The sequence below is a fragment of the Elaeis guineensis genome, chromosome 6 (assembly GCF_000442705.2).
Source record: "Elaeis guineensis isolate ETL-2024a chromosome 6, EG11, whole genome shotgun sequence".
Lineage (NCBI taxonomy): Eukaryota > Viridiplantae > Streptophyta > Magnoliopsida > Arecales > Arecaceae > Elaeis > Elaeis guineensis.
In genome coordinates, this window is record NC_025998.2 from 10,651,788 (window position 1) to 10,795,966 (window position 144,179).

The following is a 144,179-nucleotide window of genomic DNA, read 5'->3' on the forward strand; positions in this document are numbered from 1 at the left end:
AAAATATTATTTTCATCGTAAAAAGGTTTATTGAAGACGAAAAATTTCATCGTAAATAATCTATAATTTTAAGTATTTGCATAATCTAGTTTTATCTAGTTTTCAAAATAATTTTTTATCAATTTATCTATATTTTATTTTCATTCAGGAGACCAGCAGACCAACACATTATCATGTACTATCGGATGAGAATCATTTTTCTGCTGATACATTGTAGATGTTAACTAACAATCTTTGTTACACGTGAATTAAATTTTGATCGTATTTTTAAGTTTTGATAGATATCTTTTTTGGATCAATTTTTAGGTGATCTACCGGCCTTAGTTTCTATATAGAGTCTAATCTTTTTGATAGAAAATCGATATCAATTGGTGGTTCTAGGAATCAGATTGATGTGGTGTATCATCTGCCGCAGATTAAAGACAGCGTCCAAGAAGTTATGATTTTCTGGTAAAGATGTGATAGGATTTTATTATCATAAAAGATTATTAGCCAAACTTTTTGGAGATGGTTTAGAAGTAAATGATATAATTTAGTCTATCAAATAATTGATAAAATTTTATTCTTTATACAGTTGGAAGTTGACATTTTTTCTGAATCAAATTCCTTACGTTTAATTTTCTAAGACGGTTTGCTCCTGGATCTTATAAATGGTTGATTCAGTTATGGGTGAAAAATTTTATTGTATCATCTAACAAAGTCTGGATATTGAAAGAATAATTTTTTCAACGTCAGAAGTTATTTTTTTTAATTTTTAATTTTTTAATTATTAGTAATAAAATTATTTCATCGTAAATAATAAGAATTTAAGATGGAAATCATTTTTTATCATAAATAGTTAATTATTTATGATATTTTTATTATTTTATCAAAAATAATCTATAATTTTTATATTTTTTATTTTTTCATAATATTGATGATGAAAATATTTTCATCTTAAATAATTAAATATTTACGATAAAAAATGAGTTTTCATCATAAATACTAAGTTATTTATGATGCAATATTTTCATCACAAATAATCTAAAATTTTTATATTTTTTTATATTTTTTATTTTTTTAAAAATATTGATGATAAAAATATTTTCATCATAAATAATTGACTATTTATGACGAAAAATAATTTTTCATCACATAATCTATAATTTTTAAATTTTTAAAGTTTTTTATTTTTTTCAAATATTAGCGATGAAAATTTTTTATCGTAAATAATCATGTACTTGCGATGGAAAATACTTTTCATTACAAATACTCAGTTATTTATGATGTAATATTTTCATCATAAATAATCTATAATTTTTAAATTTTTTTAATTTTTTATTTTTTCATATATTAGTAATAAAAATTTTTGATCATAAATAATTGAGTATTTATGATGGAAAAACTTTTCGTTATAAATACTATGTTATTTATGACGTAATATTTTCATCATCAATAATCTATAATTTTTAAATTTTTAAATTTTTTTTTTTTAAATATTAGTAATAAAAATTTTTCATCATAAATAATTAACTATTTGTGACAGAAAAAGATTTTCATTGCATATACTCTTATTTACAACATAATATTTTTATCATAAATAATTTATAATTTTTAAAATTTTAAAAATTTTTATTTCTTTCAAAATATTTATGATAAAAAAATTTTATCATAAATAATTGACTATTTATGATGGAAAGAGCTTTTCGTCATTAATACTTAATTATTTATGATGTAATATTTTTATCATAAATAATTGAGTATTTATGATAGAAAAAATTTTTCATCATAAATACTATATTATTTATGATGTAATATTTTTATCATAAATAATCTATCTTTTTTAATTTTTTAATTTTTTTTAAAATATTAATGATAAAAAAATTTTATAGTAAATAATGGACTATTTACGATGAAAAAAGTATTTCATCGTAAATACTCTATTATTTATGACGTAATATTTTTAACACAAATAATCTATAATTTTTAAATTTTTAAAATTTTTTATTTTTTCATATATTAGTGATGAAAATTTTTTATTATAAATAATTGAATATTTACGATGAAAAAATTTTTTTATCATAAATATTTAATTATTTACGATATAATATTTTTATCACAAATAATCTATAATTTTTAAATTTTTAAAATTTTTTAAATTTTTTAAATATTAGCGATGAAATATTTTTATTGAGAATAATATTATTTTTGATAAAAAAATATTTTCTATCATAAATACTTAAATTATTTATGATAAAAATATTTTCATCATAAATATTTAATAATTTAAAATTAAAATAAATATTTTATTATTTATGATGATAATAATCATCATAAATAATAAGTATTTATGAATAAAATTCTTTTTTCATCGCTAATATAAAACTATTTATGATACAAAATTATTTTTATTATAAATATTTTATTATTTATGATGAATTTAATTTTTTATCTTAAATATTTTTATTACTGATAAAAATATTTTTATTATAAATAATTTTATCATAAATTTTTTTTCTTGTAGTGTATGTTCATACTAATTTTTCATAATAATATCAAACCAAGCTTTCCGCATCTTATTTTCAGAAATAGAAGAATAATTTTAGTCAAAAATTATATAAGAATAAATATGTATAATTTAAAGATCATGTAATTATTACAATCAAGAAATCATCTCCTTTCAAGTTTGAAATCATGCAGCGATGATGCCATACTTGATCCAATATTTTAAATTATTTTTTATGCATAAATACATACTTTCAAATCTTTTTAAATTTTTAAATATTTAAATAATTTTTATTTATAGAATCTAATTTTAAACATATGAATATGCACAAAAATAACTCAAAAATTTAAAAAAACTTACAATTGATCAGATCCAAAATTTTGTAATATTCTTAATCCAATCTTTAGATCTGATGTTCTTCACGATGAGGGCTCTAGCATAAATAAATAGTAGGTTTAATTAATCTTCAAATCGAAAGAAATTTGAGATGAAATAGAAAGATACTCTCAATCGAGCTCGGGTCTAAGTTTAGATTTAGGTTAAATTTTTGAATCAAATCTATACAATTCGAGTTGATCTAGACTCAATTGAGTTGGGTCCAAACAAAAAAATCCGATTAAACCCATCCCTATCCCCCTCTCTCTCTCTTTCTCTTCTCTATTTCTCTCTTTCCTTTCTCTGTTTCTCTCTCTCTCTTTCTTTACTGAAATTGAGACCTCTGGGGTTTTCATGGAGGTCGACCAAAGATGGGGGTTTCGATGTTGAAGCAGCTGGACCGACTGAGGGTGGCAGTGCGACGATGGTCGGAGGTGGCGATCGGCCAATGATGACCGAGGACTGCACTGAAAAGAAGAAAAGACTCTACCTTAGGGTTGGTATGGAAAAAGGAGGGAAGAGAGAACTTACTGGAGATGACGACGGTGATGGTAGCAGCCGACGAGATGGATTTTCGATGGTTCTCCTATCCAAAGTCCCTCGACACAGGTATGTTAGGGCTTGGGAAGAAGGATTAGGGTTTCTAGAGAAGATGGTGGCACTTAGCACGATCACACGGTGGCCGTCGGAGATGGGAAATAAGAAAAAGGGTGATAGGGGTTTTGTTGAGGGTTCTATCGAGAGGTGTGGGGTTTAAATAGAGGAGGGATGGGCAAGATTGACCCAATCTCCCTCAGATAAGGTCGGGCCTTGCCAGTATGTCTCATCCCAACTCTTCCCCCTTCATCGACCATGGATCAACTCAGAACTGGGGAACCCTATTCCAGTCAAACATGGCTTCATCTCCCCCCCTCTCCTGCATCTCTATCTTTTTTTTTTCTCTAGTGAAGTTGGCAAAGGATGCCGGCTTCGGGTCGAAATGGGTCCAAGGGATCAGTTCTTACATTCTCCTCTCCTTAACAAAAATTTCGTCCTCAAAATTTCACATACCTAAGTCTAGAAACGGGGGTATTTAGCTTGCATCTCTTCCTCCAATTCTCAAGTTGCTTCTTATTCTGTATGGTTGCTCCATTGGACTTTGACATAAGGAATAATGCATCGCCTCAAAACTTGATTCTTTCTATCAACAATTCGTACTGGTCGCTCCTCATAAGATAAATCTTCTCTGAGCTAAAGTATTCCAAACTCCACCACATGGTTAGGATCAAATACATACTTCCTCAATATGGATACATGAAAAATATTGTATACTCCGATAAGGGAAGACGGTAAAGCTAGACAGTAGATAACCACTCCAACTTTTTTCAAGATTTCAAAGGGACCCACATATCTAAGGCTCAGCTTTTCATGAACTCCAAACCTCATCATGCCTTTAGTGGGGGACACCTTGAAGAATATGTGATCTCCCACTTGAAATTCTAGTTCTCTCTTTCTGTTATCAGCATAACACTTCTACCAGCTCTGAGCTGAGTGGATATGCTTCCTAATAAGTTGGATTTTATCCACTATTTGTTGAACAATATCTGATCCCAATAGTCTTCTCTCGTCGACATCATCTCAACATATGAGGTCCTACATTTCTTCCATACAAAGCTTCAAAGGGAGCCATCTGGATGCTAGCTTGATAGCTGTTGTTCTATGCAAACTCCACCAAGGATAAATATTCATCCTAAGACCCCTTTAAGTCTATTACGCATGCCCTCAACATATCTTCCAATGTTTGAATTATTTTTTTTGACTGACCATCTATTTGAGAGTGAAAGGTTGTACTGAATTTCAACTTAGTCTTCATAGCTTGATGCAAACCTTCTAAAATTGTGAAACAAATCTTGAGTCTTGATCAGATACAATGGAAACTGAAGTATCATGAAGTCTCACAATTTCATCTATATACAACTTGGCTAGCCTTTTCAAAGAAATTTTGATTTTGATGGGTAAGAAATGCATTGACTTAGTCAACCGATCCACAATCACCCAAATAACATCATATTCTCTAAGAGTTCTTGGTAGCCCTGTAACAAAATCCATTGTTATGTGTTTCTATTTCCAAACTGGTATTGCAAGGGTGCAGTGGTCTTGTAGGCCTTTGATGCTCAGCTTTTATCTGCTGACATGACAAACATTGAGCCACATACTGAGCTATTTCTCTTTTCATACCACTACCACCAAAATTTTTTTTTGAGATCTTTATACATTTTTGTACCTCCAGGATGTACTATGTGGGTGGAGTTGTGAGCTTCCATCATAATCTCTCTTTTCAATTCTGCACTATTTGGAATACATAATCTACTGCCAAGCCTCAAGAATCTATCCTTATAAATTCTGAATTCAGATGTTATATTGGATTGCACTTGATCTCTGATCTTTTATAGTTCCGAGTCATCCATCTGAGATGCTTTGATTTTATTAATCAAGGTAGGTTGCACACTAAGAGTGGTGAGCAAAGCTTCAGAATCATGTAGCCATACCTCAATATTCAATCTTTCTAGATTCTGCAGGATGTACACTTGAGAAGTGATTAGCACTGCGATACTATCCATAGATTTCCTACTTAAAGCATCTGCCACTATATTTGCTTTCCCAGGATGGTAATTGATGGTCAAATCATAGTCTTTGATCAGCTCTAACCACCTCCTCTATCTCAGATTCAACTCCTTTTGTGTGAAGATATATTTGACTCTTGTGGTCAGTAAAAATTTTACATGATACTCCATATAGATAGTGCCTCCAAATCTTCAAGGCAAAAACTACTGTTGCCAGCTCTAAATCATGGGTTGGATAGTTTTGCTCATATGGCTTAAGTTATCTTGAGGCATAAGCTACTACCTCTTTACTTTGCCTAAGAACACATCCTAACCCCTTTCGGGAGGCATCATTATAGATAGTAAAACCTTCACTCCCAAATGATAGGGTAAGGATAGGAGCTGATACCAAACACCTCTTTAGTTTCTAAAAGCTCTTCTTGCATTTCTCTATCCATTCAAATTTAGTTCCTTTATGAGTCAACTAGGTCAATGGTAATGCTATGCGAGAGAATCCTTTAACAAGTCTTCTGTAATATCCAGTAGGGGTGGCAATCGGATTGGATCGAGTCATAAACGGATCGGGTCATAAACGGATCAGATCAAAAAATCGTCAATCTAAATTCGATCTGTTTATTAAACAGGTCAAAAATTCAAATCTAAATCCAATCTGTTTATTAAATAGATAACTCGATCTGATCTGTTTAATCCATTTATTAAATAGATCAAGTTAGGTTAAATGAATTAAATAGGTTAAACAGGTCAAATTAAATGAATCAAAAATAGATTAAATAGATTTTAAACAGATTAAATGGGTCTTAAATGGATTAAACAAGTTAAACAGGTCAGATTAAATGGGTCAAAAATAGGTTAAACAGGTTAAACAAGTTAAATGGATTATCTGACTCAACCCGATCTGAATATTAAATGGGTTAAATGGGTCAGATATCTAAAATTCATATCCGATCGAATTATTAAATGGATTAAATGGATCGATCCATTTATGATCTAAACCCGTGTAGCCTAAATCCAAACCTATTTATGACAGGTCGAATACAGGTCCGGTTGGCGGGTCAAGTCATATTTTGCCAGCCCTAATATCCAGCTAATCTAAAGAAACTACGGACTTCTGTTACACTAGTAGGATGCTTCCAATTCATGATTGCCTCTACCTTTATTGGGTCCACAGATATGTCTCCTTTAGAAATTATGTGCCTGAGGAAGGAGATATTTTCTAGCCAAAACTGACATTTTTTCAATTTTGCATATAATTTTTGCTCCCTTAGTGTTTGTAACACTATCCTCAAATGCCTTTCGTGATCTTCTAGGCTCTTAGAATATATCAGAATATCATCGATAAATACTACCATACACTAATCCAAATAAGGCCTGAATACTCTATTCATCATATCCATGAAAGCTGTGGGAGCATTTGTTAGTCTAAACGGCATAACCAAAAATTTATAGTGCCCATATCTAGTCCGGAAGGTCGTTTTGGGTATATCATCAATCTTGATTTTTAATTGATGGTATCCAGATCAAAAATTAATTTTTGAAAATATTTGGGCACCCTGAAGCTGATCAAAAAGGTCATCTATCCTCGACAGAAGATACTTATTTCAGATTGTCGACTTATTCAACTCTCTGTAGTCCATGCATAGTCTCATACTTTCATCCTTCTTCTTAACAAAAAATATCAGAGCACCCCATGGAGAGACATTAGGCCTGATAAAGTCTTTATCAAGAAGTTCTTTGAGTTGCTCCTTGAGCTCCTTCAATTTAGTTGAAGTAGGGAGCTTTAGAGATAGGTCCAGCACCGGGTGCCAAATCAATTGAAAATTCTTTTTCTCTATCAAGAGGCAATCCTAGGAGATTCTTTAGAAATACATCAAAAAACTCTCTCACTATATGAATATCTTCAATCTTGCTCTCCTCCTGCTGTGTATCCATAACACTGGCCAAGTACGCTGTACAACCCTTAACATTCTACAAGCTTGCATGGCTGATATAATTTTGACAGGGACATCCATTCCTTCGTCAGAAAAACTAAATGGTGCCTGTCTTAGAATCTGGATGGTCACTTTTTTTTTAAAATAGTCCACCATGGCATGGTATGAGGCAAGCCAGTCCATCTGTAGGATGACATCAAAATCCCTCATCTCTAAAATCATCAGATCACATGTAAGATCATGATCTCCAATGTTCAAAGTGCAAGAGGGGCAAACCATGTCAACCATGATGACACTCCCATTCAGAGTAGAGACACACATCTCATCTTCCTAAGGCATAGGCCTAAGGCCAACCATTTTCGCAAATTCAGATGAAATAAAAAAATGGGTTGCCCTGGGATCAAATAAAACACAAGCATGTGCAAATGCTACTTTGATAATACCTATCTTAAATTTAAGTTCTACTATTATGATCAAGCATAATTTTTATTATATAACCTTAAATTAAACTAGGTTGAAAAGAGTTCTGGGGTACCTGCTACTATAGCATTTGATGTCTCCACATCCTGTCGAGTCATAGCGTAAACATAGGCTTAAGTCTTTTGCTTCGAAGGTCCTCCTTGTCCTTGTCTTGAGGGTTGATCTAGATAAGAGGTCGGTGCTCTAGAAGCAGGTAGTGTGGGTGCATTCTCGGAGGGTTGTTGGTGTTTGAAATTTGGACGGTGGGGCAGTCTACAACCTTATGGCCTTGCTGACCACATTCAAAACAAGCCCTAGAAAACCAACGACAATCCTGCTTTAGATGAAATCCTCTACATCGGCTACATCTACGTTCTTTCTTCGACTAGTCCCCACCATCCTTTTTAGAGTTTCTTGGCATTTTGACTGTTTGCCAGGTAACCATCAGATCTGACCTCTTCTTCTATTGCCGCTCCCTCTCCTGTTGTATATTATTATTTTCTTGCTCCATAATTTTTGCTAGATTGACAACTTTTTGATAAGAGACCAACTACATCGGTCTTACTCCAGCATGATTCTAAGGCTTTAATCCTTTCTCAAATCTTTGAGCTTTGATACTGTCAGTTGCCATAAGATCTAAGGCAAAGTGAGATAATTCCATAAATTTAGCCTCATATTGGGTCACTGTCATATTCTCCTAAATCAGTCTGGTAAATTCACCTTTCTTCTCAAATCTGAGGCTCTCAGAGAAATATATATCCATAAATTTCTGACAAAAAATATCCCAAGTAAGTGACCCATCAGTACCTTGCTGTCTCTTGACGATTTCCCACCATTCAAATGCTTTCCCCTACAACTGGTAGGCAGCAAATGAATCTTTTCCTGATCAGTGCCCTCCATGCTGGTAAAAGCTTTTTCCATCTCCTTGAGCCACTTTAATGACTCGGTGGGATTAGTGGAACCTTCAAAAGTCAGTGGCGTCAGTCTCTTAAATTCTACTATTTCTCATTTCGATATTGACGACTGGCCACCTCTACTCCTTGCTGGGGTTTGAGTTTATAGTGTGAGATACTGGAGTGAAAGTATAGGTGGTTGTTAAAGAATAACATATTAAGCGTGATCAAAAATGAAAAGTCATATGGATTCCTACTTGCTCATCAGTGACTTCTCAATGTTATAGTTGTATGAGTAGTTCTTTGATCTACAGTGTCTCGACTGCTCACATTGGAATTACTATAATTTGACTGCACATAAATATTATCTCCTAATCATATAGGTTGTTGTAGTATATGTTGGCTGCGGTAGGTTCGTTGTAGGTGTAGGAGTGTACTTATAGGGATCTATCAACCTTAGTAGTTGAGGAGTAGTCCTATGCAACCTAAGAATCTGAGTCCATAAATCGTAGTCACTGTAGCGTGATTATGAAAAATTTTATGAAATTCACAATTGGACTCAAGCTAATTAAGTCTTGCATATGACGGATGCTTAGGATTTGACGAAGTTCTATGACCTGCATCCTATCGAAACTCTCGATAAAGAACTTGATCACACAGTAACTACACCTAAGGGTTCATCTTTTTTTCTACTGAGTTGCCACTATATACTGCTAGACGTTACTGATGAATTGTGAAAATTCACTAGGATCATTTTCAGATCAACGATCCTTATTGGAGTAAGTTGGAATTATTCCAGCCCATCGAAAGGAGTTTTGATGATACTGTGATGGAGATCACGGTATATCTCATTACCAGACAGAATACAATCTGAGGGATCATACACAAAAAGAGCACAACCTGATCAATAGCTTAGATCATAATTAAATTATCAATTAGATTGATGGTTTGAATTTAAAAACTGCTAATTTGTAAAGGTTATAAATTTAGTGACTGTTAATTGTTAGCATGAGGGACTTCATTGCAAGTGTTGTAATATAATTGGATTGATTAAATTATGGATCAAGTCTTAATTAATTTAAATTAGATTTAATTTAATTAGATTTGAATTAATTTAAGACTAATTGAGTTTAATTATCCAAGTTGGACATGGATTCGATCCTGATTAGATCAGGGTTGACAGCTTTTTTGAATTTGATTCGAATCGGACTCGAATTAGATTCGAATCAAATCAATTAAAATAGGTGCCTAAGCCAGGTTCATTGGGTTTTCTCTCCTAAACGGCTGACCTAGAAGTGGGAGGAGCATGAGAAATCATGTGGTTCTTCTCTTCTGCATGTGAAGAAGTTAGATGGCATCAACTTGAATTCAAATATTGAATTCAATCCTAATTCGAATTCAATTTGAATTGGGTTTTGATAGGATCTATCCTTATCTGATTGGATGTGGGAGTTGGGGTTTTGTGTGACAAAAATAAGAAGGGAACTAGATTGGCATGCGATAATTTTTTTGGACACCCTTCCTGCCTTGCCGCAACCTCTTCTTCCCAACACTCTCCCTTCCTTATGCCTCTTAACGCCCATCTTGTTCTCAGGTCAGATCTGAGAAAGAGAGAATTTAGAGAGAGAGGAAAAGAAGAAAAAAAGAAGTTTTTTATCTTTTCATGGCATCCAGTTCAGATCCCAACAGATCATCGTGAAAAGTTCATACTGCAGGGTTCTTCTTTGAGTTCTAGAAGAGGATTCAATCCAAAAAGAGCAAGGTCTACAAAGTGCTAGCACTCTGTGGCCTTAGTGCTTCATCAGATCATCTTTGTGTGGATACCAGCAGAGACCGGACGTTTACGTGGCTCGACAGAAACCTCAGACATTTGTCGAATCCAATTCGAGTAAGAAAAAGGAAAGCGGTTAAGGTAACTAATTTCCTCTTCTGATTTTTACTTTTTAGATCTGATATATGTAATTTTATTTCATGCATGAGAACTAGATCTAGGTGTTTTATGCTTTAGATTAGATCTAAGATGCATTACATTAAATTGTTTAATCTATGCTTCCACTGAAATTCTGATTTCAAAAAAATCTGCATGCAAGCATATAAAACACCTAAGTGATCTAACAGTGATATCAGAGCCATAATTTTTTTTGCATGAAATAAAATCATTAGATCTGAAATCTATGATCGTGTATGTGATACATGTAGTAGATCTAAATTATCGTGTATGTGATATATGTGGTAGATCTAAATTTTTATGTATATGATATATGTGTAGATTTAAATTTTTATGTATATGATACATATTGTAGATCTAAATTTTTATGTATGTGATGCATGATATAAATTAGATTAGATTGTAATCTTAGTAGCTTAGTGCTCTTCAAGAATCATGGTAAAGGCTGTCCTGCCATAGAGAGCTTTCTATCCTATGGTAGAAGGGGTGCCTGCATGGATCAAGAAGAAGAACCACGAAATGAAAAACTTATTTTTCTGCAAAATCTTAAATCTAAAAATCTTAGGATCTATTTGCATATGTTGCATTTTAAGTTGTTTATATTAGAAATTTATTTCCACATGTAAACTAGAACTTTTAATGATGCATATGTAATCTAAAATATTGAAACCTATTATTGGCACGCATGCTGAGTCGACTCATTTTGGTTCGAGTCGACTCAACTCTTTCGAGCCGACTCATTTTTATATGAGTCGACTCGAGTTCCTGATAAGCCGGTTCATTTGCAGATAAGCCGACTTAATTATGCAGACCAAGACTTACAGGATTTTTTTCATCACAGATGAGTCGACTCAACACTTTGGACAAAAAAAATTGTATGAGATGTAATTAATGTAAAATAGTTTAGATCTGAAATTGTTTCAATTTCTAAACTATGCCCATGATGATAATGCACTTAATGTAAATTAAGACATAAAACTAATGAGATCTAAAATTGAGAATTTAATATCTAATTTCATTGCATAAAATATGGGGTCTTGGATATAGGTTGAACAAATTAGGTTTAGTGATACACTATAATAGGTTCTTTGATTAGATCAGGATAGAACCCATATTGATTTGAATAATTGATCGAACCTAATCAATAGTTGATTAGGATTAGGTCAAAAGGGCTCAAAATTAATCGATTTTAGTTATAGTTGGTCATATCGATTCACATTTGATGTGAGTTGATTAACTCAAGATCAAATTTGGCTCAATGGATCGAATCCGAGCAGCTAGGCTAATCTATTCGAGTTTGGTTGATCAATTAGTGTCTAAGGTAAGTTTGATATTTTTTATCGATGGTTTTAATTGGAGCATACTTATCTGTCTAATTCGTTGGTGTCTAAGACAAGCATCGGTAGACCCTCCTATCGATCTCACTTATCTGACCAATTTGATCGATTAAGTATTGAATAAGGTTGCTTGATCATTCGAGTTTATCTATGCGACTAGGTTGGATCAGACATAAGGTGTGCTGACTGAAATCAGATTAGTCAGACATGAAATATGCTGACCTAAACTAGATCAATCATTTACATAAGATGTATGTGACTATGTAAAAGAAACCTAAATCAAACCTCCTCAACAAATATTAAGTCTTGCGGTCTTCCACCGTTTAGTTGTGGGGGCCTTTTCGGGGTTGATTACTCTCGGCTAGTCACAGTGGTTCAGTTGCATCGAAAAGATGCAACCACGCTATTGACATGAGATGCTGCAGGATAGAGATAGGGTTGGGCTCAATATTTTGGATACTTTGAGGATCCCAATGACGGCTTCATTTCGCATGAACGGTGGGTCTTACTTAACTAAGGATGGATCAATATTCCAGATATGGTGAGGCTCCATGAATTAGAGACTGGAGTTGGCTACTACATATTTGGAGAAACATTGGATAAGAGTTGTCCACTTATCGATATAGAATAGCCAATATTTCGGACATGATGAGGTGTACGTACATCGATGGGACTGCAGTACCCACTATAAACCCTAGTCGCTAGGAATTTTTGCTTTCCAACTCGAAGAGTATTGAGATCTGAAAAAATAGTGAGAGTTTAATTTATTTTTTAAAGTTTTCAGAATAAATTTTAAAATCTATACAAATATCTAATTAGAATACTCTTCTCTCTTCAGTTCATAACTCAGCTTCAAACTCCATAATTCGGACAGAATCCCACTGGCTCTTCTCTCTTCAGTTCATAACTCAGCTTCAAACTCCATAGTTCGGACAGAATCCCACTGGACTGGGACTCTGTTACTCAAGAGTCCCACTGGACTGGGACTCTGTTAAATTGCAACTTACTAAGAGTTAGTAAGGAGGAATGTTTAGAGTCTCACTAGACTGGGTCACTAGAGTCCTTCTAGATTGGGACTCTCTCAAATTGTAATAGTTGCTAAATTATTTGATTTGATCAAATAATGAGATTGGATCTTGATCAAATTAAACCAGATTTATTTTGATTAGATTCAAGTTTGAGTTTTACTCAGACTAGATTTCATTAGTCTAACAAGATTGGACTTGATAAATATTTGACTTATCTTGAAATCCAAACCTAATTGGATTGAACCAAGTCCAAGATACAACCGATTAATCAGGATGAACTACAAAGAACTGACTTAGGACTTCAGAATAGTTCTAAACTCTGAAAAAGATTAGGATATGTTCTAGATCAAGATTTTCTTGTATTACTAAACCACCAACCATTGAAATATTCAGCACTTGAGAAATGGATGAATGACGTCAATTAGGTTAAGCGCTATATCTTGGCCTTAGTGCCAGTATGAGAACATCAAGAATTCAGAGCTATGATAACTCACCTATAATAGTTGTGTGGTGAGTAGAGTCAGACTGCACATTGAGTAGTCCGTCCATAATCATTATTTGACAATAGTTAAGGACCTTATGAGCTTAAGATGACCATGCATGGGAACTAAGTGGATTTGATCCAACATCCCTTAATGGTTCATTTGGTCAGTTTATAGTAAATTGCCATATGAATGAGAATGATAGCGCATTATCGAAATTGTTGAATATGTTGGTGATTAGTAAGGAGATCTTGAAAAGTTCAAGGAGTTGTATTCTCATCATGAAAAATTTGATTTAGGAGAGAGTCTTTTGGAACAAGAGGTCTACGGAAGAATGAGCCAAAGAAGGATCTTCTTAAGAGAAAACGTTAGGCAAAAAAAGTGTTTCCACTATAGTACTGACGACTACTGAGATGAAAATTATCCTCCTACCTGAATAACCTAAAGAAGAAGGATGAGACACCTTGTGAAGATATGTCAGATATGCTTGCAAGTTGATGTATTTGGACAGTATACCGTAGGATCTGAGAGATCTACAGATGAGATAAACCTAAGTATATGTGATATCTCAGATAAGGTTATTTTGAAGAGGATCGGATATATAAACTATGTGACACATGAATTCTAAGTTTGTGGATCCTGTCTTCAAGAAAAATTGACCAAACTATCTCTTATGCGACATGGGGAAAGGACCACTACATACAGGCCCATTTGATGGAAAATTTTTTGAGATTCTTCGATTAGATCGAGGAGATATATACCTTAGTAGGGATTTTGAAATTATCTCATGAAAATGGTATAGTCTCACATGAACCTTGATCATCAGAAATCGGAAAGAAATTAGGACCCTATTGGATATGGTTCGATCTATAATGAGGTTCACTCATTAACCCTTACTTCTTTAGAGATATACTTTAATCTGTTGAATATGGTACTAATTGTATTTTTCAGTGGACCACAATATGATTGTGATCCGTCGTACCATATTCTAGAAAATAGTTTACCTGAGATGGTGGTAGTGGAAGAAAATTGAGCTCGAAGAGAAAGTCTCAAAAGAGCAACAAGTTGAAAATTTGGTTGTACCTATTCAATCTGAGCCAGTAAGTGTAGGACTCCACCACCTCGTAGATCTAATAAGGTCTTCCATCCTCATGAAAGGTACTTGGGTATGCTTTCAAAGGATGTAGAAGAAGTGTTCCTTATAGGAGATAGGGATCAAGTAGTTGATCATAAGATCTATGACCAGACGATGTACGACATCGATTTTCAAAAATAGATGGAAACAATAAAGTCAAAGATTGACTTGATGCATTCCAGCAAATCTGACCTTAGTGGATCCACTAGAGGGTATTATACCCATTGTTTAATTAATGGATCTACAAAAAAGAAATTAGATGCAGATGGATGTAAAAACTATTTTCTTATGGATATCTTGGGAAGATATCTACATAGAGCAGCCTGATGGGTTTCACTTTCGATGATGGAGATTGCAAGATCTGCAAGCTACATAGATCCATTTATGGATTAATGCAAATATCTCAGAGTTGGATTGATGCAATCAAATAAATTGATTTCATCAAAAATAAGGAGGAACCTTGAGTTTTAAATGGGTCAATGGGAGGATGAGATTCTCCTGATTGGGAAAGTTGTTCCCATGCTAGTTTTGGTCAAGAGTTCGTTGTCAAAAAGATCCTCCAGAAGGATCAAGAGAAAGCATCTAGGTCTGTAGAGATAGATCTGATAAGATGCTAGGACTTTCTCAAGAAAAGTATATAAAAGAGATACTAAAGAGGTTCGGCATAGAAACTCTAAGAGAAACTTCTATCCTTAGGCAAGCTATGTATCTCTCTAAGAAGATATGTCTAAACAATCTGAGAAGATTTAGCTCACGAGCTAGATCCTTATGCAGCCTCATGAATGCATGCAATGTACTTGACTTGATCTTGCTGTGAGTGTCATGAATAGAAATCAATCGAATTCAGGTATATGACACTGGATAGCTGTGAAAATATTCTTAAGTACTTGAGAAGCACTAAAATTTATTTTAATTTTTGAAGAAAAATTTTGAATTACAGGATTTATGGGTACACATGCTCAGATTTTGTATCTGACATTGATGGTAGAGAGTCTATATCAGAATGTGTGCAATGTAAAATTCATAGATTAGAAAAGTTTCAAATAACCAATCATTGCGGGAAGCTGAGTTAGTCATAATTTCCAAAGATACTAGGTAAGATCTTTGGTCCAAGTATTTTATTGCAATTGATGTTATGAGATATCATCATAGTGATAATATTAGCACCATAGCCCTTAGCTAATGGAGCTTTGGTCTCATCAAAATATTTAGTACATGAAAAAGAGACTTTTAATAATATGTGACTATCTCGACATGAAAGATGTCAAGGTGAAGAGAGTTGACCCCATGGAAATATAGTGAACCCACTGACTAAGCCATTTAGCCAGGTAAAGACTGAAGTCCATTTTGAGAAGATGGACTTAAGTTTGTGATAGATTGGCTTTAGATCAAGTGGGAGATTGTTAGATGTGTGACCTACAAAGTCAATTATTGACTGACATATTGTAATTTTTCAGGACATAATTTGTACTTGATTTATTGAAATTAAAATTATGGATAATTATTTTATACTAGAGTAATGTGTCCTAGAATCGTCTAAAGAGTTAATGGTCAATGACATATATTCTTAAAAGTTAAGAATTTAAGACATATGCCATGATAGATTAATTCCTAAACTGCTCTCAGTTAATGTTCATCATGAAGATGGTGATTGATCCAACTAGACTGATGACGGATCGCTTCTCTTTGGATAGATAAGTCTTGAGTCTACAGTGTGGAGACATTGGAGTGAGATTATAGGTAATTGTTAAGAATAATGATATTGAGCAAGATCAAGAATGAAAATCACATAGATGCCTACTCACTCGTCAGTGACTTCTTGATGCTGTAGTTGTGTAAGTGATTCTTTGACCTGCGGTGCTTCGACTGCTTACAGTGGGAGTTGCTATAGTTTGACAGTACATAAACATGATCTCCTGCTATATGGATCTTTGTAGTGTATGTTGGCTATAGTAGGTTCGCTGTAGGTGTTGGAGTGCACTTATAAGGGATCTATCGGCCTTAGTAGTTGAGGAGTAGTCCTATACGACTAAGAGACTGATCCATAAATCTATGGCGATAGTAGCATGATCATAGAAAGAAGTTTTCATAGAATTCATGATTGGACTCAAGCTAATTAAGTCTTACATATGACAGATGCTTAGGGTTTGACGATGTTCCATGACCTGCATCCTGTCGGGACTCTCAATAGAAGAACTTGATCACACGATAACTATACCTAGGAGTTCATCTTTCTGTTCTGCTGATTATCACTACATGCTGCTAGATATTACTGATAGATTGTGAGAACTTACTAAGATCATTTTGGATCAAAATCCTTGTTGGGATAAATTGAAATTATTTCAATCCACCAAAAGAGTTTCGATGATACTGTGATGGAGATCATAGTATGTCTCACTATCAAATAGAATAAAGTCTGAAGGATCATACACAAAAGAGTAATGATCAATAGCTTGGATCATAATCAAATTATAATTGGGTTGATGTTTAAATTTAGAAACTGCTAATTTGTAAAGGTTAAAATTTAGTAACTACTAATTGTTAGCATGAGAGACTTAATTGTAAATATTGTAATATAATTGAGCCTGATTAAATTATAGATCAAGTTTAATTAATTTAAATCAGATTTAATTTAATTAGATTTAAATTAATTTAAGGCTAATTGGGTTTAATTATCCAAGTTGGACTCGAATTGGATCGAATCAAATCTAATTTGAAATTCAATTAAAATAGGTGTCTAAGCCAGGTTCATTGGGCTTCTCTCTCCTAAATGGCTGACCTAGAAGTAGGAGAAGTGTGAGAAATCACGTGGTTCTTCTCTTTATGTGTGAAGAAGTTAGATGGCGTCAATTTGAATTCAAATGTTGAATTCAATCCTAATTCGAATTCAATTTGAATTGGGTTTTGATAGGATCTACTGGTTGGATGTGGGAGTAGGGGTTTTGTACGACAAAATAAGAAGGGAACTGGATTGGCTTACGCTAATTTTTCTTGACGCCCTTCCTGCCTTGCCGCAATCTCTTGTTCCCAATGCTCTCCCTTCCTTATTGCTCTTCATGCCCACCTTGTTCTCAGATCAGATCTGAAAAGAAAGAATTTAGGAGAGAGAGAAAAAGAAGAAAAAAGAGTTTTTCATCTTTTCTTGGCATCTAGTTTAGATCCTGACAAATCATCACGAAGAGTTCAGGCAGCAGGGTTCTTCTTCGAGTTCTAGAAGAGGATCTAGATCAAGCGAGGAGCGAGGCTGCAAGGTACTAGCACTCCGGTGACTCAGTACTTCAATCAGATCATCTCTGTATAGATATCAGTAAGACTGGATATTATGCGGCTCTGATAGAAACTCCGGACATCCGTCAGATCCGATTCGAGTAAGAAAAAGTAAAGCGGTTAAGATAACTAATTTCCCCTTCTGATTTCTACTTTTCAGATATGATATATGTGATTTTATTTCATGCATAAGAACTAGATCTAAATATTTTATGCTTTAGATTAGATCTAAGATGTATCAGATAAAATTGTTTAATCTATGCTTCCATTGCAATTCTGATCTCAAAAAATCTGCATGCAAGCATATAAAACACCTAAGTAATCTAACACAAGGGACCGATTCTCACATATAGTCTGTATAATTATTTTATGCACTTTAGGCTCTAGTAATTTTTGAAGCAGCACCTTTCTTACCTTCTTTTTAATTAGTTTAATGATATTTATGTTATATTTTTATAATCATATCAATCAAATACCACATTCTCAACTATATTCCTATAACATTTTAAGTTTGGGAGGGCCACTAAAACAAGCCAAGTCCTATATCCCTATATATAATATGGATTTTTTTGTAAGGTTTGTGAGGGCTAAGGCTCCAGCACGTCCTTCTTCTCTTCGTCTTTGAGAAAAGATCATCCTCCTATGTGAGACACATTTTGAAAGATAAAATCATGAGACTGATAGGTTAGAGCGGATAGTCATAAGCCTTCGACCACAATAGGTAGTAAATTGAAATCTATTTATTAAGTTTTTTGGAGCCGTTACCCTATGGATTGTAACTTAGTGCTCCTTAATCTTTCACCACCCCACCTTCTCCTAAAATGAAGAAAAAGAAAAAAATACTGACGCAAAAAATGCTTAAACAGCATATTAGAGGAGCTCATCTGCATGCATACACAAAATATATTGGAGGAAGCATTTGACTGCATCTATCAGGAATGGAATGAAAAAAAAAAAAAAAAAAAAAAAATAAAAAAAAAAAAAAAAAAATATATATTATATATGTGGAGCCTTCGACAACAAGTGCCTTTTATTGAGGTGAACAACTTGAATCTGTGCACCATTGCTAGACTAAAGAAAAACAAAGCAAATACCAGGAAGATTGGAAGAAGAGTCTTTGAAAGAGCTGCCATTCAAGGAAAATTCAAGCCATAATACATACACTGCGATGACAAAAGAACCAAGCTGACCAACCGAACTGAAATAATAGCTGTAGTTAAAATACTGATGAAGGAGTCAAAGGAGCCTCTCTCTCTCCTCCCCCCCCCCAACCTTTTTTTTTTTTTTTATACAGACGGGCGTCACAAAAAGAGCCTTAAGTTGATACCGATTGAGGGAGGCAGGACGACACCCTTGACCACGTGTTAGTCGTTACGATGTGATGGGAGAACCAGAGGCGCTGTCCGGGCCCCAGGCTGCGTGCCAAAGCCTTCCATGACCCGCGGTCAAGGGTGTGCCAAAGACCATCTACGTTCCATAAAAATGGGGCGACCGACTTCTGAGAGAGATGGGTCAAATAAACAATTAAAAAGTGCAGCGTGTTTCTTCCTGCTATCATTCTCAACTGATCCTCTATTTCTCCGCTCTTTATATAGAATTTAATGAAAAAAAATTTTTCTTTTGCAACAGCTTGATGCTTTTTTTATTTCTAAACTCTATGTTGTCTGAGCCTCGATGTCTTCTGCTCCATCCTTCTCCTCGGAAGGACGATTTTATCTTGTTCTTCTTTGTTTTTGGCTGTTTTTAGAGTATACCTTTCTTCTTACATCCTGTATATTCTTTTTATCTAACTTATTTTTTGTAATTATTTTATTATCAATAAGATTGCTAGTGACTAATGGGTTAATCGCTTGTTAGTCTCCAATTTGATCACAAAAAAAAAAAAAAAAAAAGATGCAACGTGTTGGAGCTTTGCTCTAATAGTTACATCCATCTAGTTCGCAATCCATGAATGTGAATTTAAATTCTAGATGGAACGTTTTCCAGTATTTAAATTTGCACTTCAATTCAATAACTCTTGACATGCTAAATGACCTTGTGTGCATGGGTACTTGAACATAAGGTTTTTGCATAGCCGCTCACTTTACTTTTCTTTGAATGTCAATATTGTTGAGTTCATGCTTCAACAAAATATTCTTTGGAAATTGATGTTTTATTTTCAATTTCATGGAAACATTGGATTTGATACCTTATCAACAGAGTTAGGTTAGGTTCCATGAGACAAAAAGGTGAAGTGAGGTTAGAGGTTGACTTTATCCATCTAGTCGGCTTATCACGTATCATTGCATGAGCATCTTCTGGCCTATGATCATCAAGTTTGTCCAGAAAATATTGGTTGATTAATTCTATGAGGAATGGATCTACAAATAGGTTAGGTCGGGTCAAAATATGCTTGATCCTGACCCATCCTATTTTCATATTCAGATATAAATTTTGAATCTAGATCTATCCAATAACTAATTAGATCGAATCAGATTGGATTCATAAAAATACTTTGGATCAATCCCGAAATATTTGGATTTTGTTGGGACTAAGCTAGATCGAGTCTGCAGCTCAAAAAACATAAATCACGGAACCCTAACTACATGCTTGTGCAAAAATAAAATAAAATAAAACTAAAATTCTCATATTTTGTATAAGAGAATTTTATGTTCGTCCACAATTTGCTTATCACTGATTGAAAATCACTTTTGTGACTCTGTGAGACGTCATTCGGCACGCAATTCCATAAAAGCTGTCAAAGGCTAAAAGGCAAATTCAAAAATCCCACGTCAACGGTTCCTCTCTCTCTTTCTTTCATTTTTACTTCGTTCCAACTGACCTTGGGAAAAAATAATGGCTGACAAAAAGATGACGGCTTATTGATGTTTGAAAGGATCAAAGGCTTGAAATTAGAGAGATTAGACAGCAACTTTGATGCTTATGTTTACGCACCATCTCAATTTTGAGTTGAAACTATATGTGGCGTGCCAAATGATCCATATGACAGGGTTATTATCAATCAAAGTGTCAATATGTAGGTATTTTACCAACCACGGCGCTTGCCAACTGAGCATTCTTTGCTCATTTAATAGATGGAAACGAGCTGAATCGGGGTCCAAAAATTTTAAAATATTGCTATAAAATTAGGCCGCGAGCAGCCATGATCTACTAGAAAATATTTCCTTGTAACATTGGCATTCCATATGGCATAAGATGATTGGTGATTTAAACAACATCCCTTTAGTGTATGATACCAATTCTGTGAATTGCACTTTCCTCTTTTATGTCATGCGACATGCATGCTGGTAGGAAAAAAATTTGGTTATAGTTTTAGATTTGATTACATTACTCCTGTCTCAAATATCTAGCTGCATGCCTCTAGATCACCATTTTCTTTTATAGAGAAAGGTTGCCTTAGAAATTGGGATATTAGATTGCAAGAAGTCTAATGCATAGACTCATGTAACAAAATGGAGGTGTTTTGGCAATGCATCAATTTTTAGAGGTATTAAAGAGCCAGCTTGCTGCCTAATTTTATATTGTTTTGGGCCTATTCTCCAGGTCAACTATATTCAAAATTATAAATAAATTATGGCCAGTGTTGGAACCTTTACATTCATGATAATTATAGAAAAACATGGTCTAAGTACAATTTTGATCCTGTGCATGCAAAAAAAAGAAGTTTACCATGTAGGAAAAGTGTGCTTTTGGCATGCTAGGCTTTGCATTTGTCTTGTGATCATTTTCTAGTGTTCTAATGAACAATATACTCCAGATCCAAGCACAGATTTCTTCTCAAGTATCATACACCTAGTCCACCCTATAATGGAATAATTTCTATCATATACTGCACATAACCTAAATCTAGGTAACTTTGGGAAGAATCAGAGATATTTAAAGGGCATGATCGTTTTCCATCTAAGTGCAATCAATACCTTTTTTTTTTTGTTTTTTTTTTTGGTACAAATCCATACCTAATTAAGGATGCAAACGTAGCTTCATGCCTAACAAAAGTTTTATTTTTCAAATAAAGCTAATCAAATTTGTAGAAAACATTAATACATTGTTTTCATACTTTCATTTCATTTACTGAACTTTGCATTGCTCAGCTAAATCTGCATGATTTTTTTTATTTTTCCTGAGACAGAAAGACTGAAAAGAATCTAATCTTACAAGGAATTATTAAATTTTCTTGAAGGCACTCAATCAAATGCGGATTCACTTAGGTAAAAAGGTGGGGATTTGATTCTGATTGGACTTAGTTGTTGGTATAGAATACAGAGATGGGGCTTAGCTCTCAATCTTTAAATTAAAAAAGAAAAAAGAAAAAAGAAAAGAAGAAGGCATCCTAGAAGATTAGGTATATGAATAATAATAACTAATCCATCTTTAGATGGACATTTATATTTACAAGAGACTAAAGTGAAAAGAAATGTACTTATCCGTACATGCACAAAAGTGAATTAAAATAATAAGCCTTTCTCCTAGATTCGAGATAAAACTTGTCTAGCTAAAGAGGCGCAAGTATATCAATTCGCATCAAAACTAACTTAAAATAGTCCATAGACGAACATTGTAAAGATAAAGTGGCTTTCTTCTTTTTCTTTTTATTATTGTAAGGTCTAGTTGCTTTCTCTTTTTAATTTGGATGAAAGTGGATTCGATCAAATTTATGCAGATTCATTTTTGTATTTGAATCTAAGCACAATCATTTTTTTTTTTGATAACAAATCAATACTAATTAAGGATGCAAATGTAGCTTCATGCCTAACAAGGGTTTTATTTTTCAAATAAAGCTGATCAAATTTGTAGAAAATATTAATACATTATTTTTATACTTCCATTTCATTTAATGAACTTTGCGTTGATCGGCTAAATCTGCAAGATTTTTTTTTTCATTTTTCACGAGCCAAAAAGATTGAAAAGAATCTAATCTTACAAGAAATTATTAAATTTTCTTGAAGGCACTCAATCGAGTGTGGATTCACTGAGCTAAAAGGGTGGGGATTTGATTCCAATTGGGATGGGGGGGTTGGTATAGAATATAAAAGATGGGGCTTAGACCTCAATCTGAAAAAAAAAAAAAATTAAATGGTATCCTAGAAGATCTAGGTATGTAAATGATAACTAATTCATCTTTGGATAGACATTGATGTTTACATGGCCTAAGTGAAAAGAAATGTACCTATCTATACATGCACAAAAGTTGAATCAGATCAACAAGCCTTTCTCCTAGATTCAAGATAAATCTTGTCTAGCTAGTAAGGTGCAGTATATCAATTCGCATCAAAACCAATCTAAAATAGTCAATAAACGAACATTGCAAATTAGAATTGCTTTCTCTTTTTTTCTTTTTTCCTTTTTGATGGTATGGTCTAGTTATTTCTCTATTCAAATAGGGGTGAAAATGGATCAGATAATATCCATTCGGATCTATTTTTATATTTAAATCTATTCAAATATTGATAAAAATTTAAGTATCCAACTAATATCTGTATCTGTATCCAAATCCGCAAGAAACAAAGATTTGGATATGAATAAATAACCATCTGATCCATATCGTATATTAAATTTTATTTATAATTCTATTTGATTTTATATTAGCACTTATGAACTTCTAAGAAAAATAAATAACTATATTAACATGTTGGTAACTTAATTTATCATCTATTTAGTAATATTTTTAATTATATTGTCATAAAGTGTAATTGACTAGATTATATCCGTATTTATACACATACTTTCGATATCTAATTTATATCAGTATCCATTTATAACAAATTTGCACATAAATTTTGCATCAACTAATATCCATATTTATATTTATATTTATCAGATAGAATAATTATGGATATAGATATATTTTTATTCTATCTGTATCCAATTCAATTTCAGCCCTATATCCAAGTCAATAATGAACCCAATTAAGTTACATAGAATGAACTAACCCATACCAAATGTGATATAGGATTGGCAAAACCAAAACAAGCCTAAAGAATTATTTATTAAGACATTTCAAATGAGCTCAATATATTTTACCTAATGCTAACTAACGTACACTATAAGAAAATAAATTTTTTGTGATGAATTTTTTTACGATGAAAAAAATTTTCATCACAAATAAGGCTATTTACGATGTTTCAAAATTTTCACTGATAATAAAAAAATATTTACAATAATTTTATAATTTCATCACCAATAAAAAATATTAACGATGAAAAATATAATTTCATCATAAATATATATTATTTTCAATAAATTTTTTCATCGTAAATAATAAAATATTATTTAAATTTTAAATTTTTAAATATTATCGATGAAAATCTTTTCATCGTAAATAATTCAATTTTTTACAATGAAAACTACTTTTTCATCATAAATAATTATTATTTATAATTAAAAATTTTCGTCACTAATATTTGAAGAAAAATAAAAAATTTAAAATAATGACTATTACAAATTATTTGTGACATAATTTTTTATCGCAAATTATTGAATTATTTATGATAAAAATATCTATTATGTTACAAATAAAATTTATTAACGATAAAAATTTCATCGTTAATATTTAAAAAAAGTTAAAAAATTTAAAAATAAAGATTATTTTTGATGAAAAAAATTATGTCACAGATAACGAAATATTTATGATAGAAAATATTTTTTTATCATAAAATACTGATCATTTATGATGAAAATTTTTTGTCACTAATATGTGAAAAAATAAAAAAAAAATTTAAAAATTCAAAAGCTCAACTATTAATGATGAAATATTTTTATCGTAAATAATGAAACTATTTGTGACTAATAAAAAATTTACGTCGCTAATACTTGAATTTTTATGACGAAAATATTTCATCACAAATAATAAAAAAAATTAAAAAATTAAAAATTATAGATTATTTATGATGAAAATATTACGTCGTAAATAATTCTTTATTAATGACAGAAGTTTTATTTTTTATCGTAAAATCATTGATGATTTACGATGACTATTTTTTGTCGCTAATATATAAAAAATAAAAAAAAATTAATTTTCAAAAACTACACTATTAGCGATGCAAAAATTTTCATCGTAAATCATCAAGTGCATTTACGATGGAAAATATATTTTTTGTCGCTAATAAACCTATTTTTAAAAAGTTTTAAAAATTTAAAAATAAAAATTATTTATGATGAAAATTTTACATCGTAAATAATCTCCTATTTGCGATGCAAAATCGACTATCCATCGTAAAATCGTTGATGATTTACGATGAATATTTTTTATCGCTAATATGTGAAAAATAAAAAATTTTAAAATTCCAAAAACTATACTATTAGCGACAGAAAATAGGAATTCCATCGCTAATTCTTTTTTTTACGATGAAAAATTTTATTGCTAATATTTAAAAATTTTAAAAATTTAAAAATAATAGATTAATTATGATGAAAATATTACATCATAAATAATATATATTTATGATGAAAATAATGGATTAGATAAGCAAATTGAAACAAGATCACCTGATATGCATCCTAGACAACGTGATCCAATTTAAATAATTTTTCATTGAAAGATTTGGATCCCAATTCTAAATCTATTCTCATATAAATATCAAACAGTACTGTTCATTAAATTCTAAATAAAATCAAACTTATATCTCTAAACCTATTTTTTACATTTATATTGGTTGCCCATCTTATATTATAACTTGAGAATCATGGTCTAAATATAAGTGGATTCTGACATGATAAAATGACGTATGAATCATCGAGGTACCTATAGTGGGATCTTTAAAGGTAAGGACTACACATGAATCATTTTCAAGAATTCACAAACAATTGATTTTTTACGTGTTTTTTTATATTACGACAACATTTTAGCTAGATTTGCTGTCCTGAATAGTTCAATGACTAGGAAGGCTCTTTAACTGCTCATACTCTAATTCTTAAGAAGCAAGGCTTTTTAAATACTCAGGACCTGAGACCTATCAGCCTCCTCAACAGCATATACAAAATTATTACAAAGATTCTCTCTAATCGCTTGGCTCCCTTCCTTTCAACTCTCATCAATAACAATCAATCAGCTTTTATCAAGGAAAAATCCATTATAGAGAACTTCTTAAGTGCACATGAGATGATTAGCTTATTGCATGCAGAAGGTGGGACAAAAAGATATTCTATATAAATTAGATTTTGAAAAAGCCTTCGACACCATTATCTTAGACTTCTTACTTGACTTGCTCAAAGGCCATGGCTGCCTGAAAAGGTGGATTGGTTGGATAAGAAGCCTTCTCTCTTCGATATCGGTGGCTCTTATTGTTAATAGCAAGTTTGAAAGATTGATCAGATGCCACAGAGGACTCTATCAAGATGACCCTCTTTCACCGCTCCTTTTCATCCTAGTAATTGATGTTCTTTCTAGATCACACTAAGAGGCGGGCCACCCGAGGTTCATTAAAAAGATTGGATCTATCAAAGTATTTTATGACTTGAAGAGCCTTCACTTCGCAGTTGATATTTTACTATAACTTGGCTATATATATATAATATATATATATATATTATCTTTCTATGGAAGCATCATATTGCTCATATTTATTTTCATCGCAAATTTTTTAGAAAAATAAAAAAAAATTTCAGTAATTATTAGCGACGAAAAAGTTTTTCCATCGCTAATAAAATAATTAACGATGAAAACTTTTTTATCATAAATAATTTTTTTTGTGGAAGAATTTTTTTTAACGAAAAATATTTTGGCAGGAACTATTAGCGACGAAAACTTTTCCGTCATTAGTAAGATTATTAGCAACAAATTTCTATTTTCATTGTAAAAAAATATTTTTCAGTGAGATTTTTTTTTTTTGTGGGAACTATTAGCGACAAAAAGGTTATCCATCGTTAATAAGCTTATCAGCAACGAAATTTTTTTATTTCATCATAAATTATATTTTTTATGTAATTTTTAGTGATGAAAATCCTTATTAGCGACAAAAATTTTCATCGCTAATATATCGCGTCCCATCAAGTCCCATTCTGAAACCCATTTTCTTCCCCGATGGCCCCCCCCGATTTCGCGCAAAGGTGCTCCCCCCCTCCTCCCTCTCTCTGCTCTCCCCCCTCTCCTGCCGCCGCATTCACCGCCATCGCCGTCGCTGTCTGCCGGTAAGGTAATGTGTTTTTTTTTTTGCTGTGTTCTCAGGCCACTGGTGGGCTGTCAAGGATGGGGAAGACGCCAGTGGGGATGGGGCCGGGCCGGCGGCGCTTGCATCCGCCATCGGTAAGTTTTTTTTTTGGTGTTTTGTCGGGCCACCGGGGGCCGATGGGGATGGGGCCATGCCAGCGGGGATGGGGCTGGGCCGGGCCGGCATGGACAGGACCAAGGCCGGCGGTGCCTGCATCTACCGTCGGTATTTTTTTTTTTTTTTTTTTTTGGTGTTTTCTCTGGCCACTGGGGGGCCGGCGAGGATGGGGTCGGGCCGATGTGGATGGGGCAGGGTCGGGTCAGGCCAGCGGTGCCTGCGTCCAAAGACTTAGATATTTTTTTTCTTTTTTTTTTTGATGTTTTCTCTAGCCATTGAGGGGCCGACGGGGATAAGGTCGGGCCGGGCCGGCGGGGATGGGGTCGGGGCCAGCGGGGATGGGGCTGGGCCGAGTCGGCGGGGATGAGGCGCAGGCCTGCGGGGATGGGGCTGGGTCGGGTCGGGCCGATGGGGTGGGGCAGGGTCGGGCCAGGCTGGCGGCGCGGGTCGGGGCCGGCGGGGATGGGGTCGGGCCTGTGGGGATGGGGTCGGGCCGAGCTAGCGGGGATGAGGCCGAGGCCTGCAGGGATGGGTCCGGGTCGGCCGGTGGGGATGGGGTCGGGGCCAGTGGGGATGGGGCCAGGCCAAGCCGATGGGAATGAGGTCGGGGTCGGTGGGGATGGGGTCAGGTCAGGCCAGGCCGACGGCGCCTGCGTCCACCATCGGTAAGACTATTTACTATTTTTTTGGTGGTTTCTTGGGCCATGGGGGGGCCGGTGGAGATGGGGCTGGGCCTAGCCGACGGGGATGGGGTCAGGCCAAGCCAGCGGGGATGGAGATGGGGCCGGGGCCTGGGATGGGGTCGGGTCAGGCCGGGCCGACGACGCCTGCATCTGCCGCTGGTAAGACTATTTACTTTTTTTTTGGTGGTTTCTCGGGCCATTGGGGGGCCGATGGGGATGGGGTCGAGCCGGCAGGGATGGGGATGGGGATGGAGCCGGGCCGACGGGGATGGGTCGGGCCAGGCTGGCGGTGCGGGCCGAGCCGACGGCACGGGCTGGGGCCTACGGGGATGGGGAGATGCATATTATTTGATTAATTATATTTATTACATATTATTTTTTAGTATTACTATTGAAATTATTTAATTATTTAATTAATTTTTTTACTAACACAATGTACATTGCTGTTACTTATTACAATTTAATTATTTTATGTATTATTTTATATGCTGCTGAAATTATAAATATAAAAAATATTTTTATTTAGAGAAAACTCTATTAAAATTTTTGATGAAGAAATTTTAATACGAAGTTATTCTTTTTTGATAAATTAAAAATCTATCTTCGAATGCATGTTCAAAGATGATAGTTAAATTGCATTGAGCCGTAGATTTTCGTTCAAGAGTTGATCTTCATCGAGATCGACTTTTGAAAGTCTTGTATTCAAACTTTTTGAAAAAATAATAATATTATTATTATTTATAGTTGATATTTCATTTCATTATGTAGTATTTAGTAGTTATCTGTTCATTGTTCTCTGGGTATATGATTGATAGGGTGTGTAGGCACCATATTCACATCGTATACTTGGAGAATCATGGGAAGATGCTGCCAAAATTTTTACAAAAATGAGACGAAATATCCACTAATAAAAAAAATAAGATTATTACTTTTTTTAAAGGGATAGGGCCACACCTGTTAGTAATGATTTGAAATGGATAGGATTTACATGAAGAGGAAGCTTTTCAGTTAGAAGAACAAATATTAGTCGAGCTTTTGGTTGATGAAGAACTTGTAACGACACCTTTGAATAGGACTGATCTGTCGTCCAATGAAGTTGAAGCTGATTTTGTATTTAAACTTGATGAGTCGGAGGACGACGATCAGTTCATAAATGACGATGAGATAGAAGATGATACATATATCGATTATTGTGATTCAGAGGAGGATCTACATATCGAAGAAGATACAAATATTAAGGAGTAGATCTATATTCTTCATTCAATCTTCTCTTGCAATAATGGTATGCAATATAATTATGTTCATTAGAATGTTATTTGATTTCTATTATTATTATTCAATATTATATTTATTTATATGTCAATTATTGCAGATATGGCACCAGGAGACAGATGACGACGTTCGCATTCACAGTCTACCTCAAAAGTCGAGGTGCCTTCACCGATCTCTGTTGCCGCACGGGCTCCACTGTCAGAGAGTTCTGCACTGGCACGTCCCAGTGAGATATGAAGTGGGTCCGAGTGAGATAGATCCAAGTGGTATTATTATACTTTTTATATAATAAAATTTTATTCTTTTATTTGGATCATATAATGATTAATTTATTATTATTTTAGATCAATTTTCATCAGTAGTGAGGCGAGGGCGAGGTCCATCGAAGAATCTCACTCTAGAGCGTTGGAGATGCGAGCATCCGGGACAGCGTCTCTGGATCGAGATACCAGCCGGCTACACCAAACCCATTAGGAGATCGTGCGAGCCATGACAGACTAAGCTGGGCATCATATGCCGCAGTTATGCCCCCGTAACGCTCTTCGATTGGCATCACGTTCTACCAGCTCAGAAAGAAATTTTCTACACCCACTTACAGGTAAAATCAATTATATTGTGAATATTTAATTTGCATAGTATTCTTCTAATATTTATTATTGGCAGGGTGTATTCGACATCGTTGATTTTGAAGAGGATCGTGTGAGACGAGCCGTGGACACTCATCTGTCATTGCGTTTTAAGGATTAACGCCATCATATGCATCAGCATTGGTACTGTGTGGTGCAGGATCATCGGGAGGAGGCGGCGCGGCAGCAGCCCTACGACAGCATCACTATGGACGACTGGACTGCCATATGCCGGCATTACGAGGATCCGACATATCAGGTTACATATTTAAACTTTTTTTTTTTAGAGTTTAATGACTAAATCATTTATTCTTAAATTAAATTTGTTATCTACTAATTTGACTGGTAATTTTACAGAGACGATGTGCCCAGAATGTTGCGAATCGGGTGAGACAGATCTTGCTGCATTGTGGGGGTTCGAGATCGTTTGCTCGTCATATGAAGCACATGATAGATAATTTTAATTTTTAATTAGCATATAATTCTTTAGTTATTTAAAATTTTTTTAATTAATTCTCAAATTACAAAGAGATGCTGAAAGTGACGAGCTTCCTCTTAGGATCGATATCTACGAGCGGACCCACCAGCGACGGTCAGGAGAGTAGACGATGGGGAGTCAGGAGCTCTTTGTAAGTTTTTTTAATTATTTTTTTATTCACAATCTGATTTTTATTATAAAATTAAAATAACTATAACTTTAATTTTCAGGACCGTATGACAGACATGAGATCGCAGCCACCTCTGAGGGCTCGACTGCACTTACAGATGATGAGATCTGTGATCGGATGCTCGGTACGAGATCCTGTTATATTATGGATCTAAAGTATAGGATCACTGCTCCCTCATCCTCACGCTTATCTAGGGCTGACATCCATTCTACGTGCAAAGCTCGGCTGACGGAGGTGCAGAGGCAGGTTGTCGAAGATCGATAGCAGACTGCCATGGATCGACAGCAGGCTGAGTAACGAGCTCAAGAGTTGGCTGCACGCATCGACGAGTATCAGCAGCTCCAGATCCAAATGATGGAGCGGAGGGCGCAGATGGAGCAGACGATACAGCTGATGAGGCAACAGCAGGCCGGTCCGATCTTCATCATCGATCCGAGCTCCGTCGAGCGCTCCCCTTCCCCAGCTCGTTCTCCAGATGCTGATATTTGATGGCTTATTCATGTAATTTTTTTATTTCAAATTTTATAATTTTAATTTAATATAATAAAATAATAAAATTTATTTATCAATTTATTGTGTAAATTTTTTATCTTAATTTTTTTAATTTATAAAAAATATTATACATATAAATAAAAAATATATATTCATAAATTATTTTTTAAAAAATATGATTAAATTATTAGCGATGAAATTATTTTCGATGAAAGATTCATCGTCAAAAATATTTTACTAACACAATTTAATTTTTCAATAAATAATTATTAGCGATGTAAATTTTATCGAAAATTATCTTATTTACGACATAATATTTTCATCACTAATACTATTTAATTTTATTTTTTTTATTTTTTATTAAATTAATAGCGACGAAATATTTTCATTGTAAAAAAATTTTTTGTGACATAAAATTTTCGTTACTAAAACTTTTAAAATTAATAGCGACGAAAATATTTTCATCGCTACTAATTTTTTATTTATTAGCGATGGTATTGTTCGTCGTAAATACTTTTTTTTACGATTAAAATTTTTTATCTTTAATTTTTTATCAATAAAAATATTCATCACAAATATCTTTTTTAGCGATGAAATTTTTTTTTCATCGTAAAATATTATCAACGACGCGATTATTTACGACGAATAATTAGTGATGAATATTTCATCGCTAATAATTATTAACGATGAAATAGATCATTAGTGATGAAAAGTTTTCGTCGCTAATAATCTGTTTTGTTATAGTGATAAATTCTAGATGAAAGAAATCACCAAATACCACTATCAAATAACTAATTTATTATATAAAAATATTAAATCTAATTAATTGATAAAATATATTTTTAAAAATTTTAAAACCAAATCGATCCAATAGCAGTATACAGAGTCAAATCCATTGGTCATACAAATTTTGTTCTAATAGGTGGCATCTTATAGGCTTGCAAGTCTTGGTTTGTCAAAAAAAGGCTGTCAGGCTAGTCAATAAGTAACGTACCTATAAGAATGTGACTATAAAATTTGTAGCATTGTTCCAGCTAATTTTTCAATAAAAATATTATAATTTCCATGCCGGGAATAATTGTTATAATGATAGTAGTGATTATTGTTTCTGGACAATGTTATGTTCATTTGGCATAAAAAAATCACTACTATTTATATTTTTATTTGTTTTCAAGATGGTACACAATGGAGAAATAATAGTGTTATTTATCCAAAACATATATTAAAGAAATCACTTAAAATTTATATTTTCATCCAATGCAAAAATTTAAATCATTGATAAATATTTTAGGCAAACATTATAAATGCTAATTTTCTAAATTTTTATTATTAATATATATATATAGCATGATAAATCCACTATAAAACTATTAAAATAATTTTTGCAGCTTTACAAAGGTCATTATTTTATATATTAATTCTGTTAACTAATCAATTGATTCCAAAAACATAAATCAATGAAGAGAGAATTAACAATACATGTCAATAAAAAATACATTAGATTTGACATCCTCTCCTCATATGGGATCAAAGAATCATGTACATGGAGGGATAATCAAGTCAAGAATTAAATAAAAATATTTCTGCACTCATGATCTCCAACAATATAAGTTATGATAGCTTGTTAATTAATCAATTGACTCCAAAACACGTGGTGACAAAGAAAGGTCAATTAGATGCACCATACTTGGAAGGTTCAATTGCTGAGAAAAAAAAAAATGTAGCCTCCCTAAACACAAACGTACTCTGACTGACAAAAATTTAAAAGGAAAAAACAAATACAATTCTTATACATATTTGTTTAGAAACGGCCAAACAGGTCCGACCTCAATGTGGAGCGTTCCCATTGGTCCGATCATGGTCCCCCAAAGTTTCCCTCCAGCAGCAGGAAACGGGGCGAACGTGGCGGGGAATCTGGGATCAACGTGGTATATTCCTGCGTCAAAAATTGTGTTCTATCTTACCGCCATGTACGGGATCCCAAGACGCAATTCCTTAGTTGTTTAAATGTCTCCGGACCCAACAACAGCACCAAATTCTTCACCGTTCTGACGTGTCATCGGTAGTTTTCTAGCTGGACCACGCCCAGCTAGACCAGCGCACATCGTGGAGCCGTGCACGGTGGATAACGCGCAATCGGGAATTCGTGAAATACAAGGGTTGATGTGGCGTGTTATCCACCGTGGGATACACTATTTCGCGCCAACCTCGGGAATTGCTCTAGTCTTGTCGTGACGTATGGCATGATGCGACCTTATGGTGCCATTTGGGTCTAATAGAATTGCTCCTCAAAAGTTTGAGAGAGGCCAATTTTTTTTTCTATAAATAACGAGGGAAGTGGGGTGCTCCCACCGAGCTCTTGGCCAACGCTTCTTCTTTCTGTCTTCACTCTCCTTTACTACTACATCTCTCACGGGCTTCACCTTCTCTTTTTTCCCATCCAAAATACCAAAGGAGGAGAAATCTAGGGTTCCAGAGCCATCGCGTGGATTCCTGGCCCTTTCCTGTCTCCATCGAAAGGCGAGAGCTTTCGTTTGCTTCTCGTGCCCTCCATCGGATTCTGAAAGGGATATCCTTTTTGGTTTGTGACTTCTAATTTTTAGTCGTGCGTTTGGATATATATTGGAATATTAGTTAGTGAGAGAGAGATTTGGAGTGATAGTGAGACTGAGGAGTGGGGAGGGAAGGGAGAGATGTCTCGGAACGCGGTGGAGAAGCTGGCCTCCATTGATGCGCAGCTGAGGCTTCTGGCGCCGCGGAAGGTGTCGGAAGATGATAAGCTGGTCGAATATGATGCGCTCCTCTTGGATCGGTTTCTTGATATTCTCCAGGATTTGCATGGCGAGGATATCAGGGAAACGGTAGTGGATTTCTGCCCCTTTTTTTTTCTTCCTGGTGATTTCTGTTTGTTTTCTTGATATCTGTGGACTGGAAATTTGGTAAAAATCTGGACTTGATCAGAACTCATATTGCCACTGTCAAAAGTGGGTAGTATGCAGCAGGACTTCGGGTGATTTAACTACATGTTTGTTTGTTGATGAACCATTTTTGGGAGAAAGCTCATCTCAAATTTCGATGTTTATTTGGAATTATTTACGCACTTTTTTAGATGAATGATTGATCGAATATCTTAAGAATCGAAGTTTTTGGTAGATGATTTAACTCATATTGCCACTGTCAAAAGTGGGTAGTATGCAGCAGGACTTCGGGTGATTTAACTCACATGTTTGTTTGTTGATGAACCATTTTTGGGAGAAAGCTCATCTCAAATTTCGATGTTTATTTGGAATTATTTACGCACTTTTTTAGATGAATGATTGATCGAATATCTCAAGAATCGAAGTTTTTGGTAGATGATTTATATCAACTTATTTACATTGATCTAAACTTTGTCTGATGTTAGAACATAGATGGGAATTAGAGAACCATGGATGCCAATTTCAACATGCTGACTTGGAGTCTCAGGGGCACAGCAGGGTGATCCTTGTAGAATGGCACGCACGCTACATGGAGTAGATCGATCATGCCAGCCCAAGATCCAAAACAACCACCAAACAATATATATATATATATATATATACATATATATATATATACATATATACATATATATATATACATATATACCTATATATATATATATATACATATATACATATATATATATATATATATTTATATATTTATATTTATATTTGTGGAGAATAGCAAAAAAAAATTTGTGAAAGAACAAAAAATTAGGAGAGAAAAAATAATTTATTTAAAGAAAAATAGAGACCAAAACCTTACAAAAGCACCTCACAAAAAAGTCTCCACGCACAAAAAATCTCTCCTCTCTCTCTTTCTTCCCACCCACTTCTCTACAGGTTCCACATGTTCCGCACAGTTTTTCCACACACAAAGGGGATACCAAAGGTCCATAGACATCATATGGGTGGGAGTTTAACTCCTACTTGAAGTCACAAACCAAAGATCTACTAGAACACAAATTATAACAACCTTTAAAAGGAAATAATTGAATAGAATAATACTAACGATAAAGTCTTATTTCAAATAGGACATATAAAAAATAGAGTTCTAGTTGGACACGCAATGATTCTCAACAATCCTTGCTATTATCAATTGATGCTTTAGTATTCTTTAGTACAAGACGAGAAGCTCAATTGTGTTGTTATTTCTGTTTTTTCCAAGGAGAACGTTTTTTTTTTTTTTTTCAACCGATCAATCTAGAGTTTGTGCTTATGTTGTTTTCTTTAATGGCTCACTTTGCTCTTTTAGTCGATGTTAGTACAGTAGATGGTAGGGTAGACTTCTTCTATACTGGGAGTTGAGATCAACCAATGGCTTGCTTTACATCGACAGGTCCAAGAGTGTTATGAGCTATCCGGCGAGTATGAAGGGAAGCATGATCCTAGGAAGCTGGATGAGCTGGGGGATGTGCTGACAAGTTTGGATCCAGGTGACTCCATCGTGGTCACCAAGTCATTCTCACACATGCTTAACTTGGCCAACTTGGCTGAGGAGGTCCAGATTGCCTACCGTAGGAGAATCAAGCTGAAAAAGGGATATTTTGCTGATGAAAATTGTGCAACTACTGAATCAGACATTGAAGAGACCCTTAAAAGGCTCGTGGTGCAGCTGAAGAAGTCCCCAGCAGAGGTCTTTGATGCTTTGAAGAACCAGACAGTTGATCTGGTTTTGACTGCACACCCGACTCAGTCAGTCAGGAGATCACTGCTCCAAAAGCATGCAAGGTTTGTGGCCAATTCCCAGAATTGTTTCTGTGGGCTGGATTAGTAAACTAATATGCTATAATTTTTTATTCACATTTGATTAGTCAGCTTAACCATACATGCATTCTAGCTTTTTTTATCTTTTGTTGGATAAACTTATTTTACCCTTAGTCCTTACCAATCTCTTCTTGGGGGCAATCTTCTTCACATGCTTCTAGATGAAACAATTTGCACATCATTTTTGAGACAGAAAAAACAATTGCATATCATTTTTGAACCTTTGCTTTTGTTGTTCAGGATAAGGAATTGTTTGGCACAATTGTATGCGAAGGATATTACTCCTGATGACAAGCAGGAGCTTGATGAGGCTCTTCAGAGGGAGGTAATTTGATTAGTGTGTACATTATGTCTTGGCTTTTACCTCACAAATATTTTGTTTTGGAATACTATGTCTTTTTGCCTCTAGCTTGAAGATATCATTCCAGTTTCATGTCCTATTTTTATCTGGAGGTTGCAAATCAATTTTACTAATCACCTCTGAATCTAAAGGCCAATCAGCATTATTCACGAGGTTTATAGCTTGTATAACATAATTATCTGCCAACATTCAAGCCCTACATGTTTAAACCTAACATGAAAAGATTTATGATGCACAAAGTTAAGTTAGTATTTCTGAAGAAACTTGTGAGGTCATTTAATAAGAGTTAGCTAAATTATAGTAATTTTATTATATTAATTTAATTATACTAACTTAAATGATTCAGTTTGAACCTGGTATGAGACTGCTTGAGTTTTGACTCTTTGGCTTATAAATTGTCCATCAAAATTGAACACCATTTCATATGTCAAACCTATTATTGTCAGTCATTATCTAGCCTTTCTGTATTTGGTAAAATGACTTTGATGATCATTGGACAGCAAATTGATGCACTGTTCTCTACATTCTTCAGTTTAATTCCTTTGTGAAATGAATATGTTGGAAGTTCAATTCTATCAGTGGACACCTCCAGTGAAAGAGAAGAAAAAAGATCTCAAAAGTTGAATTCATAATTAAAAACTGGGAAAAGAATACAGCATAAAAGGAGTGATAATTATAAAAACTACTGATGAATTTTACAAAAAAAAAAAAAGTAATTTTTAGTAATATGGAATGAGATGTAGATTATCACATGTCCATGGTCATTACAGACTAAATAGCATGCTAATAGAACAACTCAGAATTATAGGAGAGATAAAAGTAAGCTATGAGAAAATTCTTAAAAACCAAAAGCATTTTGAAGTATGAGGTATGAACAAAATGTTGACACTGTTTATTTATTTTGTTGAGTGATTCAGACAGTTGGTGTTTGCTCATAGGCTTATTTTATTGTGTTAATATATGTCAGTGGACCAGAATAGTTGATTGACAGGCCACTTGTATATAGCTGTCTTGTTCAAATTTTCTGTTTGACTGTGTTTCTTTACCATACTTTTGGCACTCTGGATGTGGGTTTAGTTTGTCTTCTTTATTGAGTGCAAATCTTGTTTCTAAAGCTGTTCATCATTTTGGCAAGTTTGAGAACAGTTCAATGGAGATGCATTGCCTTTTACTGCTCCTGGGATGTGTTTTATTGAGATAACCATCTACTAATGATAAAAGCAAATGCTATTAAACTAGTGAGATTCCATCATAGAATTCTTAGCATTTTAGCAGATGCTTAGGATGTTAATCTTGGCGAGGTTGCTCTCATTCTTCAGTATTAGGGGCTTTGCTCTTTCACCTTACGAAATCTAGATGTGACTTATTTAGATTCTTTGAGGTACATAGGATTCTTACTCCTGTACTTTGCTTAGGGTACTTAGAGCAGCTAATATCAAGCATATAAGAAACTGTTAGAACTTCTAAAAATTGCTATCCTTGGAAGTGTATATGATCTAAGTATCTAACCATGTACATCTCTTGCCTGTGAGATCATTCTTTCACTGCATATTACCATCTCATCATGAGCAATCATGCACCCTAGTTTCTGTTTGCTTTCTTTTTTTTTTTTTTAATGTTTCTTCAGAAATAGTTGCTTTAGGATCATTGGCACTTTCAAGGCACAAGGAGTTCCAATGTTGGAAACAGGAAGGCAGATAATGCAGCATAGTTAGTCTTAATGCCCGATGTATTATATCTATATACTAACAGGCCTCTCTGGCTTCCTTAACTAGACACATCCCTGTTGTTTCTCCAGCCTTTTATTCATTGCAGTACTGAGAAAATATTTGTTTAGTTTATCATGTAGTCCCTTGCTTTAGTTGAAGCATCATCTTTTCAAACATTACTAAATTTCTGGTCTATCTATCCATCCTTTTACTTCATTTAGCATAAAAAATACATTTGTAAATTATCTTTTAGCCATCAACTTCAGTTACAGCATCAACTTTTTAATCATTATTACTTTAGATGCATTTTGATCCATTTGGTTGGACTAAATAATAGCCCCTTTTGTCTCAGTAAATCTCTGTGTTATATTTAATAAGGTAATACAGTCAAAGTTGTTGATAGTGGGACTGTTCTCAAAATATATTAGTTAGGTTCCTATTTGTGAAGTTAAATTATGGCCTTATAGTTCGATATTCTCAGTTACTGTCACCACACAGATTCCTTATGTTTTTATGATGCAGATTATGCTTCTGAATAAAGAAAACCGTGACCTTTTGGCTATCCATTATGACTTCCAGCCATATAAATTACATGCTAAATGCAAATTATATGAAAGCCAATGTTCTCAACATATTGGACACATCAAAACCACTTCATAATAAAAAGCAAAATTTCTGGATACTAAAATTCAATTGAGTCTAATCATTTCCAATAATGGCTAGAAAGTAGGCATACCAAGAAGAAGCATACTTCACAGACTATGAAAATCAGCAAATGCTTTTGCCATCATTGACCTTTTAGTGGACCATTGTCTTGTCTGGAAATGTTTCTTTTTAATTTTATAACTTCTTGAAACTCAGCTTGTTTACCCTGTTTAATATGCTTGCTTGTTTTGCTTATTTGTTTGGTACTATTTTTGCAGATTCAAGCTGCCTTTAGAACAGATGAGATACGAAGAACTCCTCCCACTCCTCAAGATGAAATGCGGGCTGGAATGAGCTATTTTCATGAGACAATATGGAAAGGTGTCCCAAAGTTCTTACGTCGGGTTGATACAGCTCTGAAAAACATTGGAATAAATGAACGTGTGCCTTATAATGCCCCTCTTATTCAGTTTTCTTCTTGGATGGGTGGGGATCGTGATGGTATGATACATCTTCAAAAAAGTTTTTCCTAACTTTACCATGTTATTTCTAAGTGCCTTGATTAGATTATCTAACAATAAAGGTGTGTAATTATTTCACAAAAACAAGTGATTCTCTCCAGGAAGAGGGGAACTGAATTTAGAAAATATTTTTTTGTATATTTTTCATTATATCAATCATCTAAGATAGGGGAAATTTTTATTTAGTTTTTCCATGTCATATCAAACTGATGGCTGTGTGCTATGTAATATAGGAAATCCTAGAGTGACTCCAGAAGTAACAAGGGATGTATGCTTGTTGGCTCGAATGATGGCTGCAAATCTGTACTATTCCCAAATAGAAGATCTAATGTTTGAGGTATCATTTTTTTTCACTCATGTTATACAACTTTTTTGTATTTTATATTGTCATTGATTTGTCATAAAGAAACTTATGCATGATAGGCTTCTTTCACCATCGTATTTTCCTGCAGCTTTCTATGTGGCGCTGCAATGATGAACTCCGAATACAGGCGGATGAGCTGCACCGCTCCTCCAAAAAAGATGCTGCAAAACATTATATAGGTCTGTAAATAAATTTTCTCTGTGAAATTTAAGGTACATTCTAGCATATCATGCATACCATTATTATTGTGAATAGAATAGTTTTGCTAGGAAAAATGTCCTGGACTAATTCATGTTGGATTTGTGGGTCAATTTCCTTGTATTTTCTGGAAATTTGGCATACTTTACTCTGACGCACAAAATTTACTCCTCAAATTTGTTAGTTGTAGGTGTCTTGAGCATTATAATCTGTTGTTGCTTATTTTATTTTCTAACATCCTCTAATTTGCTTCAACCATCTTATGCATATACAGCCATTTTTTTTTTGGCATAATGTGCATTATTCATTTAATGTATTTGTCTTAAATTTTCCCTTGCATCTTGCATGATATTTGTGGTTCTCTAACAATTAAGAAGCAAAAACTTGCTTTGCAGTCCCTACTCAAGACTCAGTTATCCATTTCTACTCATTGATCCTCTATGTTGTAGGGTTCTAAACTCCACTGAGAGTCCAATTCCTTTTCATAGAACTGAGATATTGACATGCTTGTGAAATCTTATAGGGATCTATTACCCTCTTTGCATCCTTTAAGCATCCTTGCTTACTACTGCAGGTACTTCTTTCTCACGCCTGGCAACTTTTTATTGCCTGGAAGGTTTATGTGGATTATCTATTGCCTAATCTTTTCCTAAGGTCCTAGTAGCATGTTGTGGTCACAATCATGAAGAACAGAAGCATTATCCTTGTCTGCTGTGCCAACGAACTATTGGAAGCAAATTCTTTATATTAGTATTATGTAGACTACAGCCTATGTAATGGCTGGAAGTTTGCAGAGGTTACATCTTAATGTCTTAGTACAAATGCATCATATTGATGATCTATAATAAATTATAGAGAAGAATCTTTTACATGGTACCCAAGACCCACAAGAAGTTAATGCCCTTGACATATGTGAAAGATCTACTGTGCTTAAGCTAGTCTTTCTTAATGCACACTTGACTAAGAGCCATGTTTCTTCTGCCCTTATTCCATGAAAAGCATGAATTCACACTAACACTAATCTAAGAGAGAGAGCGTCTGTGGCCAAGACCCTCTTTCCTATGGATTTTCTTTAGTTGCTTCCAAACATTTTTTATTACAATTATGGGCCTGACATAGAGTCAAGTGGCAAGTAACAAACATGCAAGTATTGCTATGAATCTTAACATTATTTTGTGCTTTTCTTATATGAAGCTGTGGAGAATAAATCTTAAAGAAGTATAGATGTGGGTTTTCGTAGAATTGCAGACTCCTATTAACAGCTTACAAGATACAACCTCCTAGAGTTTTTTTGGTCATACACCAGAGACGTGATCGGTGATTCTTCTTTGGTGTAGACATGTATAGCGAGAGGGTTATGCATATTCATATCCATTTTGCTACATGCAAATATGTTATGCTGCGCAATAAACATTGATCAAGTGAAAGAAGGCCAGAAAAAGAATGCCGTGTAAACAACAGGACAACGCAGTGTCATACCCACATCTTATGAGGACTTGACACCCAAACATAGGTAAACATCTATATGAAACATTTAAAACCAACAGATGTGCGGCTTGTGCGACACGTCTCAAGGCAAACCTTATGGTAGTCCTCGTTCTGAATACTTCTGCCAACTAAACAAAAAGTAGATACTTCATCACAATTCTGACATGTCAAATACACTGACCAGACCAATGCCAGCCGGTGCATCACTTGATTCATTCTCATTCGATTTACACTACTTAAGTTACATGTTTCAGGAAAACAGTTCACCTCATTTTCTTCTGCTATATGACCATGCCATTACACTGTTATAGGGTTTTTTTTTTTTTTTTGGTACTTTGTAATAATCATTAGTATTGGTATGCTTTAATTGCTTTTCTGATAATCTTGAATGCAGAGTTTTGGAAACAAGTTCCTCCAAATGAGCCTTACCGTGTTATACTTAGTGATGTCAGAGATAAGCTATACAATACACGTGAGCGGTCCCGCCATTTATTGTCGAATGGATATTCAGATATCCCTGAGGAAGCAACTTTCACCAATGTTGAACAGGTAAAATTATTAAATGAAGCACGCTTTAAAAAAGATTCTTTGTTATCTTTTCCCGAGCATATGAGAAACTGGCATCAGATATTCTCTGTCAAAAACTCCTTTTTGTAACATATTGGATCTGGAAAAACTTAATCAAGTAAAACTCAATGTTTGAAAATCATGCTTTAGCCATGTTTAGTATTTTCCGAACTTCACATCCGATAAATTTTCATATATCACTCATTTCCACCAGTGTAGTCATTCATGTGTATGTACTTTTTTTCGTCTATTTGTTCTTGCAGTTCCTGGAGCCTCTTGAGCTATGTTACAGATCTCTCTGTGCTTGTGGTGATAGACCAATTGCTGATGGAAGCCTTCTTGACTTTTTGCGCCAAGTATCGATATTTGGCCTGTCACTTGTGAGACTTGATATCAGGCAAGAATCTGACAGGCACACTGATGTTATTGATGCTATCACCAAGCATCTAGAAATTGGATCATACCGTGAGTGGTCAGAAGAAAAACGCCAGGAATGGCTGTTGTCTGAACTTAATGGAAAGCGTCCATTGTTTGGTCCTGACCTTCCTAAAACTGAGGAAATAGCTGATGTTTTAGATACATTCCACGTAATTGCAGAACTTCCTTCAGACAATTTTGGGGCATATATCATCTCGATGGCAACTGCTCCATCAGATGTCCTGGCTGTTGAGCTGCTGCAGCGTGAGTGCCATGTGAAGAAACCTCTGAGAGTTGTCCCTCTATTTGAGAAACTTGCGGATCTTGAGGCAGCCCCTGCTGCTTTAGCCCGGCTATTTTCAATAGACTGGTACAGGAACCGGATTAATGGTAAACAGGAAGTCATGATTGGATATTCAGATTCAGGGAAAGATGCTGGGCGCCTTTCTGCAGCTTGGCAGTTATACAAAGCTCAGGAAGAGCTTATAAAGGTTGCCAAGCAATATGGAGTGAAATTGACAATGTTCCATGGGCGAGGAGGGACTGTTGGAAGAGGAGGTGGTCCAACTCATCTTGCTATATTATCTCAGCCACCAGACACAATCCATGGATCACTCCGAGTCACGGTTCAAGGTGAAGTTATTGAGCAGTCATTTGGAGAGGAGCATTTGTGCTTCAGAACACTCCAACGATTCACAGCTGCTACTCTTGAACATGGAATGCATCCCCCTATTTCTCCAAAGCCAGAATGGCGTGCACTGATGGATGAGATGGCTGTTGTAGCCACAAGGGAATACCGATCAATTGTATTCGAAGAACCACGTTTCGTTGAATATTTCCGCCTGGTAAGTAATCTTCCTTTCTCATCTTCTATGCAGCTAATGATCTACTCTGGTCAGCATTATGGTGGTAAATTGTACAATGTTTGCTTGAAGATCACTGAGTAATATTTCATTCTTCTGGACACTTGGATTATTGCCACAAACTTTCCACTGATGCGCTAAACCTGATCTTTCATTCTTCTTTTTTCCTTTTTTTTGGTATGATGGATAGAGTAATTCTTTGACTCAAAGGATGTACCAATTTAAGAAAAAGAATGGTGCTACTTTGAGCAACCATTTTATTAGGAAATAGTGATTTGGTGAAATCACGTAGATTCTTTAATTTCTTTCCTAGGTTTCTTTGTGTGCTTCTCCCCTTTCGTTCAATTTTTTTTGCTTGGAAATACAATTTCTTATAGCTCATTACGGGAAACACTTCATAATATTTGCAGGCAACTCCGGAGCTTGAGTATGGTAGGATGAACATTGGCAGTAGGCCATCAAAACGAAAGCCTAGTGGGGGCATAGAATCACTACGTGCAATCCCATGGATCTTTGCATGGACACAGACACGTTTTCATCTTCCAGTATGGCTTGGCTTTGGTGCAGCATTTAAGCATGTCATGGAAAAAGATATCAGGAATCTTCACATGCTTCAGGTGATGTACAACGAGTGGCCATTTTTCAGGGTCACTATTGACTTGGTTGAGATGGTTTTCGCCAAGGGAAATCCTGGCATAGCTGCTTTATATGACAAATTGCTTGTGTCAGAAGAATTATGGCCATTTGGTGACCGACTAAGAGCCAACTACGAAGAAACAAAGCAACTTCTTCTTCAGGTAATTCTCTCTTTCCCATTTACATTTCAATTTATGTTAGATGATAAGGAAGCTAAAGCGTTGTCTGTTGGTTACATGAGATTTTGAGCAGTACATATTGTATCTTAGGCTTTTTTTTTTTTTTTGGTCTAAAGAAGCATTTGTCATTTTAGAAATTTTTCAGGAATTGGGCAATGCATCTTTCTCCTTCCCCATAGTTTAAATAAGTAGGTAGTCGTTGAAAATACCTTGTTCCAGACATAAGAGCGTCATGACTAAGGCAATGACACCATTTTGTGGGATGCTACGATGTGTTTGGGCTGCAAAGCCAGGGCAACTCCATTAAAATGTATGAATTTTATTTTTAGGTTAGTCCTAGTAAGTGACTGGTATACAACTCTTAATATGATGTTCTTCATACGGAATGGTTGTTATCGTGTTTCTAAAGAACAAACATATAGTTTGGATAGGAGCAGAGCTTTCTTGCATAGGAATAATCAACAATAAGACCTACTAAATTTAAGAGAGAAAATCTGTATGATTGCATGGATGATTTTATTCTTCAGGATGTATACGCTGTATACGCCTCTGATTTTTCCATGGGACCTACCGTAGTGCCTTTGGGCTCCTTTAATAAGAGCATGTGCATGCACTCAAGGTTCAGGGTTTCAACTTCGCAGACATAAATTTTTTCCTTTAGTGTGTAATTGCAGTCTAAAATGAATGATTTATATATCCGATCAATGTCTTTTATCTGTCCTTGTGAACTTTATATAGGCCCGTGTAGTTGTAAAGCGTATAGAGCATAAAAATGCTATAGGATCAATTCTATGCTCTTTTGCATGCGGATATATTGTTTGTGTTTGGGGTGCAATCGAGTCCAGCCAAGTAGTTAGAGGCTCAAGCTCGACTTGATTCAAAATATTCAAACTTGAAACTTGACTTGAGATCAATCAAACCTTAATATCCGAGCTCAAACTCAACTCAATAAAAAACAAACAATACTCGAGATCGATTCGATTTGACTTAAATATCAATCGAGCCATACTCAAGCTTGAATTTGAGCCTTGGTTGAAATTAAAAATATATTATATATATGTATTAAAACAAAATTAATATAATAATATATTTTAAACTATTAAATTTATAATATATATACTATAAATAAAATACACACCACCACACACACGCCTACCTACCTACCTATTCATGCTTGACTCGAAAATTGTTTTGAATACTCAAGTTTAGTAACAATCAAGTCAAGCTCGAGCAGCTCACAAGTTGCTCGGCTCATTTGCACTCCTAATTTGTATCACTATCTTTGTGCGAGTACTTGAAAGCAGTCATTTTATATTTTAAAAGAAAACATCTATTGCACCATTGTTTGGAAGATTATTCTATATGAAATACAAATCAAGTGATTGTTATTTTGTTGTTTTTTGAGAGGTCAAAGTAACCTACTTTCTTTGCATATCTCAAAATTATAATATTACATCATTTTTAACATCTGTCATGTTATAAAACAATAGATACATCCTTGATATCAACAATTAAGAAATTGGATCTGGGAGTTACACTACTTGCAATTGCAGCCTGGTCTTTGTTATTTATTTGTGAAGGCTCTTTTGCTACGTTGTTAAATAATCACTGACGAACTAAAAAATAATACTATGAATTTTAACTTAAAATTTTATACAAGTAAAATCCAGGCAGCGTATTACTTGGGTCATGTAACTGTTTATTTTTAATATCCTGGTAAAGTTGCATTATTCGCTGATATGTACTTGTAGTTGTCAAATATCATTAATCACACAATGGTAAGCAAACATGGATTTCTGCAGGTTGCTGGTCACAAAGGTCTCCTCGAAGGGGATCCATACTTGAAACAGAGAATACGCCTGCGTGATGCATATATCACAACTCTGAATGTTTGCCAAGCTTATACCCTGAAGCAGATTAGAGACCCCAGTTACCATGTGAAGGTGAGACCGCATCTGTCAAAGGAGATAATGGAGTCTAGCAAGCCAGCTGCAGAATTGGTGAAGTTAAACCCCACAAGCGAGTATGCCCCTGGGCTGGAGGATACCCTCATTCTGACCATGAAGGGTATAGCTGCTGGCATGCAGAACACTGGCTAAATTGGTTGATTATGTTCCGGAAGAATGTTTTTTTTTTTCCAAACATTCCAAACATATATGTGTGTGTGTTTTACGTTTTGAGATAGACATGTTGCCCTGGAAGTTTTGCATCTATTCTGGAATGGGCAACAAACTCTTTTGGCTTTGGAGTGCTATTATGAATAATGAAATGAAATCATGCAAAGAAAGTTGGAGGCTAAACTAATCTATAAATTGCGTTTATCTTCTGATTGGATGACAAATGAAACCATTAAGCCATGTTAGCGGATGATTCTCGTTGGACAAAAGTTTGAGCACCTTTATAGTCATTTTGTGGGTAGACCCCAGGTTTTGGAGCTAATGTTTATCAGGTTAAGTCAAGTCTGATTTGCTGGGGTTCACTACTTATCTTTGCAGAAGCAATGGATAGATTCAATCACTTTTAGAAAGATCTTGAGAATCTATTATTAAAAATATATTTTTACATCAATTTTAATTCATAATTAATTAAAAATAAAACTTTAAATTGAAATCTTATAAAGGATTTGAACTAGAAATTAGGTGTGCATCGTGGATTAGACCCTCGGGTAAGATCGGCCTAGGATATTATTGATCATGGAAGATGAACTTCTAGATTCAACATTTCAAGAAAGAAGAGAGCAATAGGTGTAGAGTAAGAAAAAGAAAAGCATGTGAAGAGAGAGCGAAGGGTGGGAAGAGAGAGAGAGGAAAATTCTCTTTTTTTTTTTTTTTTTTTTTTCTTCTCTTTATTCTCTCCTTCTTTAGGACATGATTGGCTCGTGAGAAGTAAGCAGAAAAAAGGTAATTCTAAGAAGTGAAGAGAAAAGCAATTTCTAAGAAGTAGAAAGGATTTTTTGTTTAGTTGAAATTTTAAGGGAAGAGAAATGAAAAAATTTTTTTTATGGAAGTCACTTCCTATATTTCATAAGAAGTGGAAATTCATATATCAGATGGGTTTGAGCACTTTCCATCCTATGAAAAGTGGTGGCATTTTTTTTTCCTCAAAATATTCTTTTAAAATCTATGGTTAACATTTTATAAAACATATAGATGGTTAAATGAAATAATGAATAGTGATAATATAATATTATATTAATATTATAATATTTATTATATTTAATATTTATATTAATATAATATTTTTATTAATTTAATATATATTTATATTAACATATTAGTATTTATATTAATGTAATATTATATATAAGATATTAATAAGTTTATTATTTAAAATATTAATATTTATTAACATAATATAATATATATTAATATTATATTAATACAATAAATTATTATAATTTAATATTATATTATAACATCTTAATATTATTTTATATTAATATAAATATAATATTATTATTTATATAAGGTTTAGGAGATAATGTATCGTTTTATATTAATTAAGGGTATAATGAGTATTCTACATAATATTATTAGGAAAATGGATACTCAACCAAATATAAGTATTATTTAATAAGTCACTTTTTTATGATCAATCAAATATATTAAAATTTTATTTATAAAAAATATTTTTTTAAAAATAATTTTTTAAGAAGTTACTTTTAAGAAAGAAAAGTTCTTTCCATGAACCAAATTAATCGTTAGCGAAATAGGAGATTTGTACCTTCTTCTTCTTTCTCAGAACTAAGAAAAAAAAGATAATGAGAGATGATGGCTAATAGCACGTAGCTGGCAACCGACATTTGGAAGCAAAAGACCGGCAGGGTGCAAGATTGGAAAAAGAGGGAAGATCAAAAGATCAAGGAAAACATAGGAATAGGGTGTCCTATTTCTCAATTAAATCCATTGATTTGCCAACTGGGATCCATAGTTTAAGAGCTAAGGAGAATACAAAATATGATAAATTCAAAGATTAAAGATATTTTACCTTGATTCCAAGAGTATTCGAGTTATGGTGGTGGTGAAAATCGTCAGATGAAACTCAGGAATCACCGCATAGTTTCATCCAAAATTTGGTCTTTCGATGTAGGATTGGGAGAAGAGGGGGGTTTGTAAATAGGATGGGAAGAGGGCCAGAATCCTTCTCGGATTTGAATTCCATTGGAGAATCAGGAGGAAGAAGACTTCCCATAGGAGCCTTCTTCATCATATCTTTTCTACTTTTTTAACCAAGATTTCAAATCCGTGTAAATCATTTTGGGCCTTTTTCTAGTGGACCAGTCAGTGGATCAAGCCCAATTCAATATTGGGCCTATTTGGGTAAGATATTACATTTCCCCAAGAAAAGAAAATTTCATCCTTGAAAAGAATCCTTTCGAACTTGATTCCCATAGGAGAATCAGGAGGAAGAAGCCCAATAAGAGTCTTCTTCATCATTTTTTCTTATTTTTTAACCATAATTTCAAATCCGTGTAAATCATTTTGGGCACTTTTCTAGTGGGCGAGTCAAGTGGATCAAGCCCAGTTCAATATTGGGCCTATTTGGGCTAAGGTATTACATTTCCTATCAAAAAAAATAAAATTCTATCCTTAAAATTCTTTTTCTTGTTAAAGTCTTCAAAAAAAAATTAAAGATATTTCCTTAGTCATAATCATCTTTCATTATTAAATCTTTCATCATAATACCTTTTAAATCAAATTATTGCTTTGATCAATTTGAAAGTAATTTAGACCACCATGCTTTTGCTGCGCATTTTAATTTAAATCCATCAATATACTAATATCAAATTTAGATTTCTAAATTATATCACAATCAACATAAATTACCGTCATAATGTCTATCCGCCTACACTCATCTTTTCCATAGCTTATCCATATCCAACTGGTTGAAGGTGTGGCCTTAATTAGGACCAATAAGCTAAGTTGGAATGTTGAGATCCTTTCTAATGATTGACAAGTGGAACTCTTGATCGGGATATCCTCATATTTTAAGTCTAACTATAGGCTTGGTGGCTTGATATTCTCATGTTTCTCCGTGGAGCCGGTTGCACGTAAAAGTTGAGGGAGAAATTATCGATTAGAATATTTTATTATATGTGTCTTAACTTTCAATAAAAACCACCACATCATTGTTCTTGGAAAAAGTGTATTACTATCCAAGCTTAATTAAAAATTTTGAATGAAAAAAATTTAACTAATTGGCCAACCGATGATTTTTACTATTTTGAATGAAAAAGATTCACTTTCTCAGATGCTCGATGGTTTCTAAATAGTTGGTCAGTATACAAGCGGTAGAACTATTCTAACCAATAATTTCTCCAATTGAGGGTTTGGAATGTAGAAATTTTAATGTTTCAGAAGTTGATCAAGCACGGATGTTCTGGCCAGGGTGGTTGTGACATAAGAATATTTTCCCCGTGGTTATACCTGTGTGTGTATCCTATGTAAGTTTGTCAATGAGTCTACAATTGAATAGAAAAAATCTTTCAAAAAAAACAAAAATCTTCCAAAAACAGCAAAAAGAAAAAAAGAATATCTTCCAAGTAGGAAATTGCAATTCTATTATTTGTTATTTACATGCTCAAAACAGCAGGCAGCTGGTCATATTTGGACCATGGAAACACTATTCTTTTCCTCCACAAACTATTTTTACTATCATCCTATAAGATTCTCCCTTCATTAATTTCAATTGCAGTGCAACTCTTGCACTTTTCTATTGTTTGTGAAAAAGGTGGCAATTCATGTATAATTTCCACATTACTGCTCGTCAAGAATGATGATATGAGAGAATGACTATTTTGCAGTTTTTGTTCTCAATACCCCAGGCGTTGCAGGACTATTTTAACGCCTGGCTACTTTGCTATGGGAGAATGATGATAATTGCAGTTGTTTGCCTTACTTATTTAAAAATGTGATGTCTGGCCTTTGTGAGATCAAACACTCATGTTGTGCAAGATGTGTTTGGAAATGCCTTTTTTTTTTTTTTTGGTAAAAGAAACCAAAAAAGAAGTTGCAATTGTTTTAGGTTGTTATCGAAGGCTTTTATCCCTGTTTGGTATCATTGCTGCAATTGTTTTAGTATTAAAAAGTTGGAACGATTTACAAAAGAAGAATGGGAGTTATGCTAGTCGTACCCAGAGGATAATAATAATCATTGAGGGTTTTAAAAAAAGACCAAGCTACATGGAGAAGAGTCCTGGGGCAAATTAGAGCCGATCATGATCCAGATTTAGGCTTAAAAAATATCCTTAAATCGATCCAGCCCGGAACCAGACTAAAAACGAATATAATTTCAGCTGGAGGCTCAGTTTATGATCAGCTCTACTCCAAAAATACAAAGTGGTCCTTATACTACTATGATAATTAGAAGCTCATGCAGCTAGAAGACTTTGGATTAATCATGCCTTCGGCTCTTGTCCCAAGAGAGAGATCAACACAAAAGTTCGTGACCACAAAGTTTCTCGACCACCTTAACTTAAAAAGCTAATAGTAGGGCAACAATGTCCCCCAACCATGCAGCAAGTTCACTGATATACGTAAGCTAAATTCTTTAGATTGCTTTCTTTTAATTTTTATCTTTTTTTCGTTTCCCTAACTGCGGACTACCGTATCAATTGATGTTGCTAGTTTAGTACAATTTCTCGTCTACTATATGTCAGCTATCGTAGATGGTTCCCACAATTAAGTATAATATAGAAAGACTACCAGACACATCTTGTACTATTCCACAATTTCTAGGAAATTCGTATGATTTTTTTTTACTAATTAATTCATTCTACATCCTTTGATGGTTCCAACTGCAAGGTGTCCCGTTGTGGGTTTTTTATAAATTCTTCACTTTTGATTAAAAGATTTTTGTCGGAAAGAATAAAGATATGAATGAAGTGGTTGTTACATATGCATCACCTTTAGATAAGGGTCATGATACAGACACTAAGATTCCATGCTTTGAATGTTAATTTACCATGCCACAAGTGCTCCCATACAAAATATATTTAATCATAAAGTCATCAGTTTCAAAACCAGTCCTGGACATCATTCATTACATGTATCATAAAGGTTGAGAGATATTTCCTAAACCCTTTTGGTCCTCGAGGTAACAAATAAAGAAATAAGTAGCTCATTTTGGATGAAGCTTCTCGTTGGAAAAGTTATACACTCAACTATAGATTGTAAACGGATGTTCGATATACCGATCAGCTCTTCGTACGACTCATCGGACCCGTCTGACCTGCCATCCAACTCTACCGACTGACGGTATGCCGACACCGTCCGATCGAAGGTATGTCGGTCGGGCAGACTCTTTCCATCTCCGACTGGCTGAACGACGGAGCCCGATCTCCGACTCCTGCAATGCGTCAGACTGACCGTCGGAGGGCCCCTAGATCTTCACCCGACATCCCACAACCAAATACCGACGTATGCCCGATCGGCTCCCTCAAACGCCGTACGACTGCTGAGGGCCACCGTCCTGACAGAGATATGCGGCATAGCCGTCCTAGGACATTGTCCTGCCAAGGACATAGATTAATCCCAGCGATTTGACAACCCACAGCGACTTGACAGTCCGCGGCAACTCTGACAGCCTCCGGCGATTTGACAACTCCCCCAGTTGTCTGCACCATTAATGACGGCACCGCACCGCGCCCTATTATAAAACGGGGAAGGCAACAGTGCTGCGAAGAGGTTCTTTCGAAGCCCCTGAACTCTCTCTCTCTAGTTCTCTCTCTCTCACTGAGTTCTCCTGATTCTTTTCTACTGTTGCTAGTTCTCTCTGACTGACGTGAGTCCGGAGCATCTTCGATCATGTGATTCTTGCATGTTTCTCGACAGGATGAATTGAACAACGGCAATAGAGATTATATTACAGTTTTGTAGATTGAAAATGTATCGGATATCATCATATTCATATTCATATTTATTTTATTTGATAATATAAATACGGATATGAATATTATTCAAATATAAAAATTATATTTATATTTATTTTAAATAGATACATAAATTTTGGATATCAAAATATGAATATAATTATGATATATTTAGATAATTAAATCAAGTTAATAACATATTTATATAGTTGTATATTTTTAAAAAAATTAATAAAAAAATTAATAAAATATATAAGATTACATATAGATTTGGATACGGATCGGATAGTTGTTTATTCATATCCATTTTTTTTTACGGATATACATATGGATATGGATATTAATGAATTTTTAAATTTTTATTCATATTCGGACTGATTCGATATGAAAATAGATTCGTACGGATAATATCATAATAGTTATAGTATGTAAAATATGTAATATTTTTTAAAAAAATATTATAATACATAATATCGGGTATTGTGAGTCACGGACGAAAAAGCTGCACTTTCGCTTCATATTTTTCTTGTTTATTGAGATTTGTGCATTAACCTGCACTGCACAAATTTTTCTCTACTAAAATTTCTTTTACTACAGCACTTCTCAGGACTTTGTTATGGTCCCCTCCTTTTCCTTTATCCTATTTTCCTCTGATTTGTACGTAGTTATCACAATTCAATAGTAATACAAGAAAACTATATGTCTACACCAATCTCTCCTCACACATGTATCTCTCTCTCTTATCTTATATATATATATATATATATATATATATATATATATATATATTATATAAATATATATATATATATATATATAAGTTGATTGGATTTGAATTCGGATCCGTCAAATCAGAACTTTATAATAGAGTTGTATATCAATGACCGAAACTATTGAATATGATTTACTATCTCAAAATTATTTGTACATAAAAAATTTATGATTTGAAGATCCTTAGTCATATATCAAGTAGTCAAAAATTAGATAATTTAAATAAAATTAAATTAAATTATTTTTTTATCACTTGATGCATAGACTAGGTATCTTCAAATCATATAATTTTTTTGTGTAAGAATTTAAGGTAGTAGATTAATCCAACGATTTAGATATCAATGCTTAATTTATGTATGCATATATATATAGGCATATAATATTCCAATCCAATCAGTCATCAAGCCCAACCATGTTTGATGATGTGTCAAACGTGCTGCTTAGCGTTCGGTCTTCTATTTTATATCCTTCCTTTCATCTATGTATTCTTTCCTACAGAATATATGCTTAAGGGTGATAAATGTGTCACAATGGACAAATGCAAACCCTTTATTCAGTTTGTATTTTATAGGTGGGTGTTAGATTTGATACTAAAAGCTTTGATACATGGTATCTAAGTCGTGTTGCTTTAAGGTGGAACACTTCTCAAAAAACCCACTCAAATGGCTGTGAGAATCCAACTAGATGGAAAGAGTGACATGCTTTTGCCCAAGGCTAGCAAAAGATTCATACCTAACATCGCATATTTCTGTGGAAACCCAAAAAGAGGTTATAGTCTTTCAAAAAGTGTAAAAGAGTCCTTGAGGTCAGTCCACCAGTACTTGGAATTCCAGGACAGACCTATAAAGTACTGTAGACAACCAGTCTTATCTATATTAATTGTGTGGTAGAGGTGGGTGAATCCTTGAAAAGGAAAAGGTTATGATTGTCCTTGAATAATTTATGGAAAAGATTATTATCAAACTGGAAAGGCAGCAACATGGAAATGGTCTTTCCAACCGGATCAGTTCTTACTTTTTCCTAACAGGAAGCCATTAAATTGTAGAAGACCCATGTTTATCCACATAGCATATCCTTTTGAGTGAAAGAAAAAGGAGAGATGCCCCTTTAGGATAGTTATGCAAGGAAAAGTGATGATTTGATTAAAAGATAAAAGAACGAGGGGGTGCTTTTTAATTGTTTTGATGGCGATTCCTTGATAAACAAATCCGATTTGCGTTGGCACACAAATAAAGACTTCCCCAGTTAAACTGTTTTGAAAGAAAAGCTGGGAAAAATTCTCAAAGCCAGCCAAGATTTTCCATCTTGCTAGCTTACATAAACAAGGAGTTAGTTATTGCGGTTCCTTTGGTGAAGATGCTCACTTGTAATACAACCTTCACACTAATGAAGGGCTGGGCTGCAAATGAACCGAGCTACTCAAAAACATTAGATTCATCCTTATGCCAGGATCATTCGAGTTCATTTATTAAGCTTTTGCCAAGGTTAAGCCCGAGCCATCCTTATCATGCACAATCTATCGGAAACTCAAGCTCTACTTAATATCTATCTATCTTCATCTATCTATCTATCTATCTATCTATCTATTACATACACACAGATGTATCTACATACATACATGGATACATATAGGTATGTTCATGCACATAACATAAAACACCACATAATTGGTATACCGCCTGGCTTATTTGCTTCCATGGGCAATAGCATCGATATTATCTACGGCATTAGCCAGAGTTTGATCAAACAAGACATCAGCCAAAAGATACAATATTGGACATGTATGATATGTATGACTGGGTGATCTGGTAGGTGCTATGTAACATTTCCTTGACGAGACAATTTTGGGCTGGGGGTGGTCCACACTGGGAAGAGTTGGGACCAGTCATTGATGAGAGGGCTGGAGGCTATAGACTACTACGTAAGATAAATGAGAAGATGAAGGAAAGAAAGACAAGTAAAAGAATCAAAAGGTCTAATGCTAACCGTTCCCTTTTAAGCTTTCAGTGCTCGCTGCTCGCCATAAAAAGAACCCATGTTACTCCAACTGCCATGTCAACCTTCTTTAACTCGGCCGAAGCCGCGATGGTGTTGATCAGACATCCTTACACTGAATTTGAGCAGTCGACAAAGGTCACATGGGCAAGATTCATTGTGAAATGTGACCACTTTCAAGTCACTGCTCAATAGTCCTCTTTTTTTTTTTTTTTTTTAATTCTTACAAAAATAATCCATCCTTATAATAAATAAATAAATATTAATTGGACCAGATCCACTGGCCAGCGATATACTAGTCTGACCATAAAACAACAATCACATGCCTATATCGCTCCATTTTTTCGCTTTCTTACGTGTCATTTTGTAGTTGAACTGGTCAACTGCTGAGCTGATGGACCTGATCCAACCAATAGTATCTCTTTCTTTCTGATTCTTATTCTTTATTGTTGTGAGAGAGCATGTCTCATCATCTAAAGCAATCGCTCTAACTTGGCACCGTGAAGTTATTAGACATGGACCAGCTAAACATTGAGGTATAACATGTAGGTCTAGTCACATGGATGTTTTGTACACTTAATATTATCATGTTCGGGCTAAATTGAACATTCTGAAAATATCCTTGCACTTACATGAGCTTTTACTCTCTCCCTTTATATGAATTCATTCTGAGGCATTCAATCTTAGCTTTAGCTCCATGTGGGAATTTGAGGAGGATGGTGGCATGCCATGATACGTGATCTAAGCCTTCCATGGGTTGGAAAAAGTAGATGAGAAAAAGGAATCCTGTGTGTTTTTGAAATTAATATAGATTTGCTATTGGGAACATATTATAATCAACCATTAGGTAAATGAATGAATGCTAGGTTTTAGCTAGGTGTCTATAATAGTACACCAACCTAGATGCCGGATCACTGTCACATGTAGTTGATATACGCAAGGAAGAAAGGAAAGAAATGCTAAATGGTCCCATGAATGAAACGTTGCTTTATTACCTTCATCACCATGTGCACAACAAATATGTAGCACTAATGCATGCACCCCATACTTAGTCAGCATCCCTATTGAAAATGATTATTAGACTTTCTGCTTGCCCCTTCATCAAACTATAATAAAATTGTCACCATGCCCCTGCCTTGATTCTTATCAGGTCTAACATGATGCGCAAACAAATCCATATCAAACCTAGGCCATTCCTTCCTGCTTAATTTTTCCATAGGGCCTACGCAATAACTCCAACAAAACCATTAGTGCAGGCACCAGCTAACTAAAGCTAGTAAAGTCTCTGGGAAATTTGGATTCTGTTGCTGACAACTCCCACGCCTAATGTTGGATTACTGTGGTGATAGAGTAGTGAAGGGGTGGCACCAAACTCTGGCTTGAAAATCTACAAAAAAAAAAAAATCTGGCTAGGAAATTTTCCGGCGGGGGACTTTGATGCTCAAGTTAGAAGATGAGAATAATGAGAAGGAGAAGAGAATGAAAATTTCTTTTTGCTTATCTTGGGGGTCTCCGCACCCCTCTATCCATAGAGGAGGGAGTTAGAGTCGTACATATTTTGGAGTTTGGATGGTTTTTTAGATATTGTGCATAGATTAAACTGGCGAGAGTTATTTACATTCGAGATGTGATTCAATCGAAGATATTCTTTCTTATCTAGAGGTTTCGAAGTCCAAAAGAGAGTGGATTTTATGAATGAAGAAAGCTGCATATTTTAGTTGGAGGTGGTCTCGAACCGATCTAAAGATACCTCGATCATAGATAAGGTAGTAATCTCGGCTCAAACGCGGTCCGAACTACCGTGTAAGTGCCACATGTAGACTTGCTTTGGTGTTAAAGTGTACACTTGACGTCAGGCTGGTCAAAAATGATCTTTGTATTCGATGAAGTTCAATCTTAAGTATCTTCAATTGATGCTGAGGATATAATTGATTGCGATCGAGATAAAGATCTACAACAGATTCAAATTTTATTATCATGGGAGTTGGAGAGATAAATTTAAAAAAAAAAAAATGTTTAATTGGAAGGGTCCAATCTCTCTTATCATCAATTTTTTTTATCATAAAATAAATAAATAAATAAAATAGTAGTCCCGGTAGTATTTGCCGGACATTAACTTTGCCGTCAAGTACTGAACGGCAAACCCTCACCCAATAAAGAGGTCTCCTTTGTCAAACTTATTTACCTGGGGCTTTTCCTATCCATACTGGTGAGAAGCATTAAATAATGAACTGCCTCCTTTTTATAGCTCTTTATATAGCCGTAGCATGGGTCACACCTCTCCCCCTACTCCCATCTCACCCTCCTCCTCCTCCTCTCTCTTCTCTCTCTCTCTCTCTCTCTCTCTCTCTTTTCGAGCTGGGCTGAGCTGATGATGGCCGACGTCGAAATGAATGGCAGCGGCGAAGCGCCGGGCTTCAAACTCTTCGGAACGGTGATCATAACGGAAGACAGAAGGCCAAAGGAGGAGGAGGGGAGAGGCCGGCGGCGGCGGCGGCGGCGGAGGGGGAAGCGGAGGCGGCGGTGGCTAGGGGAGCGGCGCTGCCGTGCCCGAGGTGCAAGAGCAAGGAAACCAAGTTCTGCTACTTCAACAACTACAACGTGAATCAGCCCCGCCACTTCTGCAAAGCCTGCCACCGCTACTGGACCGCCGGCGGCACCCTTCGCAACGTCCCCGTCGGCGCCGGACGCCGCAAGAACCGCCCCGCCCCCCGTGGCGCCTCCGCCGCCGCCGCCACCTGCGTCCTCGAGTACCCCTCCTCTCTTTACATGGATGGCGGGGAGGTCGAGCGGTGGCTCCTGCGGCCGGAGCCCCCGGCGGCGAGGCAGAGGACCGATGCCAGCTTCAGACGTGGACTTCGTTGACTTTTCCATCATGGTCGCCGTCTTCCTTCCTTTCTTTTTTGCCCTTTTTTTGCGTTGTTTCACTTTTCTTTTTTTGTTTTCCACTTCATCTCCATCACCTTTTTTGTAAGTAAAATGTGTAAATCCATCTAGCGATCACCTAATGTTATGTGGTGGCATCTAGAAGTATATCGGAAACGGAGATGATAAGGTTAAGTTTTTCCTTGTGGTTTCTTAGAAGCGCGCCGATTCCGTGGAGACTAAGCATGGTGGTGAGTATTCTCCTTTGAACATTCTTATAAAAAAGACAATGTACAAGTGGATGAGCTTTCTCATTCACATCACGGATGGTAAGTCAAAGAACAGTTGTCTTGTACAGTTCTCTTCACCCTAAAAAGAGTGTTTTAAATTTTAATGATGTAGATGTTAATCCTTCTGTACAAGGTCCTGCAACTAGCTATTTTTTTTGCCTAATAATCACTCAGGAAGTGGTTTAGTCCATCATATCCATGGGCAAAGCAAGCAAGTCAATGAAATCAGACAAGTCTGTTCTACCTTTTTCTTTTCCTTTTCCTTGAACATGTCTGCTCTAACTTTCCTAAACGACATGGATAACCATGATGGACCGGAGACATCGGCGAAAGTCCTCACATTGGAAAAGAAAAGGAGAAAATGCTTAAATAAGCCAGAGATATGACAACCAACCCAACCTTTGGCACCTTATGTTGGTGTAGGTTTATGTTTTACCACCATGTCATGGGCCATCCAGCTTCTTACGCCGCTATCAACCGCCACTTTTGTCAGCATCGGCTATCAATACTTCGATATTTCAAATATTTCACAACCCCGGTTATGTAAGGATCCAATATTAGAAATAAAAATTTGCCCCATGCAAACATCAAACTTATCAAACAGAATGGTGCTCGTAATTGCGCAGATTAAATTGGACTAAACGGTAAGCAAAATATTGATTGTTTCTGAATTCAACAAATAGAGAAAAGAAGACAGAAAAATAACTCTTTATCCTGCCGTAATGATAAAAGCTTAAACCTTGCAATGAGGAAACTCTTCTGTTGCAACACGTGCAATCTCATGAATAAATATATAGCCACCTACCACCCACCCACCATACACAAATAAACACACAGCAGCTAACAGAACACAAAATTAAAAACTAATGTAGACATCCATTTATCTTTATACCATGACCTGCACAAACCCCTGCCGGTTGTACAGCATGTGTTATACATGATACTGTTTGCACCTCTACGATACTCACTTTGAGATTATGCCATGAGATATGATAGGAAACATAGATTGAAAAGCTGATACACATTATGGTAGCGCAACACTCAATGGTCCATAAACGTAATAGTAGAGTATCCAAGAGCATGTTGAACATAATCATCTTCTCGAAAGATGATAATTACTTGCTGCATGTCCGCAATCTGTAGATATTGCGGATAATTTACGTCTTGGAACATGAGTTCCAAATTCAACTATTAAGATACAGCAAATACATTGCTCATGAGCATTCTGATGACGATACACTTCTCTTTTTGGCCCCAATCTGGGACGGTTAGAGTACATTCAATGAATATATTACAATTACAGTGAACTGAATGAATTCCTTTGTGTCCCACGTGTTAACCTTCTCCATGACCCAGAAATGATCCATGACGCATCAGAACCCTTAAAATTTCTCTGTAATTTTCCCCATGATTCTCTACATATAAAATCAGTTCCTCCATATTCATGAATATCTGAACCTGCATAAGTTGGAATGCAATTTAGATGATACACCACTAATAAATTCAGCATGTGTGCATCACCATCCCATATGTCTGCCAATATGACCACATAACTAGATTCTCACCATTTCTATGCGCATAGTCGGACAATTCTGAATGTGAGATGCCTCATGTATGGAAAAACTAATATTCAAACTTGGCGCTTCTCAACTACATTCACAGCATCCTCAATAGCTTGGACAAAAGTGGCAATCTTATAGGTGAAAAACCCGACAAGCATCGGTATCAGCTGTAGGTGCATGAAGCCATGATCTGGAACTAATATCCTGCTTCCAAGGAGAAACCTTTAGATAGACAATTGAAGGACAAGAACCCCATTGGAAAGAAGCTACAGAAAACCATGTATCATATTGAAAAAAGGGCTAAAACTAAGGGAACTAAATGAGTGGAAGATTACACATGACACATTTTTTTCAGAGACTTAACCAGTTCATTTATTGAATGCATTAACAAAGTCTTTCAGATGTACTTACTCATTCCATCTATTGTATATCATCACAAGTGCCACTGGAACCAGTAGCCTTGGTTGCGCAACAGCTCCCCTGCAGACAAGTTCCTCAGTGAATCTTTTGAGCATTACAAACAAAAGTTTTAAATTTCTTCTTTCATCTTTATACTAAACATAGCATGCTATAAATTAAAGAGTAAAACTCTTATATGCGCTTACAAGAACATGGAATCCAGAAACAAATAGGTAAGGGTGATATACTTATTCAGTGTTTCATAGCAAGACATATCACTTAATCACGTTTATGACTTGAGGCAATCATACATATACAAAATGCATGACCTTTTCAGGGTCATCAGTTAGACGTAAGTAGCTGAGTTCTTGTAACCAAACCATTACATCCATCATTCATATTCTCGTTTCTCAAACAGTCTTCACCTAGGCTTCGTACACTCTGATACAAATTATCCTCCAGCTACATGATTAAGAAGTTAATTAAATTCTCTTGAGAAGAGGACTGGTCACATGTGATGAAGACTACAACAGCCTTCGTAAGGATGGAGGCTCTCATTGTCATGAGATCAGAAGTGAAGAGTTTAGGCCTCATGAAGCATTCAGTCATGTTGCAAGCAAAGATCTAGAAAACCTTGTTTGGCTTGAGTGTGTGTTGGCGGGGGGGGGGGGGGGTGCGGGGCGTGGAGACCAAAATAGATAGAATAGTCTTTCAACATGAAGTTAGCTTGCTATAAATTTAGAAGCAGGAAATACATTACTTAGTCTTTCAACATAAAGTTAGCTTGTTATAAATTTAAAAGTAGGAAATACATACTTGACCATCCCTTTAGTCCCAGCTGCCATGGAATCTACACTATTGCCAAGCAAACGTATGTACACCAAAGAACCAAGCAGCCCTGCACCATAGCTGAAGGAAGAACAGAGCATCAAGTGCTTCGAAGAGAGTAAGTTCTGAAGCTTTTGCATACACTGACTTTATTCATGCAGGAAAAGTATGAAACTAAAAGATGGAAACAGATCTTTGCATACTTTCAGCAATATAAAGTAGACATGGCATTAATGCAATGAATATGGTGTCATGATGGGAAAAGAGGATGGGAGCAGGGGGGGTGGGGTGGAAGCAGCCAGTATCAGATCCATGCGTTATGTAGAATTTTACATATCACAGTTTAGCAATAGGTTGACAAAAAGACCGCAAAACACCTTTGTTTCTTAAAATTGTAGATACAATTTAAATAACAAGCAATTACAAAAAGTCCTAAGACTCCTAGCATGATCACAATGTTGTCCGATTGGCTTAAATAAAATCTAAATATATACAAATGTTTCATTCACCACATATCTCTTCAATTCATTCTTGAATATTAAACCATTCACCATATATTCAAATATTTATGTATTTTGAACAAGTCGCAAATAATGACTTGGCAATAAATTTCAGGTTATAGAATTATTGAGTAATTTACTTTGTTTTTGTTGTTATTGAGCCTATCATGATTCTTGTCTTCTGTGAATGCTTATAAGCAGATATATCAATCATTTTACATCTTTCAGATTTTGCTTTAATAATTTAAAATTTTATTTCATTCAAAAAAATAATTAAAAGTTTATTTAATGGTGAACTCCTGCATTGATTTTGAGTTGCAGTGTTTTCCCTAATTTGACATTGTTGAATACCAAACCTATGTTTATTCAACCTGTTATGTTACTGTAAAACACCTCCTAGAATAAAACTAAATATTTTCTAAAGCTTTATCCAATAAAAGAGCTCATTTCTTCAATCTTCAACTCCTATTCAATTAGTCAATTGCCTTGATTGTTCATTTTTGTGATCTCATGATGCATGCTATTCCGAAGGCAGAGTTATAGTTTAACTACAATAGTGATTGAGAAAATAGCCTAGAGATGGGCGAGAGTTGCTAACGAGGCTTTGCAAGGAGAGCAGCTGGGATTTTGTGTCGACAATTTTTAAAAAATGTGGAGCATGTACCTTTTAGACACATGCAAAGATAGATGCACAGACAAAGATAGAGAGAGGAGAGAGAGAAAACTTAACAAGGGAAATTGCAATGAAAGACTCATAGCCAACCTCCACCAATTGGGAGAAGGTTTGTTAGTGCTTGATATTTAAAGTTGACCTCAGTGTCCTCCGCCAACTATTTGTATAGTGTATCATCAATCCTCTAAGAGGAATAGCAAAACTACACTAGCCAGTGGCATGACAGCTAATGAATTCACACTATAGCCATGGATGTTCGAGAGGTCATGGTCCATCTGGCTTTGGAGGAATTTTAAAGAAAAACCTTGACCTGCACATGATTTTTATAGCCGGTGGAATTTGTAGGGATGAAATTCATCCAAAAGCTAGACCTCCAGTCCTATATCAACTTTATCTCCCCCCATGCTGCCTGGCTCCTTCTAAGTTGCAAGATATATGCAGTCAAAGAGTTACCAAAAAAATACAGTTTTACTTTGATCAGCTCATTTTGAGACCCAAATGTCATCAAATCCTATGTTGGCAGATTGAAGATTGTTACACTCTTAACTAAAGAGGAATACAACCCAGATTCTAGAAGGGGGACCTAGTATAAGTAGAGGACTTAGCATCAGTTTATTATTATTGCTTCATGAAAGCAAAAAGTGTCTAAAGCCCTACTTTCATGAATCTTATTTGTGTTCTGTGAGAGGCCCATGTTGAGCGCATTGAAGGAATTGCTTCCTTCTCTCTCTAATTGGACCAAAACGTGTAAACTAGCAAATGAATAGTAAACTTAAAATGCGATATATCAATATCTATTGTGAAAATAAGTGAATGTGAGAAAGAGAAAGAAAAAGAAAGAATCCAGGAAGGAAACACCTACAGAAATTCTACAAGTTGATGTTTTTGGTAAAAAACAACTCACTACAACACAATATTCCCAGGCCTACCTAGCTGCAGTTTCAGGAGAATAAGAAAAGTATGCTGAGACTACACCAATGCCACCAATACCCAAAGTGAGGAGCTGCAGCTTCCATTTTAGCTGTAATAAGGAGAAAGGAAAAAGCCATAAATGTCAATTGCCAGAACAGTGTCATATAGTATATATGGTGAAATAGGATGCAACCTCCTTACTTTCTGAAATCCAACTCTCACAGATAATTGAGGGGAGAAATTTTCAAACGTATAATAAATTAAATAAATTCATCAACTTGAGATAAATAAAATAAAAGATCAAAGAGGACTTCTCATGTCAGTGTAATAGACCAGAAATTTAGTGGGAAAAGGAGGATACCTTGAGATACTGTTCCCTTGCCTGAGCTGCCAATATCTTGGGATCCCCTCTCTCTCTCCTTGATTCCCGTAACACAACATCCTACAACAAAACAAACATCTTGTGCTCAGTGATCATTAGCAATGAAATCTCCACCTATGCCATAGAGTACAAGAATCAACTTAGAATCTAATAAATTTGAAAATTGTTACGAGAATCACAGAATACAAATAAAAAATTAAATTAAAAAAAAAAAAAAAGAATTCCAACCTTAAACAAACCATAGAGTCATCAGGGCATATCCAAATTTCAAGCATAACAGTAGCATGCACATCATTGAAATTGGATTGAAAGTTCCAAAGTAAAGACTAGTGATGACTCACACTGCCTCCAGTGGCGGCCTTAGTTGCACGGTCCCACTTTGCTTGCTCCCTCCTTGTTGGCACAAATCTCCATCTTGGAGATGAGGCATCATTCAGGATCTAGATAGATAACTTTGTATTTAGCTCTACAGTTTTCGAAGATTTAAACGCAACGGCTCAAAAAAATTTCAAAAATCAAAGGCAATTCTGTGCTTCACATGCGTTAATAATCACAGGAGAAACAGCTTACTTCAGTAGCAGAGATGCCACGCCTTGCAGCCTCTACCTGCTGCTCCAATACCGGCTTCGGCGGCGGCCTCAGCTCTTTACTCAGATCGATTTCCACACTATAATTCCCCAGCAAACCAATTAATATGAGTATATAACCTAAAAGGCTAAAAGGGAGACCTTTTCTTGGTTGTAGAACAAAACAGATGAACAATGTTCCCCGGGAAAGGAGGAAAAAAAAAAACAGATGGATTGAGTAACGAACCTATCAAGGCTCATGGCTCGATTAAGGCTCAAAAAGCCCGAGCTTTGCTCCTCCTTCGTTAAAGCAAACATACATAGAAATTAGAAGTCAAGAAAACCCTAGGAGAAGATAAAATTTTGGTGATGGGATGAGAGATACCACGGGAGGAGGCAAATTGGGGCTGGCTTTGTCTTCTCGGAGGAGGCGCTGCATGCGGCCGAGGAAGTCCTTGTTCCAAATGAAATCGTCGGTGGCGGTGACGGGATCCTCGTCGCCGTGGCCACCCCAGTACTTGCGAAGCTTGGTGGTGGTCGGAGGGCCGCCGTACTCCCCCGGAGCAACGCCGGTGGACCACTTGAGGGGCTTTTTCTTGGGAAGCACCACCTTGGTCTGGCGCGGCGACGGGACGGAGAGGGAGGGGTCGTCAGAGGCCGGCACCACCGCCGAGCAAATGACGGTGAGGCAGGCGGCGGTGGTGGTGGCGGTGACGATGGCCATCGATGGCGGAGTTGCGGCGGTGGATGCGGATGGGCTGCCGAAGCTCTTAATCGCCAGTAAATATCCAACGAACTGAGGCACCGTGTTGCGCGAGCCCCACGGGATACTCTTCTGGCCACCCGTTTATTACGAGGGTGTGGATGTGGGTGGGCATAAGACGTGGCCGCGTAAGAATCGGGTTATAGATATCTCGGTGAAGAGCTAATCCCGCTTTCCATCCAATGAACCCGCTTCATCTCGCCGATATTAAATGCGATCTCCTGAGCAACATCTTGCCCGTGAGCTCTGCAACAGCCTATCATGCTGTCGTGATTTAAATATATCTAATTTAGTTTATATATAGTATTGTAGGTAAGGATCTCATCTGATACGTAAGATATTACCTATTTTGATTCATAAATTTTATAATTTTATTTTTTAAAAAATATTTTATATTTAAAAAAATAATTTTTTATTTAACTCATAATGGATGTGAGATTATTAGTGCCTTACGTATTATTAGAATATTATCCATTCTAATTTATGGATTTCATGATTTTATCATTTAAAAGACACTTCACGTGGAAAGGATGATCCTCTATTTATAAAGACAAATATCTTTTGACTCACAACCGATATAGGACTATTGATACCCTTCACATTATTAGAATATTGTCCATTCCGGCTCATAGACCTCATGGTTTTTTCATTTAAAAACCGTCTTACATGGAAAGGATAATCTTCTCTTTATAAAGATGAGTCCATCTTGACTCACAATCGATGTGAGACTATTGATGCCCTCCACATTATCAGAATCACAACAGAGCCCCCAATCAAGAGAGACTCCGATGTGTACAGTCCGAGGAGCCCCACAGTTAGTCGAGACAGATTTTAGCCCCAGAGAATCGAGGCAGACCTCGATCCCTTCCTAGCACACCATTATTGTGAACAAGGGCTCGGCCCGACACATGATGTCTTGTCTGCTGTAGCCCATGGGCATCACGATTTTGTTCTTTAAAAAATACCTCATGTGGGAAGAATGATCTCCTTCTTATAAGTATGAGTTCTCCTTGACTCACAATAGATGTGGAACTATTGCTGCCCCCCACATTATTAGAACCACAATATATAGCTCCTAAGAAATAAGCTGGATTATATAGAAGTATCTATGTTAGCAGAGCCTCTGTTTAACATATGAAGCTTTTGATAGAGTCTCTATTTGATATGTGGATTTTTTTTTGTGGTATATGGTAGAAGCACGATAACATTCTACGTTTCCACCTACGGAAGTGGGTTCGGCATGATACCCTGCTACTGTAAATCTAAATGGGAGAATTGGGAGGATCAAGGAGTCTATAAGAGTTTCGCAAATCCGACTGCTGGTGTAAACCTAAGATGGAAGAAATTGGGAAGATCAGGGAGTATGTGCGAGTTTCGTGGATCCAGTGTTCTTGGTCTAAGGTTGCCACCACCGGCCATGGATCGAAGGGGATGGAGTTCGAGAGGGAGAGGCACGTGTTGCTCACACTCACATACTTCACCATCTCCAGTCAAATCTACGCCCTCAAGGTCATCTTTGGTAACCATGAGGATGCTGTCTGCCACATGCTGTTTGATGCCATGGTATGTATGAACATACTAGCGAGATCCAGATCCTCCTTGAGTACATGATGGTGGCTCCCTCAAGGGCCGCCACATCTCCTCCAAATCTTTCCTCACCGATGTCGCCCACCAAGTTCTCGCCAGATTGGCCTACCTTCACTTTCTATTCGTCGACCACCGTGACATCAAGCCCTCCGACATCCTCATCAACTCCACTCGTCAGGTAAAGATCACCAACTTTGGCATCAGCCGGATCCTGACGCAGACCATGGTCCCCTACTACTCCTCTATTGGGACTATCGCCTACATGACCCCGTGTGCATCAACACCAACTTCAACCACAGCATCTATAATGGCTATGCTGGCGATATTTGGAGCTTCCTCCGTCGGGACCATCACCTACATAGGCCCCAAGCGCATCAACAACAACCTCAATCACAGCATCCACAATAGCTACATGGGCGATATTTGGGTGGTGGTTGGGGTGGATGGTAGGTGGGAGATTTATATGTTTGACTTTGGGGAATAATTTAGGGTTTAGACAACCAAACTTTGTTTTCTATTTTTGATTTTATGATGTTCGGATTGAGAGTGCCTGGGATAGAAATAGACGGTTAAAATAAGATAATGTCATAGATAGCTGCTTTTGGAATGAAAAATATGGAATACAAAATGGCTTCTAATCATAATTTTGAATAATGATATTTTAATATAATAGTGATTATTATAATTAACATTAACATAACAAAAGTTACATATTAATAGTTTTAGTTTTTTTTTTTAATAATGTAAACAATATATAGGTGATAAGTCTGATGGCTATTTTAATGTAACCTATAGTATGAGAATAACCATGGCTATCTGATCCTTTTGATAAAAAAAAAAATAAAAAATAAAAATCCATTCTAGCCTTTAAAAATAATTTTGTTCTTGGTATAATTAAATAATTGATTATGATTCATCATTTTCTAATATTTTCGATAATAATTGCCTATGGTGATTATCATGACATCCATTCTTTTGTTTAGAAATAAAACATATTTTGGTTAAAAACTGGTAGGATATCATACGGCAATTCTATACATGCACATACATCTTTATATGTGATGATCTACGATGACATGAAATATGATGATCTTAATAAGTATTATCTAATTTTATAACCTAAGTTGGATGATAATATATTTTTATTATAATATTAGATTTATAAATAATTGAGATGTCATTTGATATGTTAAGAATGATGAAAAAACGCATCCTATGGCATGGGGCTATAAACTAATATTTATCAAATTATGTAAACAACAGAAGTCAATTTGGAGGATAACTTGCATTTGTATTACTTCCAACGACCATCACATGCCATGCGACCCACAAATTGTTAACATCGGCAGGCAAACATATTTGTTTACAGTCTATCGCGAAAGATGATGCAAAAGAGAAGGTTAGGTGCCCAGAATGATGCAATGCCTAAGATCTATCTAGCAATCACTATGCAGATAGATGGAAACATTTAACCCAACACTCTTAAAATGGATGATTGAGACTTTGTCCGCAATCACCACTCAATACAAGAGATGACACTAATCCCACTTTCCTATTATATATAATGACAATGCTTTTCAACTAAATCACATTCAGTTATCTGTTTAATGTGATCAGGGACACAAGATGGAACGGTGTGACCTTCCACCAAGTAGAGTAGTTAGACGAGTGAAAGAAGCCAAGTCAAAATTTGGGCCCTTAGGGCATTGTTTTGACTGCTTGGTTTGAGTTTGATACATAATTACCTATGCAGGTTCGGGTCTGACTCTGAAGTCACTTAAGGAGGTGTTTGATTAGGGAGAATAGAGGTCAGGAATGAGAATCGAAATGAGTGACTCCCATTCCAGCCATTTGGTTGGAGAGAGTCCCATTTCGATTCCAATTCTCGGATAAAATGAAAATAACGTAATTTATCTAAAGCTCAATCCCTCTCTCTCCTATGGATTCAAATTTTCATTTTGATTCTGATTTCAAGTTTAATTCTAATCATGAATCAAATATTTCAGAGAATTTGATCATTCTGATTCCTATTTCAATCCATTCTGATTTCCATTCCAATTTTGATTTTAGTCGCAAACCAAGTACCCCTTAAATGTATTGGTTCAGCTATTTCCAAAAATAAAAAAGATAGCATAAGTAAATCGGTTTCATAAACTACTGCTTGCCATGCATGAGTGTTTTAAGAAATAACAAAAAATTATAGGTAATGAACTACACAGCAAAGGATTAGTTTTTCTTAAACATTTTTCACAGTCGAAAATCTCATGAAGGCATAATTTGTGTCCACATCTTTCACATGCTTTTTTTGGAGACTTTACTGTTAGGATTTTGGCATCTTGAATTTGATCCATAGCAACAAAAATCTAGATACAGAGAAGCCCAGCTCAAACAACATTTCACGAGGAGCCTGGAGATGCGGCCCACAGATGTGCAAAGTCTATAGGCGTGGCCCACAGGCATGCAAGGCTCGCTGCACCGTATGGCCCAGCACGGCTCAGGCGCAGGCATACAGCCCAGGTGGGTGTTTGGGTGCACGGCCTACGATGCACACGCGTCCACACAACACCCACACGGCATGCCCTGCACGCGGGAGTTGGTGTCGTCCACGATGGATCGCATGGGATGGCACGGTCCACGCAGGCATCATGGACCAATGTGGTCCATAAGCTAAAAATTGCGGCTCAAAAAGTGGTTGTGCGCAATGCAATGGCCCAAGAAGCATCACAGCATGATCTGACGGTCCTGATCATAAGCGAGCATAATCAGGTGGGCAGGAGCATGATCGGATAGTTCAGAGAAGCATGCGGAAGCGATCGGATGGTTCAAGACATTTGTGGAGTTTGATCAGGGCTATGACTTCGATCTGGAATAGGTTTTGGTCCTATAAAAGAGGTCTGAGAGGCCGTGGAGCAGGAGACGAGTAGCTTGGCATGAGCAGCTGTGGCTTGAGCATCAACACCAACCGTTAGTATCCTGAAACAGTCGTGGGAGATGCCATGAGAGCAAGGACAGAGGCTAAGATTTGATGTAGCGGCTTAGATCATAGGAAGCATCTAAGGGTATCAAGGATCCTAGCTTGGCAAGCTTGTAAGAGGATCTCCTTGGGAGATTTTGTGAGAGCTTTTGTAAAGGTGAGTGCTTCTTATCGAGAGAGGTTTGTGTATGAGAATTGAGAGTGTGAGATCTCCTTTTGTACTTGTTATTTTCTCTCATAGTAAAACTTGCGTGCCCCATAGAAGTAGACCTTAGTCTAATCTATATATTTAATTATATTTCTTTTATTTTTTCTTTCTTTCTGCTGTAATAAATAGTACCAGATCTTCAACAATTAGTATCAGAGTCAGATGGTACCAGAGTGCCAGATTGCGGTGGTATTGATCGAGATTGAAGAAGATGGAGAAGACAGACACAATCAAGATGGAGATCAATCACGAAAGGTTAATCAATGCTCTCTTGTGCAAAGAGGAGCCGTCTATGATAGAAGATGTCGGTGGGAGCCTAGTGTGAGGTAGAGCTCTAGGTGAAGATGAATCAAGCACAAGACAGGAGACTTGGGAGGATAATAAGCGACGTCATCAAAAGGCTACCCCAAGTAAGTCTCAGGTCATGCAGGATGGAGATGGGTTCCAGTGGTCTGGCTCGACTCTCATATTTGTCCATCGATGAGTAGCAGGCGTATGCCCCAGGGTATGAGGACGACAAGATCCAAAAGCTCTCAAAGTCAGGTGGAGGCCGAATGTTGAGTTGAGGTGAAGATTGTTGGAATTTTGGTGTCTCGAATTCAACTCACAGTAGTAAAAATCCAAATGCAGAAAAGTCCAGTTCGAAGAGCACGTCGTGAGAAGTCCAGAGATGTGGCCCACAGACATGGAAGGTCCGCTGCAGTGTGCGGCCCAAGCATGGGTGCGCGGCCCAATGTTGGCATGGCCCAAGTACAGGCGCACGGCCCAAGCGAGCACACGACCTAGGATGCGCACACACCCATGCAGCGCCCACACAGTGCGCCCTGCATGCGGGAGTTGGCATGGTCCACGGTGGACCGCATGGGATGGCACAGTCCATGCGGGCACCATGGACCGACATGGTCCATAAGCTGAAAATCACAGCTCACAGAGTGGTTGTGCGCGATCCAACAACCCATGAAGCATCACAGTATGATCTGACGATTCTGATCGTGAGCGAATGTAATCGGGTGGGCAAAAGTGCTATTGGGCAGTTCAGAGAAGCATGCGAAAGTCATCAGATGGTCCAGGATATTTGTGGAGTTCGATCAGAGCTAGGATTTTGATCTGGAGTGGATTTTGGCCCTATAAAAGAGGTCTAAGAAGCCGTGGAGCAGGAGACGAACAGCTTGGCGTGAGCAGCTGCGGTAAGGCATCAACACCAGCTGTGAGTATCTTGAAACAATTGTGGGAGTGACCGTGAGAGTAGGAGCAGAGGTTGAGGCATGATGTAGTGGCTTAGATCACAGAAAGCATTTAGAGGCATCGAGGATCCTGACTTGACAGGCTTGTGAGAGGGTCTTCTTATGGTATTTTGTGAGAGTTTTTGTAAGGATGAGTACTTCTTGTTGAGAGAGGTGTGTGTATGAGAGTTGAGAGTATGAGATCTCCTCTTGTACTTATTATTTTCTTCTATAGTGAAACTTGCATGCTTCGTGAAGGCAAACTTTGGTCTAATCTATATATTTGATTGTATCTCTTTTATTTCTTCTTTTTTTCTACTGTAATAAATTGTACCAGATCTTCAATAATTGACTTTGAGAGCTTCCGTATGCTCTTTCTTTCTTTATTTCTTTCTTTACTAACGAGGTAAGTTGCCTAAGGGTTTGTTCACATGCATCCTTGCATCTATACTGCCATCCTTACATCTATAATGACATGCAAGTAGTAGGGGTGTAGCTTTAATGGCGAAACCCATGGAAGAGCAGAGGGATGCCTCCAAGAGAACATGGCCCGAGATTGCCTAGAAGCCCAATTTACTGAACACCGGAGACCAACTTCCTTTTGATCTCATATGCAAAGATCTTGAATGATGAGGCTTGGTGCTGTCGTTGCTATTGGTTTTGTCATTTGATTATTACTTTTTCTTCTCTATAAACCATTCCTCTGGCCCCTCCTTATCCCCTCTATGCCACTTTGCAGCCTCATGTACTCATTTGATGTTCTTATTCAATGGCATCACCATCTCCAATAAAGGATGGGCCACGGTTGCATCTTCCTTCGTATGAATGCACCGTTACATATGCAATTTACCTTCCTTCATATGAATGCACCATTGCAATTGCATCAAGCAATGGCCGTTTTGAGATTAACACAGATAAATGAATGAAGAAATTTGAAGCACTTTGAGGTCTATGCAAAATATAATCAAACGGTTGATGTTGTCAAAGGGATCAATCATTCCTTCATCCAAACGATACGATCCGGCTCCAATAGACAATAGCATATTCTAGCCAGAGAAAACATGAGAGACCGAAAAATAAGGGGCGTAGAACATCACACTTTAGCCGGGCATCATTTCATGGAATAATGTGGTTGACTTGGTCACTTGACGTGGCTGTTCTATGACGCATGTAGGTGCTTTTGTCATACACGTGCGTGCATGATTAGCGCTCCTAAAAGACGAATGCACGATACGAAGTCTTAAAGATAATGTGCAGTATATAGAGCTTGAAAAGTAGATATATGGAAGACCGCTTGATACCATTACTCCAGCTAGTCTTTCAAAAAACAAAAAGACAACGTAACTTCAGTTAGTGTGTCAGCAGGTTCGGGTCGGGTTTGATCATATCCTCGCCACTCAAAACATTTATTAGATTCAGGTCCAAAATCAAACCCGATTTAAATTTTATATCTATATCAATATTGGATGCAAAAAAATGTGAGGTATCATGCCAAATTTTGAATAAAAATTAGGAATGACAAAATCGATCCGACCCGATGGATATGCATCCTATCTAAATCCGATCAAATCCGAAAAATAAGATTTGACCAGGTTTGGATTCGGATTTAATAAAACCCAAAAACTATAGCACGGATATGGATAGAATATGAATAGTACTGTTTTTTACCTAAATTCGAATCCGAACCCAAACCAAACCTACGGATATGGATAATACCCGAATCTATATCCGAATATATATATTTATAATTCTGTTTTGGTTGATAATATGCATAAAATTATTTTGATTATTTATATTTTATGTTAAATTGTAATTCTGTTTCTACGTTTGATTTCTATAAATCTGTACTTATAAATTATGTTATATGTTGAATTGATAATTTTATTTTGATTGATAATATATAAAATTATTTTAGTTGTTTATTTTTTTTAGGTATGGGATAGGCATGAGACATGTATGAATTGGATATGAAAAAATGGGTTATCCGTGGATATCTTCGAACCCGTTGGATCTGGGGATGGATATCTCTTTTCTTATCCGATCGGATATCGGATAGGATTTAAGTATAGGATATTAAGTTTGGATTTGGAGATGGATAGTATAATATCCGATCTAAATCCTATCCATTGCCATCCTTAGTAGAAATTGGATATTCAACAAGTTATTTTTTTTACTTAAAAAAAATTATTTTCCCACTCGCTTGTATTTTTTAATTTTTTTAATGTGCTCAAAATACTATATAAATGAACCATAAAAAAAAATAAAAAAATATAAAGTTTTATCTAAAGAAGAGCACCTATTCAACTATTACTTTTATTACTTAAAGGATCTATATAATCTGAAGTTATAAAGAACGAAAGATACCTGAAATAATCAAGCTCTATATAAATTTAATTTACAACAAATATATAATAAAGCAAAAGACTACAAACGATGTAGATAAAAATATATGGGTTATGATTTCACCTTTTTCCAAGGACAAATTGATGGATACACACAATACATATATATATATATATATATATATATTATATTTAAAAAATATATATATATATATATATAAATAAGATTTTAAGTATGGATTATTCAGATCCAAACTCAAATTTAATAAGAACTCGAGTCTAATTTTGGAGCTCAAATCCAACTGAATCCTTTATTAGATTTAGCTTTTGTATCTGAATTTTTTGTTTGGATCGTTTTCTAATCGAGTTAGCAAGTTATTAATTTTTACTGGCATCCTAACCACCACTAATGAAATATGGATTCTTTTTACCACTGCCGAATATTTGCACAGTTGATATCATCCCTTGCCACTTGAATGTCGCAACCATGAGTTTGATTTTGCTGGAAGTTATCTTTCAAGGTATAGAAAAGATACGTGAGAGAAAAATATGAATTAGCCCCTCCCAATCTTTTTTTAAAAAAAAATAAATCTATAAAAAATATTAGTGTTATCATTTGAGAATCTAATTGCGAAGTGGCCTACCAAGCTTGGTTTCGCGCCGCATCCAGCTATAAAGGCACCCGCAGCAACAGCGAGCTTAAACTGCAATGCGTCGGAGAAACGCGTTCTTTTCACGCTCATCCCATCCCCTTAGGCGATAATTGATGCACCAATACCCGTCAGATCTTCATCGAACGGAGAATTTTGAGAATGAAAGCGCGGCAAATCCGTAAATTCAGGAAGAGCCAGGGGCGGCTCTCAATCTGCGTCCGCTGCTCATTTCCGCTCCCCTTTCCGCCGTCCCCATTTCCATCGGCGTCGCGAGACCGGAGCTCAGAGACGAGGAATCGAGAAGAGAGCGAGAGGAAGAGACCGAGATCAAGGTAGAGCTCGGATCCGATCGGCAATGGCGTCTCAGAGAGAGCGCGAGAACTTCGTCTACATCGCCAAGCTGGCCGAGCAAGCCGAGCGCTATGACGGTAGGGTTTCTTCACCCAATCTCGATGCCTAGGATTTCCCTCTTCGATCGGTTTTAGGGTTAGAGTTTTGATCCGATCCGTGTTTTTTTTTTTCTCAGAGATGGTGGAATCGATGAAGAAGGTCGCGAAGCTCGACGTGGAGCTGACGGTGGAGGAGCGGAACCTGCTTTCTGTGGGCTACAAGAACGTGATCGGGGCGAGGAGGGCGTCGTGGAGGATCCTCTCCTCGATCGAGCAGAAGGAGGAGGCGAAGGGGAACGAGAACCATGTGAAGAAGATCAAGGAGTACCGGCAGAAGGTGGAGTTGGAGCTCTCGAACATTTGCAATGATATCATGGCCGTGATCGATGAGCATCTCATTCCTTCGTCCTCCGCCGGGGAGTCCTCTGTGTTCTACTACAAGATGTGAGCCAAATCCGAGATTTTGGGGCCAAGATTTGGTGTGTTATTGGGATTTTTTTGGGGGGTTCTTAAGAAATTTATCGTTTGATTGCAGGAAGGGTGACTATTATCGGTACCTGGCGGAGTTCAAGTCCGGCGATGAGAGGAAAGAGGCGGCGGAGCAGTCCCATAAGGCATATCAGGTATGTGTGGTGTGTGTGGTGTATTAGATGTCCCGTTTCCCCTTTTCTCACAGTTAGAACTTATCCAATTTTTTATAGTATTAATTGTTTACTTTTCTCTTTGCTTGCATCTTTGTTGAATAACTTTACCTTTAGTCTTAACAAGCATTATACCAAAATTTGCATTTTGGTTTCCTCTTTTTTTATCCCGTGATCCATGAACAAGTATTTTTATGATTTATTTAAAGTTTATGCGGGGTAATTTGCCTTTTACATGCATCATAAAACTATGTCATGTGCATGTGGATCTCTTTAGGTTTTCTTTTGTTTATTGCAGCAGTATCGCCTAATTGAGTGATGAATGTCTTTAATTCAATGATTAAACCATACATTGGTTAAATTTTTTAGAAAATAATCCAAGTTGATTACATGCACTAACCCTTAATTCATCTTAATGCCCAAAAGTATCTCTATAGTGGATATTATTGATTTTTATTGTGTGAGCTGCTCGAAGAATCAAAAGTTTTGAGTAATTGCATCTTCAGTCACCACATCTAACAGCTTTATGGCTGCCTTTTTAAGTGTCACAGCGCCTCGATTAGGCTATTTTGAACATGATAGAATCATGGTCAACATGGTTATGAGTGGCAGACAAGTGTTACACACTATGATACAAGAACTAAATCATCGATTTTCCTATCATAGAAGGCTTCCTTTAGATGCAAAATATGTAAATTTGATGCCTTTCACATTTTGAGGTTTGATTATTTGATATAGGGTTTATCCCTATATAAATATTTATGTGAGGTAATATTTATGTGCCTCACTTCACATAAAAAAGAAATATCATAGTCCATGGAAAATTAGGATTGATCATTAGGAATTTTCAACAAAAGACTCAAGTTGAGAAATAACCTCATACGCTTTCAGTTGCCCTTGATATCAATGAATCAAGCACTTTTGTTATTTTAATGTCCTTTTGTGGTTGTACATCAATTCATAGTTAATCCTTAGCTTTCCTTTTGACCCATGTCTTTTGTCTAGACCTTCTCCCTCCATTTAGAATTTTGTAAGAAAGGTTTGTTCTGCCGATAGTAGAACCTATATCGGCTGCCTGACGGTATGGTACGGTATGCAATTGTGCGATTCCGTTCTGGGTCCATACTAACACAATAGAGCCAGCGAGGGAGGGAGAGAGGGAGAAGAAAAGGGAGGAAAAGAGAGAGAGGGAGAAAGGATAGGACAGAGAGGGAGGGGAAGAGAGAGGCAGAGAGAGGGGGAGACGGAGGAGGAAAGAGAAGAAAAGAGAGGAAAAGAGAGAGGGGGAAGGAGGGAGAGGGAAGAAGGGAGGGTGAGAAAGGGAGGGGCGAGGGGGGAGAGAGAGGCCAAGATAGGGAGAGAGGGGGCTTTCGAGTCCCCATCTCCTGTTCTAATGCATTGGAGGAGATGGGGGTTTGAAAGCCACCCCCCTCACACTCTCTCTCTCTCCTTAGATTGGCCTCTTCCTCTCTATCTTTTCTCCTTTTCTGCTCTCTCCCTCCCTTTCTTTCTCTTTCTCTCCTGCCATCCCTCCCTTTCTCTCTTCCTCTCTTTCCTTCTCCATCTCTCCCTCCCTCGGAGGAGATGGGGCCTCAAAAACCCCCTCTTTCTCTCCTTCTATTGGCCTCTCCCACCCTCCCTCCCTCTCTCTCTCTCTCTCTCTCTTCCTCTCTTTCCTTCTCCATCTCTCCCTTGCTCACCGATTTCTCGAATCAAGGAGCGGAACAATGCTAGTCTGCCCATGGTATGCCCTGAACTAGGTAGTTTGCAGCAGTAGAACATTCCTTGCTTGTAAGTACTTCCGAGTTTTTTTTGTTTTCAAGTTTGTTATTTTTACTATATTGCTTAAAGAAATTAAATGCGGTTCTGTTAACTAGTATGCATTGGTATTGGAGCAGGAGAAGGGAGGTGCAGCCTATTAAGTACTATTTTTTTTATTTTATTTTTTGTTTCAATAAATAATTTTTTATCATGGAATCAATGATTAAAAGGTGATTGTAGTATGTGGGCATGCTGCATAGCACATATGCAGTCCATGTACCGCACATGCAGTTTCTACTATATATCTATTATAGTAACTGCATATTGGCAATAGGGGACAACATCCATATGTGCAGTTGTGTACACCGCATTTTAAAACACTCCATGGAATCAAGGAGCTAAAGCCTTTATATGTTGTAATATAACCAACCTAAGATCCATTTTTTTATAGATGTTGTGCAAATCTATATATTTGATCTGGTTTACAGAAGTTAACTCTATGTTTTTTCTTTTCCTTTTTCTTTTTATTATTTTCCTGGTCGATGTCATGGGAGCTTTTTCATCGCTCAATCTCATCAATTGCTACCTTTTCACTAGGCATGGAGCCATTTCAAATCCTTCTTGGTTATTTTTGTCTGTGTCTTACTAGGTCATTTTCTTCTTCTTCTCCTTCTTGATCCAAAAGATAGTTCTTGATGACAATATAAATGAGAAATATTGTTTAAATAAGTAAAAAAAGGGTCTAGTTTACATGTGGTGAAACTTATAGTAGTTAAGTTAAATTGCTAACGAGAATGCTGCAGCATGCATTTGGTTTCTTACTGATGGTATAACCAATCATATACTTTTTGCTACTTCATAATATTTATTCTGATGGTGCTTTCCTTATCCTAGTTATGGTTCAACATCATTAAGATACCTAGTGGAAATTGTGGACCTTTTATATCAAAATTTTCGAGTTAGATAAAGATGTCTAATACTTGATGATCACATTGTTTGGAGTCTTTGGACTTTCTTGTAGCTTGGTGTTTCTTAGGATCAACTCCAGTTTTAGCACTTAGGATTCTTATCATTTGAATTCAATTGCTAGGAAATAAAATGTGTTTTTTGGTTTCTAATCAAGCATCCTGAAAATGCCAGCTGGAATATGTTAGCTCTAAAGGCTATGACAAAGTTGGATTCAGTGGGGTACACATGTTCTGCATATAGGAGCTTTTTTCTGCAAATTTGCAGTCTACCAGCTAACAAATACTTCTTTATGGCTTTGGGCAAGCTTGATATTGCCCAACTGGTGCTAAGCTTGGTCTGCTGAAATAATATCTTAGGGACGCTTAAGATTCTGCCTAACCAGGCCATATTCTATAAGGTTCTTTCACTTTGAAATGATCTGAGATTAGTTCCATGGGTCTTGTCTGAAGCTGGCAGGATTGTAGTTTGTGCAATTTTAATAAAAACTAGATTGCCTCTGTGACAACATTTAGTGTAACTTCTTCTGCTCATTCTCCTCTTCCTCTCTTTTTTTCTCTCTCTATCATTTGTGCTTCTTAAATTGTTGTTTGTCTTGTCTAATATGTATAGAGAATCTTGCTATTGTGCTGGTATGTTATCTGTTACAATGATATTTCTAAGTATATGCTCAACCTCTTTGCAGATGGCTACAACTACAGCTGAGGCAGACCTGTCTCCTACACACCCTATACGATTGGGTTTGGCATTGAACTTCTCAGTTTTCTATTATGAGATCATGAACTCGCCTGAGAGGTGTGCATTTACGTTAAGTGTTCTGGTGCATTCTTATATGCCATCTTATTGTGGATATAATGTTGCATAAAAATTGGTTTTAGGGCTTGCCACCTTGCTAAACAAGCTTTTGATGAAGCAATATCTGAGCTTGATACACTGAGTGAAGAATCTTACAAGGATAGCACCCTGATCATGCAACTTTTGAGGGATAACCTGACCTTATGGACCTCTGACATACCTGAGGATGGAGGTAATAGATGACCCACTCTGAGGACATTCCATTCAAGCACAGTTTCTATTACTCTGTGAATTCTTTAGGAGTACCCTCTGTAATCTCATTTTAATTTAGGTGTAATGCTATCACACGACATGCGAAGCTAACTGTGCACTTCTAGCACAATGCTCATTTTTTCTACAATGTACTTTATATTAACTTCTCTTTATGCATTCACAGCTACAGCCTTTGTTGTGTCTGTTGGATACTTGACGATGATGCCCACTCAATTTGCAATTTTCAGTTCTTGGATTATGCATTACTTGTTTTGATATTGATTTCAGAAACAGAAATTTGATTATTTGAGATTAGGCATGTTCATGGGCCAGTCAGCCTTCCTGGTCCGCTCAAGCCCAAAGCTTTTTGGGTAGGCTTGAGCCAAGTTTGTAGGCCTGCTAGGCTTGGCCCATCCTGGAAAGCAACCCTGTTTACTTGAAATGTGATGTGTATGTTACTTTCCAAAACTCCACCCTCCTTCCCCCTCCATATTTGAGGCCCTTGAAAGTGACTTAACTGCAGCAAGCAAAAGTGTCAATCCCATGACACGGGAGACCTAATTGGCTGCATGTGGGCTTAGTAATTGGCAAGACCTCTTTGACACAGACAAAAAAAGGAGAACTTACCCGGGGCTCCTTCCCAAATTATATAATGTAATAATCACGAGAACCATCCTGGATCTCAATATTCCTTTTAGTTAATTTGTGCAAGTTTGGGTGCTGAAACAGGTAATTGTGTTGTGACTAGAACAGTTGAAAAAATATCCATTGCCTTCTTTCTAAAAAACTTTTCCTAATTCTTTATAAGGACTAATGGAATTTGAATTGTTAAAATTGATTTTTTTTTTTTGAAATATAGAAATTGTCATTAAAAGAGATGCCGTTATTTTAAATTGTACAAATAATCAACATCTACCAATTTATTGTACTCAAATTTTTGATAATACTAATGGTGGTGTTTTCTAATATTTACTTTCATATATTGATGCAATATCATGAAAGATTGAATAGTAGTGCTTTACTAAATTTCATCTTTGTTTCATAGATATTGACACTTTGAAAAATATTGTTTGCTATGGTTTCAAAAGGTTGACCATGCCATAGTTCTATCTTATTCAACACAGGTAGGATTTGACAAACAAATTGGAGAAGATCTTTCTCTATATAGTGCAATGCATCTGAAAGTTGTGCTATTTTTTTTATTATTTTTTTAACACTGTTTTTTTGAGGTTTATTTTTTTTGTGGAAGAATTCTGAATAAATATTTTCAGAAACACTCTTCTTTCCAGAACACAAGATAAGGAAGATGCCTAGAATTGCCCATCCCGAGAATTGCCCCTTTTTTATTTAACGCACTTAATGGTATAAGGGACTATGTTCAAATCTACAAAGGAGAATGAATCAAACTTTTTGTGATTACCTTTCATGGTCGTGTGCTGTCATCGATGTGTACTTGCCCCACTCAAGTCATCTAAGTCATCACACTCAAGTCATCTAAGAGGGTTTATAGTTGTAATTTGTTTAACTAGAGAGATATCCTGAACTGGCTGAACTGGACTTTGGTAGTCATTTTGGATAACCAAGCATCCCAAAGTCAAGTTGAGGGTGCCCACTTGGCAACGGGTTGGGTCGGCCTATAGTTATACCCAACCCGTAAGTAAAAACTCCATATTCATACCTGTCCCGTACCCATGTCGGGTCGGGTCGGGTCGGGTCAAGAAAAAATGCGGGTCGGGTACATGTAAGCAATATAAAATCATTATAATTTTGAAAGAAGGATATATATTAAAGTTATATTGGGCTAGATTCGGATCGGGATATATCATTACTCGTATGTGACTGAATCCGCTCGGATATTTTTTTTAGAACCCATACCCGCCCGACATTCCAATCAGATCAGATAAAATCTGTCCCAATCAGGTCGGGTCAGATATTCGATGAGTCGGCTAAAATTCTAGTCCAAAGTTGAAATTTATTATTGAAAATTTAGCACTGTTATGCTTCTATTTGAACTCATATTAGCCTAAAACCTCTTGACTCAAATATGCTTTGTTGGTTACACACCCAGGGCTTGTTTGGGAAGCTCTTGCTGTAGCTAGTGGGACCGATGAGGAGGGTGAGGGAGGGGGAGAAAGGGAACCAGAGCAGGAGAGGGGGGGTGTCACGGGCTTGATTTGTGGGATAAAAACAAGGCCTCAAAATCTCTTTTTAATCCTAACATGGTTGGGCCCATGATTCTCTACAATCTTCCTCTTCCTTCTGCTTCCTCTTCTCAGCCGCCACCCCCCCTCCCCCCATGTACTCTCTCTCCTATGATCCCATTGGATTTGGTGGGATTTTGCCAAACATGCCCTTAAATTGTTTAAAGGCATAGTGAGAGATAACATGATGAAAGCAATCCACTATTAAGGATTGTTTCCTTGCAAAATTCTATCATGATGTCAAGTTTTACTTGAACCTCTTAACAATGTTGTCAAATTGCCTAGGTGGTCCTAGATGTGGATTGGATATCCTATGCGCATTAGATACCTGTAGGATACGTGCTTGATACTTATATTGAGTATCATTTTTTTTCCACATAAAAAAGTGCCATGGATACTTCTGGATACACTGAACATACTTCTAGCATAAGTCCAAGAATGAATAAGAGTGTTTTTTCTTTCTATTATTATGAATGCTAGCCTTTAATGATGAATGGTTGATTTTAGAGTTCATGATGTTGATATTAAACTATCGAGTATGGGTTGTAGTCTATGGATTCCATGTGTATGGTCACCTAGGGTTACCCTAGGTGTGTGCTACACAAGAAACCCTAATTAGGGTGTCTTGGTTCACAAGACCTATCTGATTGGTTCTTGCTGGTCCTGATGATCTAATCCTTATGCCATGGGTCTAGTCTATCTGCTTTATCTGATTGAGCCTGATTTTGGTAGACTTGAGAGATTTAAGAAAAACTAAAGATGATGGGCAAGTATAGGACCCTGAGGTTAACTTACAATGTCCTATTTTGTTTGATGGTGTGCCAGTCACGGTGAGAAAGTTGGACCAGCCTCACCATATATAAAGATGTATAATCATTTTCATCCCTGGTAGATAGAATGGGCACAAACCTCCCTTTCTACTGATGACCCTTTGTACTCTATTGTGCTGCTATTTTACCTCATTTCACTTCCGAAGTTTCTTGCATGTTATTTCTGTAACCTAGACATGATGTTAGGTGTATGTTCCTTGGTATCTTCTATATTCTTGTCCAGTATTTTCTTTATTCATGTTAGATAAAGAATATGACTAGAAAATTTGCGGCTTCCTCCTTTAACCTTGTGTGTCTTTCTCTCACTACTTTCTGGCTCAACCTTTTGAGATGATATTTAAGGAAACTACTTCAAGTTTTAATGTTTTGTACTATTTAAAGATGCTTTCATAACGATATTCATAAAATTTGGCTGCAGCGGAAGATGCTACCAAGGATGGTGCTGGAAAGGCTAATGCAACTGAAGATGCTGAGGTTGGTTTCTGTAATTGATAGAAAAAGAATTCTTTTGAGTTATATAGATTAGATGATTAGCTTACTCTTTTGTTGAACCAGAGATTGTTCCATAAGTTGAACTAAATTATTATATAAAATTTTTTGCAGTGAAGCAGGCCAATTGCAAGTGATGGTGAAGTAGGACAGGAAGGATGAGGATCTGAAGACATCCTTGGTGATTTTGTTCTGTTAGTTGAGTTTTCAAGCATCTACGCTTTGTTCTTGTGCTTGTTTTAATGGGCTTCAGTTGCTAGTCGGACATATATGTAAGTTGGCATCTGAAGATCATGTTCCTTCTACGTGTCATGCCATCATTCTCATGCTTCATAATTTAAAGTATTGTTGATATGGTGTGACTGCTTTCAAGAGTTGTTACGTTAATTGGTGTTGACTGTAGGGACACCGTTTAGCCCATTTTTTTTCAGGATGTGCGTTGTCATGTTTTTTCCCCTTCGAACTGAAACTGCTGGCCTTATTCTGGTTAGTGAAAGAAGTGGATTGACTCTATGAAAGAGCACACCAGGATTTGACATAGTGATGAATGGGCTTCAGAAAATGTGATGGATGTGATGATCTTGGTAATCATTGATATAGCTGCTCAGTGATTCAAAATATCTCTAGATTTTCTTAATGATTTAAAAAGGGTGGATCTTGGTGCAACGGTAGCATTGTTGTTAGATGTCATGGGTTCGAGTCCCTTCTGAAACACGAAAATATCTCTTCACGCATTCAGGTACGGTTGCGTACATTTGATCCTTCCTGGATCTTGCAGTGATGGGAGTCTTTGTGCATGAGGATTGTGACTCTAAAGTTTAAAGTCTGATAGGTGGTGTTGTACTGGATAATTATGGTATAATGATTCTCTGAAACAATAATGATGGTATGATGATTCTTTGAAACAATAGCTTGTGACTCGTTATGGAGCTGTTGTATACTATATTTCTTGTTACGGTGGCTGTGGGAATGATGGATTTGTTGACCGAAGAAGGTTCTTTAAGGTAGATCACTTTATTGTTGCTGGGCATCCGTTTGGAAGATCCCTATTGTCAGCCGTCTGGTGATGCGATTTGTATTTGTTTTGAATGCTCGTGATAAGCAGTAGATGAAAGTGAAGTCTAGACTCCTTGGTTAGTTAAACCATGGTATGCAGCATTGAAATTTTTCATGCCAAGATTATAAGATCGTAGGTTTCCCCGCATGTATGACAGAATTTGTGGACCAACTCTGGGATGCATGCAGGATTAAATTACGACTAGGGGTGGAAATAGGCCTGGGCCGGGCCAACTTCAGGTCAGCTTACTGGCCTTTTAGGTGGCGGAGGAAACTGCTTTCGTTTTGGTCCTCTTTTCTTTGGCACCCGAGGCTTTCGAGGGAACGCTCTTTTTGCATGGAGGCGTGTTGGTACATGGACGAAATAAAAGTTCAATCATTTCATAGAAATAATTATGTATGAAAACAGCCTACCCCTGCTGACTCCGTTGTAGTCTAGTTGGTTAGGATACTCGGCTCTCACCCGAGAGACCCGGGTTCGAGTCCCGGCAATAGAATTTTTTTTTCTTCCTCCCTCTCTCTCTCTCCCCCTCACTAAGAAGAAAGTTCCGTTAGTTGATCTCTCTCTCTCTCTCTCCCTCACTAAGAAAGTTTGGTTAGTTGAGTCCAATAAACTTCTGCTGTCATCTTCGTTGTCCTAAAAAGCAAGCATCATTTATTCCATGAAGCCATCTAGAATAAATTTGCTTTTGTTGCTGAATTTATTCTTTTTCCTCACTAGGTATCTTATGATTATATTGTAAGATAATAAGAGTTGGCTTCTTCCTCACTAGGTATCTTATGATTACATTGTAAGATAATAAAAATCGGAAGTGGGTTGTGCTCAAGATATTGAGTGATGCTGAATTTATGCTTCTCCCTCAAAGGTATCTTATGATTACATTGTAAGATAATAAGAGTCGGCTTCTTTCTCACTAGGTATCTTTTGATTACATTGTAAGATAATAAGAGTCGGCTTCTTCCTCACTAAGTATCTTATGATTACATTGTAAGATAATAAGAGTCGGAAGTGGGTTGTGCTCAAGATATTGAGTGATTGTACAATGCCAACTGATATTAAAACCTTGCTACAGGAGGAGGCCAATGATGGTCTACATGACACTATCCATAGAGAACTGCTGCCTTTATTTCTGCCAACTATGTGAAATAAAGATTCTGGGACAGCATTGCTCTTTGGTTGTTGACATGGATCACAAAAACTCCACAAGAAAAAGAATGAAATTGATTCTAACGTGACAAGGCCGATGGTTGCTCGCTGTAGAACCTAATTCCCCACTGCTCCATGGCCTTGACGGTGTTTCCGATGGCAATGAAATAATGGGTCCAAGCAGTGGGATCATATATTGGTATTATTTTAATATTTTATTTACCCATGTCATTTAGACCTTGTGGACACCATGTATAAAAACGAAATATAAAAAGAAAAAAAAAAATACACTTGTTCAGTCTAGTAACAAGTTGTCCCGTAATAATAGTAAGATGTATTGCATATGAGGCATAGAAATTGGTGTTTAAATTTCAACATTAAACATTTCACACATTGTCATAATTCAAGGAATGCAACCTCTGTCAATTATAGGCATGAATAAATTTTGAAATCCCCATCAATGCCGAATGTTATGATTGCTTCTTTCCCACATTAGTTCTCAAATAGAAACCTTCTTGTTTTGCTTATTTAACAGGTGGGTATATATAGGAGTAGATGTAGGCTTGGCTTCTGATTTCAGGGGCCACAATGGAGTCTTTTTTGACTTCTTTTTTGTGTCTGAAATCATGAGCATAAGCACATGGCAACTTGAACTGGTTATTCCATTACTTTTCACTTCTTGCAAAAAGGGAACAGAGAACTTGTTCTACAGTTGAGCTTCAGATAGCGTAGGGCTAACGCTAGCCCTCCTTTAAGCTCCCTTTTTCTTTATTCTTATTATGCCAAACAACAGTGCTATCCTATTCGTGGTATAGAGTACATGAAGCACCAATCAACCTTGATATATTATCTTTGTTGAAGGAGATTCCGAGCGAGGCTCAATATATAGAGTGCTTTCTTGGCATGGTTGTCCCAAACAAGAACTTGGATACAATACTACAATAATTCAAGAATCTGATTGATTGGACAACCATTATTTGAATTATCTAAATGCTTTCGAACAATCAAACAACAATTACAACGTCCACCACTAATTCATGAATCTTTTGGGATATCATGATTTGCCTAAGAATTTGTAGATTTTGATTTTGTATGTCCATATATTTTCATTGTTGCTAGTACGAGGATTTATATAGACGTACATTTAATCCTATTAGAAAAATTTTAGATATTTATATAAGACTCAAAATTTTATTACTTTTTTTTTCTAATTAAGATGACTCATGACATGCAAGTTTACTGTCCAAATTATATATAACTATTAATTACATAGTATACATATGTTATAGGTATAGATGGGGTGAGTTTTATTTATCATTAGCACCACTATCTATCATCTATCATAAGTAGGATCTTGTTCCACATGAAGTTGGCCCACAAAACGATCACATGCATTAAGAGCCATATAAGCATAACAAAGCTCATGTGGATTATTTTCTTAAAATTAGATGGGGCTTACATTACATATGAGTGCATAGATGATGATGATTATATTCTGACGGACCTTCTTATACATATTTCGTATATCATGGGCATCATTAAATACGAGTCTTGTACAACATTAGTGTTGTATACAAGCATGAAAATTGTCAATTAGAAATTTGGTGCGACATAATTTGCTTATAGTTTTTCATTATATATATTTTGTTTCCCACTTGAGTAGGCTAAATCATTCTTTTCACCAGTCCTAGACCATGAAAAAAACCCAAAAGCTATGTTAAGCTATATAGTGTAAGTTAAGCATGCCTTAAAATAAAGCTGTCTTGCACGACAGAAAAAAAAAAAACACAAAAAAAAACATGACAAAAAAATATAGGATAAAAGAAGTTAAATTCTAGATTTTTTATAAAATTTATAGAAAATCAGAATGAAAACTACCATCTAATAGAAGTCATAAGAAAACTGTTTAGAAGCAGCAAGTATCCAAATGTTCACACGGAGAAACATTAGAAAACGAATAAAAAATTCATTCACCAAGAAGGAGAAAAACTGCTTCTGCGGTCAAAGTTCACTTGTGGTCACCTTTGGTGCCTACACCGCAGATCTATGCGCGTCGCAGCCACTCCGCCGGAGTAAAAAGGCAGAGCAGCGTGAAGGCGGAGGGAAATAGCGAAATTAAGAATTATAATTGTAATTATAACTACAATTATATTTAAATTAAAAAGATTAAAAGAGATTAATAAATTCGGAAAGCTTTATAAACCCCAACCAATTGCCCAGGACCGGCTTCCTTCGTACTCTCTCTTTCTCTAAAGGCATTCGCTTCTCCTCACTTTCGTCTCGTCCTTCGATCCCCCCAAACGAGAGAAGCGAAACCCTAGCTCCGGCCCCGGATGGCGAACAGCAATCTACCTCGCCGAATTATCAAGGTAAATCCCCATTGGTCTGCGTCCGATCCGATTCTCTTTTCGCCGTCCATCCTTTTTTCTCCTTCGATCTCGATGGAGGAATGGATTTGATGCCTGCTTCTAGGGTTTTGATCTCCAGTTGTTTTCACGCATTTGTTCTTGTTTTGGATTTCTCTTGTTTCTGATTCTGGTTTCTTGGGTCCCGTGATGGAGCAGGAAACGCAGCGCCTCCTCAGCGAGCCAGGTATCTTGAAAATTCTTTCGATATCGTTCCATTTGTGATTTGATTTCGTGCTGATCGCTTTGGAAAACCTGTTTTCGACTCGACATGCGGTTACTTGGAGATGTTAATAGCTTTTCAATGGTGTTTTGCTAAATTTAGGGCGTTGGATTTTTGGGTTTTTTTTTTCTTGGGGAATCGCTTATTTAGCTAAGGTTTTGGTTAATTCTTGCGGTGATCTGTTGCAGCTCCTGGCATAAGTGCCTCTCCATCAGAGGACAATATGCGCTATTTTAATGTGATGATTCTTGGACCGACGCAGTCTCCATATGAAGGTGATTAGCTTGCTAAAAATTCGTTATTGCACTTCCATTAATTTCACAAATTGGATAGTTGATGATCTTTCACGTCTTGGTTGGAATGCCATTGACGGCATCTCTTGTCCGTCAATCTGGTAGGATAACCTGCCTTAATGACGTGACAGTTGCTGTGAATTACCTCTTCTGTTGCGTGTTATGATGTGCAAATCCTGATTTGAGGGTTGTGTTTATCTCATTGCTTGCTATAATTGATTCGTACTTCTATCTTTGGCATGTAACAACATAGCGGAAATGTGTTGCCACGTCTTTCTTCCAGTCAAGCTTGATGCTGACGAGATTTTTCCTTATTATATTTGATGAGATACTTAAATTTGCAAATGCTTATATTCATGTGTTTTTCCTTATTTTAGATCAGGTGATGTAATTTGCTTACCAGGATGCATCATATATCAGTGATATTTAAAATTATAAGTTTTATTTGATCTGTACCGTACAGTTTATATGGGTTTTTTATTTCTCATGTCATGACATGTATTACTCTATGCTATATGTTATAGTTTGACTAGGTTACTTTCTTCTCTAGTTTTTTTGTGCATAGGTTTAGCTATGTAAGCTTCTTGGTCAAGTAGGACAGCACTACTTTAAGGCCATGGGACCAAAGCCAGCTTCTCTTTAAAAAGAAAATGTCTTTATAAAAGATGGCTGCAATCATGCTTACCATTTCTTTTGTTTTTCTTTTTCTTTTCTTTTTTTTTTTTAAAATCCAGTCATCTGGTTTGGACTCATGATTTTGATGTGTCTTAGTTTTGGATGCTTGTTCCAAGAATGGAATGCACAGATTCCTTGGTTTTTATTAAGAGTTGAGAATTATAGGGACATTGATTGTACTTAATGTCAGTGGTGTTTTTTGGCATGTATGTGAGAAATCTGCCTTGTAATGTTGATATTTTTTGTACATGCTTGTAGCTTTATTGTAATGGTTTAGAAATTTGATGCGGATCCTAATGACCTTATATTTGTTGTTAAGTGGGGACTGTATACCTTACAGCAGTTCTATATTTATGTATGGTGTAGCTTGTATATTTGTTCATTCTATCATCATCCATTGTTTGTGCCCTATGTGTCTATAGAGTATCAATTAGAATTATTTTGCATGTTAGAATACAAACAATTCAAGATGCAAGAATGTTTATTGTGACATTTGGCAATCACAAGACAAACAACTTAAAAGTAGTGTATGTCTTAGTTCATACTTATTTACCAAATATGCTAAGTTATCCAAGTTGTTGACATGGTTTAACATGTTTCTCTGAACCAAGGGCCTAGAACAAATCTTGATTAGGTTATGCATGAGATTGGATATCTAGATTTGATTTGATGCATTGTTGTGCCTGACTTTGCTTAAGTAGATTGCTCCAAGGAAATATGTTTTTGAGTCGCAATGGCAATGTGAGTTTGAGATTTGTAGGATCCCGCTTTTATCTAAGTGATCTACGAGCATGAGTAGATTTAATATTAATAATTCTTTCTTAAACAGGAGTCTGGTGCAGGATTGGATCAAATAATTAATTGATTCGAGTTTGTATCATGTGTGCTGAGGACTCTTAGGTTAGGATATGGTCAGTTTCAAGCTCAATGACTTTGTAACCAGCCTTAGAAATGATTAGGATATGTATCATATGTACAGCATCATAGTACTACATATAAATGTAATGTTTTATTAGCGGCGTATATGACAAATCCTATATTGTATGTTATATTGATCAATGTTTTTTCATGTATACAATTGGTTGTCATGAACTAATAATAGACGAATCCACAGGTACATGCAATGGCACAATAGAAACAGGTTTGAGATTTATCAATAATCTGATGGATTCCAGTTTATTAAAATTTAGGAAGAAATAAAGTTGATCAAAGGTATCATAGAGGTAGTTAGGCAATTGATTATTATATTTCTAATATTTACACAAATATGTTTCTTTAGATGAAGTTTTCTCGAAACATTAATAATGGCTGTAGTAGAGAGTTTAGCTAACCTGTACACTCAACTCGCTTAACAGATACCAAATCAGGAACACGACTCTTCTACAAACAAGTATGGTCTTTGCTTTGTAATTACCTTGTTCCAGTGTTGAAGTTAACCATAGCATTAAGCCTGGCCCTAACCATCTGTGGTTGGTTTTTGAATCCTTATTTGCCAAGCATTTCTTTTTAGCACATTCTTTACTGTTATTAAAACCGGAATGCTGTAGCATTTATTTCATAATTTTGCATGCTTTTGATGATTGGTTATCAAGATAACATCATACCTCCATCTTGTAGGCTTAGATCTGGCATTTGCAGTATTATCCTGTTTAAAATGTCAAGAAAATAGAAAATATAGTTTACCATGGATTAACAGTTCATGATTTAGGTTGCTCATGGCTGGAGCTAGGCATGGACTTACTGGGCTTGGCTGGCTTGGAGCTCGGCCAGGCTTATCAAGGTGGGCCATGGGCTTGAGCCCAAGCCTCAAAATTGGGGCTTGATCTGGGCAGGCTCAAGCTTAACTTTGGTTGGGAAGACAGCTTGTTGGCCCTATAAACTGATACATTTTACACTTTTGAACCTGATACTTTTTAACTCCTAATCCCTTCCCTTCCTCTCCCCTCTCTTGTCTGTGTTCATGCTTGATGCCACCACACATAACTGCTGTACATATCTGCTGGTGCTGCTGCTGCTTTATGCCACTAGCAAAGAAAATTTGTGGGTTGTCAGATCTATTCTACTCCACCTTCAAAGAAATGAAAGGTGATGCAGTGAGTGGAAAGCAACAGCGGAGAGTTTGTGGTGGGCAACATGCAGCAAAGGAGAGCATCTAGCGGGATGTGGGCAGCAATAATGGGCAGCAAAGGAGAGGATTAGTTGTGATGTTTAGGCTGGGTTCTACAGGATTTAAACCAATATTCTTTGTGGACTGCTTTGAGGCAAGCTTAAAATTAGCAATAGAATAACGGTTTGAAGCTTGGAGGTATGGTGGTCTAGTAAAGGAAATTAAAAAAAAAAAAAATCTAGTGAGAAGTAAATAAACATAACAGAAAAGTAACTGGTTTTGTATGTGGAAATAGTAATCAGACCTTGGGCTGAACGAGGCCCGGGCGTAGTCATGCCTAGGGCTAAAACCATATATTTATTTATTTATTTTAGGCCCAAGCTAGGTAGGCCCTGCCTTCATTTAATCCAGGCTGAGGTTGAACTTATGGTGAGTGGCCCAAGCCGAGTCCATTAGTAGCTCTCCGTGTGATATTGGTTATTTTGGTATCATTGGATTGTTAATTGTGGAAACTAGTATGTGCTAAGCGACTTAAGATGAACCAGTGATGTCAAAGGCGCCAAAAGGCACGCCTTAGGCACTCAGGCAAGGCGCTAGAAGGGGTCATCGCCCCTTAATTCTTCAGGCGATGTCTCTTCACTTAGGCACATGCCTTTGGCAAGTTTTAGGGCCTTTCTCAGTGAGGCGAGGCATTTGCCTTTGGCGCCTTAGTGAATTCTATGATTATTTTTTTTTAATGGCTGAAAAATATAAAAAATCTAAAAGGCCACTCATTTAACTTCTCAGCTCCTAATATTGAAGAGATAGAGGCTGATTCAGATGAGACAGAAGAAGATGTTGAAAGATATAAATCCAATGAAGGAGGAAAAGATAAAAATGATGACAACTATGGAAGTGGAACTAAATCTAATGATTTCATTAATGAACTTTAGGCTTTAGGGCTGTTTATCTTTTTTGTTTCATTTATATGATTCTACTTTAGGGCTGTTTATGTTTTCTGTTTTATTTATGAGACTCCATTGATGAACTTTAGAGCTTATTATGTTTTCTGTTTCATTTATGAATAGAGCTACCTATGTTTTATTATCATATACTTTATATTGAACTAGTTGAGCATTTTACTGTTTTATATACGTTTTATACTTAAATTGTTAATTATACGGCAATTCATGTTACAATAATTATCTCTAGTTGTTATTTATTTATATATCATATTTTTTATTTTTTTCTCCAATTTTAGCACCTTCACTCAGAAGAGTGCTTTTTTAGCACCTCTCGCCTCAAGGCGTTAGACCTCCCAAACGCCTTTGACTACCTTGAGATGAACATATATATTGAAGAGCTAACGAAAAATCTGAACCTGAACTACCTTGGTTAGGTACTTCAGCAGCATGGTTGTGGAGCTCAAAAGGGGAGTGGAAGTGTGCCTAAGAAGAGTATGTTAGATCTTGTTACATGTTAGAAAATGACATAACTACAACCCTTCATACTTTTTAAGAAAATAAAAATATGGATATTGAAAAAAGAAAGTTGAATTATCGATGTTACATATGTTATTGAACTATGATTAAATTTGACTAAATAATGTTAGAAGAAGAGCATACTTGGCTAAAATGAGTTGGAAGGTGCAGGAGTGAGATCAAGATTCTGAAGTCGGTGAAACACCTTAGGTAGAATTTCCTATCTCCTAATGTAAAATCCCACTGGGAAACAATCACAATCTAAGTCTGAAGCTGATGAGGGATGTGGGATTCAAACTGTATTAAAAAACTGTTAGTTTATGAGAGCTGGTCTGGATATTGCTTCTCTTAGAACCAGCACTTCTGAAGACCCAATTATCCATATCTGATTCTTTTGCATAGACATAGTTATATGGTTGAATTTTTTCCTTGATATAGATTTTCACCTACCTAGGACTCTTAATCAATCTCAGGTAAATTCTTATAGAATTACCATATCCTGAAAGAATTCCCATGTAAATTTTGTGTTTGATATATATATATATATATATATGCATGCATGCCTCTCTTAAATGTATGCATGCATGCCTCTCTTAAATGGCCAATTAAGCCTATACATATTATCTGCATTTGGATCACTTAAATGGGTTGATGAAACCAACCTACTGGAGAAAAAATTCAATGTGCCTCTCTTTCCCCATGAAGCTTAATCATTTTTGGTTATTTCTTCTATGATGGCTACTAGTTGTGTTATTATTTTGGACACTGTTTGACACCGGTTTAAACTGGATTATCCCTGCATATTACATATGCATTTTCTAATTATTTATGAGTTATTCCATGTATTTATTTTGTTCCAATTTAATTAAGGATGAGCTATATTTTATGGGTTCCTGCATCTTAATTCTGGGTTCTTCCACCGATTCCTTCATGCATTCCCACACTTGTACCGATCTCAGTGTTGAAATTGAATGAACATATTGATTTCTGCCGTCAAATATCTGTAATTAAAGATGCGCATTTTCCGAGAATGAGTATATGCAAAAATGATTTAAATTGTATTTTTTAATCGATTTGGTCTTTTGATTTTTATTAATATGAAATATTGTCTTTATTTTTTTGCCTTAATAGGAGGGGTTTTCAAGCTTGAATTGTTCTTACCTGAAGAGTATCCTATGGCTGCCCCAAAGGTAAAACAGCTGTCAATAGGGATCCCATGTATCATTTGCATATTGTTAATGATAGACTGTTCAGTAGTTGGTTCTAAAAGGTCTTTGAAGGCCAATTTGCATTTAAATAACTAATTCACTGTCACTTAATCCAAAGATGTGTCCTGACCATCATGGTACATATTAAAAAAAAATGGTAGCCTTACATATTATTCTTGTCTGGAGTGGAACTGACAAAATTTATGTATATCGCTTTCTGATTCAACCTTTCGAAAAAAGGGGAAAAAAAATCTTGATGGTCCATGCATGTGGAAATGAGTAATTTTAGTCCAATTTTATGGTGCTCTCTTTGTGCATTTGTGCACCACGATGGTTGTGTGTATTATAAGCTGACTGCAATCATTGCTTGTATAATTTTGAAGAAGATTTCCAACTTTTAGTTTTTTGTTAAGCAATTTTAGCAGATGGACATAGTGGAAAAATCTGAGCATCATCACTGGATCAGTCACAACCTCAGTGATGCAATGGCTGCAGCCTGCATGTATCCATAGGTATCTTGCACAGTGACCTGTCTATCACTGTTGCAGATGGCCGCAAACAGAGACGTAGCATTTCTTCCTGTAAGGAAGAATGGAAATTGTGCAAATGTCATGTATTTACTCCCCATTTAAATCTGTCAGGCCTCAAGCACTAAACTTTAGTCATCAATGAACATATGGTGTTCATTTCATGAAAACTGACAGATCATAGGAGCATGATGGCCATGAAAATCTGTGTAGAATTATCTAGTTGTATTATTTACTCATCATTCAAGTGATGGTTGTGACATGTAAAAACTTTAACAATCTAAGCCAATAAGCCATTCAATTGTAGTGTTCATTTATCAAGGTTATTGGTAATACTGCCTAGCACGTGCTATCTTATGAGTCTACTAATTGCTTGTAGCACCTTGAATAAATTGTGGGGGGTGCTTTAATGTGCTTTTCCTGTATTAAAAAAAAATAAAATTATACCCAAAAATGCAACCGAGGTTAGTTATAGCAAATAATTATTGCAGGTTTGCTCTCATTTTTTGTAATTTTTGTTATATAAAAAATTGGGCTTGAATAATGATGGGATCATGAAACTTTCTGTCACATATCAATAGTTAAAAGATTTTAAGTTTAAAATGTTCACAACCCAGAAAAAGGTGCAGCAAGGGGGCAGGTATGATTAAGAAATGTCCTCTTAGTTGTGGCATAAACGTAAGCTTTATATTTTTGCTTGTTTGCTTTCATACTATAGATTTATCGTAGCTAACTAAATAGTGGATGGTAGTATGATAGCTGCCTCTCATCTCTAATGTTTCGTGTTTCTGACTTATGTTTTTCTGGTTAGTGGTTTTTAATCATCAATTGTAGGCACTGTTTCCTAAAAATGTAAATTTACAAAAAAAATGATAGTTATATTGGTCATTGTTAATTCTGATAAATCATATGATGCCTATATGACAGTGCCAGGAAAAAAAAAAACCCTCGAAATACCGGTGTTATTTTAGTGAATACAGAATGCTTATATAACAGCATCTTTTGTGTTTGTTTTGTGATGAATGATTGTTAATATCATCATTACGGCCATTATTCAAACATGATGCACGGCTCGAGAAGGGTGTCCTCTCCCTCATAGACCTTTCCTTCTGCTACTGTTCTCACAAATTTACTCTAAGTTCACTTCTTGTCATTGACATTATTATCTCCATTTTTTGGTCTTCCAACATTAACAGGATATCAACTAAAATCTGATTCCAATTTATATTTTTGGTGTACTTACAATGTTAAATTATAGGACATGCTTGCGATGTTCACAGGTTAAAGTCTTGCTAATCGGATCTCTATCTGTACTTCATGTGGCTTTCTATAGCTGATGATTCTTCTAATTGCTTATGACAGGAACCTGTGCATTAGGAATAAGCATAGATTATGTCACATTGGGCATCTAATGTACCTGTTAATGTTCATCCACTCGTATTTATTGATGTGAAAATTAAGCAATGTTGCCTTTCCGTTTGGTTTGCTTTTTTTTGTTTTTAAAATATATATTTATATAAGAGAAGTACAGGTTATGAGGGAATAATCTTACTCAATCTTCCCTATGCAGTCGATGTCTTATTTTGTCTAATGACTTTAAACATAATGAGATTTGTTATATGTGCTGTTCAATTGCCTTATTCTTTTATGACCAAATCATTTTATTTGCCATCTTTATTTAAATTCATTTTGACGGCTCATTCTATTCTCTTGGCATTTTAATATTTTTATCGTGCCATTATGATCCATGGAACTAGCTAACTTCTGACTGTTGAGGCTCTTGATCTTGATCACTTTTGAGCATTGGGCAACTTTGATCTTGATCATTTATGGCACATGTTGAACCATCTATCTACTTTTGGTTTAATTGTTGATGAAACAGGTTCGCTTTCTCACCAAGATTTACCATCCCAATATTGACAAGGCAAGCAGATCACCTTTTATCTGTAATCTTCCTGGAGGGAATGTATTTTAATTTTATATTTTGATGCATGCAGCTTGGAAGAATATGCCTTGATATTCTTAAGGACAAATGGAGTCCAGCTCTTCAGATTCGAACTGTACTGCTGAGGTAACGTGATTATTTCCATTGCACTATTACCGTTGGTACTGTTTTTTGATGATTCCTTATTGCTGGTTAGAAGGAAGTTTGTTTCCTCTAGGAGAAACTTATTTTGCTGTTTTCATTTTTTTTTTTTTTTTTTCTTTCTGAACTACTAATTAGAGCTGTTACTACTGAGTTTTTCTCCACTTGAGACTCAAGGGTTATGTGCAAGTTACTCATGATTATTAAGAAATTAGTCTTAGAGAAATGATAATAGCAGCCCTTGATTGGATAATTCTAATCAAATTATGGAACTTTTGGTTTCTCGTTAGCTGTTGGCTTGATTTTATTGAGGTTTATCAATCCTCTGTTGATTAATGGATGTTGTTCATTGTCGCATACTTTTTGTTATCAGTATTCAAGCGCTTCTTAGTGCTCCAAACCCAGATGACCCACTTTCTGACAACATTGCCAAGCATTGGAAGACCAATGAAGTTGAAGCTGTAGAAACAGGTTAGATTATAATCCTATGGGTACCAGCTCGTGATAAACAACCTGGCCATGAGGTTATTGTGTCAGACATTAGCTATTTAACTTGCTGATGATTCATCTATCTGGATATTACTTTGGCTTATATCGCTATTTTTACTCGATGGAACTTCTTTGGATTTGTGCAGCCAAGGAATGGACCCGTCTTTATGCCAGCGGGGCATGACAACATTGCAGCAGTTGTGTGCTCGTAATAACTTGTCCACTTTGGAAGTTGATTCAGCCATTGCTTGCTTTTAACAATGAAATGGAAGTGTCGGATGATGCTACTTTCAAATGTTAATCCTTCCAAGCTCCTATTATACTATATGATGTAAATCACTTCGTTGGGCTGAAGCCACCTTTTCATATATTTGTATCACTAGTCTAAGTTTGTTGTTTTTCACTCTCTTGTGTGAGCAAAGAAGATTAAGTTTCATGGTGCATTTTACCATTTTTGATGTTTTAAAACAGCAGATATTAGAACTTAAAAGGCAGTTTGCTTGTGCCTTTGTGCGTGTTGCAGTAATCACTTTTGGCGGCGCATGCATGAAAATTCTCTGCTGGGATTTGCAGGGGTGATGTTTTGCATTCCCGATAATTCATCTTGTTCATATCACAGGTAACATTGCTTTGAACTAATCTATAGGGGAAAAACATAGGAGGAGTGATGAATCACTTGGTGCTGCCTGGGTGGGGTTTCACGAAGTGGGTTTGTTGTCGGTTCTCTTTTCTGTTTAGAACTACGAAAGTGATTCATTCTTTACAATTGCATGGTCGGTGGATGAAAGGGAATTCAGCCATCCATTTTGACATTGTTGAACTAGTAAGTGGATTTTCTAGTTTCAGAAGGCTCCAAGAATGTGAGAGCTTACAATTACATTGCTTGAAATAATTGGATCGGCAACTATAGTTTGTATCTTCTCTAATTTATAAATTCCAAAATGGATGACTAAATGTTGGACTAAAAATTGCCGTACTTCTTAAATTTTAAACCCTCTCTCCATCTGCCGGAGACTTGGGGAGCTCAAGGGTCGTCGCGAGATCTCTACCTCCCTTTTCACAAAGGAAGTTGGGATTGGTCACCCTGTGGATGTATCCTCTCCGCAATCTGTTTTCTCAGTATTTCATGGAGCTTTCCACGGTCTCAAATGCTCTGTTCGCAATCTGCATATCACGATATAGGACTAACTCGTTATACCATTAAGGCCATATAATTCTCTAGATGCAGGAGTGCACCATTTGTGTTCATCTGCCAGTTATTCCAATACAAGTGGTAGTTACACCATAGTTGGTAACCAAGAGACACCAAAACTTGGTCAGTGGTGCGCTTAAAAATTGATGCTGCTAATAATTTGAAGATGGATATGTTCATATCTTACACAACAAAATGAAAACTTCAGGTCAAAATTCACCACGCATATACATGTGAATGTATAAAAACGACGCATACTATATATATCAAATATACGCGTATGTATGCATATATGTATTAAAGTATATGTGCTGGTGGTATGTGTGTGCAATGTATCTATGTTTTCATGCATGCAATACAAAAGTAGTTTATGATTTTCCAATGCAAAGAAGATGTCCATGGCACAGATGATGGGTGAGCTGTCATCTTTTTTCCATCCATGTGACATTAGTTGTATCCATAAAATATGGCGTTTTGATACTTGATGCTGACAAAAGTGATGTTCCACATCTTTTGTTTCATCAAATCCATCCCCCACAATTGTCTATCGTCATTTTATTATGAGTGCTAAAAAAAAAATTCTGTATCTCACTCCTGGTAGTTGTTAATCTGGATAAGATTTGGCGTGCGGGCATGTTAGGTGTCGGGTGGGGTTATGGGGAGATGGGGGTTATGATTAGCTCGAGTCCGTGAAGAGGGCGCACTTGCCTGCTCCGTGGCGTTCACATTGTACACAAAGAGCCTATAATAGAGATCCAAACGGTAGGATCAATATATTAGTACATTAGTCATCACAGGAGCTTTTACGTAAAACGCCATGTAAAATTCAAGAATGTGTGAATTTAGTTACCAGCTTCAAGAGGGTCTCGTATCCCTTCGTGTTAATGGGTGTCGACTCCAAATTCAGATCTGATAGGATCCTGCATCATTGAAGAAAGAAAATATAATTTTAAGTAGTTAAGAGTATAATATTATTATGGTACAATATGTGTATTTCAGGCTACTGTAAGCTTGTATCGATGATCGATACTATGTTTATATCGGTTTACATTAATTATAAATGAATTTACTGTTAATATTCAAAAAAACTATACTATGATGTATATTATTTGCAGATAATGTAGTGTAATTGATGAAAAGAGAACTAAATTAAATGCTAAACTAGATTATTGAGGAAAATATTGGATGATAAGAGTTAAAAAATATAACTAAAATAGATTATATGGAATGTAGATTTAGTGAGAATGGAAATTAAAAAAATATATATGGCACCAATAAAATTATGATGAAGAGATACCATACTAGGACTATTTTTATCATTCAAGATGTATTATACCAGATAATGAGAAGATAGATGAAAATATATATAATAGAATTAGAGCTGGTTAGATGATGTGAAGAGGATGTGATTCCAATTAAAATTGATGATCAAGAGAACCCATAAAATGACCATTTTATTGCTTAAGATTTACAATACAAACTAACGAGAAGATAAATGTATTGAAATTTATCTGATTAAGCCCCATCTGGATGTGGCTCACATTAATACATATTTTGTTTTGATTTGTTTAATTGATCTGGATTCTAACTAAAGATAAGTCTTCAATGAATTGAGAACATACTTGATGGTTATTTGATAAAATTAACCTCTACATAATTATCGTAGATAACGTCCATCTTCCCATCTTTGTGACTGATTTAGATACCGTTTCTAATGGATGAGGCACGTTATAAAAAGACACCCCTTACGAATTTCGTCCTCAGCTCATCCGAGAGCTTGTGAGATCCTTTCCATCAAAAATTCTTGGAGTTGGAATTGGAAAACAAGATGCTTCTCGACGACAATGAAAGCACATCCGGCTTGATTCTCTTCTGGTTGCAGTTTGCAGGTGATTGCAGCCTATGGTTACAGGCTGATTTGACAAGCTGATGGAAAAGATTTTGGATGGCATCAATAGCTTCATTTTCATGTAAGTTCTATTGCCCCATAAAATTTTTATAAAATAAAGATATATGTTATAAAATTAGAGCCAGTTGCATGCCATGGGATATTATGTGGTAAGCAAATATCTTGAAGATTTAAAAAAAATATATAGAACAATAAAACTTACCACCTATAATAGCAAAGTGTTAGGCAGCGAAGAAAGTAGATAAAATAAGTTGAGCAAATCAAAAATAGTTTATAGGTGTATGGTAAAATAATAAAAGATAAAAAAATAATATATTAATAAAGTTGTAGGACTTGCACTGGTTAGAAATAAAGTAATAAAAAATTAATTGAAATGGTACAGATATGCACAACGAAGGCATGAGAAGACTCCAATAAAAAGAGATACTTTGCCTCGTTGAAGGTGATAAAAAAAATTAGAAGACTTGAGGTGACATACATAAAGATTTATAAAAACTTATGAAAAAACTTATAGGCGTGAAAGTAGATTATCCTAATATCTATTTGGATCTAAATCTATCCGAATATCAATAGATATTTAAATATTCGACTAATATCTGTATCTGCATCCATATCCATAAAAAAAAAATTAAATGTAGATAGACAACTATCCAATTGATATCTGAATATCTATTTCCATTTGTAATACTATTTAATTTTATATAGCACTTATAAATTTTTAAGGAGAACAAATAACCATATTAACATGCTATTAATTTGATTTATCATCCACTTGATAATATCTTCGATTTTGTGGGCATAAAGTTTAATCATTCGATTTACATCTATTGCGGTCAAGGGCTCATGGCTCATATGGATTGATCTCCACTCCTACGTATGTAAGATATTCTCCGCTTCGATCTCTAGCCGTCATGGCATGGGGCCTCACGATTTTATTCTTTAAAAAGTGCCTCATGGAAGAGAGAAGTCCCATCCTATGTAAGACGGAGTCCCTCTTGACTCACAACCAATGTAGGACTAATGATGCTCTTCCTCCTACATCACAATAATATCCGTATTTATATCTATATTTTCAATATCCAATTTATATCTGTATCCAGTTAAAATAAATATAAATATTAATTTTTGCATTCAATTAATATCCCATTCATTTCTATATTCATTAAATAAAGCAAATATAGATATGGACATGCTAGTGTCTATCCATTTTCAGCCCTAAAAACTTGGAATAACTTCAGGATAATCCTAAATAGAAATATTTGGTGAAATAAGATTAGAAAAGCCAATCCTACATAGTTTGAAAAAATCTAGATGATTTTGGTTTATTTAAATAATTGAATGGGTTCATATATATATATAGAAGATAATTATTTTATTAAGGCTTAATTACTTTAAAAACTTTAGATTTTTTGAGAAATTTTTATTTTTATCTTGAACTTTGATTCATTGCAATTAGATCCTTAAACTTTATAATATTATATTTTTTTTTTGATTGCTACTTCTGTCTAATGATCGTGATGGAAATGTCACTGTCATGTGATACAGAATAAAAAATGATGTGGAATGCTAAACTCCTTTCCCATTTTCTTTTTTTAGCTAAGGTTTCTACTATTAATTTCATTCTTTTTTCTCTATCGCTACCTCCTTTAAAACTCCACCACCATCGGCACCTCTATTTATAATATTACCATCTTTAAACCCTTCTCCATTGACGCCACAACCATCATCAAGACTGCTTTCATTACTATCTTTTTATCAAATGTTAAAAAAATTAAACTTTGAGGTCACAGATATCTTGGTTGTTTATTTTTTTATTATTTATATTTTTTGAAAAATTTGATTTGTAGGATTTTGAGTTTGTAATAACTCAAATTATTAGTTCGTTTAGTCTGTAGCTAATCTTATAAACTTACAAAGCTATCCTCCGTTCTTTGTTTTCTATCTTCTTCTTTTCAGGTGGGTTGTGCTCCAAAAAGATGGAGAAACATAATGAAATAAAAGTAAAAATCATAACTAGAAGGAAAAAATAGAGAAGAAGAAGAAATTTAGAATTCCACATTAGCTAATTCTATGCCATCACCAACTTCTACTGTATCGCATGATAGTACATGATATTTCTGTCACAGCCATCAGATGAAAATAACACTCAGGACAAAATTATACCATTATAAAAGTTTAGGATCTGATTGCAACGAATAAAGTTTAGAATAAAAATAAAAATTTTTAAAAAATTCAAATTTTTAAAGTAATTAAATCTTTTATTAAATATAGGGAATTATTTTGGTCACAGTAAAGTTTGTTATAAATGTTTCATTATCCCTACTAAAATTAGCATATCAGCATAAATTATTTTACCTTCCAATTGTGTGGGTAATGAACTGACTACCCGCGGCATAACGATCATGATCTTCACAAGACTTGCGCACCATTCTACAACCCTGCTTAAGAAATTGGAAAAAAGTTGGTTAAATTCTATACACTGCTGGAAAAATACAAATATAAAATTCTTTCTCATTTGACATGTGCATATAAGATGTAATGGATCCGTGTGAAGTATACAATTTGCTCTATTTTCAAACCATGCCGGGATCTCACATGAAGTGGTTGTGAAACCGGCGCACTGCTTCATAACCACTTTGAAGGCCAAGATTTTCAAGAAGGTATTTGTTTACTAGAATAAGAAGATTAAAAGCAATGATCAATAGTCAATATACAAAAATTTACAAAAAAAAAAAAAAAAACTCGAAACAAAAATTTTCTAACTGATGAGTTAAGAATTTTATATGAGAACTTATCGCACGGTCGAACATAATATATTATAAAAATCAAAATTTTTTATAATTTCAAAAAAGTCATGGGGAATATCATGATTTTATAGCAGAGATTGTCCTTGCGGTAGCCAACCACAATCGACAATTCGGCTCAACCGAGCTGGTTGTCATGGTTCGACATGATCCAACATGATTTAAGAGCATCTGGTGCTGTTTGATGCGGTCCAATGTGCGTGGTCTAAGATTAGCATGGATTTAGATCAATGTGATCAATTGAGGCTGATAGGTTACCAACCTCTTTCTCAAAGATGTTCAAGAAACGGGCGCATTTCTGAGCTTGCAAACCCGTCAGGAAGAAACCGGACTTGGTCATAGATGATGGGCCGCCCCACCTCCCAACTCTCCGGCCCAAACATTGGGTGCGGGCACACCATACCAAATTCTGGCGGAAGAACCTTGAACAGAAGGAAATCCAATAAACCGACCGTTAGCTCGTACGCAATTTAAAATTGAAACTACAAGAGAGCACCTTTGCTGGGAATTGAGATACAGGAAACCCATTCTTATGATTTCTTGCATGCGTGATGGCCATGCAAAATTATTTGATCAAGGACGACACAAAAAATGTCTCATACATGTTACCCATCTTTCACTGCTTACCTCGACAAATAGAATCCTGGGGAACTGCTTGACAGATGGAACGTCAGCAAAGATGGTGTCAGGCTTGAGCTTGTGCAATTGGATCCTACGAATGACACTCTCCGTCGATAGGATGGAAGTACAGAGCAGCACAATGTCTGGTTGCTCCTCACACATTGCCTCCATGCTCCTAAAATGGATCAAAATAATGAAGCATTAGCATGAGATACATCCATGTTCATTGTACATTAGAAGTAAGATGACAAAGTTTTAGTATTGCTTACCGAAAGAATAGAATCCCGTGTTGATTGCAATAGTGTGAGTATTCCGTTCTTGACGTCGCTAGCACGTTGTGGCCATGCCTTATGAGCCCTCTAGCTACGAACTGCCCAAAGTTTCCGAATCCTACGATACCGATCTTTAATGGATCTTTTCGAGGCTTGTTTGGTGATTCGGGAGTCATGCAGACATGACCAACGAACGAGGTGCATCGCAGGGGCGGAGAGTTGGAAGTCAGTTGCAGGATTTGGCGATGGATTTGGAAGGCAAAAATAGTTTGGTGGGAGGTTGGTATTGGAGATAGAAATGTGGGTAGAGGAAGAGGCCATTCCTTCTACTGTTTAAAAAAAAGGAGAAAGAAAACATTCTCTCGGAGATCAGGAGCTTCTCTTAGATTGCTTTTCCTTTTCCTTTAGTTCTGAGGAGAGGGTTGGATGACAATCTAGAGAAGAAAAAAAATGGAGGGGTTCTTATATATGGAGTTAATCAGAAAACATTCCTTTAAAATTTCAGATTCTAAATAAAGAGAAGGGCCTTGTATTAAATTGAATACTGTCCCTCTTTTTCTTTTCTTTTCTCTTTTTTTTTTTTTTTTCCTGAGGTACTCCAATGTCTGTGGGGAAGAGGATTTGAAGGCACAGCATAGGCTGGGAAGAGGGGAGTCAGTGCTTTGCCCTCCATTTATGCCTCCCTCTGTCACACTCAAAGAACAAGGAATGGTACAAACGGTAAGGTCGTTACGGTAAGGAATGCTTCCCCAGACTCATATTACAAACGAGCGAATCAGAAACGGCCCCGTCGCATCAGTTTTCAGCATCACCAGGAACAAGCACTTCCATCAGGAAAAAGAACAATTATAAAAATCACCCAGGCCAAACCAATGTCAGAGGAGAAGCCTAGATCCGACAGACCAGATGTAACCTAATCACACTTTGTCACATATTTGTATGGTTCATTAAAATAGAGTTTCCTGTCTCTTTTGTTAACATTAAGAATTCTTCCTCTTGAAGCAAAAATTGTTATCTTCCCAACATACTGGCAGCATCATACAAATGTTAATATCACCATCTACCGACCAGATAGGTTCTTGATAAAAAAAAAATTAATTAGATGTTATTATACAAAGGCTCACTATTTGCTACGTACCCATTTGGTTTTTTTGGCTTCAACGACCTCAACCTACAACAGGTACTGATCATATATCAGTAAAGGAGCAATTGCAAATAAAAACTGAAATTCACAACTCAAATCATTAGAATAATCAGCAAAGTTGTCTTTAATGAAAGATGAGCAACACAGGTTCCAGGTTTCTGCAGAAAACTATGCAGGTTGAGATCGCCAGCTACTGAGTTCTTACCATGACGCTTCTTTGGTTCTTACCATGCAAATAAATAAAAATAAAACACAACAATCCGTAAAGCCACAAGACAGGTCTTGTTTAAACGTCAAAGCCAGAAGGAAGGTGGGTCATTTTTAGTTGCAGGAAAAAAAAAATGCTTTCCGCCAATAAAGCAGAGTCAAATGATCATCAGCCCTTCCCAGACAACAAAGTTCCTCCAGTACTGAAAATTGGCCCATCAGTTCAAATATAAAGTAAACAGCTACTGCATTGGGCGAGCAACACGAGGCCTGACCGGAGTCTTCGAAGGACTTAACCTGAAAAGGCCATATAGAAAAGAGTGACGGCAATGGAAGTCATAATCAAAGTAATCTTAATTGAGGGGCAGACTTGAAGGCCATACCTAATAGGAAGAGCTCCAAGAACCGTTCCACTGCAATTCAGAGCTCGAAGGGCACTTTCTGCCTGCCACAGATTGATCTTGACGCAATTAGTGATTCATTAAATCCCAGAAATGAGGCTAAAGTAATAAAGAACAAATTGAGATGAATCAGGCACAAGGTACCCACAGTAAGGGAAGGCTATAAAGTTTAATTCAAGTATCAGAAGAAGAACAAAGATTGTGACATAGAACAAGGATGAATCATCCTTCATAGCTTACACTGTTAACAAGATTGAATTTATATCAATGTGTAGTTAATGATTTTTAGCAAGCTTGTATTTATAGCTTACAGTTCTTGATAAGGATGAAGGAAGCTAACCCCCACCAATGGGATGAAGATCGGTAGTTATGATTCTGGTCAAATATAGTTGAGATTTGTTCAGGATGTCAGTAACACTTGGTTGCAATATTGACTAATAGACTCATATTTGCAAAATTATATTGATGAATTATCTTTCTGTAGATGTTCAACTAAAACATTTATTTGGGAGATCAGTTGTATGATAGATCATGATAAATATGATCATTAAATAGCCAGTCAACAAATTTTAAGAAATGCAAGCGAGAATAATTAATCATCTGTAAGCAGCACTGCGAGATGTACAAATGGAATAGCAAGTTCAAGATCACTGAACCAAGCAATTGGATAAGAAAACAAGTCAGTGCAACACATGAAACTCAACTCGGCACATTATGTTAATCACAGTTACATAGCATTGCCTAAATCTGAATAGATTCACTAAATTCTGCTTGATTCCATGAGGTAAGGCCAGCTGAGAAAATTATTTCAATATCACAAAGCAAAATGTGAACATTAGAAGTTTAGAAACAATACAGTAGGCATACTATGCAGACGAGCAATAGAATACGTGAACATGCAAACCCGAAAAAACGTCAAAGCAGGATACTATTTGAACATCCCCAACAAGACTATCAAATTTGAATCAGAGAAAAATAAACTAAGATCAGTTTGGCAATGCAAAATACCCGAACAAACTCAACAAATGCTATGCGAGTTGAATGCACATTATCCCCAAGAAGTCTCAAGCGAGAAACCTGCATAGGAGAAAAAAAATGCTAACCATTAAGAAAAATATATCTAAAGCATGATTGTCTTAACCTGCTGATAAGAAAAATACCAGACAGAGGGCAGTGTGCTGACCTCACCACAGCAGGACTGAAAGAATTCTTTTAGATCTGTCTGGGTAAGCTGCAAAAGAAGGAAAGCCAAAATTATAATTGATAAAGAAGAGAATGCATCTAACTAGAAATAAAGCCATCCAGCTGCATGCTTTTGAAGACACAACCAACTTCTACATAATTAACATGTTATTTCTTTAATATCATAAACAAAATCAACTGGTTGCACTCTATCTTGCACATATTTTTCTCAAAATGTGCAAACTGGCAGAAGCTTGACAATAGTCATATAAGAGTTGAGAAGAAGCTACTCTACCTTTTTATCAATATTAGTGCAATAAACTGTCCTTGTACACATCTCCCTTTCATCTTCAGACTGCATTCAATCTCAAAACTCAGAAGTTTTGTAACAGAGAATGCTCTTTTTTCTAAGACAAACAATATACTGTGATAATTTTAGAAATGCAGCGCAAGAATCACTGAGCTTACCCGTGGAAGAAGTGTAGGATTCACAGGCAAAATGGCAGTCTTTGAAGGTAGCACTCTTACAGGATAGTAACCTAGCACGGTCCCATCAAGATTTAATGCTGCTCTTGCACCATCTGTTAGAAATAGTCCAATGCCATAGTTCCTTTTTGTAAAAAGCTTAAGACACTATACAGGTGCTAAGGTCAAGATAACACAAGTAAACTTACATTCATTAGCAAACTCTATAAATGCAAATCGAAGAACTGAGTTAGCGTCACAGCAAATACGGCAATCAAGTACCTTCAGAATGAACATTTAAAGTCGTCAAACATTCTCTTACAGACTAGCTTGTAATTAAATTAACAGAGGAAGTGTAACAAAACATATATATGTAAGCTAAATAAAAATATATGGAAATTCATAGAGAAGATTTAAAGAAAAGCATGATTAGAACAATAAAAATCCAGAGCTGTCTTGCAAACCCGCATTTCCACCACAAGTTTATAGTAAGTGGCAGAGGTGTGCCCTGCAGCCTAAAAATTCTTACTTGTATTTACTAATTTATTAATAGAGCTTATCCTTGCTATCTGTGCCAAGTGCTTCCCCAAATTTTCAGCAAGGCCTATAGCTGCCGCAACCTAGATGTCAGATACCATGACTGCACTTGTAATTCTTCAGATGGACAACAGTCATTATACTGCCCATCCACTAATAAGATGCAACTGTCTTCAAGACAAGTTATTCAGCAAAGCCTTGAAACCATTATAAACTATGATCATCACCTAGATCTTTGGATGCGTTATCACCTTAGATATTGGCATCATACCAAACAGAACACAGTTATTCTTTAAGACCTAGCCTGGTCTGTGGATAAGCCTGGGATAAGGGTCAGATATGGCAGCCAAATTTTGCCACCATGACAGTAAAATATTTCCATCTTGGTCAGGTAGGGATCCCGCAGATACTAGTTCTATTGATGGGCAGAACCACAATATCCAAAATATATTAAATGCGCTTTATTTTAGAAATGACCGAAACAACCCCCTTTACCCTTTTTTCAAGGGTGTATTGTCTTTTTCAAGCAAAAAAAGTTCCTAGCTTTGTCGCACAATCATTAACTCGGATATCCAAGTGAACATAAAGAAAAAGTTACCAGCTTTGTGGTGTAATCATTATATAGTATAATCTTTGCAACCAAATTTAAACTGTCTTATCCTGTGTTATCCTATGAGCAAATTTGACACAAATGGACATAGGGGGTGATAAACAATGCCACTTTCCATCCGCAGACTTCTGAGGCCCAAAATTTATCAAGTTTCAGCATAAGAAAATGAGGAAGTGGGGGGTTGTTTTGGGGGGGGGGGGGCGCCTGTTGCGGCTTCTACAACTCCACTGCACGCCGGATTACAATCAAAGAATCCTTCACTATTCATATTCATGAACAATAAGGTTGACAAATAACTTAAGCATTAAAATCATACAGGTTATCTATTTGGTTCCACTCCAAAGTTAAATTAAGATAAATGATCAGAACATTACCTTTTTTTCTAAAGTTTTTGTAGGCACAAAAATATACTGGATCTCAGTTCAACGGATATGGACCCTAAAATACACTGGTGGACTCCAGCTTTAAAAATATCACATGATGACTACAAACTTTGAGTTATATGACTAATCAATCCAAAAATAGCACTTAAAAATCAACCCCTGAGCTGCAACTTTCCAAAAACTATTCTCTTTCAAGTACTTCCCCATGATTACGTGCAAAGAGTGTTGACATTAGTCACATTTGACATTTCTGTAAGGTATATATGAGAGAAAGAATCACTATAGAAGCTTAAGGCCATGGTTTTCAGAACCGTCTCGAACCGAACGGTTCGGGGCATACCGAATCGGACCGACGAGGAACGGGATAGTTCCGGCTTGGAAAGTGGCACACGCCGGCACCGAGGGAGAAAAAGAGAGAAAGAGAGGAAAAAAGAGAGAGAGGAGGACGTCGCCGGAGGCCGACGGTGGCCCGCTACGGCTGTTGGAGGGCCAGGGAAGCCTCCGCAGCTCTACCATCACCCGATAAGGCTTTTAAACGAGCGAAAAAGAGAGAGAGGGTGAGCGACGTACTGAAGGGAGAAGCTGTCGGTAGAGGGGCTGCCAGAGCTTGCCGAATGGCCGCCGTGGCCACTGGCAGCGGAAATCGCGCGGCGGAGCCGCGGCCACGGAACAAGGGCTACCACCCCTGTTCCTTCACCGCATTTTCTTAAAAATGGGATGAATAGTGAAGCCAGCAAATCCATCGCCAGCTTCATTTTTTTGAATTTTTTTAAAAAAGCAAAAACAATGAAGCCGGCAAATGTTTGCCGGCTTCACTTAAGTTCGGAATTTAAAAAAAAAACCGTGAAACAGGAGCGTCATCCCTGTTTCACACCCGCAGTGCCACGCGCGTGTACTGCACCGTCTGGCGGCCATAGTGGTCAGCCGAAGGTCGTCCGGCGGCCCCTCCGACTTCTTCCCCTCCCTCCTTTTCATTCTCCCCCCTCTCTCTATTTCTCTCTCTTTCTCTCTTTTCCTCCTCCCGATTTCCTTCCTTGTGTCGGTTTGTGCCGGTCCGATCCGGTATGGACCCGCACTGACTCGTACCGCCGGCCGGCCGACATGAGCTCCGATATCAAGTCCGCAAACCTTACTTGAGACAATGCTGGATGAAAGACTTATGAGTTTCTGAAGAATTATTTTAAAAAAAGAACATTGAACAAGAGGGTTCCAAATGAAAATCTACATATCAAAACAAGTTACAGCTTCATAAGGAGTATGACCCCATCAATTTAACAATATTTCCTAAAACATTGTTTGTTGCAACTAGAGGTGATCTCAAAAGATGCAATTTGTCGTCCAAGAAACAAAAAGGCAAACTTAGCAGCTATACAATCACACGCACAATTTTCACTTAGTGAATAGTATAGAAATTTCACATTCTCGAAAATAATTAGAAAATTGGGTCAAACAAAATAATATACATACCAAACCTAACAAGAACCAAATGAAAAATATAAGGCTGGAAGCAATCAGAGCTGTTCATGAGTTGCTTGGGATCAGCTTGGCTGGATTATTCAGGCTTGGCCCAGCAAGGAAACAAAGACAAGTTCCTACAGATTTTAAAGCTCAGCTCATAAATGAGTCAGGTCTGAACACTAAGGCATGTAAAAGCAAATAGGATCTTGGCTTGACTCTGTAAGAAGCTTGTTCAAGCTCAGCTCAGATCTCATACAAGCAAAGCACGAAGACCTGTTAAGCTCCACTCAAGCTTGTCTTACCCCAACATAGAGCAAGCTGAACCTGAGATGCCCACTACTCAGCTTGGCTCAACTCATCTGCACCACTAAGAATTACGGAACTCTATTTTTGTCACCCGTAACTGGATTCTAGGGATAACAAACATGAGGTTCGTTGAATGAGAAAAATTTAGTTCAAGAACACAAAATAGATCTTCAGGAACATTTTCAGCAGTATTGAATCCTTAACCAACAAATTCCACAATCTGCTGACTTAAGAGAATCTTTATTTCATTTAGAAACAAAGCCTACCAACACATAGATTCATCAATGCCTGAATATTGTCGCAAAGGCAAAATGTCCTTACCAGACATGGAGGATCACTGTTATCCAACTAACTCTACATCAGGTCGAACATGGTAATATGCCCCTAAAACCCAAGGAAACCTTGAACAACTATCTTGTTGTTCAACAACTAACATCACCCTCTAGAATGACAGGCATTAAGTAGAACAAACAAACAACAAAGACAACAGTCTCACTTTTCTAAAGTAACTTTATCAACAGTGTACTACTCAATCTCACACAATTATGCATCAAAATCATCTGACAAGCTACAGTCTACCCAATAAATGAAGCACACAACACTTCATCAAAATGTTTCCATTTTTAGGTCCGCAAGCCAATTAAAATAGGTTGAATGAGTATACCACTGTTTGGCTGCATTTTGAATGAAACCACTTGGATCTCCTCCAAACTATACTAAAATGGATACACATCTTAAATCAAATTGACCAACCCTCAACAACTGACGGTCGACCACAATTATCACCTCATCACATAAACACTCAAGAATCTCCAGGAGAAACAAATAAGAGGAGCAACCACCTGGTTTTACTTAAAAAAAAAAAATTAAAGAAATAATTTTATCTGACTTGCTTCCGGCTTTATGATAAAGGAAGCACATAATATATTTGTCCAAATTAAGGTTAGGATGAAATGTTTGCATGTGACCTATCAAAACGATACAAGAGAATAAATGAGTATTTCTTTGCCGAGCCCCTTTTGCAAATAAACCACCTGGATTTCCTCCAAAATATACACAAATGAACCATATCTGTTGTATCAATTATGCTTTGTTTGGTTCCTTAAAAATTATTCAGATTTCCATACAATTGTACATAGCAACAGAATTTTCTTATATGCATGTTATAATATTTCTAAATTTCAATATGAAGAGTTCCATAGTATATAAATATTATGATAGGACAATCTGGAATGTTAAAAATAGCCCATGAGTTCCACAACATCATACTTTTACACAAATATATTTTTCCATATTTATCATAGGTGATTTGTCTTAGTTTTTAGTTTTTCGCTTTGTCTTCATGCTTTCTAAAATACTGGTATGTTGGAGACCTGTTTTAAATGAGCAGAAAAGTAAATAAACTAGTTTGTCAATGAATGTGGACCTTGCAAAATCAAATAAGGAGAGTGTAGAAATAAATGGCCACATAATTACGCTACCTCTAAATATCTTCTTGAGTAGAGAGTAGAAACTCAAATAAGTCAACTTCATGTTCAATAATAGGGGTGTTGAATGACTGAGCTGTTTGTGAGCCAGCTTATCTTGGTTCAAAATTCAGCTTGGAATCTTCTCACCCTGCTAGCAGATAAGCAGATCTCAAGGTGGACTTCTGAGCTTGAAATATAAACAAGTCAAGCTTGAGTTAGGTCTAGATCATTTAGTTTTAGCTCAATATAGTTTGGAACTCTTTTTTATATAGTAAAATCATATAGATATTATACATGATTTGAAAAAGTAATATATATTATAGATTTAATAATGATGAAAAGATTTATTATTGTTAGATATTAATCAAATGGCTGAATCACTTTTTTACTATTATTCAATCATTGGATCAAACTCCAAAGTTGATCTTTAGATTGGGTTTAATTATCAAAAATTCAAAATAACCAAGAAGCCCTAAGGCTTTCTTACTCCCACAGCTGCACTTGCCCAATCACTCTCTTCTTCCACCATTCACTACCTCTACATCCTTCATCTAATCCTTTCCTCTCCTCATTCCTTCCTTGATTAGATATCCATTCTTGGTTGAGATCCTAGTCAGAGACTGCATAGTGTCTGACAGCATAAACTACTTATCTTCTATTATCTCAAACCTCAGAGATTTTGGTCAGAGATCCAATGGTGCATGGTCTCTGCAAGTCAGGGTCCTTGAGGGATCTTGTAGATCTCCCCATATGACCTTCTCCTTGCCTTCATTCCCAAGCTACAGCATGGACTCCACCAATCCATTCCCTTCCTGTACCGTAGCCCCCATGCCACTGCATGGACTTTGCCACCAGCCAGGGTTTCAGCCCTCCCATGACGCCATGGGTTTGTAGATCTATTATCTCATCAATCACAAAAAGATCTCGTCAAGCATGATGAAGATGGCTTTGAGCAACATTATTCCTTGGTGTTCTCAAAGGCGGGCACCTGCAGGCTATAAGCTTGGATAAGTTGAGCGAGCTCGAGCTCTAGCTCAGCTCGATTTTGTTTTCAAGCTTGAGCAAGCCAAACTCAAGTTGGCTTGACTACTATGAGCCCAGCTTCAGCGGAGCTTTCTTGACTTGACTCAGGGCTTGAGCTTGTCCTTTCTAATTTCAAGCTGTGCTCGAACAGAGCCTAGCCCACTTGTGTTCAGCTTTTTACCACCCTATTCAATAATGACATTATAACTCAAGAAGAAATACAATTGAGACACAAAAAGAAAGAACGACAAGCTAAAAATCAATCTTAAATTGTACTGTTCAGCTAACTCAAGTTACCTCAACTTCAACAACACTCATCTTAGAGATCGTTCATTGCGATTGCATGTTTTGAAACACATAAATGCTTTGAATCAATCAACTGCTCCCAGAAGAGAGGCATTGTAGCACTTTAGGACACTCATCAATTTAGGTGAAGGCCTCTAAAAGACTGGATAATTTAACAACAATTTTTATGAACCAGATAATGTGATAATGTCAATGGTATGGAAAGCTTGGATCCTTTGACATTTTTATGAACCATTTGATATGGCATCATGTGAATGTATTGAAAAGTTGGACCCTTCAGCAGTCATTATCCTCTATAAACATTCCTAATCACGTAACTTATCATTTAATCAAACTTCTTTAATAATTACATACAAGTCAATCTGTATCTCTAAGTGAGATACATTTCTGTTGCCAAGTAAGCATAAGTAATAGAGGGGATTAGCATGCACTTCAAAACTAGAAATTGTTAGCAAGAAGATTTTACTTGAGCATACAATTTCATGCAATAATGTTAACCTCCAATTTCTAGGGACAATATGAATGAGGTACCTTGAAGGAACAAAATTCTAATTAAAAAACACAAAATGTATGGTTTGAATATCGGGCAAACAAACTTTTTCAGTTTGTCCTGTCAACCTTACATCATCATCATTATTATCATCCAAGCTTTTTTTCCCATTGAATATGGTAGGATCATCAGCTGCCGTGCAAAACTCCAAGTTGGGGCTCGATGGAAGGATTTAATTTTCTGAGTATCAATTGCAACCTAAAATCAACCCTCTAAAAATTGGTGTTGAATTCTTGGCAAAGGTAGATTTCAGCAAGAGAGGGACCTGTTATGAGATCAATAAGATTATAAGAATGATGACCTATCTTATTGGTCATGACTTAGTTCATGCAACCAAGAGGTAACCCACTAAAAATAACCTTGACTTGAAAAGAGTGTATATGGAGGAGGAAGATGATAACTTTGACCATAGCAATGTTCATCTCTAAGGTATAAACAGAAGCACGAGCTTAATGAAATGCAGCCCCAACCTAGCAACCTTAAGTGGAATGTTAAATGAGTGCAGTTTAGCCCTTATTTGAATGAAACTAGTTTAGGTGAGCTGTATACATCTTGTTTCTAGGGGATATTTGTACGTTAGAAGATCCTGTCAGTCCAATATGATCTATCATTCAGATAATATCTGCAGACAAGAGGCTTATGCTCTGAAAATATGTAGCTAGGGAGGTGGTTTAAAGCGATGGGAAGCCAAGCACCAACTAATCCTATTTTTTCAGGGTAAGCTAAATCACCTTAGAAAAGGTATTAGCTATCACTAAATGATAGGGATTAACTGTTCCAGTTGCTGTGATCTCTCCTGGAGGGAAGATCTTGTCAGCGAAATAAGATTTTCCAATGTCCAAACAGACCTCTAATGCGTTTCAGATGAAACAACTTGACTATCATTCAAATACAGAAATATAAATGCAGGATATTCGTTGTATTAATAAAGCACTGATAGATATGATCAATTATTTCTTGTAGTTCATGTTCTATATGAAATTAGCAATTACGTTTCATTACTTGATCTAATATTTTTGAAACCATGTATCAATTTTACAATGAATTCACTTGGATATCATCCAAAATATATCAAAATAAATATTGTGCATTGCATTAATTATGACTTGATTGATTTGCATATTTATATTCTATAATTTCATAACTTAGACAACTTTAGAAACTAAATTTAATTTTATGTGATAAATCATGTATCAATTTCATGTTCTCAATTAGTCAATTTACGAGCATAAGAATGCATCATTGCAGATTGCAAGTTGTAAAAATAGTTTCTTAAAAATTAAAATGGTTCATACAAGAATATGCTTTATGTTTTATAGTACAAACTCTTCCTTTATGTTTTATAGCACAAAATCTTCCATATGTTCCATATTTTTCAACTACCACAGGATAATGTACACTCAAAAACAAAAATTTAAAATCTTGGGGCATATATAATTCAGTACCTTATATACATTGACTGAAAACTCATGCATAAATCCCTAACACCACAATCATCAAGGGGTTGCACCTCTCCTTTTTCCATTTTCCAAGTTTGCCTAGAGAAAAATTCTCTCTCTCTCTCTCTCACACACACACACAACACATCTTGCTCTCACAGGAGCACCATTGAAAGACACTATTAGAAAGAGTGTACATTTGATGAAAGGATAGTTAAAACTTAAACTATAGTTCTCTAATATGCCTCTCTTAAAAGAGAATCACAGTAGCTAATCTAACCTAAGTTGTATATCTAAAATCAAGCGATTATGTGCATCTACAACCAATCAATAAAACTATCAAACAAAACCTATGATATCATATTTGCAGGCCCAAATGATCCAAAATTCCCTTGGTGACGTTCTTGGACATGACCTTTTTCAGAAAAAAAGGGGGCATTTTTACACATGATACATATTGCAGCTAATACGCAGACCTAGGGTTCTCATAGTGAGGAAAGATATAATGCAGGAACACAAATCAAACAAAATACAAAGCACATAAGAGAATAAAAAGAAATGCCCTGAAATATAGTCTCAAGCCCTAGCTCGCTGCTTCTCAAAACACCCTCAGGTTGGAGCAGGCCCTAAAAAGCCTCAGTGGTACATACATCAGGATCCAAAAAAAGTAACATAAAAATATTTAAAAATTCCCAAACCCATGGTGGGCATTTTAGGGGTGTATATGGGACCTCTAGTTCTGCCTAGCCCTTCGAGCCTTTGGCCCCTCTGTTATGCCTCCATCTCCGGAGAGGCCCATCTCCAATACATAAAAGAGACAACAAACTACCAAGTCCAAGACACCATTTCAACAGGAAGTTTCAGATTTTATGCTTGTTAATGTGCCAAAAAATGGCAAAGGAAAACAGGGAAGACTTTGGAAGCATTTCATATTCTTCATTAGCTTATACTGCATTTGTTAGCATCTCCTCAATCCAATAAGAACATTCAAACATGGGGGTAAAAGTAATAAATAAAGCATCTCTTTACAATACTCACTACTCCCATCGATATCCTCTTGTGAGAAGCTAATGACAGCATAAACATCAATATGCATATGTCATATTGATAACTCATTAAAAAAAAAGCATTACCATTGTTCAAAAGAAAACTACAAAACACGAGAAAGATGATATAAGGACATGGTCAATAAACAATAACAATCTAAAATCTAGTTGGCAATATTCATTCATGCTGCTCTTAAGAATTGCATGTACAACATTCACATCTTGAATAACATGGATTAGAAACATCTCAGGATACATATGGAGAAACTTACTTTGCCATAGCTACCAAATAATGCAGCAAGCTGCTCCTCAGTTACCTGATATATACCCATCAAATAGTTTAGATTATACAGAATTATATGACAATGTTAAACTACAATAGCATAAGCAAGTTAATATTTGAAGTTGCATGTATCACTATCAAAATATCCATAAAATACAGAATAGTTACAGATAAATCAGGCTAATTTTAGATGTTTTGCGTGCCGATTAATCTCAGAAGCATTACATGGAATTAGATGATAATATTAAAACAACACTAGCTTAATCACAGTAGGATACAGAACAGCAGGATGAAAATAAATCAACATAAGAAAGACCACAATTTTAGATGGTTTACATGATGATCAATATAAGAAACATATACAGTGCGCCTGATGCAGTCCTCCTTCTGCGCTCTTTGAACCCTATCATTAGACCTCCTACGCCCCTGGTTATAATTGTTTCTCTGCAAAAATAGTTCAAAAGATCAAACAAAATCACGTAAAAAAAAATGTTTTTTCTTTTTCTCCGCATAAAGCCCAAAAACTTCAGCAAACTAAGGAAAGCAGCTCAAGTAATTGGCCGAGAATAACAGGAGGAAGAAAACGCAACGGAATATAACATCTTGTATCCAAGACAGGTTGAGTTTGAATAGCCAGGCTAGTTCTTCTTGGATAGCTTCATCCTTAGTTCTATTATTCCACCAATCTCAGTCTTATTTAAATTTTTTATAAAAAAAATCCCTTCTGGCTAGATGATGGCTTTCGCCATCTGGCCAAATACTTATTTTCTTCTCTTTTCTTTCCTCCGTACAAACTCTGTACATTCACATATAAATAAATGAAGGGCGGTATAGACTCCCGTTACATCCAAAAAACACACACACACACGTTGTATCCAAGAGATCCAGTTTTCTCCATCTGCTTCAGTTTTCAACTAACGCATCTATCCAAACTGTCAATCAACTGAAGAAAAGAAATTAAATTAAACCCAAAACCCTAGAGACCCCAGATCGCCGCGATGCCCGAGCCCCCGATGACAACATTTCTAGCAAAGGAATCAGAAGGCGGAAAAGAACTAAAGGAAGAATTGAAGTCTATACTCTGCGGCGCTGCAGGTGGTTGGACGGCCCATCGCCACTGCCCGCGTAACGATTCCCCCCACCGATCGGCCAGCCGTAATAATCCGAGGAAGCCACGAACACCGGCGCGTCCGCCGACAGCCGCCCATTTGGCCTCCTTCCGCCATCGGTGGTCTGGGCCGCGTGCTGGCCGGCCACCAGAGGCGGGGAGGCGGCGGAAGCGTAGGAGGGGATGAACTCCTTCGCGGAAGGGTTCAATTTGGAGAGCAGCTCGACGAGCTCGCGCACGTCGCGCTGGTACTCCGCCTCCGAAGACCCCCCGCGCTTCTGCTGCTGCGGCGGCGACGGCGACGGGCGGCGGACGAACTGGTCGCCCGCGCCGATCGCGTTCTCCGCAACCGCAGCCATCTCCGCCTCCGACCAATCCGAATATTTTAAAGACCCGAACACCAAAAGACTGCCGCCACCGATCCGATTAAAAACAAGAAAACAAAAAAACGCAAACCGAGGAAAAGGAAACGAATTCTCTTTCTCTGTTCTCTCTCTTACACCGAGAGGACCGGAACTGTGTTGAAATGGAAAGAGGAGAGAAGGGGGAAAGGAAAGAACGGCAAGAAAAGAAGGGAAGAATCAGCATCGGCGTGGTGGCTAAAAATGGAAAGGAAATTTTTTCTTTAAAACGAAGGCATTTTTTGAGCTCTTGAACGTTATTTTATTTAGGGCTATTAGGAATAAATGGAGGCAGGAGGAGAGGGGGAGCATAATTCTCCCGAAAAGAAAAAGAGGGCGAGTATAAATGCGCCACGAGGGAGGTAAGCTGGCGTCTGGGAAGTCGTTACGTTATTAGGCACGTGTGACTTACCGTGTGGGGTGGCGTTGCTTGGATTTTTATTACGATCGTGAGTATCGAAAGGGGTGAGAGGGTTTTTTTTTTTTTTTTTTTTGGGTAGAAAGAGAGGGTTCTTTTTAAATCTGCGATCTGAATGGGGAGCGTGGAAAACACGGGGAGGGGTGGAAAATAATACCAAAGAAGATCTATGTTCAAAAAATTGCCACATTTTCTTCCACCATAACTCATTTTCTAGCTCCAACGAAGTTTTTCTAGAATATTTTAATGTTGACTGTTATTAATTTATTCAGATAGAGTTTGAGTTTGATACTTATGATCCATATGGATGATTTCAAAAAAAAAAAAAAAAATTATTTTATATTTATCTTATAATTATGTTTTTTTTTACCACCATCATTCTCTATGATCCAAAAATTAACAATTGGATGGTCCATTGAAATATTGATAGGTTCTTTGATATCACGGCCGGCCCTGGGGCGGGTCAAAGCGGGCGACCGCCCCAGGCCCCCAGGCCCCTTTTTTTTTTTTTTTCCGTCTGCGTCAGTGAGAGGGTAAGAGAATGGGATAAGTGCCTCATGGAGATGTTGTGCCATGCACAAAAAATGTGAATCAGTAGATTAGATTCGATGATCCTTGCGAATCATATTTGTGACCCCTTGTGGCAAGCATCATAGGGTATCGAGGAATGTGAGTAAACCAGTTTCAAGAGATTGACAGAGAGGAGGGAAGCAGGGCCAGCACAGGGACAGGTCGAATTGGGCGACTGCTCTAGGCCTTAGGCCCTGCATTAATATTCTAATGGGATGCAAAGTTGGTTTTCTACAATATTATAATAAAAAAAATAATTAAATAGGTTAATAATAAGTTTTACACGTTGCTTAACGAATATATCTATATAAAATTATGGTATGTGGATTAATTTTTTAATAATAATTAATATTTAAAATATGTTAATTTTTATTAGAGAAGGTCCTTTTTTTTCATTTAGCCCTAGGTCTAAAAAATATCAGGACCGGCCCTGTTTGATATGTCCCAATGAATATAAATTAAAATTCGATGTTTTCAATGAGTGCAATCATAATGCTAACTTTATTTTAATTCCTATAATTTTTTCATTGTTTGGATTCTTTGTTGCGTATGCACCTCCATATAATTCATGCATGATCTAAAGAATCATAATATAATTTATCCATTAAAAATTTAATATTATAAGTAAAAATCTCTCAAAAAATTTTAAAATAAAAATTTGGCTACCGCACAAGGTGGAAGACTACGTCGTATAAGTCAAAGAAAATGATGCTGAGACGTAGAAAACCCTTTCATTAGAGAAACTAGTGTCATTCTTTTATTGGATGTGGTGCATAAATAATCATAGCATGATTTATCCATTGAACAATTGAAAATTTATCATATATAAGATTTAAAAAAAAAAGCTCTAAAAGAGTAATAATTGAATGATTGACTAAAGTAATATAAAAAATAAATTATAAAGGGACAAAAAGCCCAACCTGATGCAAAAAGCTGCATCATTCTTGTGTTAAATGTTGCACGTAAAGGGATCCCCGATGATGTTATCCCCTATTGTATTTAATGCGAACTCCTAAGAGTCCAGCGTTGATTCGTGTGAGGAAAGATAAGGATTAAGTGAAAGCTTAGCAAGTTTCAGAAGAACAAATACCCAACCTTACTTATGAGAAAGTTAAAGAAAAGTCTGAACTAATTAAAGTTTTTTTTTAGATAAAAAGGAATCATAGATGAGCTGTCCGCATCAGGTGTCAAATGCTAATGTGGACATATTTAAAATTTTAAAAATGCTTTGGGTCCCAAACTTGAAACCAAATGCCATTGCTAGATGTCAATAAGGGGTTAGTGTTTTACATTATAGTCTCTCATCGTGCTAACCAAATGATTTGCATCAATTCCCGTCTATCATATGGTATACTAGTGTTGGGATGTACCGATCGGTCCCTCTCATGCTGACTCACCTTCGGACTCGTCTGACCGGCATCCGACTCTACCGACCGCACCGACTGACGACTGCCGATACCGTCCGACCGAAAGTATGTCGGTCGGGCAGACCCTTTTCATTTTCGACTGACCGAACGGCGGAGCCCGATGTCTGACTCCCGCAATGCGTCAGACTGACCGTCGGAGGGTCCCTGGGTCTTCACCCGGCATCCCACAACCAAATGCCGATATATGGTCGGTCGGCTCCTCCAAATACCGTACGACTGCTGCGGGCCGCCATCCTGACAAAGGCATGCGGCATAGCCGCCCTGGGACATTGTCCTGCCAAGAACATAGATTAATCCCAGCGATTTGACAATCCACGGCGACTTGACAGTCCGCGGCGACTTTGACAGCCTCCGGCGATTTGACAACTCCCCTAGTTGTCTGCGCCATTAATGATGGCACCACGCCGCGCTCTACTATAAAACGAAGAAGGCAACAGTGCTGCGAAGAGGTTCTTTCGAAGCCCCTGGACTCACTCTCTCTCTCGCTGAGTTCCCCTGATTCCTTTCTACTGTTGCCTAGTCTCCTCTCTGACTTGACCGTCGGAGGGTCCCTGCCGGAGGCATCTCCGATCAGTGTGAACTTTTTTTGCAGGTACTCGTTCTCGACGATCAGACGACGAGGGGATTGACCGCAGCAACTAACAATGAAGGGTCTTTTCTTGGTATTAGCGTTGGGTGCCACAACATTGCTTTTGATTTTTGTGGAAGAGTTTTTGCAAGTGGTTTTTTTTTTTTTCAGATTTTAGAAAATCCATTTGCCATGGTTAAATCTTCCATTCAAGTAATCCACATTCCATCAGGGAATTGTTCAGTCTCTAATTGAGATTTTATCTAATCATCTACTTGATGAAATTAGAAGATAAATAATTGGCTGTTTTAGATTCTAGTTTTCCTTCTTTTTAGAGGACTGGAGAAGAATTGAGCATGTTTATAGGACTTTATTATGCAAGTCAAAGTTAGATAGGATCGGCCAAAACTATATATAAGTCTACGTCTAGGATCTACTGTTCCCCTCTGAATTCTTGATAGTGAGTTGGTGCCTAATTTAGCATTTGACTTTGGTATTGGGTCCTACCATTCCATTGAAATCAAGTGATTGCTGTCTAACCGTCGATTATTGAGATATTCTGTATTGTGGAATATGTATTTGTGGATCTTCCTAAGTTAAAGCATTCCATTGAAATCGAGTGATTGCCGTCTAACCGTCAATTACCGAGGTACTCTGTATTGTGGAATATGTATTTGTGGATCTTCCTAAGTTAAAGCATACTCCACTCAATAGCCTTTGTGGTGGAACAACTGAAAAAATGGGATAATAAAATGGATTTGAAATTAGATTACACTCTTATCGGGAAGAAAAGAAAAAAAAGAAGAAGATTACACGTAATAAAATGATCAAGGCATGTACGAAATTATGAACTCCTCCCTAAAAAAAAAGAAGAATATTTTAAGAAAGGTAGATGGATGAAATGCTAAGTCTATGCATACACATGAGAAAAATATGGAGCATATGAAAAATAGAGGGGGAGTATGAAAAAAAAAAGGAAGAAAATAGTCAAGGATTCTGAATATATCTTAGATGAATCATTTAACCAATCCTCTCTCCTTTGCACAACAGCATAGCTTTGCCAGGATCTCCCATCATTCTAAATTTTGAAATAGAATATGTTGTGGAGATAACTTGCCAATTAGAACACCTCTCTCTTTGGGATGCGTCTAGGGCAACTCGGTGAAATCACACTGGACACAGGCCTGAAACTTTGACCCCATGCCCATTTCAAGCCACCAACTCAATTATCTATGTAGATGGAGTCCGTAATCGATATCCACGACTAACAAACTTAATCTGAAAATTAGTGGGCAGATTCTCCTCTCCAACGAATGGTTAGAGCGTAGCCCAACAGTTTAAAGAATCAGGACTAATAATCTATAAATTTTGGCTAACAACCTATGACTCCACTTTCTTATAAAAAAGATATAAAAAGAATCCCCAGGTAAGAGATTACTTTCGAAGAAAAGAGCTATCTCTCTCTCACCATTCTTCTCTTTTCTTCTATTGTTCTCGAGCTCCGACTGACTTAGGTATCAGAGGATCCACCACCAGAAAACCTCCAGTGAATGCAGATTTTTTCAGCAAGTTTTCTCCAATATCTTGGATCCCAGATAACATCCAGCTCCAGCTATGTCAGCACCCGATCGAAGTCTCACAGCAACGGTGCTAGATAAGTGACTGGTGGCCCTGGATGGAAGGGGTGGATGGATATTTATATAGGCTGCTTGCATGGATAAAGCCAACTTATCCAAATATTGAAATCCTAATGCACATGGAATAATAGGCTAGAAGGGTTTTCTGACAATAGAATGCTACCGTCTAAACAATCTAATGGTGGAAACCTACTGTCAGAACATCCGAATACTAGAAGCCCTGCAATTCGGAAACTAGAGGGTCCTTGTGTGATTCAACAATATTGCAGGCCATTGAGAAAGTGCCAAACTTGAATTTTTTAACCTAAAGGCAGGCGCTTAATGATGAGATGGTGAGATCTAGGCCTCAGAGGACTCTAATGGCGAAGGTCTGTTGTTAGGATGTCCCATGGCAAGAGCTCACCTTTGGATGGCCCATGGTTCGAGGATGTGGAGGCATGATGGATTATGCATGTTTTGGGTGTCATTTTAGGCCTTACTCAAGTTTTGGGGCATCACATATGTAGGCACCCCAATTGTCCATAGGATGCCAAAAGTGGGGTGTCTACACCATGCTGATCGAGTCATGCAAAACTTGCTTAATTTTAAATCAAATAATCTTTTAATGAAATAATAGACCGGCCATTTATAAAGGATCAGGGGATTGTGCTCACCTTGGTATGTTTACGTTTTATGCAACATGTTTTTTTTTTTTTCGGATGATAATTATGGGAGGATTATCCATCCAGTAATGTTATGTAACATGTAAATAATTCATTTCATTGCATTTTTTTTTTCCTTCTAAAAGACTAAAACCTTGATAAGATTTGTAGCAAATTCATTATAAAAGAAAAATAAGGTAGCTTTTCTCTCTTTTGAAGGTAGGATCATGAAATAATAAAGAAGCCGGCACTTACCTATCTATAAAAGTTGTCCTACACGCATTCATGGAAGTATTATAATGAAGTCTTCGTTACTATTGCACATCTATGTGATGTTCCTTGTTCGAAAAAATAACGTGCACATGTGTGAGATTGTATGTATTAGTTTTTATATGGGCACTTTATGATTAAATAATAACAGCTGATCAAATGATGAGTTTTATGATCTTACCTTTTCTTGAAACATGTCAAAACTCATTCAAGTTTCTAAGGTGATTCTTGAGTCATTTTTCATAGTTTTCAAATCACTGAACCTAGTTTATATATCCAAAGGAAAATGTTTTTCTTTTTTTCCTTTTTTTGTTCCAACACTTGATGGATGTACATGTAGCCAAATGTGGAGTTTGGTGACCATAATTTTGCTAAAAAAAATGTCCTCGACTCTCGCATTATGCGCAATCCATAGAGAAGACGAGTGAGAACAAAAACGATGTATACTTAACCAATAACATGATCGCCATGTATGTGAACACAAACAATTTGATCTCATCCAATACCTCTATTTATAACACTAAGTACTGGCTTAGTTCATATAATATGGATCTTTCCAATGCTAGTATTCCCCATCCAATGGTAGTGAAGTAACTTTTGTTGGCTCATGGAAGAAGGTATGGAGATAATTTTGTATCAATTATGGGTATAAAAAGTATATGTAACTAATGTTAGTTTGGTAAGTTGAGCATGACACAAATTTGGTCAATTAGCACAAATACTTGCTTCATCATGTGTCAATGACGCATTCCGTAAACTTCTTTATTTAACAATTCACATAACTCATGGCGTATATATCAAGGAGTTTTAGGTCAACTTCCTTGCTACCAATATGATTAATATATCTATTGCATAGATATATTTAGCACAAAAGAACATGTTGGTCTTTTATGTAGATGGTGAACTCAATTTTGAATAGACTAGCTTATGAATAAGAAGTGATTGGAAGCAACTATACATAATTAGTAATACAATTCTCCAAAATCCTTTGCAATGTTGGCTACATGATGCCACTATTAGACATTGGAGATGGAATTTAGATGTGAATGGAAAAGGGTTATGTCAATGTTGGTACTCATAACTGTATTAATTTTAATCCATCATGCACTTAAGGTGCAAGAACTTGGGCTAACCATTATCGTAATTGAGACAATGCTTACTTTCTGGCTGCCATACTAGCACTCATGAATGCAAGGATCTTGCACCCTTAAAATAAGTAAGAAAATAAATTTTTACATATGTTGACTTTGGATTTTTTTATTTTTCTTATGATGACCTTGTCAAAAATCAATACTATGAATGGCATCCTTAAAAATCAATATTATGAATAGGATCACTGCATTGGAATATTCAGATATATTATACAACTTAAAAGGCATTGTTATTAGAAAAATCTTTATATTCAATTATTGTTCAACATGAATAAAGAATATTAAATGAATAGATGTTATTTATATATTGCTTAAGCCTTTCATTAAAATTCGAAATGTTTATGAAATCTTTATTTTTTTAAAAAAAAATTCTTCAATAACTTTTCAAATGGAATAGCACTTGCTATTCCAATGTATTCATTTACATTCATTAATACCAATCATTCAAAGATCACTATGATGCGTGATGATAATGAATTTTATTATAGTAGTCTGATTTATTAGGATGAACAAACAACTATCCAAGCACATGATCTTTACTCTCTACTATAGATATTGGTTCATGGAGAAAAAAACTCTTAGATATAGAAACAAATCTTTTCTTTTTAAATTATTATGCAAACCTGGGTGATCTATCCATGATCAGGATGAAGCTTGGGTGAAACTAAGTGGAGGTCCGAACCGACTGATGTTGAAGAATCAGCGGATGAGTTGTGGTTAGGGGTGAAATGCCAATTGTTTGTCCATTGAGAGACTTGGATACATACTTGCTAATTATCATATAATCCTGTAGTTACTTTTAAGATTGAATTTAAAAAAAAATTCTGGACATTATTATTATTATTATTATTATTATTATTATTATTATTTTGCCAAGGCATGAAAATTTCTCTTTAAAATAAGTATTCAAGTGACTGATCAAATCAGATCGGCCTTGCTCGACTCCGGTCCAAATTCTATATTTCTCGATCGTGATTCTAACCAGCATTCAAAGAGAGAGAAACAAAATGACATAAATAACATCTATACCCATTTCTCCCCCAGGTTCCGATTGTATCTTTCAAGCAAAAGAATAATTCACCTTCTTTTGTGGCATCTATCGTTGGATCGTGCAATGGCCACTTGAAGAGCTATCCAGTGGATGGAATGGAAGAGGCCAGCTTAGGGCTGAGCAAATAATCGAAATCCAAAGAAATTCATTCAATCCGATCCAAATAAAATATTGATTTTGATCGGTTGAAATACATAAATTGGATGGAATCAGATTGGAGTTTATAAAAAATCAATTATTTATGGTTGGATTCGATTCCTACACTTTTAAACCATATGAAATCGAATCCAACTGATATAGTATTTCACAAATTTACTTTCATTTTGAGACAATGTTGTTTAGATTTTAATACTTCATTCTAAAAAATATTCCCTCGTCCATTTGGATTCATAAAAATATTAATATTAAATTATTAATAGAAGAATATTAATTTGAGATAATTTTAAAATAAAAGCTTTCAGATAGTTACTTTCAGATGAGTATTTTTTTTTATTTTATATCGATTCAAAAATAAATTTATAATTTATAATTTATAAAATTTAGATATTTTTATATTAAATTGATAAAAAAAATAATTTAAATGGGTCAATATTGAACTTAAAATTAATATTAGATTAATATTGAAGTCTAAACTGATACAATATATCCAAATCCGCTACAAATTATTTATTTTAATTTTAAATAATTTATATATGATAAATAATCGATAGTAAATTAATTTTTTTTTAATTAATTAAATTTAATTGAATAATTTTTTTTTTTTCCAACCTAATTGAATTCGCTCCATGCTCAGCCCTGGTTGGCAGCCGAATACTTTGCGAGCATAGGACCCAATGGTTGGGATAGCAGAAGATCAATCAAAAAATACAACCAAAACCTTCTTCAGAATATATATATATATATATAAAAAAACAAACCATCACACAACCGCACGAGTTCGCGTATACAAACCAAGAAACAACACGAGCAAGCTTAAACCCCTCAGAAGATAAAACTAATGGAATAGATAGGTTGGAGAGCGAGCGAGCTTCTGAATCGCATAAGAGGATCATCGATCGCCGCCAATGGTCCTCCGTTCCCCGCCGGTCTCTCCTCTGCTTCTTCGGCAACGACAAGGTACTCAATCTGGTTTCCAATCTCAGTGAAGCCTTTGGGTTTGGGTTTGATCCGAGGAGTTTGTTGGTTGCGGGGGGTGGGGGGGGGGTGTTGGGCCGCGGAATGGAGATGCTGGCTTGGGAGTTCCAGGAGTGAGGGAGGTTGCGAAGGGGTTCTTGTTCTCTTTTGTGATGGGGAATAAGATTGGGAGGAATCCCGAGAAGCCCTTGAAGCTACTCGGGACGTCGATCACGAAAAGCCCTTGAAGCTCATTCTCGACTCCAATCTGACGCCTTGCTACCCTGGGGATGAATAGAGTAGTCTCGATCTTGAGGAGTGTCTCATCTGCTTTCCGGTCAGATCTCTATTCATCCGTTTCTGTTATCCAATGCTTAATCTTTTATTCATGATGCGATTCTTGTTATTAATAATCAAGACTTGATAAAAAAAAGAAAAATTTGAATTTATTTTTTAGTATTATCCGAGTCTAAATCGCTGAAGGTGTTGCAAGAAAGCCATATGCACAGGTATTGTAATTAGGCATGGAAGCAGTAAATTATCTTATGGATCATTTTCGTCACCTCATTCTACTTGCCAGACAAAGTATCCTTTTTGGTTATTTGGCTCTGTTGAATTTGGATATGCTCTTTTGTTAAAAAGAAACAGAGCTTTATTTCTTCACACAATTAGGTGTCCCTTTTGCGAAACGTCAAACTACGCCATGGACTATTGAGGTGTGAGGTCAAAGGTGGAAAAGGGCTTGGAACAAGTTGCAAGTTTGGCATGATTGTTGGTTAATTTATTTTTCTGCTAGGAGCTGTAGTTGTTGTTTATCGATAATTGGTTTCTAATTACTTATAAGATCCTGTCTGTCATGTTCACCAATGAATATTGCAAGATCCTGTCTGTCGTGTTCATCAGTGAATATCTTTATTAATCGGAAGAATAAGTGTTTTACTGTTGTTGTTTATGATGGTAAGGAGATGGGACTCTCGTTGCTGTGGTTTACTGGGATTATGCAGGAAGAACATTGGGTTATAGAAGCACGAATAAAGATGCAGGAGCAAGAACCTCAGCATGAAGCAGAAAGAATTCAAAAGAGAAAAGATACAAGTTTATCGAGCAGGATAGTCACTGCAGAGGTGTTAAATATTATGATTCATTGGCTAGCTTGCTTTCAGGTTCAATCAGGACTTGTTGAAATAGATGGTTGTGCAGTCTTTTCTTGTTTTGTTTGGTTTTATATACTAACTAATGTAATTGGCATTTCACTTGCAGTGCCATCTTTGAGATGCCCAGCACAAAGTGATGGATTCATTCCTTCTCAAGGCTCATTTACTATGTCAGCAAATAAACACTCATCACACAAGAGGCAAAACAGGTTTGCGATCCTGCAGCTGCATGCTTATCCACTTGTTTTTCAATTATCTTTTGTCTGGCCACTTTCTTACTGTCTACATAACAACATTATTGTTTAGTCAATAAATGTTTGGGCATTACTACTAAAACGGTAGAGTTAGCACCAAATAGGGATAAATTGAAAGAAGGATGACTTAGATGGTCAGGATAAATACAACATAGGCTGAGGGATACACTAGTATAAATGCGGGATTTGATATATATAGCGGGAAAGAGGGTAGAAGTGTACTGAAAATCACATGGGATGAAGTAGTAAGGAGGGATCTGGCATCTCAACATCTCTGAGAAAGTATGGCCCTAAAATGAGTGGAATGGTGGAAAAGGATTCATGTAGTTGACCCCAACCAACTTAGGATTAAGGCTTAGTTGAGTCGTATATTCTGTATGAACTCAACATCTTCTCTTAACAATCTTATATAAAGATATAGGTACAGAAGCACAAGTTTGGCCTGAGTTGAGTGGTGCTTTTATGATTCTCATATATTTATCTGTACAAGCATGACTGGATAGTATCCACACCGCCCCCCCCCGAATAGAGGCTATGGGACCTATTCAATGGTGAACCATACCTTATAATTTCACAAGAAAAGAATTACTAAATGATCCATTCAGTTCATCTTTTAATGCTTATTTCAGAGTCTACTAATAATTTTTATATAATTGAAAAGACAAAAGGGTAGCAAATGATAAAAACAAGTAGGGGGAGGGAGAGAGAGAGAGAGAGAGTGCGCATCTATGAGAATGGAGTAGGAAAAGAAAGTGGGGGAAAATGGCATTCTTTAAATCTCTCTCTCTCTCATTAAATTTCATGATTTTTCCCAACCATTTTCAAAAAGCACATAGTTTCTCCTTCAAAAAGAACCTCTCCAGTCAAGAAAGGCATTGTCTATTCCTACATGAGGTCAAGCTATCTGGCTAGTACCTACTAACTTGGAAGTTGCTTTTGCTCATCTTTCTGCTGGTTGGCCAAAATCAGAATCATTTCCTAGCCTTGAAGGCTCTAGAGAGGTGATTGCCTTCTTTTAGGATGTTTTAAGGCTAGAGTGCAGATGCATTGTCAAAAGTATGTGTAGAAGCTAAAACTGCTTATCCGAGTGCGACTTTATAGCTATCAAGATAGAAAAATGGATCGTTGAACTCTAGCTCATGCTAGCCTTTCATTCACTTACAAAACAGAGGAGAAGAGCGAGGCTATAGATAGTGTGAATTGGCTGCTTCTTTCAATAACGTGCTTATTCCTTTCTTTTAAGACTACATCCACAGCTTCACACTTGCCAATTGAGTCTGTTGGCTAGTTTTGATCACCTTGAATTCGATTTCTCATATGAGATAGAGGTAGATGATATAAGGTTCAATCATGTTCCAAACTTGAATTGAGGAGTTGGGTAACGAGAGCGAGTGGTGTCTAGATGGAGCTGAGCTTTCTAGTTGGTCGGTCAAAGACAACTCAAGGAAGAACTCATCCTTCAGCCATTGAATTGAAAAAAAAAAGGTTTATTCTGAGAGATTTGATAGCTAATAAAGAAAAATAAAAAGAGGATGAGCTGACATCTCGCATTCCATAAAGATGAGGCTGACGAGCAAATCCACAATCAAAAGCAATAGTGCTTTCTAGTCTGTACAGTTCAGCTATGCTGGAGCTTTTGCACTACTTATGAGGCACGGTGACTGGAGGCCTTTGTAGGTTTGAGGATAATGAAAATGTTATATTTTTATGAAGAGGGAAAGAAAAGAAAGACATTGTTGTTGAAGAGCAATCATGCTGTTGTTGAGAACATGAGCATCATTGATCTTGGGGTGAATGCAACGTCCTTTAATTGTGATTTTGATGCTGGCGGAGCATCCAAGTCAAACATCCTGAAGGATTTGGACACCCACTAGCTAGTGGTAAGATGGTTGAGCCTGTCAATAGCCTCCCTGTCCGCCGAAGGGTTTAAGCGGGAGATGAGGGATTTAGAGGAGTTCCTCTCGAAGCTAAAACTTGATGGTAGAGTAATCCTTGCCCTCATCAATTGCCAACCATAGACATCAGTTTCAGTGTCTTATCTTGGGAGGTCATTGTCTGGAAGGAGCCAAGGTCGATGAGGAAGTAGAAGGGATTGTGGGGGAGAGGATAGCAATGATATTGTAGAAGAGGAGGCAGGTGGGAGTGTTGATCGATGGGGAAAGATGGTGGAGGGAGCGGACGATGGGGCAGCCCATGGAGGATTGGATGAAGAAGGCAGAGAAGTGTGTTGAGGAGGGCAGCCTCGAGCTTTTGGGTGGGGGAGTTGGAGGACTTGAGGAGATGAGGGTGGCGGTAGTTGATGGGCATTGGGCAGCAGGGGATAGTAATGGAGAGAGGAAGGAGATCATGAGGACAATGAAGAGCATGTAGATGGAGATGAGCTGCCCATCATTGTGGTCTCCTTTGGCAAGCCTTGTGTTGGAAATTGGGGTTTCATGTAGATGCGTGCTAGGTCGAAAGGGTGTGCAAGGTCAAGATGTTGAGAATAGTCAACACCCACGACATCATCACTAGGGTTCCAAATTTCTATTTGAAAAATAAAAGAAAAGATCCATTTCAGACCACTCTAGATCACTTGCTATATAGGCACCATTGGCAAGTTCTGACCCCAATTGGAAGAAGGGTGCACAATATTGCAACAATCCAAAAAATATAGCATTGATATTACATCAATTACATATGTAGGAGGATATTTGCATATTCATGCAAACTATAGGAGATATTTTTTAACCAATTTATAAAAATATTATTTTCACCAAAATGGCATCTTATCAACTATATGGTCAAGTGACAATTTGCCTTCCGTAAAATGGGGCAGTTTTTGCACAATGCAGTGATTTCAAGATGCATGTCCTAGAACTAAATTTTTTTAGAAAAATCTTCTACACACCCTCTCTCCTCGATAACCACCCTCTCCCCTTTCCTCTGGCCTCATTCCTTTCTCTTCTAATGGCACCACCATCATACATCACTTGTTGGGCACCCTCGACATCGTCAGTGCCTCTATGGCCCGTTGGATCTTCCATCCACTTTTTGCTGTTGGCAATTGGATAGTTGTCGAGTTCTATACACTCAACATGAAGATAACCTAGGTCTTCATTACTATTGTGCCCTTCGCCTCCCATATCTTCTCGATCATTAGATTGGTAAGGATGATTAAGGGTGCAATTAAGCTAAACTTAGTCGGATTGCTAGAAGCTCGAGCTCGATTCGATTAAAAATACTCAAGCTTGAAACTCGACTCGAGATCAATCACGTCTTAATATTCCAAGCTTAAGCTTGGCTCAATAAAAAAAGATAAAACTTGAGATCGGATTGACTCGACTCTCGAACTCGAATTCGAGCCTTAATATAGTAATAATATATATGCTCTAAATATAAATAATATTATTAAAAACGTGTATAAACTGGAATAGTTTGTGAGTTTTTGAGCAAAATATCCTGCTACTCGAGCTCGATAATAATCAAGCCGAGTTGAGCTTGGACTTGAGTCGAGCTCGAGTAGTTCGCAAGCAGCTCGACTCGTTTGCATGCTTAGGGATGATGGAAGGTTACTCATGGATCATAACATCTATAGCTACCAAAATCTAGCTTGATAGGATTGGATGAGCTGGCGAATGGTGGACAATCGATTATGCTCAGACGAACTATCCTGCTCGGAGTTGAATGTCCAACCTGTAAACAAGAAAGTGAATATCAAAGGTTGCTGGATTTGATCTGGCGGGGGACTTTTCGATCCTTAAGTCAGGCCAATCCGTTGGGGAAACATAGAGATTTGAGAAAGCTATGAGTAGAGTAAGAAAGAATAGCGTAGCATAAGTGCATCTAGAGATTCTTTAGATCTGATATGTATAAAGATGGGGGTGTAGGATGGTTATTCAAAAAAATTATGCGCATTGTAATTGTTAGTCATGCAGTAGCCATCTAGTCGGACAATAATTGCTTAATGTGTGGGATGAGTTGTAACTATCCCATAACATACCTCATAAGTAGGTGGGGTTATAACTGTTCCTTTAATGGATTGTAACTATCTTAAATGCACTTTGAATTGGAGACACGTGGCTCGTTGCTACTGGTTGGCCAATCTAGTCAAATGCTCTAGTCGACAGCTTGGTCAACTACTCTGATCGATCGACTACTCTACTCGGTTGCAGTTACAAGCCGATAAATCTAGGTTACATCACTTGCCTCTCTCCTTTTAAGTCCAAGTCATTTTTCTTGATTCAAGAGAAGAAAAAAAATTACATTGTCCAAGTTGAATTGCCAAAAGGATGCACCAACTTGAATTAGGTTAGGCCAAGAAGTTTGGCTATCTTGAGGCGAAACTAGATTGGCAGGATTTCTAATATGTTGATTAGGGTTCTCAAAGCCATTTAAAAGAATTATCGGGGTAATCATCTTGAGGTGAATACTATGCTAACATAGGATAATTAGAAGAGGACTTCATGCAGCCGGGAAGATAAAATAGCCGGAGGCAAAGTTGGATGGCTCCCCTTAAATAGAAGGCTAGATGGCTTCAATTAAAGTGATCAGACAACTACCAGCCTGATCTGTCACCACGTGTCAGCTCGGTATTTGCCTTCGAATGATTTTGAATCACCCTTTTAAATCTACTTAAGAAGTCTAATTAGTGTGTTGGAAATCTCGCCAAATATGGTGTTGCCTTATAAAGAGATCGGACATTTAATACTAAGAAATTTCTTAGCTTGACCCAAATTAAATGGGTGCAAATGAAATATGATTACATTTCTTCAGCTTGGACAATGTGATTCCTTTGTCTGAACCAAAAAAAATGACTCGGACTTAGAAGTGGAGGCAAGTGATATGGCTTGGATTCGTCGGCTTTTAATTGTTACTGAGTAGAGTGATCGGTCGAGTGCCAACCAGAGCAGTTGATCAAGCTACCGATTAGAGCATCTGACTAGACCTACTGATCAGCAGCAATGAGTTACATGTCTCTAATTCAAAATGTATTTAAGGTAGTTAAAATCTATTGAAGGGATAGTTATAATCCCATACACTTATGAGACAACCTATCCTGTACAATTAGTAGTTATTGCACAACCAGATGGGTATTCTTTAATTAGTGATTATAATATGCTCGACTTATCTGAATAACTGTCTTACACCCTCATCTTTATATATATCAGACTCGAGGGCCATCAGATACGCCTACACTATGTTACTTTTGCTTACTTTACTCATAGTTTTCTTAAATTTCTATTATTTCTCAAAAATTGGGTCTGACTTAGACATCAGTCCCTTGCCCGATCAAATGTAGTAACCTTCAGTGTTCATCTTTTTGTTTACGAGTAGGACATTCATTTCCGAGCAGGATAATATGTTTGAGCAGATGTAGTTATAGTAGAATCAATCAACCACCGTTTGCTAACTCGTCTAATCTTATCAAGTTGGATTTTGATAGAAATAGAATCCATAATTACAGGCCTTGTCAACTGACAATTGCTATGATTTGTTCTATGCTGATTATATCAATATTGGTATAATATTAATATTAATGTTAGTATCATCATTATTTTTTTTAAAGATACAAATAAACATATGTGACTAGTGGATAGGCTATTAATGAAATTACATTAATAAAAAAATAATCTAACATATGAGTGGTGGTGTTGCCGTTTGTTTACACATCTCTACAAGAATAGTGGAAGCAACTCAACCTCCTAGATTTCCCCGATCCCTCCGCCATGATCCTTGCGTAACCATCCTCTGTTATCCCTGCCAATCTAGCATTCGAGAAGAGATGAGAGGTGTGGGCCAGGTGGAAAGGGACAATGAAGACCTGAGTCAGCTTCACCTTGAGCATGTGGAGCTCGACGAAGATCCAATAGTGGGCGGCGGAGGATCAGGGAAAAGTGTTGAACAGGTGGGTCATGAAGGCAGTGCCATTGGCAGAGAGAGGAACAGGAGGTTGGTGTGGTGGAGGGTTAGGGAGGAGACGGGATACGTAGAAGCCTTTTTTTTTTAAAAAAAAGTTTTCTGGACATGGCCATCTATGTACATGATGTGGGTCAATGAGGTTTACATCCGAGAAAATCAAATGGTTTGATAAATACATCTTGTCGCCGTTATCACCGGGTGCATGTCCCAAGTGAGTTACAGATGCACCTAAAAGCCTCTTTTTGTCATGGGACAAAATCATCCAACTGTATGGCTAACAAAAATGAAAGTAACTTAAGATGGCATCTTTACAAATATTTCTGCAATATTTTTAATTTTATTATTTATTTATTTATTATGGTTATTATTTTTCTTTCTTCCTTTTTTTTCTTGTGGGGTGGGGGGGGGGGGTGTTGGTTTGGGGATTGTTATGGGTTAGGAAATACAAATTTTTTGCATGGGATCTATTACAGCCTCGGGTATTATTTGACGTGTTCCCTGTTTATGTAATAAAATATATTTTCCTGATTCAAATTTTTATATGCATACCAAATAATGTTTAAATATATGAGCTGTGATAATCCATTGTTTTTCTATGTAATTGTTTATGATATCCAATGGAAGATTATACAGAACTACAGTTGAATCAGGAAAATGTTACTTTACAATGGCAAATAATGGTATTGGTCGATTACTTTGGTTACAATGATAAGTAACAGCTCTGCAGGGAGTCCAATATCGGGGATATCAGCAACCTGCCAGCACTGAAACATTTCTTGTTTACTTAAAAATTAATATGTCAATTCAGTCTCCAATGTGTTCGGATGATAACAACAACCTCCAATATTTGCAAAAAAAAATCAGTAGAAAAAGTCATATATTAAGAAGATTGTGTTGCAGTGTATCAGAGCCTTGCCCCCTACCATATTTTCTCGAGCTTATTATTAGTGGCACTTTTTTTAACTCATAGAATTTCGGGCCTACTTTTCATATAGTCAGATTTGCAGGACTTTATTTAAGTCATCTTTACACAAGTGTGGTGCTTTCTCTGGTTATTCCTTCCTCGTATCGATGTGTTTCCAAGCACTATTGTTTATTTCCTAGTGCATGCTTTTCACAGTCTCTTATTCTTACACTGAAATCTTTTGTCCAAGATGCTTTATATCTTATTAAACAGGGTAGCTCATGGTCTATTAAGGCCCTGTATCTCGTTGAAGTTTCACAGTACTGCCTTCCTTCTCGGTACTTCAGCCATTAGATCCGGCTATTTTATATTCAACTTTGTGCACCTGAGATTTGTTCACCACACAGTGCTACCTCCTCAGGTAATCATAGGAGGTCTGGACAATGGTTTACACTTGAATTCTGCTATGGGGATGTTTCTCAATTTATCCATTCAGATGCAGCTCAGAATCTATCATTGTTGGCTTCAAATCAAAAGCTACAAAGCACTGGCTTCATTGTTTACTTCCGCCACTACTCTCACATCTATATTCAACTTGGAAGTCTATACGACCTACTTTGGATTATCAAGTTATATTCTTCAGAGCTATTATCAACAACTACCAGCTGCTGCATTATCACTTAGTGACTTGGTGTTTTTGATGGTTCTTGTAACTTCATCTTTATATCTTTGTTCTGTCTGTTCATAGGACCTTTTTTTCTCCTCTTCTTCTATTTGTTCTTGCTCCTGCTTGTGTTTGATTGCAGGAAGTTTTGGACTTTTTGTTACTAATAATGTGTAATTAGCTACTCTCTGGTGCACTTTCCTTAGATTCTTAATACAGTCTATGGCTCCACTGTTAACCCACCCCCGCCACCCCCCCCCCCCCCCCCCCCCAAAAAAAAAGATTGTGTCTAATTAGTTTAATAAAAAAAATAGCGGGAAAGAAAAGAAGAAGGTTGCGTTTGAGTCGGCGCTAAGTGCGTGTTGGGAGTTCCGCTGGAAACCGCGACGAGCCATCAGCTAGCTGCCAGAATGTTTTATCTTGATGCAGATGGAAAACGCAAAGATCTTGTGACTTTTTTTTTTAATAAAAAAGATTAAAAACTAATTTTTATATAAATTTATAAATAGTTTTAATATTTAATTATTATAATGTTGATCTTATATTTTTTGGATTATTTTAAAAAAATTATAGGGATGTTCCTTAAAGTTTGATCCATTTATATCTAAAGTTCAAATGAAAAAAATTTCAAATGGTCCCCAAAATTTTATAAATATTATAAAAAATTTCAATCGTCAGTCTCTATTAGATTACATTATGATGTGAGGGTTAGATTATATTATGATGTGAGAGTCAATTGATAGGTTAAATCTTATAAAATATTATAGATATTTTTTTTAAAGTTTTATGATTTTGGTGCAAAATAAAATAGAGGGAAAGAAGAGTATAAGAAGTAAAAATGAGAGCATAAATCGATGGAAGAGATGGAAACATAGATCGTAATAGCGTTGGCTGGTAGTAGTCATGCCTTCATCAAATGTTTCGGCGAAAATTTGATGATGCCTTCATCAAATGATTCGGCGAAAATTTGATGATGTTCTGTGAGGGTAGGTTAAGTGTAAAAAGGTCAAATATTAAGGGGTGTTTCTATTTTTTTTTTTTTTTGAGTTTTAATTAGGGTTAGAGCTTGTCGGTGGTGCTTGTTAGGTGATGTGGATGTAATTCACTAAAAATGTAACTTGTTTGCTGATATAGAGGTAATTTAACGATGAATGGATCCATTGTCATCATCACTCTCATAAATAAAATCCATCTCTGTGATCCTAGTCCCATCCCCTTCTCTAACTAGGGATGCAAATTGGATGGGTTGATTTGTGACCTGACCCATTTAGATCTGATCCTATCCATTTTGAAAGACCCATGGGGTTAGATCGGGTTCTAAAATTGGACTGTTCTTTTTTCGGATTGGATTTGGGTCTATTGAATATGGACTCAACCCAATCCGACTTGATCCGATTCATTTGATTTCTATGTCAATTTTGGATCTTTAATTCTATGGCCTGATCTAAACCAGGTTTACTATTAGGATCCAAATATATTTGAGCTTTTAAGTTGTGAATTAAGATTTATATGAGTAATATCTTTAATATAAAATTATATTTTAATTTTTTTATATCCTAATTTATTTGGAAAGCAATATTTTTATTTTCTATTTTGTATGATAAATAACAGTGAACTATGTGGTAATAAAAATACGGTTATGTTTGATTCGGATCTAATCTGGATCCAATTTAGATTTGAATTTTTCAGATTGGGGCTGGATAATACATGAATTTGGCTTGACAGAATGATCCATTAGGTCGAAAATTTTGGTAATGGATCCAGTTTGATCCGATCTGATTTTCTATTGGATTGGCTTGGGTCCAACATTAAAACTCCATCAAAAAATCGGATCGGATCAAGATCACTCATTAGCTAGTTTGATCCGACCCATTTGCACCCCTCTCTCTATCTATCCTCCATAGGATGGCCACATAGTCTTTGCTAGCAACCCCATGGCTGCTGCTGTTGCTACTTCTATCCCTTTAGCTGCACCCCTACCTCGCTTCTCCCTATCTTTTTTTGTCATTTTTTTGTTCTGCATTCTTTGTGATGGCAAAAATTTCACCTTATTTTTGTGATATTTAGGCATCACAATTTAATTTTTTGTTCCTTATTTTTAAGAGGGAACGTTGTAATATACAGAGACATAAGGATAGACAAAGGACTGGCAATTGGGTTGGGTCGGGGCGGATATAGATTAGATCAAAAAAATCATCAATTTGAATCCGATTTGTTTATTAAATAGATAATCTGATCTAACATGTTTAAGCTATCTATTAAACAGATCAAGTTAGGTTAAATGAGTTAAATGGATTAAAAAGATTTTTAATGGGTTAAACGGGTCAAAAATAGGTTAAACATGTTTTAAACATGTTAACAGATGTTAAATAGGTTATGTGATTTAAATCCGAACTGAATATTAAATAGATTAAATAGGTCCAATATCTGAAATCTAAATCCAATTCAAATATTAAATGGATTAAATGGGTCGATTTGTTTATGATTTGAATCCATTTAACCTAAATCTAAATCTATTTATGACGGATCGAATATAGATCAGATTAGTTGATGGATTGGATCATATTTTATCGGCCTCATAGACAGTCGAGAAACTCTAACATGGCATTAACAAAAAAATTTGCCATCAAAAAGTAGTCCTAAAATTATGCTACAAAATATATATATATATATATAAAACACAAAAAACCTAGTCCTTCCCCCGAGTAACTAACCTTTGATTAGTTAAAGGGTCACATGCCCATGACATGAGATTCTATATGTATGTCCGCTGTGTGAATGGGTTAAATGCAGACACGATGGTAGTGACTGATGAGTTGCAGGAGCAATAGACACTTGTGTATCTCTTGATTGCCACCAGATAAAGAAGGCCCTCCAAGGGATTGGACGTAGAGATGGGCAACAGGCCGAACAATAGGTCGGGCACGAGACAAGCCGTGTCAGGCACGGGCCATCAACTATAGTGCCATATCGTGCTTGGCATGGCACATAAGAGGGGGCTCAGGCTGGGTTTGAGTTTCTTGGCCCACAGCTCAGGTCCAACACGACCTATAAGGACTTGGGTCGGTACAATCCATGGGTCGGTACGATCCATGGGCCAGGCAAAGTAGGCTCGTGTGGCAACCCGGCTCTCTTGAAATGGGCCGTGCCAAGGCACGGCACGTTTAGCACGATTCGTTTAGGATTTTTTAATTTTTTTTAAAAAATATGCATAAATAAATTTAAAAAAAAGATTGGGGTCTAGGGATTTAAATATAAAGTCACCTTATTTTGGGAGGTTTGGCATGGACCGCTATCAGTTTATTAATAGATATCAAAACGGTATAGGAAGGGAGGGGGGCTAGACTTGATCTCTAGAGTATAATGAGGAGGGAGAGAAAAGAAATAAAATTATAGAGATGACTCATCTTAATAATTAAAAAAATTAATATAATTAATAAAAAATAGATAAAATTATACCAGCTTGTCTCTGCTCTTACTGAAATCCTTCAAGACCCTCTCTCTGCTTCCTGTTCTTCTGTGCTAGCTTGATAAAAATCCTACTAATTATCGGTCTCATTTGTGTCGCCTTCATCAGAGGATATAGTAGAATGTCCACTTTTATCTTGAAGCCTCGCATCCTTATTCAACCAATCTTTGAAATAGAGCAGCATCTCCACCATCTCACTGGTCATCCGATTTCTCTTTTCGTCAAGAATACGCCGACCTACAATAAAAGCAAATTTCGATGATATTGTAGATATCGGCACAGCTAAAATATTACGTGCAATGAACGATAAAATAAGATATTAATTTTTAACACTTCTCTACCAAGCTAACACATCTAGATTATCTATTTGATTTTCATCATATGCAGAATGAAGATCATTTCGTAAATAAAATTCTAGTTCACTACTTAAAACAGATGAAGAAGATGTAGATGAACTTGAAGTATGTGTCTATCTCCTATTTATAATAAAACTAAAAACAGATGATGAACGAGAACTACTAAAAAAAGTGATAGAGCTTTGTGCTGGTAATCTAGATCTATAATTTTTTTTCATTATATAATACATAAATATCATAAAAAAGTTTTGTTACCTCAACTTTAGTGGGTTTAGGATCCAGTATCATGTTTTCATAATATGCATCAAGTAAAATTAGCACACCACTCAATTTACCTCGTGAATCAAATACGGCAGCTTAATTATGCATAGGATATACCTTGTTCCAATATTCATTCCATTTAGATTCCATTTGTTCAATAATAGGTTTTAAAATATCATCAAATCCATATTCTACAAATTTTCTACTAATATCAATTGTTGTAAAAATGAACATGAAGTTGGATAATAAATACCAGAAATAACGTTAGTAGCATTATAAAAAGTAACCAAAAAATCTTTCAAAATTTTACCTTTAGTCCAATCAATTTCAGTCAATACAAAACCTAATCACGATCATTAATACATGCACTTAATAAGTGTCTATATGGATATGCATCATGTATCATGGTATATATTGAATTCTAATGAGTCATTACATCAAGTTTAAATTTTTTAAAATATTTACCATGATCTACACACAGTTGCTTAAATTCTTGAAGTCTTGCTCTTGAAGCATGAATAAAAGAAACTGTATTTCTAATTTTTAAAATTACATCTTGGGCCATGCCCATGCCAACTTATATAAAAAGATTTAAGATATGACATATACATTTAATATGCAACAATTGACCATTTAAAATGGGATGCAATAAGTCTTTCAATAATATAACAACAGAATTATTATTAGATGCATTGTCAAAAGTAATAGATATAATTTTATCATTAATTCTAAATTAACATGCCATTTGGTAAATAATATTTGAAATTTATTATTCAAAATGTGAAAAATTAAAAGTACGAAAAATAAAATTATATTTATTTAAATTTTGGTTATTATCAATATAATGAGCAGTAATAGAAATAAAATAATTACTACCTATCGATGCTGATCAAATATCAGAAGTTAATGAAACTTTTGAATTAAGATATAGAGAGTTTCAATTAAATTTTATTTCATTGCTAAAAAAATTTTCATAGCTATCCTTCTAAAAGTATACATATTAATTCTTTTGTAAGCAGACTGTAGGATTAATTGAACATATTCTTCAAAATTAAAAGACTTGCATAAGCTAAAAGACAGTTCATCCTTAACTATCGATTTAACTAGTGCTTTTATTTAATTTTTGTGATTATATACAAAATTACCTACTAAAAATCTCTTTGTACATTGAGGGTACTTTGGAGATGAGAGTCACTCATCCTATGACTCTCTTGATATCTCCTCAAATGACCTGTTCCTCTGCTACTGATACAACTATAAAATTTAGCATATTTTTTATATTTTACTTTTCAGATTTTGTCAACAAAAACTCTTTCAAAATCCTCTCAAACTGTACTAGTCCTCTTATAGGAAGAGGTTTGATCTTGAGTAGTTTCAGAGAGAGTAAGAGCAACGGAATTAGTTTTCTCTCCCTCGAAAATAGGGAGAATACCAAAATGGCTCTCATCATAAGATACCATTTCTAAATTTATGAATTAAAAAATAAAAACTAATTGGAGGTGGAGGAATTGAGTAGAGGTGGAGGAATTGAATAGAGATAGCGTCGAGATTTGTGAGCTTGCTCTTGTGCTATCGATAAGGACCTCCTCTTGTGCTCCTCAATAAGGACCTCCTCTAGTGTAGTACTTGAACATTGGCTAAATACAAACTAAAAATTAAATTACTAGAACACTTGCAATATTGTTAGAAGAGAAATAGTAGTAGCAGGGATGGGAGAAGAGTCAATTTGGTGTGGTAAGAATGGGAGAGGAAGGAGCTATTTATAGAAATTCATAATTTTTTTTTCAAAATACCTCTCAAAATAGCTGTTTTATGGTTGTTGGGAGGGGTAAAAAAATAAAAAATAGCTGTTTTTGACCATTTTTGCTCGTTATGGGCTGAAATGGGCCTAGGCCGAGCCGGGCCAGGCCTGACCTGTAATGGCCTCAAATGGGCCGTGCCTGGCATGGCTTGTAATGGGCACAAACGAGCCGTGCCAGACATGGCCCATTTATAATTTTTTTTTTAAAAAAAAAGGCCCGCAGACCAACGGGCCGTGCCAGGCACGGTCCGCCACCAACCAAGCCTAGGGCCGTGTTGGATTGAGGCCTGGTGCTAATCATGCCGTGCCTGACACGTCCCGTTTAGTAACAGGCCATGCGAGTGCCTGGGTCGGGCCGGACCAGGCATGGCCCAATGCCCTTGTCTAATTAGACGTTTGGCCTAAGTGCTTTGTACTGGATAAAGATGGGCTATAAACTTTCAAGAGTGGTTCCATGATACTAAGTATTGTGAAAGATTTTCGACTGCATACGGATATGGTTGGAGTAGACTGAAGACCATCGGAGCGGCATTCCTGCAAAATAAGTCCTGACCAGAATTGACTCCGATGAGGACCCTCCGATGATCAAGTTAGGAATCTGGTGCAATAGAGGAGAAGGAGAGAAATTCACAAGAGGGCACAAGTATAGTGGGTACACGCGTGTGTACCTGGGGGTCTCCTCTTTACCTTTGCTTATAGGGGGATTGATGATGTGATGGACCGTATGGATCATATCAGATGGTAAGTGAACCTTTTGCTGGTGCACAGCTGGCAAGGAAGGTGATGTGGCACGGGCTTAATAGGTGCGTGGGTGGCAAGTGAAATGGCGGTAATGTGTTCTGACTTGACATGTTTGGATAAGAATCATAATTAATCCTTGGGCATGTTCTGTTGTTCGATGTCCGATCCCTCCTTTGATATCGAAGTCTGGAGGCTAACAGAAGTCCTGACTATTAGACGAAGAGCACCGGTCAGGAGGGGGGTCGGCCAGTTGGTCCTAATCTGTCTATGGGTAGGAGTGTGGATACTGGAGGGCTTTTTAGGAGATCCTATTCGGAGGGTCAGTATGACAAGAGCCATCTTCTCCAGAGTGATAGGTTATGATTAGTGAAGGACCTAAGGTCCGATTAGGAGTAAGGATCGGCTCAGAATCTTCAAAGATAACATCAAAATTGAACTTCCCCTGATCTCGAAGTCGATGTCCAGATGGCTCACTATTCATGCATTCCCCGAGAGCCCTCTCTGCTCTTCCATTAATGGGAGAAACTAAAGTCACTCCGACTATCCCATCACGCAGAGCTGTGCGGCATGTAGTCAATCAAGGAAGGTCAGGTGATGTGAGTCTATCCAACACGTAGATCGCAAGTGGGATAATGGCATGTAAGGATGTACCCTGATTTGACTTATGCAAACAAAAATCATAATTGGCATGTCTTGACTCATATTTTAGATAGACGGTCGTTGTCCAGTATGCCGAAGTCCAAAAACTTACGAATGTCCTCATCGTCGGATGATATTGATCGAGGGGATTGGTCGGTCCGTCCGGATCAGCCTACCCATTGGTTGACTGCGGTAGAGGTCGGTGGCCAGGAAGAAGGCTAGAAGATCCTCTAGAGCAGACCATCCGAAGTCAGTAAGAGGTCGGACAAGCGGAGCTCGACGTGATTTTAGGGTCGGTTTAGCCTGCCATACAGGCCCGAAAAAAGATTAGCCTCCCGATGTACGATAAGTTGTAATAACGTATGATTCAAAAACTAATTAAGCGTAAGGATTGACTCAAAGTCTCCGAAAATAGTCGGATTTTCCTTGGCTCAATGCCTAGCATTCGTATGTTACTTTGGGGGGGACTGACTGATGTATGGATCGATTAAGGCGCGAGAAGCTATGACCGAGTCGGAGGTCGGTGCTATAGCTTTGGTTAGGATCCCTTCTCTAGGGGGACAAAAGTCAAGGATGAGAGGACAATGAGTCATTCCGATCGTATCCCATCATATAGGACCACGCGAGGTGTTTAAATACCCTTGACAGTGGCCATAAATTTACTCAGCACATGGCTGATCGTGGAGAGGAGGGTGATGCGACATGGGCTTGACCCATGCATGGCTGATAAATGGGGTGATGTGACTGAACAACAAAATTATATGTAGGTCTGCACAGATGGAATTAATTGACATTTTTCAGCTTGGATCCTAGGCAGAGATCATCCATCTGATTCTTGATCATTCTTCGAAGTAAGCGGTCAAAGGTTCATATCTTTAAGTGATATGCTGGCCGTAAAGATCGGAGCGAACAAGACGATGCAGAACCCCTAGAATTGATTCTGCCCAACGATTGACGAAGACGAGCTCCGACTCTAGTGGGATACCTCCCCTCAATCTTAATTTTCAATCTTCTCATTGGTGCTCCTTTAGAGCACCTAGACCGGAATCTTCCAGCCAATCATCAACGGAGAGCTTAAACAGTACTCAAAGTACACCACATAAAATAAAGTCGGACTCCAATTTCTATTGATTTGTAATAGCTGAGGCATTACCTCCCAACACCCTGCAGCACTAAGGAAGCCCATATGCATCCATTTGAAGCATTTCATAAGATTTCTGCGGGATATGTAGTTTTAACTTATTTAGAAAATTTTACTATCATTCTAACACCAAATAACGACAGTTCGTGTATCATCTTTGCAAAATCTGGCACCATTCAAATGGTCCCCAACAACCAATGCCACTCCTAAATATTAAATTTAATCTCTCAAATTTATAAACATATATAAATAGTAAATTCCTCTCTCTCTCTCCTTCTTTTGATGGCAAATTTTTTATTCTCACTTCATTTTTTAGAGGAAGAGGAAGGTGAGAAAAAAAAAGATGAAGGAGAAGAAAAAAAAATGATGAGGAGAGAGAAAGAGAGGATGAGGATGGTGGCAGTATGGGGAACGAGGGCGGCGATAGTGGCTAGAAGATTGTCGGTGGAGATTGTGTGGCTATTTTAGAGAAAAAAAAATTAAAGGATGGGATGGAATTAGGATTAGAATTTGGGAATAGATTTATGATGAATGAATTTTATCATCATCTAATTATTTTTATGTCTACAAATAAATCAGTACTTCTAGCGAACTATACTATTGTCAAATGATAAGAAAGCATTGCTACGAGCTTAATCTTAATTGAGAAAAGGATGGGCAATATTGTAACAATCTAAAAAATATATGGTTGATATTATAATAATCGAATATAGAAGAGGTATTCGTAAATTTATGCAGTATTTTTAGTTTGTTAAAAAAATAATAAAAAAAAATATACTCAACAACTTTAACGGGGGTATCTTTTGGCGAGCCCATGATGCTAACGGCGGTCACGTGTCAATTAGTTGGCGAACCGTGGAACTTGTATAGTTATGGAGTTTGGGTGGGTTTGGGGGTCACGTTGATATTATAATAATCAAATATAGAAGAGGTATTTGTAAATTCATGCAGTATTTTTAGTTTGTTAAAAAAATAAAAAAAAGAAAAAAAAATACTCAACAACTTTAACGGGGGGGGATCTTTTGGCGAGCCCATGATGCTAACGGCGGTCACGTGTCAATTAGTTGGCGAACCGTGGAACTTGTATAGTTATGGAGTTTGGGTGGGTTTGGGGGTCACGTGCAAATTAGTTGGAGAGAGAGAGAGGAGGGGTCACCTGTGAATTAGTTGGCGAGCTGCGGGGCTAGTTATGGATACTTTATGTGGGTTTGGCTGCTCAGAGAGAGAGAGAGAGAGAGATTCGCGGGTTCAGAGATCACATGCAATTATTTCTGGAAGCGAAGTATCCAGCTTCGATTGTCTTGTCTGGCCCCAAGCAATTTTTTGAAAATTAGGCTGAAGCCTGAAGGCGACTCCGTGCCGCTGGTTCATCTGTGGTCGGATCGCTAACATCAGTCCGATGTTATAAATAATTTTTATTTTAAAAATCTAAAAAAGAAAAAAATAGAAAATTTGAAACAAAAATTAAAAAAAAAAAAATCTAACCATTCGAAGAAGCGAAAACAAGAAGTGCACGTGAGCAAACTCAGAAGAACAAATAAAAGTAGTAGTAATCGAGAAGTAATTTGACATAGAGGTGCCAGGTGTTACAGAAGGAGAGTTTTGTCGCCGCATGATTGGAACCTAAGCGCTGCTGCTGGAGGAGAGCTCCATCTTTTGACCACCACGGTCTCCTCCTCTCCCACTTATCTCCACGCCTTCTTTGCCGTCCCTCTCCTTCGCCCCCTATCGAAACGATGGAATCCTTGGCTTCTATTTGAAAGTGGGTGCCATGCGAAAACAAATGAAGCCAAGGAGTTCTGATAAGAAATTTGGGATAGTTGTTCCGACATTAGACCCACTATTTTTTTTTTTTTAATTAAAATACTTTGGGCATCTTGATCCAGA

General features: G+C 36.5%; 6 protein-coding genes, 1 long non-coding RNA gene, 1 other non-coding gene and 1 pseudogene across 14 annotated transcripts; 6 read left to right on the forward strand and 3 right to left on the reverse strand.

The window, feature by feature from the left end:
- Window positions 1-33,302: 33,302 nt before the first annotated feature.
- Window positions 33,303-45,982, forward strand: LOC105047390 (phosphoenolpyruvate carboxylase 2). The gene is made up of 10 exons (XM_073259149.1): window positions 33,303-33,805; window positions 35,307-35,698; window positions 35,975-36,059; window positions 38,728-38,950; window positions 39,204-39,307; window positions 39,423-39,513; window positions 41,415-41,569; window positions 41,851-42,849; window positions 43,278-43,664; window positions 45,485-45,982. Exons 1-10 carry the CDS (start codon window positions 33,638-33,640, stop codon window positions 45,779-45,781), a joined length of 2,901 nt encoding a protein of 966 aa, XP_073115250.1. The 5' UTR covers window positions 33,303-33,637; the 3' UTR covers window positions 45,782-45,982.
- A 10,594-nt stretch (window positions 45,983-56,576) lies between these two features.
- LOC105047391 (dof zinc finger protein 5-like) lies at window positions 56,577-57,577 on the forward strand. Its single transcript, XM_073259977.1, is given in 2 exon segments — window positions 56,577-56,792; window positions 56,795-57,577. Coding segments are annotated over 2 exon segments (492 nt in total). The 5' UTR covers window positions 56,577-56,689; the 3' UTR covers window positions 57,184-57,577.
- Window positions 57,578-58,503: 926 nt separating this feature from the next.
- LOC105047392 (protein CONSERVED ONLY IN THE GREEN LINEAGE 160, chloroplastic) lies at window positions 58,504-64,205 on the reverse strand. Of its 2 annotated transcripts, XM_010926311.4 has the most exons (10): window positions 63,681-64,205; window positions 63,543-63,595; window positions 63,300-63,396; window positions 63,071-63,169; window positions 62,709-62,789; window positions 62,365-62,456; window positions 60,251-60,343; window positions 59,447-59,515; window positions 59,039-59,239; window positions 58,504-58,931 (listed from the first exon to the last, which is right to left on the reverse strand). In XM_010926311.4, exons 1-9 carry the CDS (start codon window positions 64,017-64,019, stop codon window positions 59,104-59,106), a joined length of 1,059 nt encoding a protein of 352 aa, XP_010924613.1. In that variant the 5' UTR covers window positions 64,020-64,205; the 3' UTR covers window positions 58,504-58,931; window positions 59,039-59,103. The 2 variants fall into 2 exon arrangements, with proteins under 2 accessions (XP_010924613.1, XP_073115251.1); XM_073259150.1 differs by lacking the exon at window positions 60,251-60,343 and having other exon boundaries at window positions 58,862-58,931; window positions 63,681-64,156.
- Window positions 64,206-73,240: 9,035 nt separating this feature from the next.
- Window positions 73,241-81,723, forward strand: LOC105047394 (14-3-3-like protein D). Its single transcript, XM_010926312.4, has 7 exons — window positions 73,241-73,473; window positions 73,572-73,878; window positions 73,970-74,057; window positions 77,488-77,597; window positions 77,681-77,829; window positions 81,299-81,354; window positions 81,484-81,723. The coding sequence occupies exons 1-7, from the start codon at window positions 73,401-73,403 to the stop codon at window positions 81,484-81,486; spliced, it is 786 nt and encodes a 261-aa protein (XP_010924614.1). The 5' UTR covers window positions 73,241-73,400; the 3' UTR covers window positions 81,487-81,723.
- A 1,126-nt stretch (window positions 81,724-82,849) lies between these two features.
- Window positions 82,850-82,922, forward strand: TRNAE-CUC (transfer RNA glutamic acid (anticodon CUC)). Its single transcript has one exon. It is a non-coding gene; the product is annotated as a tRNA-Glu (tRNA).
- A 2,859-nt stretch (window positions 82,923-85,781) lies between these two features.
- On the forward strand, window positions 85,782-95,550 carry LOC105047395 (ubiquitin-conjugating enzyme E2 36). 2 transcript variants are annotated; one of them, XM_010926313.4, is made up of 8 exons: window positions 85,782-85,941; window positions 86,137-86,164; window positions 86,389-86,475; window positions 91,867-91,925; window positions 94,353-94,394; window positions 94,468-94,541; window positions 94,930-95,027; window positions 95,192-95,550. In XM_010926313.4, exons 1-8 carry the CDS (start codon window positions 85,906-85,908, stop codon window positions 95,227-95,229), a joined length of 462 nt encoding a protein of 153 aa, XP_010924615.1. In that variant the 5' UTR covers window positions 85,782-85,905; the 3' UTR covers window positions 95,230-95,550. The 2 variants fall into 2 exon arrangements, with proteins under 2 accessions (XP_010924615.1, XP_019706866.1); XM_019851307.3 differs by lacking the exon at window positions 86,137-86,164 and having other exon boundaries at window positions 85,786-85,941.
- Window positions 95,551-97,046: 1,496 nt separating this feature from the next.
- Window positions 97,047-102,197, reverse strand: LOC105047416 (arogenate dehydrogenase 2, chloroplastic-like; annotated as a pseudogene).
- Window positions 102,198-103,066: 869 nt separating this feature from the next.
- LOC105047396 (polyadenylate-binding protein-interacting protein 8) lies at window positions 103,067-116,404 on the reverse strand. Of its 2 annotated transcripts, none has more exons than XR_012142025.1 (10): window positions 115,733-116,404; window positions 114,989-115,096; window positions 114,642-114,686; window positions 105,452-105,524; window positions 105,246-105,358; window positions 105,073-105,132; window positions 104,756-104,826; window positions 104,604-104,672; window positions 103,578-103,639; window positions 103,067-103,491 (listed from the first exon to the last, which is right to left on the reverse strand). XR_012142025.1 is itself a non-coding variant. In XM_010926314.4 (10 exons), exons 1-10 carry the CDS (start codon window positions 116,117-116,119, stop codon window positions 103,437-103,439), a joined length of 1,020 nt encoding a protein of 339 aa, XP_010924616.1. In that variant the 5' UTR covers window positions 116,120-116,399; the 3' UTR covers window positions 103,067-103,436. The 2 variants fall into 2 exon arrangements, 1 of the variants encoding a protein (XP_010924616.1); XM_010926314.4 differs by having other exon boundaries at window positions 104,779-104,826; window positions 115,733-116,399.
- An 8,460-nt stretch (window positions 116,405-124,864) lies between these two features.
- On the forward strand, window positions 124,865-134,102 carry LOC140858456 (uncharacterized). 4 transcript variants are annotated; one of them, XR_012142027.1, is made up of 4 exons: window positions 124,865-125,344; window positions 125,970-126,170; window positions 126,268-126,370; window positions 133,471-134,102. It is a non-coding gene; the product is annotated as an uncharacterized lncRNA (long non-coding RNA). The 4 variants fall into 4 exon arrangements; XR_012142028.1 differs by having other exon boundaries at window positions 125,973-126,170; window positions 133,494-134,102; XR_012142029.1 differs by having other exon boundaries at window positions 126,012-126,170; window positions 133,494-134,102.
- Window positions 134,103-144,179: the final 10,077 nt, after the last annotated feature.

Excerpts from the sequence above, each read along its gene's own strand:
- LOC105047390 (XM_073259149.1), top strand. The coding sequence starts at position 33,638 with ATGTCTCGGAACGCGGTGGAGAAGCTGGCCTCCATTGATGCGCAGCTG. Across the intron at positions 33,806-35,306 it reads GCGAGGATATCAGGGAAACG|GTCCAAGAGTGTTATGAGCT; the intron begins GTAGTGGATTTC and ends TTACATCGACAG. Across the intron at positions 43,665-45,484 it reads CAAAGCAACTTCTTCTTCAG|GTTGCTGGTCACAAAGGTCT; the intron begins GTAATTCTCTCT and ends GGATTTCTGCAG.
- LOC105047392 (XM_010926311.4), bottom strand. The coding sequence starts at position 64,019 with ATGGCCATCGTCACCGCCACCACCACCGCCGCCTGCCTCACCGTCATT. Across the intron at positions 62,790-63,070 it reads AGGCCGCCACTGGAGGCAGT|GATGTTGTGTTACGGGAATC; the intron begins GTGAGTCATCAC and ends GTTTTGTTGTAG. Across the intron at positions 60,344-62,364 it reads TCTCCTGAAACTGCAGCTAG|CTATGGTGCAGGGCTGCTTG; the intron begins GTAGGCCTGGGA and ends TTCTTCCTTCAG.
- LOC105047394 (XM_010926312.4), top strand. The coding sequence starts at position 73,401 with ATGGCGTCTCAGAGAGAGCGCGAGAACTTCGTCTACATCGCCAAGCTG. Across the intron at positions 73,474-73,571 it reads GCAAGCCGAGCGCTATGACG|AGATGGTGGAATCGATGAAG; the intron begins GTAGGGTTTCTT and ends TTTTTTTCTCAG. Across the intron at positions 73,879-73,969 it reads TCTGTGTTCTACTACAAGAT|GAAGGGTGACTATTATCGGT; the intron begins GTGAGCCAAATC and ends GTTTGATTGCAG.
- LOC105047395 (XM_010926313.4), top strand. The coding sequence starts at position 85,906 with ATGGCGAACAGCAATCTACCTCGCCGAATTATCAAG. Across the intron at positions 85,942-86,136 it reads TACCTCGCCGAATTATCAAG|GAAACGCAGCGCCTCCTCAG; the intron begins GTAAATCCCCAT and ends GTGATGGAGCAG. Across the intron at positions 86,476-91,866 it reads GACGCAGTCTCCATATGAAG|GAGGGGTTTTCAAGCTTGAA; the intron begins GTGATTAGCTTG and ends TTGCCTTAATAG.
- LOC105047396 (XM_010926314.4), bottom strand. The coding sequence starts at position 116,119 with ATGGCTGCGGTTGCGGAGAACGCGATCGGCGCGGGCGACCAGTTCGTC. Across the intron at positions 105,133-105,245 it reads ATCCTACACTTCTTCCACGG|TCTGAAGATGAAAGGGAGAT; the intron begins GTAAGCTCAGTG and ends GATTGAATGCAG. Across the intron at positions 103,492-103,577 it reads CTTGGAGCTCTTCCTATTAG|GTTAAGTCCTTCGAAGACTC; the intron begins GTATGGCCTTCA and ends TGGCCTTTTCAG.